Below are 143,772 nucleotides of genomic sequence, written 5' to 3' on the forward strand. Positions count from 1 at the left end.
AGCCATGGCCAGCCCTTCTTCCTGAATTACTTTCAACGGGGACTTGGTCACCGCAACATGTAAAGTAATTAATCTTCTCTCTTTCCAATAAACTGCAATAAAGGTAGAAATTACAGCTGCGCAAGGTTCTGAGACGTGACAGCTACATGCTTGGCCACGAACAAGACATTTATACCCTCTCCTCCAAGCTCTGGAAATAGAGCAGACACTGGGAGGTGGGGCGATCGTAAGGTCTGGAAGGTAGGGAAAAGAGCTGCAAGATGCCACCTTCTGGGCAGTGCACAATCTTTATGATGCACCCTCAGCGGCTGCAGTACCTGCTCTGGGCCTGCGTGGGAGTGGGACATTAGCACCCAGGCAAGGCTGGAGGAGAGGCTCTGAGGCCCTATCTCTCTCTTACTGCTGAGTCATGTCCTCTGGAGCGAGTCACTAAGAGGGAGTCTTTGCTTTCCGCTGTGACCCTCTGAGGGTAACCCCATCGGGCTCCAGTGGATAACTTAAATCTAACTGTTTCACTAAAGGGATGGCACAACAAGACTTAGTCACGAATCTGGGAAAAGAGCAGGTAGGGAGAAGAGAAGGTTGGTAGAGGCGGGGAGGGAAATGAAAGAAAGTAGCAAGAATACAGTGTGTCAGTGAGTGAGTAAGTACATGCCTGTGTGCGAGCATGTGTGCGAGTGTGTACACACACGTGTGTGAGTGAGTGAATGTGCACATGCTCGTCTACGAGCATGTGTGCATGTGTGAGTGTGCAAAAGTGAGCATGTGTGAGTGTGTACATGCCTGTGTGCGAGCATGTGTGAGTGTGTTTGAGCATGTGTGAGTGTGTGTACATACCTTGTGTGAGCATGCATGAGTGTGTGTGTGTGTGCATACATGTGTAGGTACTTATCAAATAACTTACTTAATATAAAACAAAATAACTTCAATGGCCTACCTACAGTTTTACCCATTCGACAAACTGTGTGTCCCTGGAAGCACATCTGACCGACCAGCCCAGGTCAGCACACACCTGAGTGTGTCTGCAGCCACACTCAGCCTTCCTCAGAGACAACACCCCATTCCACAGACTGCCACAGGTGATAAACAGCAGCGTAGGGGGAGAGGGGCTCCCACATCCACAAGAACCAAGGCAAAGGCTCTCAGCACGTACAGGAGTCACCTGCAGAGTCACTGCACACAGGAGAGCCTTGCTCAATTCCCACCTGAACACTCCCACGGAGGCAGGACTCTGGGTCCTGTCTTTCCTTCACGCACTATTTTCATTATGAAACATTTCAAACACATCGAGAACTGCGGTTGATACTATAACAAACGCTGTGCCCACTGTGGGAGTGAACAAAGGTTAGCTTTTCTCCAGTGTTTTCTCCCTGCCTCTGCTTCAGTTCCTACATCCAGATTCCTACTTTCAGGCTTGGCTTCCTGCCATGACGGACTGAACTATAAGCCAAACGAACCCTTCTTTCCCAAGCGGGTTTTATTCAATGTCTTCTTGCAGCAGTGAAAGCAAGTTAAGACGTTTGTTTTTCTGTTTGTCGTCTTATCAGCTCCAGCCTGGTGCTTGATCTAAGCTGGTCATGGGGTATGCATATTTCAACTTTACTAAATAGTATCAAGTTGCCTTCTAAATTGCTGGAAACTTAGATTGGTTACTTTTCTCATTGTTTGGAGAGAGCATAGACCTAACAAATGCAACTGAAGGGAGGAAGGCTGGCCTGAGGGTGTGGTCCATTCCTGCCTGGGTCTGGCAGCAGGAGGTGATGGCTCGCTTTGCATTCAGAGTCAGGAAGCAGATAGAGGTGAAGGCTGGTGGTCAGCTCACCTTCTTTACCTGGTCTGGGGTCAAAGCCATGGGATGGGTTTCTGCCTCCACTACACCTCCCTGGCCACAACCTCACAGGCACACCTGGGTTTCCTAGGTGACTGCAAACACTGAAATTTTGACAGCACAACCCTCTACTCCCACCAAGCAGTCCGTTCACCTGCAGCAAGAGGGACTTCACAGTCCTCATGCGGGCCCTGAGAACCCATTTGCTTACAACAGCACCAGCTCCTCAGCCAAGTCTGTAAGGAGCATCCCTGCTCTCATAAAGCCACACCTTGATTTCCCCTGCCTCTCTGCACTCTGCTTTCTTCATACTGGGGGCTCAGCAGTGGCCACCTAAAATTGTATTCCATCGGGGTGGGGCTGGAGCGCTGACTGCTCTTCCAGAGGTCCACAGTTCAATTCCCAGCAACCACATGGTGGCTCACAACCATCTGTAATGAGATCTGATGCCCTCTTCTGGTGTGTCTGAAGACAGCTATAGTGTACTTATAAATATAATGAATAAATAAAATTGTATTCTGGGAGGAGCAAGTCCAGATTGGGAGTAAATAACGACCCCCCCCCCAAGATAGTCTGTGCAAAGAGAACCTGAAAAATCATATGCGATTGAGATTGTTCAGCTACTGTAAGTTACCATAGACTGGGTAGCTCATAAGTGACAGCAGTTGGTTTCTTGAAGTTCTGAAGGAAGGAAGTCCACAGTTTAACAGACTAGAAATCGAAGACCCACCCTAACTGGGCTCTAGTGAGAGCTACCTCCAGACTGCAGGCTGCCAGCTTCTTGCTTTGTTCCTATACTGCAGAGGCAGGGCGAGAGACTCTGGGGTTTCTTTTTATAAGAGCACCAAGATCATTCATGACAAATTACCTACTAAAGCATCCCCCACCCCATGCCTCTCGCACACTAGGACTCTAACATGCGAGTGTTACAGGAACATGATCGGTCTGTCTATAGCAATCCTCTCGTTAGTAGTAATTGAAAACCTTGCGTTCAGAAATCATTTGTCAGATCCCAAACCCCATCTTTCTTTTTAACAAACATCAGTTCTGTTTTTAGCTTAGAGTTTTTCATTTGACTATCCAGGCGATTTAATCCCCTGGAAGGCATGGAACAATAACTAAGGAACTTTACCATTACTGAAACTATCAGCCTCATCAATAAGTAACGGAAACTGAGTCACAGTTCACCTGGCATCGCTTTGGTGTTATGAGAAATATGTAACAGTCCACATTACACAGACGCTGATCAATCAGAACAGCACCTGCCAACAGCCTAGGACAGCCACACCATAACGACGTAATGAAGTGCTACCTGGCCTGGGGGCCTGCTGGTTATTACTACACTGCCAGACATAGGGAGTGTGCACCGTCAAGGTGTTGGAGCTGGAGTAGGTAGAATGTGAAGCTAGGATATCACCCCAATATGGTGTTTCACCAGAACCTCAAAATGAGACCGATGAAGAGGGCAAGTTTCTTTATCAAATTTGTGACCTGTGTTCCTCTGCCTACATCGCTCCCTATCCCTTTATCTTCTTACTGTGTTGGTATGTAGGAAATTCTTTTTGGTGGCAGGTAGTATGGATGAGGGGAAGGTGTTAGAGATGATACAGAGGTACCAATGGTACAGATGATGAGGGATGGTGGTGGTAGTGGTGGTGATGGAAGCAGTGAAGATCACTGTCCTGGATAGTTTTATGTTAACGTGACACAAACTGGGGTTGTCTGAGAGGAGGGCACCTCAATGAGATGCCTCCATAAGATCCAACTCTAAGGCTTCTTCTTAATTAGTGATTGATGGGGGAGGGGCCCAGCCCATTGTGGGTGGTGCCATCCCTGAGCTGGTGGCTTGAGATTCTATAAGCAAGCAAGCCATGGGAGCAAGCCAGTGAGCAGCATCCCCCCATGGCTTGAGCATCAGTTCCCGCCTCTGGGTCCCTGCCCTGCCTGACTACCCTTGATGACAAACTAAGATGTGAAAGTTGTGAGCTGAATAACCCTATTCTCCCCAACTTGCTTTGGTCATGGTGTTTTATCATAAGAATAGAAACTCTTTCTAAGACATGTTGGTACCAGGATTGTGTGGTATTGCTGTGACCAGCCTGACTGTGTTTCAGGGAAGATTGTGGAAGGACTGTGGAATTTTGTCCAAGGAAAATCATTACTCAATGAGCTCAGGTGGGATGTTCTGTAGGAATTTACAAGATAAGAAGGTTGAGAGCAGTATAGAAGATGGAGGCCTGGCTTGCGACGTTTCAGAGGGAAGTTTAAAGACTTTATCAGGACCATTTGCTATTTTTGAATTAAGATTCTGTCACTCTAGTCAATTCTACCTGAAGAGTCAGCCATGATTAGAAAGAGACCGGCATCATTGATATGAAACCTTTACATTAGTGGGACAATTGCTGTTGGTTATGTACAGCTAAGAAATTAGTGGTGATTAAGAAGAGACCAGCATCAATGAGGTGAAATTTTTTGGTCGTGTTTCCCTGGGGTCAGCACACAGAAGCTGTCTTTCAGAAGCAACAGAGGTTGTAACTCGGTACTGTCAGAGTCACCCTGGTGGTACTGGTCTTGAAGGCATAAATGAGTCATGGAGAACAGCTAAGGCTTGGCACTGTGAAAGGCTAGGAGAGGCCATTGGTGAAGGTACAGACTCAATGGCAGTTGAAGGCCTAGAACTGACGGGACCATACAGAGAAGTTAAGGCACCATAGTTAAGGTCATGGCAAAAGGGCAGCTCAGTTGCAACAGAAAAACCCAGCATTTTGGAGATGACAGCACAATGGAATGACCACCAAGAACAGTGGCAGCCATATCATGGACCCTAGACAACAAGCTGTGTGTACTGCAGAAGGTAGAGCTGGAGAAGTGACCTAAGCCCTTCGGAGGAGCCCAGAAGATCATGTGTGGATCCCAGACATTGGACATTGAGTTAATACTGTTGGACTTTGGTTTTGCTCTGTTCAGATAGTGACTGTGCCCTGGTTCTTCCCTCTTGAAGTGAGAAGGCATTTGATTTAATTTTTATTTTTCACAGGAACCCACAGCTGAAAGATTTTGAACTTTTGAAATATATTTGGGATTTTTAAGAAAGAGATTGGATATTTTAAAGAGGTTGGAGTTTTAATGTGCTTGAATTTGTAAGGACCTTGGGCCTTTTAAAATTATTTGTGTTTTATGTTCTAATATATTAATGTACCATTTGGGGGATAAGCAAGAAAAAAATAGTTCTAATTGGAAAGTGACGTTGTGCTTATGTGTCAAGTTGACAAGGGGCCAGTGGTACTGGCTGGTTTTATGTAAATTTGGTGGAAGCCAAGAGTCATCAAAAAGGAGGAGCCTCAATTGAGAAAATGCTTTCGTGAGATCTGGCTGTAGACAAGCCTGTGAGGTATTTTCTTAGTGATTGATGGGGGAGAGCCCAATCCACTGTGGGTGGTGCCATCCCTAGGCTGGTGGTCCTAAGTGCTATAAGAAAGCAGGCTGAGCAAGCCAGGAGGAGCAAGCCAGTAAGGTGCACTCCTCCATGGCCTCTGCATCCAGGTCTCTGCCTTGCTTGAGTTCCTGTCCTGGCTTCCCTTGATGATGCACTGTGATGTAGAAGCCTAAGTTCACTCAATTCTTTCCTGTCCAAATTGCTTTAATGGTGCTATTTCATCACAGCAATAGACACCCAAACTAAGACAATGCTTCATAAGTGTTTGTGTGGAAACTACCACATGTTGAAGAAACAGCCTTCACCCTTGAAACTGTGGTGAAGTGGAGCTCAGTGCTTTTTCTCCTAAAATCTCCCTACTCAAGGCCTCATGCCTACTGAAAAACAGTTCTCTCTCTCTCTCTCTCTCTCTCTCTCTCTCTCTCCCTCCCTCCCTCCCTCTCCCCCCCTGACAAGACAGTATCCCTCCATACCTCCCTCCATTTCTCAGAAAGTACTAGCATTGAAATTTGCCTCAGCCCTAATAGGAAGGATGCCTACAATGTCTAACTTCCAGCAGCTCACAAACACCTTTAGCTGGGAATTGATGGGAAAGTGAATGCCTGGGCTAGAAGCAGGGTTTGGACTCTTACCCTGGCATTAACAGACCCACTTGTAGAGACAGAGATGAACAGAACAGAGAACAAAGGCTTTAGGGTCAGACGGACTTGAATTCTGCTGTTTACTTCCTCTGAGACCTCGACCATGTTACCTGTCACCTCTGGACCTCACTGCTTCATCTCTAAGGTTGGCTCAATAACGATCCTTGATCTGCTTAAGAGAACGAAACAAAACAAGGCTCAGCAGAGCCCAGCAAACATGTGCTGTCGCTGACCTACTGACTGCAGGTAATGCTGGGACTGAGTCCACACCTCTAAGGTGCTGCTCCATCTGCCTGTCCAGGGCAGGGAGAGCATCCCATCCCATCCTGGTGGCTGTGGACTAATGGAACTAATGATATGGGACGCTTCTCATGCATTGAGGAACTACGTTCACAGCCCTTCTTGCTCTGACTCCAGTCTGCCCTCACCTACCCAGGGGCCTCACAGGTTGGGATGAGAAGGCTGGAAGGAAGCAGGAAGGAAGGAAGGCGGGAAGAGAAAGGGAGGGAAGGAAGAATGGACCAATCCTGGTGAGCCAGTGGAGTGTACCTGCCCCTGGTTCTATCCCTCCCGTAGAATCTTCTAGGAGCATGGAGCACATTGTCCGTGCAGGTTCCTGGCCTCAGTCTGACTAGAGTCAGATTCTAGAACACAGCATGGATGCTAGAATTGCCCTCGTAGTGATTCTGCTGCCAAACACCTGATGACCACTGGCTGACTGCTGGGACCACAGGTAGAGGCTCTCATGTGACATAGTCACTCAGTGCCAAGGCAGAAGGGATGAGTTCCAGGGCATCCTTTCCAGCAGGGGGCGTGCTGAGAGCAGGGCTATCCCAGCCCACCCCACCCCACCTCAGAATGCAGCCAACTCTTCACCTGTCCCAGAGGATTCTTGGCCTCTCTGCCCCTACCCCCACCCCTGTGGCCTCTGTCTCTCATCCTAAGAACCTCTCCTCCTTCCACAGCTCTCTGTCTGCAGGTCTCATTCTCTGATTCTATCCCTTTATCTCTCTCTTTACTCGTGTTTCAGGGGCACTGTCATTTCTTTCTCCTTCTCCCTGACACTCTCCCTCTCCTCTCCCCCTCCCCCTCTTCCTCCTCCCTTCTCTCCCTCCTCTCTCTTCCTGACTCTATCCGTGGATCGATCTCTCTCTCTCTCTCTCTCTCTCTCTTCTCTGTCTCTCTCCCTGTGTCTCTGAGTCTCCCTATCCTTCTCTGTCTCCCCCTGGAGGCTTCCAGGCTGGTGGCTGAGAACAGATGGCCATTAGCCTTTGGCCAGAGGCCCTTGTCATCACTGAGTCTCCTCCCTCCGTGGCAACTTGTCAGAGACCACCTGGGGAGTGCAAACGGTCCTGCCACAAACAAGTCACTGTCACCAGTGATTCAGGGCCTGGCCCTGTCTAATCTCAGCCTGCCTCGGGTAACCCTGTGTGTGAGTGGCCAGCTCCCTGCCTTGCTTGCGCAATGGGTGCCGCAGGGGCCAGAAGCCAGGAGTGGGCTAAAGAAGGACAGTGGGAAGTTTTGCACCCAGTAGGGCCTTGCCAGGCCCAGAGGAAGCACCTGGGGGCAACAATCATCTGTGAGCCATGGCCACAGTAGTTGAGAGATGCCTGGGCCTGTATCGTGTCACCAACCTCCCATATCGGAACATAAGAGATGAAACCAGGCCGATCAAAGTACCCCAAGCCCCAGCCTGATTTCTCCTGGATCTGCATGGTGGAGCTAGAGGGGCCTTATTTAGGCATCTGAGGGCAAGCCCTGAAGAACATTGCAGTGTCCAATGAGAAGCTGGTACTCCCATACCCACCATGGCCTTAGCTGTGCCACCACCACTGGCCTCTGTCTCCTCTTTTAGGGTCAGACCTCAGGCAGCCTGCGGAAGTCTCTGCAGTGGGTAAGGGAAAGGATGAGGTGTCCAGGTACCCATTATTTATCATGTGGGCCCCATCTGCATCTGACCAGAATGAATGCATCTACTTTTCCATTACAGAATATGGATCCAGAGAGATAAAATGACTGCTAGCATCTCAAGCACCTGAAGGGCCCTGAAGTTCAGGTAGCCTAGCTACACCCATGTAGGTACACATCACACACACCCACACACACACACACACACACACACACACACACACACACACACACACACACATACATACTCACACACACACACATGCGCCACACATACATGCACGCACGCATGCATGTACTCATACACACATGTGCAAATGCATGCACACATGAATTCATCCGCAGATGAATTACCATAAAGCAATACCTATCATATGCCAAAATGCACAAAAACACAAAAAAGCAGACGGGATCACCTCTAGAAAGCTCCCTGCACAAGTACCTGGCACACATTCCTGCACTCTAGTACACGCGAGATACCGAAGTGAGATGCTGGTGTATGGCCTGCTTGCACCCCTGCTCTTCCCATATCCACACAATAGGGGCTCCGAGGGTGAGGTGAGCAGCTGTGGTCACATGCCTGCAGTCCTGCCCCAGGTTTGGGGACAGGCTGATGTCGTCTGTGCCCTATTCAGTACAGAGCACATGCTCCTTTGCCTTATCTGCCTTCTTCTATCTAGGCAGTGGGTCAGATGACCCTGGTTTACCCAACGAGGCTGACACTGCAACTAGCCTGGAAATGCAGGCACTTCAACCTCGCCATTCCTAGATGTTGTTATAGGAATCCAAAGGAATCCTGTAGGATCCAAAGCAAAAACCCCCATCAGGAGCCCACCTGATACAGAGGAGCAAAGGGGTTGGTTGGGAACCACTGGGCTGGCCCAGCCCTGCAAGTGTGAGTTACAGGAGGCCAAGCAGACCCATATGCAACCTCGGGAAGGAAGGCTTGGGTTCTGCAGTCGCCGTGCACCCACACCCTGTGAGCTGCCTGCTCTGTAGCAGCCAGAGGCAGTGAGGCCTAGGAGCTCTTCCCCAGGCCTGTCCTCCTCTGTCCCCACCCTAGTCACCCCCCTCCTAGTTGGAGGAAGGACAGGATGGCAGGGTACAGTGGGTGCAAACCCAGCTCATGTTTCCCTCCTCTCTTCCTGGCAGGGATTACGCGGTGAACAAGGAGAGCAGCTGAGCTGGCAGGTGGGTGGCTGGCCCTGCCGAGGGGCGAGCTGGGGAGGAAGGACAGGACAGCTGAGGTAACTCGGGCCTGGAGCAACTTCACTCCCCTTTCCCACATCTCCCCTCCTGGCTACCCAGGGGAGCGTGTATATCAGAAATGAGTCTATCAGGCCAAGCCCCCACCGATGCACAGATACTTCTCTTGCTTTACCCTAATTCTTCCTGAATGGGGAAAGGCAAACTACATAGGGTTTTTTTTTTTTTTCTTCTTCAACAGACAGAAAGATTGAACACAGAATTGAAGATCCGTGGGCTGGGGATGGGTAGTAGCAGGCCTCGAGTGGGTGAGGTATATCCAATTCTAGATCCAATCGTAAGCATTGACACTCCTCCCTCTCCCAGCCTCTGCCACAGCTGCAATAGACCCATCTCCACAGCTGTCAGGAGGCATCTGTCTGTACAAATGCAGCTGTGCCTTACCCCAGCCTCCACCCTGATATGGTCCCAAAGCCTGTCATTTCTTGGGCTACCTACCTGACCATTTGGAAATACTCAGCTTCAGGACAGAGGAGGTCAAATGGTGACCCTTAGATATTTATTAGAATGACTAGGGACAGTTTGGAATCAAGCGATAAAAAATTAGGTGTGAACCTAGAAAACACAGGAATCATGTGTCAGCAGAAAACTGACCTGGGCTCAGGTCTTGCCGGAGCCCTGAGTGACAGTCCTGTGCAAGGGAAGTAGGAGAGGAGCCTGTCCTTCTCATTCCCACCCCACCCACAGGAGGACATCCTCTGTCAGAAAAGCCAGGGTAGATATTGAAGCTTTTGTGTGGATGCCCCCCAGATCTGACCCAATATCAGCTGGTATATTCCAGCCAGAGACAGTGTAGTTGATCTCTGGGTCTGATGCAACCACGAAGGGGTGCTCCAATGCCATGGCCAACAGGTATAATCAGGCACCCGACGCCATCAGCTGCACAGGCTCTTTAACCTCCTCACCTGGCGCTGCTGAGCCAGTAGACTCCGTGGTTCTTCTCTATATCTACTCTGAGCGGTGCAGTCTAGAGGTTCCTGCCAGGTAGCGTGTTTTCCATCTACCCGAGATCTGTTTGCTTCAAACCCTCGTTCTGGTGTCCTATATTAGCAAGCCTCTTCTTCACACGCCTGTGCACGTTCCACAGCGACTTCTCCGAGCCCTGCTCCATGAGCGCAATGAGGTAGCTACTTGGAAAGTCCATTGAAAAACATTCAAGACCTGGCATGGGTCCCAGCGTAGAGTGAGCCCAAAACATGTTTCTCATCTTCTGTCAGTCCACTATAACAGCTATGATGAAATACCATTAGCTGGGAAGCCTATATATTAGAAAAAAATTCTCATATTTCTAGAAACTGAGACATCAACAATCAAGAGCTCAGAAAATTTACCGGTCTACTTCCTGCATCCGAGGTGGCACTTCCTTCCTATGTCCTTACACACTCATCGGAGATAGTTTGATAAGGATGCTAAATACCATTTATAGCTTAGTCATCGCCCAAAGAACCACCTACTGTTACTGCCACATGGACGATGAGGATTTCAATATATGATTGGGGGTGGGAAGAACACAACCGCTCAGGCCATAACCGACCCTCTTCCCAAACCTTCTTGCCTGCCTGCCTACCTGCCTTCCAACCTTCCTTCCTGCATTCTGTCCTTCCTGCGTTCCATCCTTCCTTCCTTTCTCCCCCATCTCAGTCCTCTCAGAGAGTCCCGAGCATCCTAATTAATCCCCACTCATCTGCCTGTCTTTCACTCCATCCAGATTCTCAGTGAGCCTCTGGGGTCCCAATGGTCTGTACGCAATTTTCTAGGTCAACTACAGAGAGGGACTCATCCATCTCTGTGTTCCCAAGCATCAACACAGGCCTAGAACATAATGTCTGGTTCCAGATGGAATGAAGGGGTTGTGATTGGATGGGGATGGAGGACAGATGGACAGATGATGACTATGTGGGTGAATGGACTGGGCTAGACAGAATGGATACAAGGGTAGATCTGGCAGATGGGTTGAGGACCAGTGTCTACGTAGAGATGTAGGGATGGGTGCATTAACAGCTAAGTGAAATGGACAGATGCAAATGTGTGATACCCAAGTATTGAAGAGGAGGGATAGGAGGATGGATAAACAGATGGCTGCCATCGTGTGCCAAGTTGGCCTTGGGCCAAGGCAAGAAGGTTCCAAGGAACTCTCTTTAATGATTTCACCCCAATCCTTGTCACATCCTGTGTCATTGTGGCATTGCTGTCACAGCACAAACTTGCAGTCATAGTGACCTATGGTGGTGGGTGATGCCTCCGTTTGCAGTTTTACCCAAGCCCTCACTTACTGATCCCTGCCCCAGGCTCCATGTACCACAAAGCTCAGAGCACAAGCATGGGTGAAGAGCACATTTGCCCTTCCCCAGACACCTGCCCAGCCCTCAGAAGTTGCCACAGAGAACAATAACTGAGAGATGCTGCCGTCCTCACACTCGATAACTAACTGCATGTATCAGTGAAGATTCTGCTGTCCTCACGCTCAACACCAAAGTCTGGACACTGGCCAACCAGTCTTCTCCCCAGAGTGAGCTTGGATTCCAGCCACATGGAGGTTCAGCTGGGCTGACACTCCTAGGCGGCCCTCAGTAAATCCAGAGCTCCTTGATGGCAGGAAGGGTATCATCCTTCCTGCCCAATCCAGTCATACCTTCTCTGACACAGAGTTGGCAGAGGAAATGTTTGTGGGCTAAAGAAAATGAACAAGGCATCCTAGACACAGCTGGTTGTTGCCATGGGAAAGCGTGGTAGGTGCTCATCCAAGCTGAGAAGGTGCACACCAGCTCTGCCACTTCCCAGATGGGTGGCTTACCCAGTCCCTGGACCTCCTCGACCCAGCCTCTCGTCATCCATAAACTCATAGTAACAGATGATACCACTCAGCTATTGCCTCTGCTTGTTTGGATCATGCAGAAGACTTCTCATGTTGGTCTTTTGAAGGACCCTTGTCCGAACCAATGGCCCCCAATAGTTCCTGCCCTAGCTCTTCTCCACCAGGGCAGAGCGAGGCCTGTACAGAGGAGCTGGTGAGTTGCAGGCAATGAGCATACCCTACTTCCAGGTTTCTGCAGCCAGGGCTATCTATAATCACCCTGACCCCAATCTTTCCGTGTGAATTATGTAAAGAGAGTTCTCTAAAAATGAGGCCTATGAACCGTTCCGGCCTGACTTTCCAGCCCTCACGCCATCGTTCCCAACTCGAGAAGGACCACAGCTTGTTAGTTGTTCCTATCCAGCTCACCCTGTCCTGCGCCTGCACACGTGAGACTAAAAATACCCATGGCTCCTATTAGACACTCTGCCCTAGGGACAAGCCAAGCCTGAGTCTGCAGTGACACCAAAAGCTGGCTCCCTCACAGCCCTGGGATCCAGGCCACTGGGCTGTTTTCCCCAGCAGCACCCTGGGGTCCCCCGGGGGTCCACAGAATTGATCAAAAGGCTGCTGCGGGAGTGGTTGTAGCTCTGGGTCACTCTCCAACGCCTCTTCCTTCATCCCACTCATCTGCCTCTTAGACAGCTTCACCTGCCCAGAAAATGGTTCTTTCTCAAGGAACTCTCATCACTCTGAGTGCTTCCCTGCTCCCTACAGATATCCAATCCAAACCTCAGCTGCCCCTGGAAAAGACCCTTGTGCCACTTCTCATTGAAAACATATGCAATAGCACGTGTGTTGGGTTTAATGGGAAAGTCAGACAGGCTTCCTCAGAAGCCATGGGGTAGACACAAGAGTGTGTGTGTGTGTGTGTGTGTGTGTGTGTGTGTGTGTGTGTGTGTTGTTGTTGTTGTTGTTGTTGTTGTTGTTGTTGTTGTTACATGTTAGTGAATGTGTTTATATGTGCATGCAGGTACACATGCATGTGTGTATGCATGATTGTAGAGGTCAGAGGTCAACGCCAGTTGTCTTCCTCAGCTCTCGTGCTTGTACAGAAAAAAGAAAATCTTTACTGATAGAGCCATTTCTCCGGTCTCCTGAACCAATCTCTTCATCCTTCACTATTTTCTGTCAATAAAATGGACACAGATCCATCAGTCCAACCCCTAGCTGTAGTGAGACAATTGGGATGAATCCATGGAAAGAACACGAGCTCTGAGCTCTAACCCAGAGCTGGCACTGAAACGGGAACAATGGGGTGGGCAAGGTCTCTTATTCACAAGAAACATGCCAGGGACATGCCAAGGACATGCCAGGGACATGTCAATAGCCGGTGACGCATGCTTGGCAGGGCGGAAGAGGCCATCTCTCCTTGGGCTTTCATGTGCTACTGGATATCTCTCTTGGCATTGACCAAGCTATTTTGGAAATGGTGGTGAGAGACGAATTGATTTTCATCATCTCCATCCCCAGGAAAAGGCCAAGAGTGTCACAGAGCGGGACTCCTATAGTCAAAGTACTTGAGGGCTGGACCAGAGTGTTTCCAACATTTGCCCATGAATGTGTGTGACAAGACGTGGCTTTAACAAGCTATGGACAAACAAACAAACAAACAAAAATACAGAAAGCTAATTAAAGGGTCACGGAAAGTTAGGCTGAAATGAAAAGTGTTGAATGGTAGACTGGGAGGCATCCGCAGAAAATGGAGAACAGAGATTGTAAAAAAAAAAAAAAAAAAAAAAAAAAAAGACTTCTGCTTTGGCTCTTGGCAGCAGCCGGGTTGGGGGTGTGTGAACAGGACTAAGCAGCTCTCTGAATGAAGCGCTCCCCAAATCTGTGCTCCAGAACGTTCTGCCAGCAGCCAGGGAAGGTGTCTTTAGAGACACTTGTCCTCACTTAACCTTCCTCTCCTCTGGGCCCTGAAGGTCTGCGAGAACGATGCAGAGGAAGGAGCAACTGCTCGGCAGGGCTCAGCGGTTCCCGGGGCTACAGCTAGAAGCACCAGCTTGCTGGAAGCCTTCATTCTGTCCAATTTGGCTCAAATGTTTATTGAGCACCTCCTGTGTGCAGAGAGTGCACAGGAAAGCAGAGGGCGGAGGAGCAAGAGAGGCAGTGACCTGGTCCTCAAAGAGTTTAAAGCGCTCAGAGGTTTGGAGAGGACTTTATCAGAGTTTACTGTAAGATAAGGAAGATCTTGTGTAGAAGGAAGAGTGTTCCTCCTGCCCGTTAGTGTTTAAATGTCTGTGCCATCACAGTAGAAAACGGAAAGAAAGGCTATGAGCCTTAGAAAGTCAACAGCACACACGTGGGCGGGGCGGGAGGGGTGGGAGTGGCTCGGTTGATAAACTGCTAACCTTGCAACAGAGGTTCAATCCTCTGAATCTTTGTGTAAAAAAAAAAAAAAAAAAAGCTAAGCAAGGTGCTGACGTTTGTAAACCCTGCACTAAAGAGACAGTGGTGAGGGGGGGAAGGAGAGAAAGGAAATTTAAAAAAAGATTATCCTCTGACCTCCGCATGCTTGCCCACAGGCAAGAGTACACACACATGTACCTGCACATAAACACAGAGAGAGAGAGAGAGAGAGAGAGAGAGAGAGAGAGAGAGAGAGAGAGAGAGAGGAGAGAGTATAAAAGTTCTACTAAAACTCTGCCCCATGCATTAATTATTCTAATGCTAAGGGCTTATGTAATGACAGCATTCAATCAGGGTGACAGGCGACCGGAGGTGGACATACAAGGCTAGTGAGTTTGTAAGTAGACACAATCTTTTTGGAAAGTCATTTGACATTGTATATATCTCGAGCCTTAAAATAGTCATAACCTTTCGAGTCAGTGATCCCACTTCCAGGAATCTATTCTAAGGAAATAACCAGCTATGTGGCCAAAGGGGTAGGCACACAAACATCCACCGTGGCATCACCCTGGGGAGAGGATAATATGAAACAAGCTGAACTCCTAACGCTGGGCAAATCACTGATTATAGCCTTTTAAATTCATTTTGAGGAGGCTCACTGTGTGTGCCACAAATGGGGAACCTGTACACGATACCACCCTGGTGTTATTTTCAAGGTGCTCATACTCAATTTATTATATGTAGCAACAATAGCAGAAGAAACACTAAAGAACAGAACACTTAAAAGAGGTCATGCCTAAATGCTGGCTTGGGTGATACAGTTTCTCTCTTGCCAGGTCTTCTGAATTTTCAGTACTGGTCGTGAGTTTGGCAGAACTCAAGCGCTTTCATTTGCTGGAAGATTGCCATGACCTCACTCATCCAGAGCGGTCGCATTGCTCTGAAGACTTGGTCGGCCACCTTCCCTGTATCCCCTCACTTCCTGTTGCCTTTCCCTAATACATCCATGGAGAAAAGTTTGCTGTACCTGCAGGTTCCCTGCTAAAAGCTTTGTCTGTACCCACTGGTGCCTGACATCTGCTTCTGTGGGGAAGAGAGAATTTCGCCTCTTGGAAACCCAAGGGAAGGGAAAGGGTTCAAACTGGAGGCCCCAGAGAGTGCCTCTTTCTAAGGACAAACAGCAGTGTGAGGTAGGGCACAGGGAAACACTCCTCTCAGGTGGGAACCTGTAGCCAGGAGCAATTTCCTCCCCACCAACCCCCTACTTCAGCTCAGGGCCTGGAACTCAGCAGACAACTGACAAACCCACCTTCAAGCAAAGGATAGGAAGCTGTGAGGCCGACAGCTGGATGCGCCTGTCCGTCAAATTGGAGGAGGACACTGGACTACAAAGCAACAGTCATGCGCTGTCTGTCTAGAGCACTGTGGTCTGAGAAACACATTATTAAGTGATGTCATCATTGTGTGAGCATCTCACAGTGTATTCAACAAGCCTAGCTGGGGCAGGCATAACGGGGCTTCGAAACACTTCCCTCTCTTGTGGCCTCTTCTCATCCCCCCAAAAAAGTCTTATTCAAACACAGGTACATAAGTATATAAAATAATACAAATGGAGCATTTACATTCACTGTATATGTATAACTTTTGCCATGTATTGAAGATTAAGATAAATTTGCATACTGATAACATGATCGTTGCTTTTTTTACATAAAGAATTAAAGTGTGTTTGAGAATTGGATAGGCCATCTTCAATGGTTTCTTTTTTTTAGAGTTGACCAGTGTTTGGATTTTATAATCAATCATCAATGCTGAGATTATGGCTTCCCTTAAACAGAAAGGACAAAATAACAGAAGAATATTTAGGGTTACTCTGGAAATTGTTGGAAAATGTATCCTAATCCCAAACCAAAATTCATCTAATCATTTTTTTTTTTTGGTTCTTTTTTTCGGAGCTGGGGACCGAACCCAGGGCCTTGTGCTTCCTAGGCAAGCGCTCTACCACTGAGCTAAATCCCCAACCCTCATCTAATCATTTTTATCAAAACTCACGTCAGCAACTTGTTAAAGCGATTTTTAAAATTGAATATTCTGACAAAATACACTGGAAAAGTAAATAATTTGATATTTATATCCTGGGGGATAATAGTATGGAAATATTTCTAAAGTTTTTATTTTCTATAAATAAACTTATATTTCTATATGCACTGAAGATTCTGACGCACAGGGAAATGCTGCGATCCGTAAGGTGCAATTGTCTGATGCCATAACTACTGTCTTCAATCTGAGCCACAATATCTAGGGCAGCATTGGTTGGTGCCTCGTGAATGATGTCATGCCCAGTGCTGAGCGTGCGTGCTGTGTGCTCAGAACCAAGGCTGCAGTGGAGTCCCACAATGCATTGAGGGTGAGCACTACCAGAAATACTCAGACTAATTGCACATTGATTTTGAGTTAATTTGGGGTCATTGTACATTTAGAAACTCTTGTTATTGCAAAGTATTTTTTACAACTCGCACATTTGTGGGCTCCCAGCCCCAGTTGAGAAGCTCCGTTGTAGCCTGCCACCTATTCCTTCTGTATGATATCAATACGTGGATAAGCAAATACATGACAGATACCGAGGGAGATGCAGATACATGGGTACGTATATAGAGTAGCCTATCGCCTGTGGGTCACGATAAACAAACACGAGATCGTGTGAGATTGAGTGAAACACAAGAGAAAGTGACACTATCAAAACAACGCAATAATGGAGCAAGAATTTCTTGCTTTTTATAAAAGTATTTACATTAGCATGCAAGATGTAAGATAGCATTATGGCGTTTTCAAACAAAGTCAGAATTGTTTCATATCGAACACTTTTTGATAAATACAAATATACTCTAACAAGAAAAGAATAGCGTAAATACATGGGTGGGTAACAGTCACTTACAGTTAACAAGAATGTACTTTGCATAATTCTATTGCTAATAGTTGCAGGCAGATAACAGGTTTGCCTTCAACGCATCAACATGTGTGTGCTGTGCGTCATCATGGTTAATATAATGCCAACCACATCCCTAGGACACTCGGAGTTCTCAGCCCCTTCAGAACCTTGTGAAGCCTCCCTCGTACACGAATGTGGTCCATTGCTCTACAGAAACATTGCCTATGCAATGCACGCTGAATTCTGAGTGCTCTGTGTCATTTAAATTCTGAAATGTCCAGTTCACTGCAACTTAAATAATTAAGGATTTACCCCCAAATGGAGGCAGCCTCTGTTTTGCCAGACCTTAGGAAAGGGTAGAGTACAAATTCCTTAGTGAACTCAGAATAAAATCCTTGAAGCCCATTATTCAACATGGCATCAGGACAGAGGGGCTACCTCTTAGAAGAAAACCTAAAAGCAGAAAAGCCGGGGGTGTTCCAACCTAAGTGATGATTTGGGCTGCAGCATGGGTGCATATGAAGCTGGTCCAAGGTGTGAATCAAAGGCTGTTGTTTGTTTGTTTGTTTTGTCTTGAAGGTCCAAGTAGAGACAGGCTTTGAGCAGATGGAGTAGACACCCTGCCTAAAGGCTCAGTATTCTCAACCTTCCCAACAGCTCCCCCCTCACCCCCCCCCCGGATTCGTCCTAACATCCTCTGCTACCTCCACTTCTCTATGAGGACCTTCTCGAGTCATCAGAAGAGGGAGCACAACTGAGTCATCCCAGGCCAGGGATGGGATTTGAGCAGGAAGAGGGGAAAAAAAAAGACCATCTCAGTTTTTCCTCCAAGCTCTAGGCAGGGAGAAGCTTACAAGCCACAGGAGCTGGGTCTTGGCACGAAGGACCATGAGGAGGATAAGTCCAAGTGCCTGGCAGCCTCAGGATTCAGAGTCAAGGTGACCCTCGTTCAGGGGTTTGCTCCAAAGCAGGACTCTCGGTGCAGTTCTGGAAACATTTGTTGACATCTAGACACATTCCAGATCACTGGGATTGGGAAGGAGGTACTACTGGGCATCTAGTAGGATACTGCTAAGTATCCTACAATACATAGGATGGCTTTCTACGGCAAAGACATCTCCAGCCCAAATTTCCAGTCACAAGGATGGGAGGCAAGCACTTCCGCAGAGACTTGGATTTCACACACAGACAGTAGGACAACACACACACACCTACACACACACACACACACACACACACACACACACACACACACAAAATCTGCCTGTACCTCTGACTCATATACTTCAGCTAACCATGTTTCCCAGAGAGGGCTCTGAGAGGAAGCATTAAGCTGAATCTTTTTCTTTTTTATCTTTATTAACTTGGGTATTTCTTATTTTAAGCTGAATCCTTAAGAACGACACTTTGCAGCATGACAGCAAGGGTGGTCATGTAACCCTAAGGACAAGGGCCACAACCTCTCTGTATGTTATACCACGAATCCCCTTCTAGCAGCAAGGGGAGATGTTAAGACGGGTCTCCTCTCAGACAACAGGCCTGTGTTAATTACTGTTCTTGTCTCTGGTACAAAATACCTGACAGAGGCAATCTAGAGGAAGAAGGATTGATTTCGCCTCAGTTTCATGACCTGTTCTTGGACACAGAGAGGGGCCTCATAGAGAAGTTTAGGTGGCAAAGGATGTTAGGATGGATCAATCTGGGAGGGAGAGGGGTGATCTGAAGAGAAGGTTGAGGATACGGAGCCTTTAGGCAGAAGATCTACCCCATCTGCTCAAAGCCTGTCTCCACTTGAACACTCAAGCATAGCAAAGTTCACAGAGGTAGGCATGGCTTGTGCCCACAGTGTTGAGGGTGTGGCAGCTTGCTTACATCTCGGTGGCCGGCCAGGATGGATGCAGAGCTAATTCCAATTAGTGACCCAACTAGGCCCTGCTTCCTGAAGGTTCCACAGCCTCCTCAAACGACATCAACTGAGGGCCAAGTCTCTTAACAATGACCAGGTGGAGAACATTTCACATCTACACAGTAACACTGTCTCTTGAACAGTGACCCTTCGGTACAATTCCTCATGTTGTGGTCATAAAATTACTTTTTGTTGCTACTCCCTAAGTGTAGTTTTGCTACTGTTATGAATTGTAATGTAAATATCTGATATGCAGGATATCTGCTATTCGATCCCTGTGAAAGGGTTCTTTGACTCCCCCGTCCAAGGGGGTCTTGACCCACAGGTTGAGAACCACTGACTTAGGACACACTGGGTGAAGGAGATGAGTGGAGGTCTTCAAGGTCTTCAGGTCCTCATGGTTGCCTCAACCACCTCTAAGACCCACAAAGTTTGCATAACCCAGTCCTTTCTTTCCCAACCAATATGCATGTGTGTGTGTGTGTGTGTGTGTGTGTGTGTGTGTGTGTGTTGACACACATATAGTCAGGGAATCGGACTCACTTTAGCAGAATGAAACCTGCCTTGTTGGTCATCTGTCTCCCCTGTCTGTCAAGAGACTCAGCTGTCTAGCAACACCAGCTCAATATTGTTAGAAGCCAATGACAGACACCCAGTTAGAGAAGGCATTGTGTGGATCCTGATGCTAAGAAAATGGAGGAAAATGGTCCAAGGTCACATGGCCAGCAAGCAGTGTGGCACTGCAGCTGGAACATAGCTTGTACCCATAGTGGCTGTTTCAAGGACAAGGTGGAGAGCTCTCAGAAGCCATGTACCAAGGTAGAGTTACAGAGCAAGACCTCCGTGCAGAAGTGGCATCTATTACCTGTGTAAAAACAAATTAGGAAATTGTCTCCCACCTGGTTGAACCATAAGTGCCAAAGGCTGCAAGGGAGAAGCCATGTAAACACTCCTTAGACATACAGCCAAATGCCCTGTCGCTGTTGGCTAGGCAGAACAGGCCTGGCTAAAAATAGAAGGGGCTCTCAGGTCCAGCTCCCTGACAGCAGCCGGCAGCTCCCAGTTCCCTGGTCTCTCTCTCTCTTGTGTGTCTCTGTATCTCTGTCTCTGCCTCTAAGCCCTCTCCCCCCAACCCTGCTTTCTCTCTTTTCCTCAGGCAAGAGCTAGTCTTCCCGAAGGAATGGAGAATTTTAAGACCTCCATCTCAGGAAAAATAAATTGTTAGTGTGATACCCAGTAGATATGACCCAAGGTCTGAAATAGTCATCAATGGGACTTGGGGGCTTCACCATAATGTCTTAATCTATGAAAAGAACTATCAACTTTCATAACCCACCCAAGGGAACAAAGAAGTCAAGGCTACAGATGTAGCCAACATCTGCACAGCCTGCAATTCAACCTTCTCCTTGCCTTTCTTTTCCAAAACTAAACCAGCTCTGATTTGAGGTTTCAGGGTTGGCCAGTGACTTCTCTTAGGAGATAGATGGTGGCGATGAGGCAGCACCCAGCCCAGCCACAGGGAAAATTTTGCAGGAGCCCAATACCTGCACTTCCGTTGCACAGGGAGGAAGGGTCATAAACCCTATAAAGTGCATCCTGGGTGCAGTTCAGGGCCAGGGCCCGGGGATTTCCTTTCAAAGGTGACTTAGAGGCACTTCAGGAGGGTAGCGCCCTCCCGGGCGGGTCCTAATGGTGAATTTGGCAGAGTCAGCGAAACTGCGCCCGGCGGACCTGGCGGCGGGGCAGCGCCCTCTCCCGCGCCCTCGCCCTCTCCCGCGCCAGGCAGCGGCGCGCACGGGGCCATTTGCAGCCTAGGCAGCCTCGCGAGCAGCCGCTGTGCGCGGGCCGGGAGGGAGGCGGCACCATGGAGCTGAAGAAGGACAGCAACGCTGTGGCCATCGACATGCTGCTCATTGTGCACTCCGAGAAGCGGCGCGCGGCGCAAGCCACGCACTTGGACCCGCAGGCGGACCCGGGCGCGCTGCTGCAAAACCGAGGAGGTAACACCCGCCTGGCCCGGGTCCTCAGGATCCCTGGGCACCTCGGCCACCAAGCCCCGGGGTCCGCCCGCCGTGGGGCGCCTAAGCAGCACCCCCTTCCCTTACGAGACCAACCCAACCCTCTCCCGGACCACTGCTTATGCCCAGGCGCCACAGCACTTGCGTTCCTTGGCAACGCACAGCGCACTGGTTGCCCTAGGCCTGTTTTCTCCCTCTATTCTCTGAAGGGTGCAAAACTTGTAGAAAAAATGCTCCGCAGAAAGAAGTCAGGGCCTTAGGCTGATCACGTGTAGCAGAGGCCTAGTCCCCAGGCAGTATGCAGCACACCAGAAGTCACCAAGGACCCAGAAGGATCCTTGTACTGAGTCAGACTTTGAGATAACTTAGAGCCTCAGTTTCCCCTTTCTTAAGCCTCTCTTCCAGCCTCCAACAGATATAAGGACTGAATGGGGGAAGGGAACCTGGTGGCGTGTGGTGGAGTAGGGTTTGAAGTCTCCTGACTGTACTTGATTTTTCAATTTTACTTGTTCTGCAGACTTAGGGAAACAAAAATTAACAAGTGATTGCTTCTAGGGTGATTGCAGAAGTCAGGATCTGCCTCTATTCTCCACACACGCAACTTGAATAGAGTATAAAGGGTGCCGAATGGAGGCTCAGGAAATCCCCAAGAAATATAGGAGCTTCGTGGCGCTGGTCTTGGAGGAAGCCTCTGAGGCTAACTGAGGGGTCTAACCCTGCAACACTTCTTTAGCAGAGACGCCTGACAGCTTCACGGAAAAAGACGACTGCTGTCCCCCATTCTCTCTCCAGCTCCCGCGTTCCTTTGGGACACCCTCCTGCTACTGTATCTGTCCCCCAGAGCTTCTGTGCCCACGAGGTGCCCACAGCCCGTCCACCTACTGTGCTAGGGCAGGGGTTCTATAGGCAACCTTGACCCACCAGCCACATGGCGCTATTACTGGGATGCAGCTCCTAGGGAGCCTGAAGAGAGGCAGTTAGGGAAAGAAAGACTGGAGAACTGAGAGTGTTCACCGCAGAGTTCAAGAGGGAGTGTGGGGATGGGGGCTGTTTGGGTTAGTAGATTCTGTAGTCCTCCACGCTGCTCCTGGGAGAAGGGATTAGACCCTCTCAGGGTCTTTGAAGGAGAAAGAAAATGTCCTCCGCTTCTTGATGGGAATGAGATGGCGCCTGTCGCACGGCACGTAACCCAATCCAGAAGACCGCTCCCCGAGTGTAGTGAGAGAGGCCCAGTTCCAAGTCAGCCCAGGAGTCCCCACCGCCCAATCAGAGTCCCTTCGCTTCAAGAGAGAAGCCTTGAAGTGTTGGGTATCAAAACTGCCCTCAGGGTACCCAAAATGTCCATAACTCCAGACCGGCATACATACTTTGGCCCTGACTTGGGGGTAAAGCACCTCTACTTGAAAGGCACTGGTATTTTTCTATAAATGTTTTCCCAGCGAAGGTTTCTTGAAGATGCTGGGCAGTCGAGAAAACTGTTATTCTGCACCGAAGCGGGAAAGGAGGCCAGTGTGGAGTCTCCCAGGTCTACGGCCCACGGAAACCCCAGGCTGTGCCAGCCTGTGTAGCCGCGCTTTAGGACACAGTCTGGGGGAGAAAAACACTAGGCCAAACTACTTGTTCAGACGCCTCACACAGATGCATATATCTATCCAAAATCACCCCGCAGACTTTCAAATCTCTTCCTGTCACCTTCAAGCGAGTTCTCCCGGTAAGGGGAAGCTAGAGGAAGGCTTTAAATGCCGCCCCACCCCCATACCCATCAGAAAAGAATAAAGCTCAATTATTGTCAGGAGGCAGACACCGAGGCCTCGCACGGGAAAGGAGTCAGAGGGGCAGGACACTAAGACAAGGAGAGGCATCAGGAATTTAGGCTGCAGGGCTAGCCTAGTCTCTCTTCTCTTCTCTTCTCTAGGAAGCCTCATTCTCCCAGCTATTCACATAGAACAGCGCTTCCCACAAAACAGACGATGGAGGAGCAGATATGGGGAGATCAGGGGAGCGGGAGGCTGAGGAGCTTCTGAGCAGGTGAAAGGTTAGAGGGCCAGCCCTGATACTGAGCTTCCCAGGAACACTGCTGTCAAGGGTGCCACAGAGCTAGTCTTGTGGTGACACCTCAGCAGCCACCAAGAGACTCCAGATACTGCTCCCACACCAGAAATGGGTTTTATTGCAGTGGTTCCCACTGCCCGGGCATACATCGGTCCTGTGCCAGGAACTCACCCTCTCAACTGTCACTTCCAGCCACTGCCAGGGAGAGAGCTTCCCTTCCCTTCCCTTCTGCATTGCATCATCGCCAGAACGAAACACAGGTGCCATGATGGGCCGTGCTGAGGCCTATGGAGGCCCACAATCTAGCTGCAAGGGATGCTGGGAAACAGGCAATTGTCGCTCTCTATTCCCCTAGGAAAAGGCTGTCTTTGCCCATGCTCCCTCAGCCCACTTTAAGACTCCCTGCAAACAGAAGGAGGCAAAGCAGGTAGAAAACTCAGAAAATCATACTTTCATACTTACATGTTGGAGATATGGGGATGGGTACTGGGCATCTGTACAGCAAAAATTCCTTCTGGAAAGTCCTGATAGCCAGTCCCACCATCACTGAAATCTATCATTTTCAAAATATTTTTTTTTTTTAAATTTAAGGGTCAGATTGTTTCCTCAAATGCGTCTCATTCAAGGGCAGCCTATCTCAGATCCTGAAAGAACTGGTTCCCACCAGCCTTGTTTAGCACAGCCGGGTCTGTAAGTGGACGAGTGGTGCATGGCACTTGCCCTAGGGCTCCCTCCAGAGTCTCACACCCAACCCTTCTCTCACAGGATTCCAAGGTGTCAGAAACGGAATCCGGAAGTGGCAAGAATTGGAGGAAAACGGCTTTCAGGGTAAATCTCTTTTTCTTTCTATCTCCTGTTCCGTCTCTGTGATTCAAAACCCTGAAAAAATGACTGGAAGAGCTGGGTTGTGCTCATCGGGAAACTGGCTCTAACATCTAATCAGTGAGCAAACATGGCTGCCTGTGGTTTAGCCAGGCCTCTAGGCCTCTGTGAACCTGGAAAATTGCCCTGGCATTAGAGCTCCTGCTTTTCTGGAAGCTGTAAATGGGGATGGTGCCGTGGACTTCAGCACTCATGTGAGCTGAGCTGTAGAAAAGGATTTGGCTTCACATGGGGTTGAGTGTGTTCCCACCAGAAGCAGAGCTGCTGACAACACAAAGACTATACAGCTTTAAAATGTTTTGGGTGTTGTTGTTGTTGTTGTTGTTGTTGTTGTTGTTGTTGTTGTTTTGTTCTGGTCAGACTAGGGTAGTGACCTGTCTTAAGTCAGAATTACTTGAGGCCTGGGCAGAGCCAGTCAAACGTCTATAGTCCTGCCTGCCCTGAGCAGTTAGAAGTTCATTTCCAAAGCCTCTTCTCTCTGGTTCCAGGCAGTGCTCTTTTCTGATGGCCCAGAACTTTTCTGGAACACAGGAGATGGGCCAAATATAGTGGGCTTTGCTTTGTGGTCCCCAGAGATTGATGACCCCAGCTTCCAGGGAGAAATATCAGTGCTAAGATGCAGGGTGGGGACACAGGATTCTAGTAGGAATCAGACCTCCACTCCCAGGACGTTGTTAAGGAGTTCCATCAGATGCCATCCATGTAAACCATGGAATCAAAGGCGGACCCTCCACTGGAGCATAACTGAAGAAGAGTGAATAACTCTGGTTCCTCCAGCCTTCAGATGGGGCAAACAGGCAAAGCAAACAAAGAAAACTAAACTCCTTCGGCAGCTCTCGTTAGTGGTTACTTTGCACCAAGCAAAAGGTTTAAGTGTTTGAAATCAAACAGTTAACAAGCAAATCAAGAACCCTGTCCTAGTAGGGCTGTGTTCAAATGATTGCCATTTCCCTCTGTCCCTTAGTTTGTTCACAGGAAGGAGCCATCTTCCAGATGCACACACACACCCATTTTCCAGAGGCATACACACCCATTAAGGAAATCACCTTACTGTGTTCTGGTTAGTGGATCCGTGTAAAGGCTTCTTTAACTAGGACTGAGCTATAGGGAATACCTGACTCACTCGGGGTGGCAAAGGTCGGTATCGTAGTTAGCAAAGTGAATAAGAAGCCTGAGAATGAGACTCCGGGAACTTCAACCACAGGGATGGCCACTCAGAGCGTGTGTGCATGCGTGCTAGGTCCGTGGGTGAGCAGGTGAGTGAGCGAAATGAGGCACTGTGGATAAAAGGAGAATACCCTTCATATTGATCTTCTCTTTGCCTTGTGTGAACCATCTGTCAAGCATCAAAGGCCTCCCAGAAAACACTGGAGCCATTCCACTTTGAGCATCTTCAAGGTTGGATGGGAGATTAGTGAAAAACCTCATGAAACAGAAAGTAATACAGTAACTCTCAAGATGATTATTAAATAAAAAAAAAAAAAAAAAAAAACTCAGGCTCTTAGAATCGGTCCACAGAAGGTGATTCCAATTGTCCTTGAAAAAAAAAATCTAATAGTTGAAGATTTGGTATAAATCTGGCTACAAAGGATGTCTGCGGAAATCCCAAATCCAGGAAACACAATGGTTCTGCCATCCTGCCAACATGTGGCGTTTTAATGTAAGACTTCACCTACTTTTTAAATGGCATGCACGTATGGAGAAATATAACGACTTCTTTCCGTGGTTTTTGATGCCAAGATCCAGGACACTAGCGTTGCTGCTGATGTCATCACATATGTGCCTTGTTGGTACCCAAGTCACCCAGTCCTGGTAACCAGCAGGCTGTCCAGCCCCGGCAGTTGGAGAAATTTCATCTCAGAAGGAAATGGCCTGGTGGCATGTGCTGACAGAGTGTGCACAAATGGGACTAAGTGTGGTGTTGATCCAAAAGGGCACATTTGTCCTCTTGTTGCTACTCTGTACACTCCTTGGGCTTGGGTGTTGGCGAGAGGAAGGGTGGGGAGCCTGAAACACTCCAAACTTTAGGAAGCAGCAGGTGTTTGGGCTGAGCCACCCCTCTCCCATAGCTCGCCCAGCAACGGGCTTCCCCTGCTGTGATTGGCTGCTTTCCTTGGTCCTGGCTGAAGTCTGCCTAGCAGCACGGTGTCTGGTGCCCTAAAACTAGAGAGAAACCACTTGTGCTGCCCTGGCTATAAATACCTCCCAGGAGCTGGGCCAGCCAATCATCCTCCTTGAGGATTTCCTTCCCAGCTCCTGTTTCCTCGTGGAGGTAAAGCCAGCTGTGCCCACAGAAGGCAGCCTCCCTGTCCTCGCCTGAGTGGCCTGGCGCTCCAGCCCAGCATGCCACATCACCTCACGTTGGCACACAATGACAGTGGATCTGGCCTTAGCTAGCCAACCATGTTCTGGAAGCGCTGGGGGCCTGACTCAACCTGTTCATAGGGAAAGGCTAGAACGTGCAGGTTCCCCAAGGCAAACCTCTGCTGGGTGGATCCCAAGTCTAGCCCAGGTAAGGGCCTTGCCTACCCACCTTGACCAGCTTCTGCTAGGAGTAAGCATGGGAACCACAGAGCTGCCTACGTAGTTGGCTCAACTGTTCAAGGTAGCAACCCTAGAGACATGCTAGTGCCCGGCTAAGCCACTGTTTCCCCTAAAGTGAGGCTCACTCTAGGTCACAGAGAGATGATGAACTATAAGGGACAAGTAGTTCGGGAACTTCCTTCCGCCATGATCATGGCCCTTCCTCAGACTCTTCCTAAATCCATGAAGTCAAGGTTCAGGGGCCGTCTCAGTAAGAATAGCTCAGAGCCACAGAACAGCCATAAAGCAGAAATGGATCCATGCCTAGGAAGGGCAGAGAAGATGGCCTGTAGCAAGAACTAGGCATCTCTCTTCAGCATCCTGACCCCACTGGGCTATAAGGACATGTAGATACCATCAGTGGATACAGAGAACTCAATCATGTTGAGTGCCCTGTCATATTGGTGAAAGGAAACCAAACTGAGTATCCTCCCATCTTCAAGGCTGAGATCAGAGGCAGGTTACTGTCCCCTGTGCTCCTCAGAGGGAGGAAAGAAAGCTGAGCTAGGAGTTTGGAAACTCAAGAGTTCAAGTACCATGTTGGAACCTCCCAATCCATTCCACAGAAAGGTGGGGCGATCAGTCGGGCGTCTGTGCGTGAGAAATTATTTTGGAAATTGTAGCCAAAAAGTGGTGGTCCCATAGACTACTAGAATGAATCCCGGCCTGGCTAGGCTTCCACTGGGAGGCAAAAGGGGTGGGCACTTGTGGACTCCCGTGAGTAAGGCTATGCTGGTCCAGAGATGTGCACACCATGGCAGTAGGTGTGCTCAGCCCCCACCAGCACACAGTTGTCTCCGGTGTCCCCCTCCCAGGGAACACTATAGCACAGTCACCATGGTCACCTGGCACCATCTTTGTCTTTCTCGAACAGGAAACTTGCCAGAGAAGCAGTGCCTTCAGCAGCCTCAGGTCATCACTTCCTATGACAACCAAGGTAAGAGACAAATCGCTAACAGCCATCTCTCCCAAGCCAGCTAGCCCAGGATACAAAGATCAGGTTCCAGGGAGCCCCTCTTCTGTGATCCATGAAGGTCAGAGCATCCTTCCGTCTCCCAGCATCCCAGAGGAAGAACGGAAACTGTATGGTCCAAGTCTGCCTTTCCTCTCCAGTCAAGAAGTGAAGACCTCGGATTACAGAGTCCCACCAACATCGACATCGTCCTCAGTGCTACAGCTACAGCAAAGCATGTGTCTGGGACTCTGCCAACCCCTATACACACTCAAGTATCAGAGCAACCTAACGGGGTGACAGTCTCACTGCTTTACAGACGAGGAGACCAAGGCTTGAGACAGTGATCCACCAAGAGTCAGGGCCAACTCTCTCGTACCTTACCTCCACCCCCAGCAAGGTCTCAGTGGTTAACCTTCACATATCTGGGCTTCTGTGACTCCCTGGAAACTGATCTCCTGCTGGCTCACGGTATCCAAGTCCTCCCGCATCCTGACTCATAAAGGTTCCTTGACCTCTCTTGAAACTGAGCCTGATGAAACATCCCACTTAGCGTCGAGTTTTCTGCAGCAAGGTGGAACGACCCGGTCCTTCCTTGAGAGCCCTAATTTTCCCAGAAGTGCTCTGGGTACTTGGAAATGGTGGGCAAGGGCACTCTCTGGTGGCCAGGCTGATTCTGCAGTTGTCTAGATCTGAGACTGTCACGAGGTAGAGTTAATGTTTCCACTATGGCTGGAGGAGAACCTGTTTAAAGGACTCCAGCATCTACCATAGCTCTTCCTCGGATGCCTGGGGTTCTCAGGCTCAACCTACGGAGTCAGCTGCCATTGCTGATGCCATAACATGCAAGAAAACTATGCCATGGCACCCAAGGGGCACCCATGTGCCTCTTCCTGAAGCACAAGAATCCATGCAGGCCAGGCTGCTTCTCTGACACTGACTTGGAGACCCAAGCCTCACATCAGAGACATCTCGCCGATGTAGAAAGGTCACTAATGGGCTGCCATTCTCTCAACATGGGAAACAAAACAGAGGCTACTGCATGTAGAACTGAGCCCTCTCAAAAGGGAAAGACAGAAGGGGAAATTAAGGCAGGCGGAATGGCAGGGGTGGGGGTTGTAAATCAGCTTCCTGTAGCTCATTGGCTAGAAACAGCAAGAAGGTTTCACCTTAAGCTTCTGGGACTAAGAAGTCTGAAGTCAGCTTCACTGGGTAAAAAGGCAGGTGTCAGCAGGCCGCAGCCCTTGAAGCCTTGGGAGGGAGTCCATGCCTTCCCTCCTTCCACACCTACAGGCTGCCAGCATTCCTTGGCTTTATGGCTGTGCCATTCCAGTGACCGCTTCCATTATCACATTACCTTCTCCCCCATTTTAGGTAGGCAGTTCTCTCTCTGTCTCGCTCTTATAAAGTTATATGTGGTCACATTTAAGGCCCAACCAGATAGCCCAGAACAATCTGAGATCCATAGGTAAGGTGGCATCTGCGAAATCTTCCTCACAGTCAGACATTCTGCATGGATACCCTGAAAATTCATCATTCCGCTCACGATAAGGAACCATTGTAAACAGAATAGAGGAGGCTTAGCGGTTTGGCTAGCATTCATGAGGCTTTCGGGTCTGATCTCTAGCACCCTCCCCCAACCCCAGATAAAAAGAACAGGTGAGAAACACCTAAGACAGAATATCTGTGTAAGAAAGAGGGGGTGGGATAAACGCAAGGGCTTCTGGGGAGAGATTGTAGCTGGGAGCCATGACATGAAGGCACCATCAGGCAGGTAGGCATCTGGTGGGTGTAGAAAATCTGTATCTGTGGCCAGGGGGAAGGGGACATGAGCAGAGTATGAAGTAGGCGTCGAGGCAGACAGGACTTGTGGGGCAGGACATACAGTCCTATGTGTGGGCTGCCTTCAGGGTGCTGGCTTCTGATCGGAGTGTGATTGGAAGACATCAGATGGCTTTAGACACAATGCTTCTAAGATTGGGGGCATAAACAGAACCGATGGGGGTGACCGAAAGCAAAGAGGACTACCCTCGAGGTGGTATCACGGTATCCAATGGCAAGAGGGTTTCCAATGCTGTGGGTCTGGGCTAGAAGGAGAAAGGGGGTTGGAGGAGACAGGATTGAAGCATAAACAGTGGGAAGCCAGGGGTAAATACAACAGATGCAGACTGGGGAAGAAAGGGGAAAGGTTGGACATCACTCTGTGGAGACCAGGCATTCAGGAAACAGCAAGGACATCACCATTGTGCTCTGAGTTCCTACTCCTCTGCAAGCCCACTTGTTCTGGGGACCGTGTCAGCTCTAGCACGGATTTCGTGGGAGGTCCAATCATCCAGACATCGAGCTAAGCACCTTCTGAGGCTCCTCATCTCCCTCAACTACATTCTATGAAAGGTTTATTCTCTCTCTCTCTCTCTCTCCTCCCTCTCTCTCTCTCTCCTCCCTCTCTCTCCCTCTCCCCTCTCTCTCCCCCCTCTCTCTCTCTCTCTCTCTCTCTCCCTCTCTCTCTCTCTCTCTCTCTCTCCCCTCTCTTTCTCTCTCTCTCTCTCCCCCTCTTCCCTTTTTTCCTCTCCCCCCCTCTCCCCTCTCTCTCTCTCTCTCTCTCTCTCTCACACACACACACACACACACACACACACACACACACATATAAATAGATCCACTTTATGGATGGAAAAATGAAGAAACTGAGGCACAGGGCCATCTAAGCAGTTTGCTTAAAGTTATGCAACTAAACAGAACAAGCCAGACCCAAGAGTTGAACATGTTTTTGTGTCTTCGTACCCCTCAGAGCCAAGTGGGCTTCACTTCCATACCACACTTCCCCACACAGGACGGAGACCTATCGAACAGAGCTGACTTGAGTACAACTTCCCTACCCACCCCAGCTCCAGAAGTCCAAGGCTCCAGGCGGAGCTTGTTCAAAATGCCTCAGCTTTCCTCTCCTCAGCAACTTGCTCAGTGGCAGCTTTTATACAGCAGGCGATTAAAAAGCAACCTTGTAGCGCAAAGGAGCCTTGGAAGATGGAGCTGCACTGGGTTTGTGAGTTGGGTGACAGGAGAGTGATCATGGGGAGGCATGGTGACTTCCGACCCTCAGGATTGTGGCTAAGGAGTCAGTTCTGAAATGACACCCATCATGCTTGTCCCCAGCTCTTGGAGCTGACTGCTTCCAGACTACTACATCCCGGAAGCATAGTGCACACATCTTTTAAGATCTAGCCAGGCATGGTGCATTTGAGAGTGCTTTTAAGATGACGAATGTTTAACTTAGTTTTTTCCGACTTTAAGTGTTACAGAAAAGTACGTCCAGGCTGTAAGTGGATCAGCATGTACAGAGACTCTTAAGTCAATGGTGCTGAGAATCTTGCATAAATCCTGGGACTCCTCCGCATGCACACCTGTCTCCCCCCGCCCCCAACCTCCACGCACGCATACGTACCCATGCACACACATGCTTGCCTGGCAGTATTTGTTAATTGATCAATGCTCCTGGCAGCCACTTCCAATCAGTCAGAGTTAATGAACAACACAAAACCCACTTGCTGTGCTCACATTAGGTATTCTGAGTAAATTGAGCCGTTAGACAAATACTGATTGAAACCTGGAGCCATTAGAAGAGGTGTCCTGTGGGAGACATCACCTGCTGGCTAAGAGGCCAGCCTAGGACAGTGCCCACATAGACTTGGGACCCTGTATGCGTCTCTGCTTGTGAGAGAGAAAAGAAGAAGAGTCAGCAGGGTTTAGAAAAGGTCCAGCCTGAAAGCCACTTCATAGAGACAGCAAGAAATAACCCCTAAAATGCTCTTACTAAATGGCCAAGGCTGCAAGTCAGAAGTCTTAGTCAGCAAACAAATTGCTGGGGAAGGGTATTGTGGGAGCCAGGACACCTGACGTCCCAGAAAGGTCTCTTACCCTTGACAGTCAAGGTCGGGGCGATTGACAGCTGCTTGGATTTCACTCTGACTTGAATGTTGCCTGAGAGTCTTTGTGATGAGAGCTAGGTCAGGTTAATATTTCTATTAAAATCTTGGTTTTGTTTGCTCTGAAAGTGAGCTCGGTGCGCTGTCTGCCTCTCTAGGGAATGCTGTCCGTCTTGATGGACACAAGCTACGCCTGGGGGACAGAGAAGTCTCTCAGATGGTCTCTGAATTCAGTCTCTGGGGGAACGCTAAAACTCCAAAACCAGGGTAAGAGTTTGACTGCGTTCAGAGTAAAACAGCAGCACCTGGGCAAGGAGATAGAGTGAAAGATTACAGGGAGAAGAGGGGGGCCAAATGACATCAGGAGGAGCTGGTGGACGACAGTCCCCCGAAACATGAGGCCGCCTCCCCGTCAGCCCCAGAAGGACCACAGAAGTGGTTGGTTTCTCGGCTCTACCACTCTTTACAAGACGCATGGTTGGAGGCTGGCAGCTGGATGCACCTAAATAGGAGAAATGTGGCCGAGAGGCTCCCTGCAGCCCTAGGCCCACGAGCTGCTCACCGTCACAGCTCCTTTAAGGCTACGTCGGCTCAGCCCAGCCAATCAACAACAGTTGCACTGGGTCGGACAGACCCCTTTGCATTGTGGGTTGCAACCCAGAATAGAAAGAACGCGCAGGGGAACCTCTCACAGTTCGTCTTTCACAAAGCGTCTTATGGCCACCCACCACTTTGGGAAACACCTCAGAAAGAGATGAACAAGAAAGTGAAGAGGCCAAGTTAACCAGGGCCGCAGAGGGACTATGCTTGGATGACGGTGGTGCCCGATCTTCTGACAAGAATGAACTCACACCCTGAATTCTGATATCCTCAGCGTCTTCATCCCAGGATCACCAGGCCGGTGTCCCTGGCAGTGGATTGCTAGATTCTCTATTCCACAGGTAAGTGTTGGGCTAGAGAAATGGCTCAGAGGCTAAGAGCGTTTGCTCCACAATCATGAGGATTAGGGTTCGGATCTCAGCACCCACATGACAGGGCAGACATCCTCTCAAATGTCTTTCACCCAGCTCAGAGGCTGGCAGAGACTGGAGGCTCTTGGGAAATGCTGGCTTCTGGGTTAGCTGAAACACAAGCCTCAGTTTCAGGGAAAGACCCTGCCTCAAAGAAATAGGCGAAGGGTGAAAGAGATCACCTTATGTTTGAACCACATACACAATACACATATACCCCCCCACACACACACACACTAACTAATTGATTAGTTAATTAAATATTTAAAATGTATGTTAAGCCTTTTGGTCTGGAGAGAACAGACTCTATTTCTGGTCTGGTTAGCATGCAAATCAAGTTTTAAAATTTTATAAGAAAATCAAATTATTTTCCAAAAGAAAATAATCGCAGTATATTTTAACAAAGGATTAATAAAAAGGAACTCTTTCTTATAAAACCATCAAGGGAAACATAATAAATCAGTAAATAGGGCTAGAGAGATGGCTCAGCAGTTAAGAGCACTGACTGCTCTTCCAGGGGTCCTGAGCTCAATTCCCAGCAACCACATGGCGGCTCACAACCATCTGTGATGGGATCAGATGCCCTCTTCTGGTGTGTCTAAAGACAGAGACAGTGTACTCATATAAATAAAATAAATAAATCAGTAAATAATAATAATAATAGTCAATACAAATTAAGAGCAAATAAAATATTTAAAAACTACACTAATTTTTTAAATACATAAAACAAACAATAATGCACTCTTCACTAATAAAAATGTAAAGGATTTATGAAAGCAGGTGCCAGTGAGCTTAGCAGGCGTGTTTGTGTTATCCACCACCTCAGGACTCAGCTGCTAGTGGCATCGTGAGCTTCCAAGCCTGCAGGTCTGCTGGACGATCACTGTCCACGCCATACCCGGCTGATCTCGGCTCTTGGCTGGGCTAGTGCTGGATGTCAGCTGGTGGGCTGGCTGGAGACCAGATGGTTTCAGATAGCCTCACCTGAGCAGCCCTGCTCTGCTCCCTGTGGTCTCTCACCCATAATCTGGTGCACACACCACACGGTACTGTGGCAGGGATGCCAAGAGTGCAAGTGAGCATTGCAACAGTCTTTCCAGGGCTAAACTCAGGCCTTGAATAACAACAAGGCTTCTACCCCATGCTAAGTGCCGTACTAACTTGTAAGGTCTGCCTACATGCAAGAGGTGAAACAAATCTCCTCTCGTTGGAGACGAAGTGTGGGCAATCAACCAGGGCAAGAGTGAGAGAAAAAGTCACTCTCCACCCCGGACCCTTTTAGTGAAATAATAAACCAATGGAAGCATGCATAGGAAAGTTATTAGTACTGAAAAAAAAAAAGCCTTACAAAACTCCTCATTCCTTCCATTGGTATTTAAGAATTCTTCACAGAAAAAAAAAGAAAAAGTATCATAGCAGCACTTACAAATCCTCATTCCTTCCAATTGTGTATTTCCAGGAACATTATAGCACCCAGAAGCCAGGCCAGCTGACAGCTTATTTAATACTTCTCCACAGGAACCTAATTCTGAGTGAAGAGAACTGTTAAATACTGTATGTCTTCTTTTATCCTGTTTTATTTCAGATATCTTAAATTTATGTGTTCAGGTGACTACATATTTTACATTGTCCTATCTCCTTGATAAGCTGACTTTTCTTCACTATTATATTTCTCTATCTCTGGTATTTTCCGTTGCTGAGTGGGCATGTTATTGAGCAAATTGTCTTGGTCTCACTGTACCTGAAAAGTGTCTTTATTTCATTCTCGTGTGGAATTTTTATTGGACAGAGACAGTTAATTCCTTTCAGAACCTTTCAAAGATTCCACCTCTTTCCCACCCAGTTTCTGATGGGAAATATGTAGCAACTTGAACACATCCTGAGAGTTTTCACATTGTAATGGCGTTATGTCCACTTGGACCTTCTTTATTTACTGTTTTAGACACTAAACTTGAGTCCAGACACCCCAATTTGAGTAGTTTGTTATTTCTTCAGCTACTTTTCTGCGCACATGATTTTCTTCTTGCCAGAGGCATGAACAGGGGACTTCTATGTGGCCCTGTGATCCCTGAAGCATTGTTGGATTTTCCCATTGTCCAGATTGGACCCTGGCTGCTGTTGTCGGGTTCTTTCCTTTGCAGTGGAGAATGCAGTTGCTTAAAATCTTTTTGTTTCTTTTTGCTGAGTTTAATTTTTTTTTTTTTTTTTGGTTCTTTTTTTTCGGAGCTGGGGACCGAACCCAGGGCCTTGCGCTTCCTAGGCAAGCGCTCTACCACTGAGCTAAGTCCCCAACCCCTTTTGATTTATATCAAAATGGTTCGCCTTTAGTTTCGGAGTATGGCTAATGTGCCATTTTATCTTATCATCTTTGGGGTAAGTAGACTTGTCATGGGATCCTCAAACTGAGATCTTCCCAGGAACCCCTGAAACCCTTTTTTGGGGGGGTGTTCACCATTTTCTGAAGTCACCAGACTTTCCTTCCCCCAGAGGCCTGTCGGGAGGGTGAGGGAGAGGTGACCATGGAACTTAATTGTAACTTTAGGAATTACTATCACCCAGACTGGTGGGGACTTGGTCTTTTCACTCTGTTGAGAGATGGGGAAGGAGGAAGGGAGGAGGGAGAGAGAGAATACATGCCTGACCTCACAGCTGTTTTGAGTCCAGAAAATTAAAGAAAAAACAACAGTTCCCAGCTCCCTGAGACAATTAGGGGTCCCCATTCTTACCCTTCAAGTAGAAATTGAGTTTTTTCCTTGAGTAATCTTTTGCATTCATTCTGTCCCTCTGAGTTGGGATACCTTGACTGAGGCATTGCCAAAGTGGGAAGGAGAAGTAGACTGATGGGATCCTGTTTCACACCCCAAACCCTTGTTCTTTTCTGTCACTGACTTTCCAGGGCCTGTGGGAGGTTGGGGAGTTCCCTGTATTCTATCCAGACTGGTGGCTACATTGGATGGAATAGAGTGCATGCCTGTGTTTGTTGTTTGGGTTAGTCTGAAAAACATGAGTTATCTGCATATCCCACAGAAAGTGTCGCGCGCCCAACGTCTCGCCAGCAAGAACGACGCGAGGCAACAGGGTTCTTCTGCGAACAAGCCTTTACTGTACAGCTCTCTTGAACAGGGACAGGGGACCTCAAGCAGCAAGAGTGCTCGCCTTATATAGACAGCAGCTGAGGCTATGCTAACTGTCCTTCAGGGATTGGCGGAGCATGAATTACCTCATTAGCATGGTGCTGCTCCCTCATTAGCATATTACCGGCCAACTGATGGCAGGTGCAAAGCCTGCGCATGCGCAGTACCGTTGTTCACCACAGGATGGCGCCCTACAAGAAAGATCTAAAATAAAGCATGTTTTGCCATTTGAACATCTGTCAGGAGGTGGAGTGCCCTTCCTAGCAGCATTTGGCTAAGAATATCACCTCCCCCTTCACAGGTACTCAGCTGACTGTGGAAATCCACCCCCAAGATGCCATGCCCCAGCTGCTTAAGAAGTTCTCTTTGGCTAAACGTATGTACATGCGCAGGGCTGCTCAGATAGAGGGCAAGCAGGGGCAGGTGGGTGAGACAGATTCCAGCCTGGACATCATCTGAAAAAAGCAAAGAGGGGCTTGAGCCTCCAACCTGGGAAAAGACAGAAACACCACTCTTCTATACACACCCGTTGTGTTAGTTCCTGGTCTTATTTCTGTGACGACCTGACGAGAATCAACTTGAGGGAGGAAAGATTTATTTTGGCTCATGGCTGAGGAGATACAGCAGACCGTGACAGAGAAAGTTTGGTAGCAAGAAGTTCCATAATGTCAGGAGTGTGCAGCCGGACTCACCACTGCCTCACGTGGTGGTCAAACAGGAAGCCGAGAACAAACAGGAAGTAGAACTGGGCTTTAGAGACTCAAGATCTGCCCACCAGTTACCCACTTCCTCCAGAGAGGCTTCACCTCCTAAAGGTTTAGAGGGATCTCTAAAATAGCATTAATATCCAGGGACAGAGTATCCACACACATAAGTCTATGGGAGCATTTCACGGTCAACTACGACACCCAGATGTCGCTGTCCTTGTGTCTCTGCGCTGGGGTCCAGGTGACAGAGCACATAACTAATAGTGCATTTGCTACTCACCAGACTGTTGCTACCAGCATTTTTTAAGATTGCCATCTGTGGGCTGCCAAAAATCATGGCGTGCACAGCGCTAAGTACTTCCCGTGTCTCAGCTTTGTGAATTTTATGCTTTGGCTGGTATTTGCCCCATGGTTTTTCAAGTCGGCAAAGTGAGGCTCAGAAAGGAGAAATGATTGTCCAAGAAAGGTACTCCAGCCAAAAGATAAAGACCCAGGTCCAACTCTGAAGCCTCTGGTTTTAGCTATAATATGTGGCGGTTGTCAGTATATGTAGGCAGGCAGGATCCTGACTGTGATGAGTTCCCCCCCCCCCCTATCTTCACCCTGGCCTCTTGGCTGATGTGGGCCTCATAAGAAAAGAGGCAGAGGAGGCTCAAGCCCCTCCCACCACGTCCTCTCAATGATGCAAAACCATCCAAGGCCATTCTTTCGGACCTCAGCAGTCAGGACCCCAGGAAGGCAGTGTCGGGTGGCTCTGGGATCCACGGTGTGGTTTCACTTAACCTTCTTTTAGATTCTTTTTTTTCCATATAGAAAAGGAGGAAAATAAGTGAGACACCCTTGTAGGATTGTTCTAAATTCCCAGTAAACACTAGCCACTCAGAACCCTGAAACATGAAGGATGAAGGAGGAGGGGGTAAAAAAAAAAGTTCCAAGGAAAATCAGAACCTATTTCTGGGAATGGAAAACACCTTCTCAGCTTTCAGTTCCTATATTTACAGCCTGCAGTGGCTCTGGGGGCATAAGCCACCTGCCTCGGTGAGCCCACCCTTAGTTCCGAATGGTTTTATTAGACACCACGTCTCCTTGGCCTGGCTTCGAGCCAGCAGCAAAAGTTCCTTTGCTCCTTTCCTAGGACTCTCCTGTCGGTCACCATTCACAGCATAGGGCCACCTACTTCAAGGGCTACATGACCTCCTGGGTCCCGAGGTCCGTACACATTACCTTTTGTGCCTCTGTTATCGTTCTTAGCCACTGTCAGTTGTTGTCTTGGGAAGACATAGAACTGCCTGCAAACACTGACAGCTACCCCGTGTTATAGCCAGAACCAGACGCTCTGGAGTTGGATCTGAGTCTTTATCTCTTGGCCAGGTAACTTCCTCAGACAGTCATCTCTCCTTCCTCAGCCTTCACTTTGCCGACTTAGAAAACACAGGGAGAATACAGGTCAAAGGGTCTGAGGCCTGGAAAGTACTAGAAGAAACTGGTTAGTACCTGTAGCATTTGCAGCTATGTTCCAAGATGGCAGAATGCAGAGGAGGGGTGAACCATAGCTCCTTGTGGACCTGCTGTAAGGTATAAAGCCTTGAGATCACAGCATGTTTTGACTCCCCTCAAGGACCACAGATATCTTTCCTGCCATCCGTTCCCTGTTTCCAGACCCCCACTCTGGCCCAGCAGGCCTCATGGAAGGTCTAGCCACAATGTGTGGTGGGTGGGGATGGGAGCAGGGAGTCTATGAGGGCAAACATGAACGGTAAGAGCAGCCAGGACTGCTACCTAGAGACCCTTCAGTGCCTGCTTTTCTGTTCCTTCTGAGGTATCTCTGACCTTTACAGGTTTACAAGGTGATAAAAATGGAAACATGAGACCCCGGCAGCCTGGAGGGAAAGATGCCCATGGTAAGTCTCGGGCCTTCTCTGAGGCCTCTTGAGAAAGCAGTGAGATGGCCTCATGGTCCAGTCTCCAGCCAATTGGTACTGGCTTGCTGGGACATCAAGAGTCCGAGACCACCTGTAGATCTGGGGGAAAGAGTGTCATGACTGACTATACTGTCTGCCACAGACACAGGTGAGGAAGGAAAATGCTTATGTTATCCCAGTGCTGTAGATTGACCCCCTTCTGACTACAAAACAGCCTACTACAGGAGACGGTAGTGGACCCAGGATGCAGAGCGATGCTCATTTAGAGCTGGAAGTGTAGCTCAGTTGGTAGTGTGCCTACCTAGCATGCATGAAGCTCCAGGTTCAGTCCTCAGAACCAGATCACCTGGGTATGCTGACATTCTCCTGTAATCCTGGCACTCAGAAGGTGGAGGCAGGAGCATAATTTCAAAGTCACCCTCTGCTATATACAGAAAGCCAGCCTGAACTGGAGACTAAATCTTAAAAAATAAAATAAAATAAAACTTAGACGGAGGACTTGGAATATAGCTCAGTGGCAGAACGCTTAGAACGTTTACCTACCATGTGCAAGGTTAGATCCTCACTGAGACAAAAAATGCAAAAGATAAATAAATAAAACGGGGTGTCAAATAAATAAAATGTTTATAAGGTAGAGAGCATGTGGGTAGCAGGGTGAGGCAGAGGAAGAAACACTGGCTTGGGGTGATATGATGAATAGATGGCTTGGATTAGAATCCTGCTATTTCCTCTAATTCATCTTCTCTAAGCCTCAGTTTCCCCCTTGGTAGGCCAGACGCTATCTATGACTCCATGCGCACCTGCCTATCTTATTTGGCCTTAAAATCAGAGTAAGATAATTAATGTTCCTGGTGGTTTAGGTATCTTCGTATAAAATCAGATTCTCCTGTTTGATTCTTATATAATCTGCTCGGAAGGTAGATGTAATGAGGCATGAATCATCATGGGTATTTTGAATATAAAATATCAAATATTGTAAAAATGGAACCAGGAAAGGAGGAACTAATAAAATAGAGATTTTAACGCCATTTTAGAAATGCCAGCCTTCTACACAGGAAGGCAAGGAAGGGCTAAACTGAGTGGAAGCCTGTGTGGTGGGAAAGCCCACCTGATAACCACTTGTCACTCGGGCACTTTTATAGGACATTGATGGGACTGAGGGAGCTCTGAGACGTGAGGCACTCAGCAAGAGCTGGCCAGTTATTCCCCTTCTGGTAGGGGTGGCTGAAGTATGGCTGCCTTTGGACCATACTAGATGGTTATATCTATATTAAGTGACTTTAGGCTTGAGCTCACAGCACTCCTCAGGGATCCCTGTACTGACCTTGTTTCTCTGTGGTAACAGCCTACCCCTGGGACAGATCCAATTTGAAATCCATGCCCCTGGACCTCCGGCACTTTGAAAAACTGGATGCCTCTGCCTCACAGGTAGGAGAATTGACCCCAGGCTAAGGTCCCCAAAGGTGACTTGGAGTTTCCCAAGTCAGGATAAAAAAGGCCTACCTCCAGGCGTCTCTTGAACATGCCCTGACGGATAGTCCATCACTGTCCTTTCACTGTGTACCTTGGTTACTTTGTTACTTCGTTACTTTGTTACTTTGTTGCCGCTGTGATCAAATAACTGACATGGAAGTCGAGTGATACAGGGAGAGTTTGTTTTGGCTTACAGTTTGAGGAGGTCCTGTACCTAGTGTCAGGGAGGGTATTGGCAGCGGGAGCATGAAGTGGCTAGACAAATTACAACCCTGGGCAGGACGAGAACAGACAGGAAATGGAACTGGCTATAAAACCTCAAGTGACCTCCTTCTTCCAGCAAGGCTCTGCCTCCTGAAGGCTCCACAAGCTTCTAAAAGAATGCCATCAGCTGGGGACCAAGTGTTTGGTTACTCGAGCCTATGGGGGACGTCACACATCTAAACAGCACCAGAGTGGCTGAGGATCAGAAGGCCCAAGGGTTGTGCTAAATCCATAGGTGTTGCCTTGGTTCCTTTTCTCTCGCTGTGATAAAACACAATGACCAAAAGCACCTTGGGGAGGATAGGGTTTATTTCATCTTATAACTTGGAGCCCCTCATCCAGGGATATGGGGGCAGGAACTCAAAGCAGGAAGCCCAGAGATGGAAACTGAGGCAAAGGCCGTGAAGAACATTGCTTACTGGCTTGCTCCTCAGGGCTTGCTCAGCTTGCTTTCCGGTAACCCTCAGGAACACCAGCCCAGAAATGACACTGCCTACAGAAACCTGGGTCCTCCCACATCAATCATCAATTAAGTCAATGCACCACAAGCCATAGGCCAATCTGGTGGTCTCTTCTTCCCAAATGACTCTAGCTTGTGGCAAGTTGGCATGAAACTAGCAGCATAGATCAGGTTTAGTAACCATGGCCACAGGCTGCTGTAGCTACCCACATGCCTGACTGGCTGACCCCAGATGGAAAGAAAAAAGCTGAGGTGACTCTAGGCCTGGGATTCAAATGGCCAGCACATATGCCCTGTCCAACTCCCCTACCCCAACACTATTTACCCCCAGACGGCCTCTGCCCTGCCCAGCCACGTTCCAGCTTCCTGATTGGAGGAAGAGTAGCTGGCCACAGTTGGTAGATGTTACACTCCCATCCTCCCCTGGCCCCAATAGAGTCTGATCCTTCTGCTCCCAGGTGACCGTCAAGAGTGGCCTGAATGAGCTGGTGAGTGACTTGCTCCAGGAAGCCCACAGCGATCTGGAAAGGGTCAGAGCCATCTGGATCTGGATCTGCCACCATATAGGTATGCCCCTAGAGGGTGGCACTGGGAACCCCGGATGCCCTTTCCTTTGGATTCCTGCATCTGTTGCCTCATCAAAGTGAGAAGTTAGGTCAGGGAGAAGTGCCTGAAGTAACCAAAGACTAAACCAAGAAAGGTAAAAGCCACGCTCCTGACCTGGGCCTTCACCCAGAAGCTGCCCTCCCTGGGTCCAGGATGGGTCCTCTCCAAGACGGGTGGCCACAGGCTGAGGAGAGCATAGCTGTATGCAGAACAGTAGCAACACCAGAATGTCCTAAGACAAGTGGCAGCAAAGGCAGTCACTCATCTCCCTGTCTCCTCCTGTCCCACTAGCTTTCACCTACTCCCAGTGTTCTCAGAGCCATCTCAGGGACCTGGGCCTGAGCAGCCGCCCATGGCTCTCTGTGAGAAAGTTTTAGGGATCTCACGAGGTCCTGAAAAGTCACAGGGGAGCTTGCCAACGGCCTGCTACCTCTTGCTGAAGTCTGCAAATGGGTGAGACAGTGGCCAACTGAGTAGTGGGATAGACCCTTAGTCCTTTGACATGAAGAACAGCCAGCGTCCCATCTGGGTTCCCCAAGACTCTTCTTTGGTCCCCCAGAGGCAACTTAGAAAGTGTACTCACCCAAGGTCTGAAGCTGAGGGAGGCTGCCCTCTCCCCTACACCACCACCAGCTTTTTTCCCTCCTCCCCAAGGTTTCATTAGGTAGCCCTGCCTGGCCTGGAATTCTCTATGTAGAACAAGCTGGCCTTGAACTCACAGAGATCTGCCCACCTCTGCCTTCTGAGTGTGGGACTAAAGGCGTGTGCCATGAGGGCCAGGTGGTCCTCTCTGCTTTGGCCTCCATGTTCCTTTTGCCACCTACACAAAAGGTGACCACATCTGCTAGGTCCTGCTTCTATTCATGCCCCTATTTCCTCCTGAGCACAGCTGGGACTGGGCCACTGTACTATGGGCTCTGTGGCTTTCTTTTCCTCGCTGAGACATCTTCATGCACCTAGGAGCCCTGCGTGCTCACGGCCACCTCCTCTGTCCTCCAGAGTACGATGTGGAGGCTGCCCAGGAGAAGGACCGACAGGCCTTCAAACCCACGAACATCCTGAGGACCCGGAAGACCAACTGTGATGGTTACGCTGGCCTCTTTGAAAGGATGTGCAGGTACGAAAGACAGCCTGTGGTAAGCTAAAGTCCCCGGGCTGTCACTTGACTGCGACCTTCTTTCTTCTCGTCCTGTCCCTTTGTGCCTCTGCCCCCATGCCAGGTCTGGCTGGAGCTTGAGTTTGCAAACTCTGCTTGGGAATCGAAGTGAGTCCTGAAAAGGTCAATTTCTCCCTTTTTAACACCAGCGTAATTGACTTTGGACCATCTGCCGGGCTCCGCCATGCATTAACATAATGGCAGATGAATGCGCAAAGATAATTTGGTTATAAAAGGCCCCTTTTCTGCCTTCTCCCTTCACTGTGCAGCTGAAGGTTAAAAGAATGGCAGGCCTGGAAGCAAGAGGACAGTGGCTGCCGATGCCAAGGGGACTATGAGAGGCTGTCCTTTGAGGAGGGGGATGAGCCATGCCTGAAAAGATCCATTGGTAGGAAAGCCCAGTACCCAGGTGGTAGTTCTCTGTGCCATTGGGCCCCATTCTCAGAGCTATGGCCCAGATGGAGGCCTAAGAGGGAGAATAGGCTACACTACTTCCCAGTAACATCTAGACGGTGTCAAGTCCAGAGGAGTCATACGAGGCCCTACAGTTCCCCTTTCAGAAGTCTCCTGGGTTCTCCTAGGGAACAACCAAGAAGCCCTGGAGGGTCACCGGGAAGTGATTGGCTATGTCTCTGAAAAGCTGTGAGTAGGTCTCAGATGCCCATGTTTACCTATCAGGACTGCAGGTGGCAGCCGTCAACCAAATCTGGTAACAGATCACGGCTTAGTGCTGTGCTGCTGGCCCCCTGTGGCCTTGTGTGCACTTATGTGCACCCTGTCCTGAGATGCACACAACCCATTTTTAGCCCAAGGTCCAGTGCCTCCCGACTCTGCATTACCACTTCCAGGTATGGGCAGATACCTAGTTCCGGGTCCCTCTAGCCTCCTGCCCAGCTCCCTGCTCCAAACTTCCACCTCCCATCTCTGGGACCCTAACCTCAGAGGTAACCTGGACAGGAACCCTTCTGGCTGACCCATTCTTCTCCCTCCAGCAATGCCTTCTACTCCTTCTTGTTCCCAGTGGCATCCCCCAGACCCAGCACCAGTGCTTTTGGGGTTCCCTGTCCCTGAGTTCCCCGACATCTTCCAAAGTCCTCCAAAAGCTGACCTCAGCCACCAGTTGGCTCTGCACCTCGAAGCAACACCCACACTTCTGCTTCCTGGCCCTTCTCTAGGCCCCACGCCAGAGACTCTTCCCCATCCTTTGACGTCCGACCTTGTCTAATAATGTGTGTGTGTCATTTTAGGTTTCCATCTCGTAGCTACTTCAGGTGATGATGAGGAACCAAACCCAGGGCCTTTCCCAGGGGGAAAAATAATCTACCATAAGCTTCATCCCTCTCATGGTGCTTGAGACAAAGTCTAGCTATGTAGCTCAGGCTGGCCTTGAACTCGCTGTGTAGCCAAGGCTGGCCTAAGTGCTGGGATTATAGGTGTGCAGCACTTGTTCTGTTATTTTTTTTAACTCTATTACATTTATTTATTCATTCATTCACTTATTTTGTCATAGTATTCATGTGAAAGTCAGAGGAGGTTAACTTTCAAAACTCTCTCTTTGTAACATAAGGGAATTGCACTCGGCTTGGTGGCTAGTGCTTTTACCCACTGAGCCATCTTGTCAGCCCACTAATAGCGTTTTTGATTTTAAAAAAAAAAAAAAAACAACAATGGTCATGCAAATGTACGTGGGGGGGGGCAGTCTCTCCCGTGTCCCTTCCAGGCTTGTTCTCAGCACAGTTCTCTCTGCTCCTTTGTCCCGCGTCTTACCCCCTCCCTTTCCTGCCTCTCTGAGAACATCTGGCTCCGATTCTTTCACACAGTAGGCCCTCAATGGGCATTTGCACACAGTAGGCCTTTAATAGGGGTTTGTTAAACAAGGGCGACTTACCAAGGAGAAATTTGACTCTCCCTCTGCACGCAACCATTAACTGCCCAGAGCTTCCCTGAAAGGGCCTCCTCCCCCACGCTGTATGGAATGGTCAGCCCAGGTCCCTCAGCACAGGACTCCTGCGGGGAGCACCAGCTGCTCCTGCGAGCATTTCTGTGTGTCTCCTGAGCCTCTGGGCTCACTGTAAACCTGTCACTAGCACAGCCAGAGAGACCAGGGCCGCCATCCCTGAATACTACTTACAAGGAGTTTCGTTCATTTTGGTAAGGTAGCAACCTTCCGTAAGCCTCGGTTTCTTCATCCGCATTTTATGGCAGAACAGTAGAACGGTTGAAAAGAGGGGACACGGCCATGTGGAGGTGCCACTCGGCTGACTTCGGAAATGCTACTTTTTTTGTCTAAATCCTGCCCCATCTCTCATAAGTACAGGAGCATTTTTCCGGAACTTTCCTCCTGACTCTGCCAGCCCACCCACATAGAGCCAGAAAACTGACGCTGACCCTGATTGAAACCGTCAGCTCTCTGACCTGGCCCAGATGCTTAACAGTGGCCACATCCTGCCAGTAGCTCCTCATTAAAATACACCCCAACATTTTACATCCCTTAAACTTAGTCTCGACCTCGCACAAAATTCCTTGCACTGCCTGGGACACTCAACAATGGCCCAGGGTTCTGTGAACCCCCTTAAGTGTTACCTTAAAGAGCCGTAACCCGCTCATGCGTGGCTTCCCTAAGCCCCTTCACCCCGGAATAACTACCAATCATTTGGTAAATTCATCAGCCGATTCCTTAATAATCTTAGGCGTGTGGTCCACACTTTGCTGATTGAGTCTGTACACTGCCAGGGTGGCCTCTAAGAAAGAGCCATCCTCCTCGGAAACCCTGCCTAATCCTCTGCTTCCTTGCCACGGCCTCATTAAAGACCGATTTAATCAAATGGTTTGGTTATTTTCAGGCTTTATTTGTCCCCCCCTTGTCCTTCCTAAGCTTCCGACGTGGCGTGTGTTTTGTTACTTCTCTCCTCCCCTGTGTAATTGCTGGTCCAGTTTCCTTCTGACTTTCTATCATGGAGCAGTAAGTCCATCTTTTGCCTGGATTGCCCACACAGCCTTAATTGATTCTGCCTAATCTCCTTGCAGGGGCTAAGGTTAATTCCCCAGGCTCCTGCCACTGAGTCAGCCTGCAGTAAATTCTCCTCCCACTGTAATCACGGCCCCAGTAACACCAGCTAGCAGATTTCCCAGAGATTTGAGATAACCGGGGGTTTATTACCCGTCTGAGGCTTTGACGCTGAGCATGCTGGTTTGTCACCCATCATATGTCAGCTGCAGTTCCGTCCATCCATCTTCTAGTGTCGTGAAGAGCAAGGACAGAGGCATGGTTGCTTGGTTTGCTGTTGGTGGTCAATATGACCAGAGTGGCCGTCCAAGCCTCTAGGGAGATGCAGACGCTCCAGGAGCTACACGTCTTGTTTTCTTCTTTTTCAGCAGTGTTGGAGACTGACCCCAGAGTCTTATATATGCAGCTAAGAACTCCCTCACTGAGCTGCATGCCCCGCTCTCTGTTAAGTTTTTATTTTGAGATAGTCTCTCTCTGAGTTACCCAGGCTGATCTTCAACTCTCTCTGCAACTCAGGCATGCCTCGTACTTGTAGCTTATCTACCTCAGCCTCCCAAGTAGCTAGAACTAGAGGCCGGCACCCCTTCCCCCAGAGTTGGCTTAAACCATTTAATTGTTGCCAGCACTGGCTTTGTCACGCAAGGCCTCTGGAAGGGACGCCTAAGCTCCGCCTCCCTTATAGACACATTGAAGGAGAATGCAAGCACGGATTCTATCACTGATCGCTCCTCATTTCATTGTAAACCACGGACAGACTTACAAATTCAAACAGAATGTTGGTCTGCAAATGTCCTGGCATAATTCGAAAGCTCTCAGACAGTGTCTCAGGGTTGCTGTACCCTAGGATCGTGTTAGTATAGCTGGCTGTGTGTCCCCAAGTCAGGTAGCCTTTCTTTCTGAACCACAGTTAGACGGGAAACCTCTGAGATCATGTCTCACGAAGCCAGAGGTGGGCAGGTGTGTAGCAAGGACAGAGAGACCTAAGTTTGTGAGAAATCAAGTCCACGAGATGAAAAGAGATGCCACTGCTTACACCTGCTTAGAAATCACACTCTTTCAGCGAGATAATGAAAGAAAAGAATGTTTCGTTTATCATGGTCAAAGGCTGCTGCGTGCAGTGTCCCTGCCTGCCCAGCCCCTCCCCCACACTACCAGCTGCTCACGGGCTACAGCTGTATCACACGCTCCTGTGGCAGGGCCTGGACCATAACTGTATCAAACAACCACCATTGTCTGGACCCATCCTCAGTCAGTACCAGGGGACACACCACAGCAAGCTGGTGCACTCAGATCTTTGGTAGTGACAAGAAAATGGACGTGAAGGTAGCTTCAGAAGCCAGCCGAGGTCAATAGGTATAGGTAGGTGGTCTTCCGTTGGCCTACCCCTCTGCACAGTGCATACTCATCAGGCTCCCGTGGAAGGCCAAGGGTTCTTCCAAAGCCTCAGAGCATTGGTTGGGTCCCTGAGCCCCAGCCCTGGCTGGGGATGGGCTGTAGCTTTCTCCTGATGTTCTGGGTGTCTCCGAAGGCTTGCTCAGGAGTCTCGCATGCGAGCTGCCCCAGAGCTCCCAGCACTTTGCTTCAGTCCGGTGTTTCACTAATAGTGCACAGATCCTCCTGTTTCGCAAGCATGAGCACTTCTAAGGCAGCCACTGAGCCAATCTCTTACTGTGTGGTTTGTTATATGTCATGTGCTTCCCCCCGACCCAGTGCCCTATCCTGCGTGTGGCACAGCATTTGTACGTCAGAGCTCTTTCAATGACATGAAAAGGTCACGGATCATGATCTGATCAGGAGCCAGAGAGGCTGGATAGATAGTTCTACAATCATTGTTTTATGCCAGTGAATTATTTAATTCATATAAAAACTATGGGTTACTGACAACACTTTACATTGTGACTTCTGTCCAATTCGTCTTACACATAGCTGCCAGATAATAAAATATCCCCCTGCCGTACACCGGCAATGCATAAACTTACAGCTGACTTCATTTTTCATCTTAGCTCTGCCACAGGCATTCCCCAAGGCCCTTTCTCCTTCTCCTCCGTCTGTCAGAGGAGAATCACCCCCTGGAGATCACTTAATGCCAACCATCCTTTTTAGCCCATAAAGAGCCTGGCAAGGTCACCACAGGTGAGACTTAGACGTAGCAATAGAATCCTGATTTCCTGGCTGCACTCTATGACCACCCATTCCAGCTTGGAGCCATACAGGTACAGGCCACTTGTCCTCTCTTCCTCCTGTGGCCCTTTCCTGGGCTGCGCAAGACCCTTCCCCACTTGCTCTTCCTGGGTGAAGAAAACCTCCCATTCACTGTTTAAGACAAGCTTCCCCCAGGAGGAGGAGACACAGTCTGCCCGGCAGAGCCCAGTTCACTCCAGCACCCAGAGATGACGTGGCTGCCAAATGCTCCTCTCTCCTCTCTTGATCCCGATGCTCTGAGCAGAGAGCAAGCACCAGACAACAATCACCACTCCACTCACCACTTGCCCTTCCTGTGAAGTGAGCCATTTGCAAATGCGAAGGTTCCCAGGGCTTCCCTTTGCTCTCCTCACCAGATGAAAGTTTATATACACAGTGCTTTTTGAGCGACCCTGGGAAATAATTACTGAAGACTCTAACTTACGTTGTGTGTATAGATTTTCCCAATCCTAAAACTAACACATAATCATATTTTAAAATGTTTGCTGTGCTCCCTCCTCCACCTGGGCCCCACACCTCCCCCTGCTTCTTTTTTCTTTTTTTTTAAAGATTTTATTTATTTATTAAGATTTATTTATTTTATTTATTTCATGTATTTGACTACACTGTGACTGTCTTCAGACACACCAGAAGGGGACATCGGATCCCATTACAGATGGTTGTGAGCCACCATGTGGTTGCTGGGAATTGAACTCAGGACCTCTGGAAGAGCAGTCAGTGCTCTTAACCACTGAGCCATCGCTCCAGCACTCCCTGCTTCTTTTCACAGTGCTGGAGATTGAGTCTTGGCTCTTACGTGCAAGGCAAGCACTCTGCCTCAACCCTACAGCCCCCTCTAAAAAAACTTAAGATGCAGAGAGGAATTTAAAAAAATAAAACCACCTATAATTCCATTTCCAAGGGATCAAGAATCTCTTCCCACCCATCCCTGTCCTCATTCTCCATGTATACATTTATACTCAGGGAGACTGTCTGTGGTAGCTTCCTGCCCCAGGAAGACCTTCTGTTCTGGGACTCATTTTGGCGACCATCAGCAAAAATCCTACTATCAGGGTCTAGCTATTCTTGGTGTCTGTCAACAGGATATCCCCAAGTGCTCCTGAAATAATTTCACAGGGTCCAGCTGCTTTAATCTCATGAGATTCCTGAGGAAGCCCTGGAGGCCTAACGCCTCTTTGACGCTGTATACAGAAGGGCAGGTACCTGTTGCGGTAAATATTAATTGGTGATTCCTTCTCCACCCTTGATCATATAGTTCCCCACTAAAAGACACAAAGCCTTTATATTTATAATAAGCTTTCTCTTGCTCTGCCCAGGCCACTCCTACTCCAATTGGCCAGCCCTCGTGGCCATGCGCTCATGATCTGCCTACCTCATGGTGTCTTCTTCCTTCTTCTCTCCCCTCCTCTCCTCCTGCTCTCTGCCTCAGACCCCAAGCCCAGAACCAAAATCCACCTACCTTTTCTGCCCAGCTATAGGCTGTAGACATCTTTATTGACCAATCGGGGGATAACTTAGAGGGCAGTGTTACACAGCAACGCTTGGCGTATGTGAGGATTTCCTCATCTCTGGAGGCAACCAGACCTTGGGGTCCAGAATTTAGCATTACAATACATAGCAAACAGACCGAACAGGGATCCCAAATGTCATCCCCTGTGAGGAGTCTCGGGGTGAGTGGCCTCAGCGTGGCTCTGCAGGGAGAGGAGGGCTGCAGCAGGTGTGGTAGCATGCCATCATCATCTGCACGAGAAGCAAAGTGAGAAATGACAGTCTCTTCATTTGCATGCTACCACATTTGCCCCAGTGACCCAACAAATGATGTGTAAGCACAGATCAGTGCTATTCAATGTGGCATTCTACTACATACTACCTACTCACACATACATACTACCTACCTACTCATACATACACACATACTACCTACCTACTCATCTTCATGGGGAAACCTCTCCCTAGTCTTACAGTAAATGCATGATCTTCTTACCCCATTAGCCTAAGACCCTGTTTTTAATGGTACTAGGAACTCAAACCTGATGCATCCCAAGGGTGACCAGGCTCTGCTACCTGACATGGGCATCAGAGAGACACTCAGGGTCAGCACTGTGTGGAGGGTGGGACAGTTGTTGGGGTGCAAATGGAGTTCCATTGAAGAATCCCTTGGGCACCAGGACTCAGTAGACTTGTCAATTGATTATATCAGTTTTCACAAATGCAAGAAAAGTGTTGGGGCAGAGCAACTCAGCACCAGGAGCAGCAGCACCAGGGTCAGCAGCTCCGCGTGGGTCAGACTGGTACTGTCTAGCTGTGTTGGGAAGGAGCTACTGAAGAGGGGCGGGGCAGTGGGTATGGGGAAGGCAGGGCCTTCGGTGGACTTGTTGACTCAGCCTTGGGGTGCTAGCCACAGCCCAGACCTGGTTTTATGAGGCCTCCAAAAGTGACTGGCACCCATCCCCGACCCTCCAACTTTCCCCAAACTGATACCTGTCTTGCTGTGTGCCATGGGATACCCTGTCAAAAAAAAAAAAAAAAAAGCCAGTCAATGTCTTCCCTCCTCTTGGAGCAGATAGAGATTTCAAAATGGTGGCTGTGTTAGTGACTTAGGGTTACTGTGACTGTGGTGATACACCATGACCAAAGCAACTTGGGGAGGAAAGGGTTTATTCAGCTTACGCCCATATCACAGTTCATCGTAGAAGGAAGTCAGGACATGAGTTCACACAGGGCAGGAACCTGGAGGCAGGAGCTGGTGCAGGGACCATGGAGGATGCTGCTTATTGGCTTGCTCCCTGTGGTTTGCTCAGCCTGCTTTTTATAGAACCCAAGATGGCCAGCCCAGGGGTGTCTCCACCCACAATGGCCTGGGCCCTCCCTCTATTAGTCATTAATTAAGAAAATGTGCTACATTCTTGCTTATAGCCCAGTCCTATGGAGGCATTTTGTCAACTGAGGCTTCCTCCTCTGATGGCTCTGGCTTATGTCAAGGTGGTACAAAATGGGCCAATGCAGGCAGATAGTCAGTGAACGATATTAATGCACCATGGCGCTTTCTGTCCCTTCCTCGTGAAGGCCAAAGCCGACGATCAGGTGTCCTGGCTGCCATTCTCCTAGGTTAGTTCTGGACACACCCATGTGCCTGCCTTCCCAACCCTGTGCAGTGAAGAATAGCCAGGAACCAGATCTCAGCCACCTCCTGCCCTCACCAGCAGCACCCAGGGTCTGCCGGCTTCCCAGCCTCAGTGTGCAGCTCTTTCTTGTTGGTTTCCTTCCAAGAACATCTCCATCTCCCTACTCCCTACCTTCTCAAGGCCGTCCTCGCGCTCGTCCTGGTTTTTCCTCCTGAGGAACTGTGTGCATCAGATCGTGTCAAGCAGGCCCTGGGGAGACACTTCAGAAGTGAGCAGAAGGTCTCAAGGGAATAGCAACCGACAGGGCTGCAGTCAGTCTGCACAGGCAGGGCCTGCCAGCACTGTGGATTCCTGTCCCCACACCCCAGCCCTCAAGCCCCTTCTCAGACCTGTGCCTCATCCCCAGGGTTGCCGGTGTGCAGTGTGTCACCGTGTCTGGCTACTCCAAGGGCTTTGGCTACAAGACTGGCCAAAGCTTCTCTGGAGAGTTCGACCACGCCTGGAATGCTGTGTACCTTGAGGGTCGTTGGCACCTGGTGGACAGCACCTGGGGCAGTGGCCTGGTGGACACCGCCACCTCCAAATTCACCTTCCTGTAAGTACGAGGCTCTGTCTTGCCAGTGTCTTATTTGCGTGTGGGGTGGGGACAAGGTTGAAGAAGGGAGGCATCTGGTGGAAGGGAAGGGCCAAGTGGGAGGGGAAGGCTGGACAGCTGTGCCCAGCTACACTCGCCTTCCCTAAAGTTGGCTCCAGATCACTTGCAAGGAGCTGAATTTTCTTGTCACCTCACCCTTCCGTGGCTCCTCTGTCTCTTCATGAGTCTTTGCAGCTAAACCCAGGAGCCCTTCCAGTTTGCCCCAGGCCACACATGAGGAGGGGTGAGGCTAAGGAGCCTCACTGCCCACAACCATGATGCCTAGATGTTCCACCTTCTCCTCCATTTCCTCTTCTCCAAAGGAGGAAGAAGGATGTGGTTGGCAGAGAGGAGAGCTGTAGGTGGAGTTGAGTACCTGGGTGCTCAGGGTACAGTCTGGACCACGATCATCATCCAAGGCTTGGCCAACCCTGAACGTAACCCACAGCCAAGCATGACAGTCTTTTTTTTTTTTTTTTTTTTGAGCTGGGGACCAACCCAGGGTCTTGAGCTTGTTAAGCAAGTGCTCTACCACTGAGCTAAATCCCCAACCCCCACGCATGACATTCTTATGGGTCGCAATGTCCCTTGGCAGCCTTGGTCCCTCCAACGTGTGCAAGTGAAACCTTGGCACTCCACACTCACCCCACGTACAGCTGTTACTCCCAACAGTGTCCCCCTTTAAGGGGGCAAAGCCTCCCAAGCCCAGGCTGTCTCTTTTTTCTTCTCTTTGTCTTGGTCTCTGACCAGCCCTAAGGAGCTACAGAAGTTCCACTACTAAATCCCCCCCGCCCCTCAGGCACAGGGACGAGAAGGGTCCCTCGCAACTAGGACACTGGCACCTTGTGTCCCCACCTCCCCATGCTCTCGCTGTGTGGACCTGCTCCGTGGATCATGCTTTTGGTCCTTTCAAATACTTGTGGGCATTAAACACCGAGAGCGCCATCTCTTCTACCTCACCCTATCCATAACGTCCTAAGGCTATGAGAGCAGGCCCCTGAGTTCATGCTGTGGCCTTGTCTCAGAAGGGACCTCAGATCCTGTGTGACCCCAGGGTCTGCACACAGCCACTGAACAGTCTGCAGTGCCCATGACCACAGATCATCATGCTGTCAAGCTTCTGTGTCAGCAACACCCAATCCAGTGGTTGGGTTAGCTGGACGAAGGCTTCCCAAAGCTCCCCTGTGATACAGCCAGATGTGGGTGATGGTGGTCAGGCCTACTCATGGCTCCTAACCAGATCTCCCTCCACTCCAGCTACAACGAATTCTACTTCCTCACCCACCCTGCCCTGTTCATTGAGGACCACTTCCCAGACAACAAAAACTGGCAACTGCTGAAGCCACCCCAGTCTCTGAGGCAGTTTGAGAACAACATGTACCACAAGAGTGAATTCTACAATAAGGGCATGTTGAGTGCCCACCCAGAGACGCCCATGATCAGAACAGGTAAGGAGAGGCAGGCACACAAGGGTGGGTCATCAGTAATGACTGAAGCTCCCTTCCCCCTAGAGTGAGCCAAGAAGAGCAGACCACCAAGCTTAGCTATCTCCCGTGGCCTGAGTGGACACTTGCTGTCCCTTGACATACCATGGAAACCACGGCAGCCAGGTGTCACTCTTGAGGGGCAAGGCCTGACCCCAGAGTCACAGACATGGACTGTTTCTCATGCCTCTCTGGGAATCCAGAGCCTGATCCTACTCTTGACACATCACAGCAGGAGTCAGGAAGGCTGACCAGCCCACCTCCTCCTTCTCATCAAAACCCAACCTGTCAGCACCAGCCTTGCCACCAGGAGGCCTCCCTGACAGAAAGTCTGAGCTCCCAGAAGCAATCAGCTAGGTAGCCGGAGGGATGATGGCCTCTGCCCTACCCCACACTCTGACTGATGGAGCAAGGGGATAGGGCCAGGGGTGCAGTCCAGGAGCAGGTGCCTCTTGCCCACTGCACTTCCCCATGGATTCTTGATCTGGATGCAAATCCGTGGTCTCTGGTAAGTAACAGACACATGGCTGCTTCCGCTGTTGAAGCAACAGCCCACGGCTGCTCACTTTGACACTCATTTCCCCACACTTGAGTCTGACAGAGGCCTGTGGTCTCAACTGTGAGACGTTAAACCACAAGAGAGACTCGAGCAGAACACCACGCCATCACCACGGCATCACCACGGCATCACCACGGCATCACCACACCATCACCATGCCATCACCACGCCATCACCACGCCATTGTGATTGTATTGCTGAATCGAGTTTGCCCTTTTTTGGGGGAGATGAAAACAATGTAAACACCAGATTTCTTAATTTATACTAACCTAAAACTCAGTTCCATACTCATGCCGCATATTGAAAGGATATTTCTTGGTGCCTGTGAGTTTGCCTTAAGAATAGAGATGGGAAAGAAGCAAGAGAGGAGGGTGGAGGTGAGATGAAGAGGAAGGGGAGAGCGCCAAGATTCAGGGAGGGTCAGTGAATGCAAGGAAAGAAGAGGCAGAGAGGATAGCGAGGTGTTTCGGAGGCCTTTGGGGCTCCCAATAATTTACCTCTTCCTAGAAGATGTTCAGCACACTTCTGCCAAATGTTCTCTAAGACAGGCACTAAACTCTTCCCAAAGAGCTCACAGCCCAGACAAAGGCAGAGTGTAGAAAAGCGCTCCCAGGATTTATTCTGAAATGACTGGTTCTCTGGAAGAGGCCTCCAGCACATCCAGCTCACCTGAAGGGCTGAGGCAGACTCTTTGCAGCCAGGTCTTTAGGGTGAGTCCTCCCCCATGTATGGGACGGAGGATTAATAGTGACTGTGAACCAGTCTTCTCTTTTGCCTGGCTCCATCCATGAGCCGGGCTGGAGAAGTTGATGGGCCAAGGGGTAGGGTGGTCAGCTTCTCACAGAAGCTGTGGCCAGGCTTTCAGAGCAGACACTGCCCTGGGGAGCCAGCAAAGCCCAGATGGAAAAAGCCTTCGTGAGCTGCAAAAGCCAGTGAAAAACAATGACCAAATAAAGGCATCCAAATGCAGGTCGAGGGGGAGCTGGAGGGAGAGAGAATGGATGTACTGGTTCTCTGAGACCCAGTGCAATGGCACCCCTGTGTGAGAAGCAAGTGTCGAGGAGGGGAGACCAGGATAATACCCTATACACTCCTAGGCACAGACTCCTGGAGTGAAGCCCTTACCGGTTCCGGTGTTGTATTCATATGACAGCTGTTGATACCATAATCATTACACGGGAGCGATACAAAAGTAAAACTTAAGAGTTGGGGGTGGGGTGGGGTGGGGTGGATGGGTAGCTCAGTGCTCAGGAGAGCTTGGTGTTCATCCAGAGGACCTGAGTTCTGTTCCCAGTACCCACATCCTTTAGCCAGCTCAGAATCGACTGTAACTCCAGCTCCAGGGGATTCAGTACCCTCTCCTGGACCATTACACACACACACACACACACACACACACACACACACACACACACACACGGCATTCAAACAAAGACATGCACACACATAAAAGTCTTTTTTTTTTTTTTTAAGATATATGAACTGAAGGAGACAGCATGCTTTCCATCCTTTTAGCCCCTTCCCTGCTCTGGAACAAGTTAAATGTCTAGGCAGGCTTCCTCTTATGTAAACCAAGTGGGATAGTGAAGGAAAGAAGATAGATGGCTAGGGTAGGCTTTTCTTGCCCCACCTCCCAACCCGCCCCCCAGTTACCAGCTGTTTCAAAATGATTTGCCCAAATGAGTCGGGGGAATACCATGTTCACAGGGCGGGCCATCACGTTGGTAAAATCGAGTTTGGTAGAAATATTCACACCATGGACACGGATGCACACTGTAGGTCACACCTCCCCCCCACCCCACCCCCCGTGGGTAGGCACTCACCAGAACACACCGGATCCGTCTCACCTAACCACGACTTCCTCTCCACAGTGAACGGGAAAGCCACCGTCACCATAGAGAGCCGTGCCCCGACGCTGTTCATGTTCATGCTCAACGGCAAGCAAGAGCACGGGCTCCTGAGCCTCAGGAAGAACGGGATGAAGCTGGAGGTGTACCCTCCAACCATGGGCACCCACAAGCTGCAGATCTTCGCCAAAGGCAACTCTGAAATCTACAGTTCGGTGCTGGAATACACGCTCAAGTGCAACTATGTAGACTTCTCTGTCCGGCTGCCCACTGAGCTTCACCAGCCCGTGGGCCCCAGCTGGTTCTCGGAGCAGATGGGCATCAGGAAGCCCTCACACCCTGACCCCATCATCCACACCAGCGACGGTCGCTGCTCCATCAGCTTTGGTGTGGAAGAGGGCATCAGCATCCTGGCATCCCTTCACGGCGATGACGGTCCCATCACCGAGGAGACAAAGAGGCGCTACATCTTCCAGATGAACCGAGAGAAGAGGACCGAGCTGAAAGTCCAGCTGCCCCATGCTGGCAAGTTTGCCCTTAAGATCTTTGTGAAGAAGAGGCAAGAACAAGGTAACTTCGTCTTTGTCTTCAACTACCTCTTGTGCTGTGCCAACACCAAGGTGAACTGGCCTATGTTCCCCGAGATCTACGGCCACTGGGGACAGGACAATGAGCTGCTAGAGCCTCTCTCGGGGGTGCTTCCCGCCAACCGCAACATACCCTTCAAACTGAAGCTGCATGGCATTGCCAAAGCTCTGGTGAAAGGGCAGGACACGTGGCCCCTCACCCTCAACCCCGAGGGCTACTGGGAGGGCAGCTGCAACACGGCCGGCTGCCAAGAAGTCTATGTCATGGTGCTAGAGAACGCTAACCACAACTTCTACAATTACATCCTGAAATACAAAGTGAATGACCAGTGAGGGGGGACAGCATTATCCACAGTCTCCCAGGGCTACGGCCAGCCCTGCCCAGGGAGGACCCAAGATAAGTGCAGAGAGAGCCCAGGACACCACTAATCTGCATGAAATCACTTCTAGGCCTCTGCCTCAGTCCCCTCTGCCTCGGTCTCCCTGCTCTGCCTCAGGCACTGAGGAATTCATGCTGCCGAGGGCTCACTCAGTGTGGCTGTGGATTGAAGGGACAGAGGCAAGGGCCCTCTAGAAGGAAAAGGTGCTATGTAAACCCAAGGTATTGTGAAGTGTACGCCCCTGCCTGTGCCTGCTCTTGTGTTCGTTCATACTTTGGTGTAGAGCTGGGTGGGAAAGGAAAGTGGAGGTGTTACCGCTGCTGAATGCTTCCCTCAAGATGCCTAGAGAATTCTCCTCCCTGCCCCAACAGTGTGTGAGCTATTAGAGAGGTGTGTCCCCGCCCCAGTAACATGGTGTTCCCCGATACTTCTGGACCCCAGGGAATGTTGGGCCTGCCCATCTTCCACATTCCTGGTGCCTCTATTAGCCACTTCATGCTCTTCACGAACTTGTGAGGGGAGGGTAGAAAACAAGCTAGCTGCCCCTCAGCCAACTGGGGGCTGTTATCTCCTGATCCCTAGTGTCTCTGAGATGTGATAAAGGCAGAAAAACAGCCATGTGCACACATGGATGTCCCGGCTAGGGACCAGGGATGGAGTGTTTTTGGAAGTCCAGCAGCCCACACGTAAGGGTGAAGATCCCCGATTCTGCGTGCTTAGCAGAGTTTAGCTGAGTGCCTGGAGATGCCCTTCCAGCATCATCAGGAGCCTCAAATGCCTATGTAGCCTGTGGAAGCCTGACTGATGACTGTGAATGGAGACCTGGGCCCTGGGCAAGCAGATGAGTCTCAGCAGGCCAAACCAAGCTGAGGGGACCACCACCCTCCCCTAGAGAAAGTGTTTGTGCCTGTCTCTGAGAAAAGCCCCATCGTAGCCATTTTAGCTCCTGTGTCCCAAGCTCAACCTTCCATTGGGAACAGTTGAGGGCCTCTTACTTGCTTGGACCTGTCCTAAAAAAGCCTCAACTGCCTAGCTGGCCCTCAGCAGCACCTGAGGCTGGTGTTTCCATGGCAACAGCTGAGGAGTGAGCAGGCAGCAGCCGGCAGGGAAGGCCTGAGGAAAACCCCAAGAGGCTCCTGCAGTAGCATCCCACACACCGATGTGCTCTAGGATGATCCCCACCAAACTTCTGGGTTCTAGGACTCTGCTCACTGCACCCATCTCAGGACTCCCACCCCTACCCCTCACTGCTCTCTGAGGAATGTCCTCAAGCTCAGCTGCAACCAGAGTCAGCCTGAGGTACTCACAGCCTCTGCATCCAGCTCTTTCCTCAGTAAGAGCCCATCAGACTCGTTCAGTAAGTGACTGACCCCCGTGCTGCATGCTGGGACTGTAGAGGGGAACACAATGGACTCAGCCATAGGCACCCACACCTCTGGGTGGGCAGTCTGCCAAGTGAAGCCCATTCGAAGACCTAGGATCCCAGAACTTCATTCCCTTCTGCCCCTTCCCTACTGCCACCCACCTGATACCAGATATCAGTCCTCCACCAGTCTGGGTAGCCTCACTTGTGATTGGCATAGCTGCTAGGGGCTGAGCTGCCTTGGCTTGTGTCCAGGGTCCTCTGGCAGTCTTGGCCCATCAGCATCTTGTCACTCACTCCTGGAAAACGCACCAAAGCCCAGTGGGCTGAGAGGTGGGGGTGTCTCAACTACAAGTCATAGGCACCACCACAAGTAAACGGTGGAGTTTGCACTGCCTGGAAACAGTCTTTCCTCACCCCTTTGATGAGCAGGAAGAAGTGTGCTATGTTTTAACGAAATAGTAAGTGCTTCTGCGACTCCCTGCCACTCGCTAGACACAGCCGCGACAGCCACTGCTAGCCCTGAAGAAAAAAAAAAAAAAAAAAAAAAAAAAAAAAAAAAAAAAGATCCCCATGTTTTTCAAAACTGCATAATTAATCCGTTCTGGAGCTTGTAGAGGATGCTACCCCACAAAACAGGAGCTGTCCTCAGCACCAGAAACCCAGACCTGGCATCTCCCAGTGGCCCGGGTCGTCCACACGCCCCTCCCTCCTTGTTTAACCAGGCAGCCCCTTTGTCAAGGCAGCTGTAGGTGCACTCGAAAAAACGCCTGCATTTCTTTTTACTGAAGCAAAGATACATGAAACTGAATCCAATCTTCATGAATTTTTACACGCATGCTGCTCAGGCTGGAAATTTGGAGGTTGCGTTTTGAAGCCTTTTTATTCAAATCCCCCTCTTTGTCTGCTGGTCCACGAGTCCCATTGACCGGTCAAATGGCACGAGCGCCCCCTGGTGGTTATGTGTGAAGTTGCCACTGCTGCGAACCCCCAAGCAGGATCTTTCTATGATTGTTAAAAATCACTAGGTGCTTTCTTGTCCCTTGTTCACGAGTTATGCTGTCTACGGCATCCACATCGTGAATCTGTCATCCTCGTCGTGGATACACCAAGGTCAGCGTTGCCGTGCAGACTGTGAGAAGACCCTGGTGAGACTTCCTGGCCTGGCGTGGTGAGAAGACTTGGGGTGCGATTGAAAATTGAGCACCTTGCCCAGAAAGCCTTCCCAGAGACAGAAACCCTGGGCACGGGGATGCCTGGCTAGTGTCGCTGTGATCACACTTATTACTATGGCAATGACAGGCTGAAACTGATCAAACTTAGCATTTTGCCAGGCTGGCCCCAGGATGGGTGCCAGGGTGCAGAAGGACGAGGCGTGGTGGGGCAAAAGGGTGCAATTAAGCTCTTTTCAGCTTGCTTCAAAAGTGCCACCAGCTCAGCTGGACTGTTCTCTGTCTGATTGTGAATATTTTGAGTTCTCCATATGTTACATTGTCCCACCAGGACAGACTCCTCCCAGCCTACGGAGATTAGAGAGACATAAATAGATTAACTGAAGCATGAAGGATTTGAGCTAGATATAAGAACCATTTCCTGTTGTGAAGCAGGAGGGACGCGTTGCCAATAAACTCTGAGAAATTCTCAAAGGACTTGAAAAGGAGAAAAGTTACCCCAGTGGTCCGGCCTTTTCTTTGCCATACTTACTGAAGTGGTTGGGTTCTCCCTCCGCTAATTCTTGAACCGTACTGGTTGGCCGGCAGTAAACACCAGGTTAAGGCTGTGACCGCATAGCTCACTACTGTAGGATGTCGAAGGCAGTTTATCTGAGGTCTGAAGTTTCCTTTTGTGTGAAGTAAACCAATAGAGGTGACTATTTCTCCTGACACGTGTGCTGAATTGTGTGGGCCGCTGGCTGTCGAGGATGCTGTTGCTGGAGTTCTTTTTCAATAAAATTTATATTCATTTTTACCCAACAATGTAATTATCGATCCATCCTTATCGCTGCTCTTACAAGGAGAAAAAAAAAAAAAAAAACAAGGGGAGGGGGTTGGGGGAGGGCAACACTTTCATGTTCAAAGGATGCTTTTAAAAGAGAAATCAATGTCCCCGCCATTTGAACGTGATGGCGAGATGCAAATGGGACATTGGGCAAATAGCTATTCCACATTAAAGAAAACATAATTAGGTCAGACCCAGCCCTCCGAGGCTCACGTGCCTTTGAAGAATCTGAAGACGGCGCTTCTTTCATTGAATCTTGTTTAACTTGAACATTTTAAAGTCAGCCCAAATTTCTTTTTAGAGTGGGGGAAGAAAAAAACGTGCCAAAGATTTTCCTGTCAACCTACTTTTGGGGTTCTGAATATATAATATACGTTTCTTGATGTTCACACACACACACACACACACACACACACACACACACGAGAAACTTTCCAGGTTGCCTAAACTGATTACTCATAAATTAGACATTTAGGGGACTAGAGGGGAAAAAATGAAAATCTAGACACCTCTGAGAAGCTGCTGTAACCATGGCGACCATTCTCATAGCTGTAGTGTAAAGGGCAAAAAGATTTGTGTTCCCAAATCTGGGCTTATCGCGCCCCTCATTGCTAGACACAAAAGACAAGAGGTGTTACATTTCATCCTTGGGGTGGGGGTTCACAGAGGGCTGTGATCCATGGGTGAGGGAAGCTTCTAATGGCACACTATGGAGGAGTCACAACAAACTGTCTCCAGGTCTTCCGTGCAGTAGAAGGACAAACTCCTAAATTACTGGAATGGGCTGCAAGTTCCCACCCAAGGGCTGGGAGAGCCTGACCTCCAATGTCCCTTCCAGTCCAGAGACTTTGTGAAACTGTGTCTTCGTGAACAGATGATGGCAGGCACCAGCCTGGGCTTGTCAGTTAGGCAACATCTGAAGGGCCCTGCTGTGTTAAGAGCCTGCTCCCTAAGCCCCGGGCATGCTTCAGCACATGCTTCTTACTTTCCTGTGGTCAGTGGGATGCATGGAGCCCAGCAGGTGGACCACAGGGAAACAGAGCTGGTTCTCTAGGATTTGCAAACAAAACTATAAAGAAAGCTAAGAGCCCCCTGGACAGCCCTTTCTTGGACACACCTCTGGATGTCTCCATGGAGTCTCTTTTCTTCTGCCTCACCCTCAGACCTCAATTATTCCTAAACCAATCAAATTCCCAAGGTGTTCTGTGACCTCGACCATCCTTCACGGTGAGATTTTGGTCCACTTCTCTGGTCTTGTCTCATGGGCTTCTTCATCCACCATGAGTGTTCAGGCCCCCACACTCCCTCAGCACCACTGCTTGGGTCTCTGTGTACCCAGGTGGCTCCTGCCTATGTCACTACTGTCCACACTGACCTCGAATCCAAACATCGACCCGGAACGTCGACCCCACTGAGCTGTGTTCAGACAAAATGCTTTTCATGATCCTTCCCAAGGAAAATCATTGTCTCTGGAGAAGGCACTGGTAGGCAAGATAAGTCTTCAAACAAAAATTGATTTTACATCTACAATCCTACCTCCTTGAACACACCAGATCCAGCTTGATCTCCAAAGCTAAGTGGGGCGAGACCTGGTTAATACTCGGATGGGAAACACGGGCTTATTTTAAGAATCAAGAGAGTGCCCAGTCACCACCTTCTCTATCGACAGCATGCCAAGGGCTTCACTCCCAGATGAGGGTCTGTAGAGAGAAGTCTCCCCTGCAGTTGCGTAAGCTGTAAGCAGCACCTTTAGATCATAGGCTGCCTTCCTGTGGTTCTCCTGGACCAGCAATGGCACTGATCATGTAGTATGACCAGTCAGAGCCAGCACTGACCTTCGGGAATGCAGTGTCGCAGAGGCCATGCCTGCACAACATAGAAGGCCAGCGACCGTGACCACGTAGGCAGCACCTCAGACTGAGATGGGACTGGACAGAAGCTCCAGAGCGACGGTCCCCTAGAGAGTCCCTGGATGGTGGGGCTATGGCAACAGTCCTTAGGATAATTAATAGGAGACATCACAGTCCACAAACCCTGCTGCTGCCCTGCTTTCAGACATGCTGGTCCCTGTTGTACCAACAGTCTTCCCTCCGTCTCTCCTGGAAAAACCTTGCCTGGTCCTCATCCATCCTCCAGGTTCACACATTTGTGACTCAGAACTCTGCCTGATCCGATGATGAGAAGGAATTGGAGGTTCAGCACTGGGCTGCAAATTATTTTTTTCCATACAATTTTATTGAAAAAGTATTTTTCATACAATATACTCTGATTATGGCTTCCCCTCCTCCCAGATCCTTCCAACCTCTCCATCCACCCTCCACCGTGCCCTTTCTTTCTCTCGCTGTAGAAAGCAAATGAGCCCATCAATCAGTGGTAGTGGACACTTTCAACCCTAGCACGTGGGAGGCAGAAGCAGGTGAGTTCCAGAGTCTCTAAGAAATTGAGGCCGGTCTGGTCTACAGAATTAGTTCCAGGACAGCCAGGGATACATGAAGATATCCTGTCTCAAAAAAAGAAGGAAGGGAGGGGGGGGGATGGAGAGAGAGAGAGAGAGAGGCAAGCAAAATGGAAAAAATAGAATTAAAGTAGAAAGAAATACACACATACACATACAACCAATAAAAATACAAAATCATGGAGCTGGGGAGATGGCTCAGCAGTTAAAAGCATGGCTGCTCTTCCAGAGGTCCTGAGTTCAATTCTCAGCACTCACATGGTGGCTCACGACCCTCTGTAATGGGATCTACTGCCCTCTTCTGGTGTGTCTGAAGACAGAGCATGCATATTTTTTTTTTTAAAAACACACAAAATTGGAAACCATGATACATACACAAGCAGACTAGTAAGGCTGAAAAGAATTACTTAAGCAAGATGAGACCAAAAATGTACAAAAATACCATGAGTTCTTTTATGCTGGCTAACCTGCTGCTGGGTCTGGGGCCTGCCTGTGTGACTAACACACCCAGTGACAGTCCACCGGAGAAAAGCAACTTTTCCCATGCAAGTAGATACCAATTGCCGAGAGCGTCTTCGTTAGGGTTTGAGAGCCCGGGTCCGCTTTCCCCTTCTCAGAACTCAGGACTCTTGGAACACACACTTTGGTTCTGCTGCTTGGCACACATCTCCGGGTGCTTGATTATGCCCAGTGTGTGTTTCCTTGGGAAAGCTGAGGAGGGATGGGAACGGAGCCGCCAGCAGCCCTTCCCAGAACATTTGTAGAGCGTTTCCTTCCTTTTCCCAGGCCTGGCCCTTGTGGTTTCATTCAGCTCTGCCTGCCACAGCCTGGATGGTGACAAAGAGGCCAAGACTCTCAGGGGAGGATCCCAACCCAGGGAAGGGGGAACCGTTGCCCTAAGGGGTGTGGTAGGGGAGACTGAGGGCTGAGCGACCCCTTTACTGAGACCGACTACCTCAACTTATTCTTGAAGCTCTCCCTAAGGGGGTCTGCGCTCAGTCTGTGGAGTGACCAGATGCAAGATTTCATGCAGTGGCTGTTCCCGCATCTAAGTGTGGCTCGGTCCGTATACAGGAGGTCTGGAACATGAGCTTGATGCTTCTCTTTGACCCAGAGTAACACAAACACACTAAAGTTCCCCTTAATTGTATCCTCACCTGCCCAGAGCTCAACCAACAAGCCTAGCTGCAGGAGACTCTCTGAGGCCCCAGGAGAGCCTATTATCTTATGGGAAAGCTGCAAAATGGCAAGTTTTGCTAATTGGGACTAAAAGGCACAATATTTTCTACTGGCAAATCAGGAGTGTGCCGGGCTGTCACAGAAGAACTCATTATCCCTGTCCCTGTCCCTGTCCCCTTCCCAATCTTCTCTCTGCACATGTATGTGGTATACATTTCTGTATGCATGTTCACGTGTATGGAAACATGTGTGTGCACGAATGCGGAGGCCCCCAAGTGGACATCAAATGTCTTCTTCAATCACTCTCCACTGTTTTGAGGCAGGATCTCTCAATTGAACCCAGAGCTCACCGATCAGCTATTATAGAAAGCCTCCCTGCTCCTAGCCCCGCCCCCCATTTCTGAGATTAGAGGCACCTCCTCAGCTTTTACAAGGGCCCTGGGCATTGAACTCTGATCCTTACGCTCACACTTTATCCACAGGCCCATCTTCCCAAGCCCCACTTATGGATATTTTAAACAAGGTCGCTCTTGGTGTTGAGTGGAAAATAAACAGAAAGTGTGGATGACTTAGTGACTAAGAGCAGCGGTGAGGACTTGGGTATAAAATGGATACTTGGACAGGTCCACAGAGATGTTCCTGCCTCTCTGGAGCTGAGGAGGTGACTCAGCAAAGTGCTTGCTATGCAATCATGAGGAGCAGAGTTGGATCCCCAACATCTATGGAAAAGGCCAGGTGGAAGGACATGGGTTTTGTAACCCCAGCACTAAGGATGGCACATCCCTGGAGCTTACCAGCCAGCAAGCCTAACCCAGTTGGCAAGCCTCGAGTCCCAGAGAGAGACTTTGTCTTAACAAAAAGGTAGATGACACCTAAGGTTGGCTTCCTGGTACACATGTGTACACACATGTACACCTCCACATGGGTAGTGCAGACATGCAAACACACATACACACACACACACACACATACACACACACACACACACACACACACACACACACACACACACACACACACACACACACACACACACACACACACACACACACACACACACACACACACACACACACACACACACACATACACACACACACATACACACACACATACACACACACACACACACACACACACACACACACACACACACACACACACACACACACACACACACACACACACACACACACACACATACACACACATACACACATACACACACACACACCACACCATTTCTTCTCTCAAGCTAACTATATAGATAGTTGAACATCACCGACTGAAGCCCTAGGTTTATGAGGAGTCTGCAGTCCCCTCTGAGCTCAGTAGGAAAGAGCCTCACAGTAACCAAAGATCATAGACCCTGGGCGGGAAGGAAGTTCACACATACTCACCAACCCTAACTAATAGCCAAACAGGAGCCAAGACCAAAAGAGTGAAGGAAGCTCAGCTGCATGGGGAGGGGGACCTCTGGCTCCCACCAAGTCAGCCCATGGGCTCAGAACCATCCAGAAACCAAACCATAGGTCCCTGGATGCTCTGGAGGGCTCTTCACATCCCTGGGCTCTGGGCAGGATCTGCATAGCCTCCCCATTTAGGGCTTCCTAGTCCAGAGAGGAATTGAAAAGTTCAAGTGAAACTCGCCACTGACTGCACCTCTGATTAAATACTGTCCAGCACTCAGAGTGGGCAGTGATTGGTCGTATTAAAATGAAATAGTAGATTACTGCATTGTTTAAAGGGCTGTTGGCTAAGGAAGGTTATTGAGTTACGACATCCTAGATAATAATTCCCTTCTTGCTTCCAAGTACGTCAAGGAGAAGATGCTCAGCCTCAACCTCTGTCAGCCTCGTGGGAATGTATCTCTCTCTGCAGGCAGAGAGGGCTGGCCACCTGGCTCATAGTACTTACCTCCAAGAAACAAATCGGGGCTTGGGCAACCAATCGATGGATCACGGGGAGCCCTTCTTCTGGGGGAACTCATTTGCTTTGAGCTTTGCTGACATTGCCAGATGACTGCCTCTGTGTCACAAGGAATCAGACATCAGAGGACCTGGGCAGTTACACCCCCTGGAGGGTAAGCAGAATTATAGAGAGGCAGCCACAGCCTTGAGTGGCCCAAAGCAGCTATGTTGTGTGATGGATGACAGCAGACAGGAGAAGAGAGGTGCCTTGCTATAGCCGAGGAGAGTGCTGAAGGAAAGTGAGGACGGTTTTCTTTAGAATATGAGCAGAGTGTGACGGTGTTTACTGTAAGCCCAGCACTGCACAGGTAGGGGCGGGAAGAGTAGGAGGCTAACCTGGACTACATGGACAGATAGATCCTGTCTCTGAAGAAGAGGAAGAGGGATGAAGAGAAAGGAAAAGTGGCCTCAGGATAGCAGATTGGGTAACAAACATTTTTGCCAATATATCTTTATGTGTGTTAATAGCAAAGAAACCTGAAAACTTACGTTGACCGTTTCATTACATTATACAAAATGAACTGAAGGCCCAGCGATCTGGCGCAGTAGGTAAAAGTGCTTGCAGCACAAGCCTGATGGAAGCCCGATGACCTGAGACTAATCCCTAGGACCCACATGGTAGAAAGAGAGAACCAACTCCTGATGGTTATCTTTTAACCTCCACATCCATGCCACAGCATGCACGCCTGAGCTCACACACATCACAAACACACACAATAGGAATAGCAGTGGGTAAATAAACATTTTAAATAGAAGGAAGCCATTGCCTTGGAGGCACTTAGAGGTCACTCACACTCCTCCATGGCCTCGGCCGCCCTATCCTGGTCCCCGCACCTGTGGGCCGCATGCTCCCTTTGCGCACAGCACACAGCGCACAGCGTCTTGAGAATCAGATCTCATTCCACACCTCCCCCAAGGAACACCAGGAGCAAATCAGTGTTAACCTGCTGTGGGAGGGAATCTCCTCGGACTGTAAAAGCTCCACTTGACGTTTTTTTAAAAGCTCAGCAAGAATGTAAAAGTCCATTTTGAAAAGACGCCAATGATCCTCTTTCCAGGAAGATGGCCTCTTAGCTACTGGTCTCGCCTCACTGAAAGCCTCCTTGTGCCATCAGGAGCCATTAACAGATGATTGAAGCCTCAGGTTTCCCTCTATAAACATTGATTTAACTCAGTGAAGAGTTTTAGGTTCCTCCGTACCGAGCACTGGCTGGCCCGGGCTGTGTGGCTCCAATTCTCTTTGCCACCAGGCAGGAAGGCACGGAGGTGAAAGGTACGTGCCTCAAAGTCGATTATTCTGCTCCTGATGCCAGCTTAGCCAACTCCTACCTGACCTGGCAAGAGCCACTTCCTCCCTAGCTGTTTCCTCGTCAGTGAGGTGAGAAAAATCATTTGCGCCTTCTCAGGAGGATGGCATGAGTCAAGAACTCAGAAAAAAAACGACCAGCAAACCTTGAGCATAGTGAGCATGCGCTAACAGTGTCCTAGTCAGAGGTTTCTACAGCTGGGATGAAGCAAGTTGGAGAGGAAAGGGTTCCTTTGGCTTACACTTCCACATCACAGATCATCATCAGAGGAGGTCAAGACAGGAAATGAAGCAGGGTAGGACATTGGAGGCAGGAGCTCATGCAGAGGCCATGGAGGGATGCTGCTTATTGCCGTTCTCCCCATGGCTTGCTCAGCCTGCTCTCTTATAGGACCCAGAACCACCATGGGGGCAGTGGGAGGATGGCCCCACCCACAATAGGCGGGGCCTCTCCTATAAATCACTGCTTAAGAAAATACCCTCCAGGCTTGCCTGCAGCCCAGTCTTAAAGAGGCATCTTCTTAATTGACCTTATCTCCTCTCAGATAACTATAGCTTGTGTCAAGTAGACATAAAAATATGCGGCAGAGTTGACCCCTTGCCATCTTGACACGCAAACATATCACCGTGAAGCCACAACCTTTCCTTTGCATCCATCCTCAAGACCTTACATTTAAAACATGAATAACTTGGAAAAAACCCCCACCGTCTTTACCAATTCAAACACATTTAAAGTTCAGCCCCTTTAAAACATCCGGCCTCGAGTCTCCTCGTTGTTGCCTTCGGAACAAAATGCAGAACTCTCAGCTCCCCCGGCACCATGCTTCCCACTGTAGTGATAATAATGACTGAACCTCAGAACCGCGCCTGTCTGGAGCAAACCTCCTCATCTTTGCCAACAGGCAGGAGCTGCGTGGAGCACTGTCCTGTAAGGCTATTCAAGAGGTCCTGGAGCTGGGCTCCACCCACAGCCAACACTGGCGCATCCCGGGCTACAGTGCCATCGTAGGGGACGACCAGATGCCCGGCATCGACTGGCTCCTCGATGACATTTCCTGCCATATCTTTACTGCCAACTGAGCTTCCCCAGCTCACTGTCCAGACCACTGTCCTCATCGGACACCAGCCAGAGGGATGAGCAGCAGCTGGCCAGACTAACACTCCCAACCCCACCGTGACCCGCTGCTGCTACTGATGCTCCCCCTGGGTGAGGGTTGTCACCCTGGCTCTGAAAATGGCCTGCAACTGCCATGCCAAAAGGAAAGGCTGGACTGGGAGGCTTTCCAGACCCTGGGTGTCACCTCTGTCCAGCAATGAGAATAAAGCACTCCTTGACCAGTGTTGGGTTTTTTTGTTTTTGTTTTTTTTTTTTTTTTAAATCTAATCTCCTTAAAAGTCCAAAATCTCTTTCAAACATTTGAAAACTCTCAACTATGGGCTCCTGTAGAAACCCAAATTAAGTTAAATACTTTTTTTAATTGAAGAGGAAGACGTAGGACACAGTCACAATCTTAAAGCAAAACCACACCCCAATAGTGTAAATAACTCAATGTTCAATATCTGGGATTCACTCACCATCTTCTGGGCTCCTCCAAAGGGGCTTAGGTCACTTCTCCAGCTCTGTCTGCTGCAGCACACACAGCTCGTCTTCTAGGCTCAGGCCAGCTCCCTGGCCTACCAGCTGCTGTCCTTGGTGGTCATCCATGGTACTAGCATCTCCAGTTGGGTCTCTTGGGTCTCTTGTTGCAACTGGACTTCACTTTCTCAAGTAGCCTCCCCTAGGCTCTCTTCACAAACTCCAACCCTGCCACCCAGCACCCAGCCTCAGCTGCCGTCCATGACCCCTTCATGCGTTCAAAACCAGTACCACCCAGGTAGTTCTCACATTACAAATTCTGCTTCCGGTACAAGGTGTAACCTAGGACAGATTTGGAACACTGCTTCTATGTGCTGGCTCTGAGGAAACACTTCCCAGAAGATTTCCCGGTGATGCTGCTCTCTTCTTAATCACACAGCTGATTCTTCAGCCCCAGCCGACCAACATCCACCATCCCAGCAAAGCAAAGGTTTCAGTTTAGTGGTTCTGGTTACCTTGTTATTGACAGTTCATTTCCTCAGCCCGAGCTGACCAGAACCACAAGTTCTTAACTCAAATGGCCCACTAGAGTCTGCTTCCCTCTGAAATGTCACAGCCAGGCCTCCATCATCTGCACTGCTCCCAACAGTCTTACCTTACAAGCTCCTACAGAACAGCCCACTGAGCTCTCAACACTCAGTGGCTTTTCTAGCTGAAAATCCCAAAGTCTTTTCACAAGCTCCCCAAAAAACATGGTCATGTCTGTCCCGGTAATACCCCACCACAACTTGTCTTAGGGTTTCTATTGCTGTGGTGAAACACGGTGACCAAACGCAAGTTGGAGAGCGAAGGACTTATTCAGTTTATGCTTCCACAGCACAGCTCATGATCACAGGAAGTCAGGACAGGAACTCAAGTAGGGAGGAACCTGGAGGAGGAAGCTGATCCAGATGCTGTGGAGGAGGGCTGCTTATTCGCTTGCTCCTCACGGCTTGCTCAGCCTGCTTTCTTATAGAGCCCAGGACTACCAGCCCAGGGATGGCACCGCCCACAATGGGCCGAGCCTCCGCTGTCAATCACTAATTAAGAAAATGTCCTATAGGCTTGTCTGTGCCTGATCTTATGGAGGTACTTTTTTTTTTTTTTTTTTTTTTTGAAATTGAGGTTACCTCCTCTTAGATGTCTTTAGCTTGTAGCAAGTTGACACAAAACTATCCAGCACACATAATAAGTACTCAGTGCACGTCAGACAGTTCTGTGATGACGTCATAGTTGTCATGGGAGAGCTGACAAGATAGCTCATCAGATCCCATGCCCAGGACCTGCAGAGTTAAGAGAAGACCAATTCCTATAAGTTGTCCTCTGAATGTCCTCTATGTCATATACATGCTCTCACACATAGACACACACATGTACACACACACACACTACAGGAATATGTGCAATACATTCTTCAAATAATTTAAATTTTAAAACTTCTAAGGCCTCTAGTCCCATGTAGCACTCAGAGGTCAGGAAGATAGCTCATTTGGTAAACAGCTTTCAATGCAAGCCAGAAGACCTGAGTCTGGAGCCCCAGGGCCCATGTAAAAAGTTGGGTGGGGCAGCCATCTATAATTCCAGTGCTGGAGAGACAGACAGAAGGTTCCACAGGGCTCACTGGCTAGCCAGTCTAGCCATCAGCGAGCCCAGTCCCAGTAAGAGAGCCTGTCTCGGACAGCAAAGTGAAGAGCCCTGAGAAGTGTCTGACATTAATGTGACTTCCACCAGCATGGGACACACTGCATGTCACTTCCCACCAGCTATAGCAGCTCATTTGTCAAACTGCAGTGACACCACATTCCAGGTACTCCTAGTCGCCTCTTCAAACCTGTAGTCTGGGGTCCCCCAGCCTGGATGGAAGCCACTGCAACATACTCAGACAAGGAAGGGGACCGAAGGGAGGAAGGAAAGGAAAGTCTCCCACTCAACCCACAATCCAACTCTTGGAACCACGCGAAGGGCTGGGGGTGTAGGAGTGGACCATTTGCCTCACACCCGTGATACCCCTATTCCTGCACACACATCATGACCAAGAAGCAAGTTCAGCTTGTACTTCCACATTCCTGTTTCATCACCAAAGGAAGTCAGGACTGGAACTCAAGCAGGTCAGGAAGCAGGAGCTGATGCAGAGGCCATGGAGGGATGTTTCTTACTGTCTTGCTTCCCCTGGCTTGCTCAGCTTGCTGTCCTATAGAACCCAAGATCACCAGACCAGGGACAGCACCATGCACAATGGGCTGGGTCTTCCCCCCCTTGATCACTAATTGAGAAAATGCCTTAAGGCTGGGTCTCATGAAGTCATTTCCACAACTGAGGCTCCTTTTCTGTGATAACTCCAGCTTGTGTCAAGTTGACACACAAAACCAGCCAGTACAATTGACCCCTTGTCAACTTGACACACAAACACATCACTGTTAAGCCTCAACCCTTATTTTCTTATTCCTCCCCAAGATCTAAATAACTTTGAGTCACACTATTTTTACATATTAAAAGTTCAATCCATTTAAATATCCAATATCTTTTAAAATTCAAAGTCTTTTTAAAATTCAAAGTCTCTTAACTGTGGACTCCACTAAAATACTTTCTTACTTCAAGAGGGAAAAATATCAGGGCACAGTCAAATCAAAAGCAAAATCTAACTAACTGTCCAATGTCTGGGTCCACTCATGATCTTCTTGGCTCCTCCAAGGGCTTGGGTCACTTCTCCAGCTCTGCCCTTTGTAGCACACACCTTGTCTTCTAGGCTCCAGCTGCCTGTTCTCCTCTGCTGCTGCTGCTCTTGGTGGTCATCTCATGGTACTGGCATCTCCAAAACGCTGCTGTCTTCCATTGCAGTTAGGCTTCACCAATAGCCTCTCACAGGCGCTCTTCACGGTGCCAGGCCTCAACTCCTTTGCATGACCCCTTCAGTCCTGGGCCATCGATTGCAACTGAGGCTGCACCTTCACCAATGGCCTTCCATGGCCTCTCACAGTGCCCAGCCTCAGCTGCTCTTCATGACCCCTTCATGCCTTCAAAACCAGTACCACCTGGGCGACTCTTGCACAGTACCAAATCCAGCCACAGCACAAGGTACAACCTTGTCTATCTCTGGAACACAGCCTCTCTGTGCTCTCAGAAAACACTTCCCAAAAGATTTCACCTCAATGATGCTGGTCTCTTCTTAATCACTGCTAATTTCTTAGCTCCTGCTGACCAACATCAGTAGTCCCAGTAACTCAAAGGTTCGCTTTAGTAGTTCTGGTATCTCGTTAAGCACAGCTGATTCTTCAGCCCCAGCTAACCAAAACCACAGAATCTTCACAATCAAAACAACGTGGCCCTGACAAGAGTCTTTAATCTCCCCCCCTGAAATTTCACAAGCTAGGCCTCCATCTTCTGCACTGTTCTTAACATTATTTCCAAGCTCCTACAGAAACTCTTAACATCCCAATGGCTCTTCTAGCTCAAAGTTCCAAAGTCCTTCCACAGTCCTCCCCCAAACATGGTCCAGTTGTCACAGGAATACCCCACTATGCTGGTACCAATTTGTCTTAGTCAGTGTTCCTATTCCTGCACAAACATCATGACCAAGAAGCAAGTTGGGAAGGAAAGGGTTTATTCAGCTTACACTTCCACATTGTTGTTCATTACCAAAAGAAGTCAGAACTGGAACTCAAGCAGGTCAGGAAGCAGGAGCTGATGCAGAGACCATGAGGGATGTTTCTTACTGGCTTGCTTCCCCTGGCTTGCTCAGCTTGCTGTCTTATAGAACCCAGGACCACCAGACCAGGGACGGCACCACCCACAGTGGACTGGGTCCTCCCCCCTTGATCACTAATTGAGAAAATTCCTTCAGCTGGGTCTCATGGAGGCATTTCCACAACTGAGGCTCCTTTTCTGTGACAACTCCAGCTTGTGTCAAGTTGACACACAAAACTAGCCAGTACAGACATGAACTGAGAGAGAGAGAGAGAGAGAGAGAGAGAGAGAGAGAGAGAGAGAGAGAGAGAGAGAGAGAGAGATATTGGGGGCAGGAAGATAGTCAGAGAGCTGTGTCGCCACCACACTGAAAGGGGTCCTCAATGAGGCTTCCTGATACAGTGGACAACACTGAGAAGGTATGGAGTGCTGCTGAATTCAGAGGATGCCTTGTGCTAACTTGGCAAGGAAAATACGTTCCAGAAACTGAACATCAATATTTACATTATAATGATCCAAATGCTGCATGCTGCTGGGGTAGACGACGTTTGCACATTTGGTATTCCTCCCAGCCCATTCTTGCCTTCACCACCCCACCCCACCCCCGCCCATCTCATCTCTACTTCCCTTGGAAACACTTTAGGTCACAGAAGAGTCTGGTCTGTGGCATCGTTGCTGTTTCTGGATGTGTGTTGCTGTAGTTCAGATGCTCTGGTAAATGGTCTCACCTTCAGGTTCCTTTTCTCGTTGTTTGTTTCTAGTCTGGAAAATGCATTTGTTATGCATGGATCTCCTATCCAGTGAGGCATTCCTAAATTGCCTTATCAACTGTTCACAGTTCAATAAGGAGGCCCTGTTGGGCTTTTTGTGCACAGCATCACGCTGCCTGTGGATAACTTTTTTTCCCCCTCTCTTGTTGTTCTTTGTTTCTTCCCCTTGTCTGATTGTTCTGGGTAGATGTGATGAAGGCAGTAGGTGTCTGCTCCATGTTTTTTTTCTCTCAGCAGGTGCTCAATACTTGTCCTGGTTAGGGTGAGGCAAGGCAAAACTTGTATGTCTAGAAAACACAGCCTGGTCTCAATATATTACCCCTCCCGTATGTCACGTGGCTTGGTTTGGTTTACAGGGTCTCGTGCTGTAGTTCTGGCTGGTTTGAAAATCACTATGTAGTTCCTTTCTGCTGGGTGCCGGCTGCTTGCTGTTGGAATGGGCAAGTTCATGAAACCCGGGAAAGTGGTGCTGGTCCTGACTGGACACTACTCCAGACACAAAGCTGTCACCATGAAGATCATTGATGATGGCATCTCAGACTGCCCTTACAGCCATGCCTTGGTGGCTGGAACTGACCGCTATTCCCAAAAAGTGACAGCTGCCACGGGCAAGAAGAGCCAAGAGAGCCAAGATCAAGTCCTTTGTGAAAGTTTATAACCACAACCACCTCATGCCCACAAGGTGTGAACATCCCCTTGGACAAAACCGTTGTCAACAAGATTGTGTTCAGAGACCCAGCATTGAAACGCAAGGCCAGGCAGGAGGTCAAGGTCAAGTTCAAGGAGTGGTACAAGACAGGGAAGAACAAATGGTTTTTCCAGAAGCTTCGATTTTAGATATAGTTTTGTTTTCGTCATTAAAAAATGTTTTAAAAGAAAAATTAAAAAAAAAAAAAGAAAATCACTATGTAGACCAGGCTGACCTTGAGCTTGAAGCAATCCTCCTGCCTCTGCCTCTCAAGTACTAGGAGTATAGTCATGGGCCACCATGGCTGTCTTATAGCAAAGGATCTGATTTGTTAATGATTCTCACGGGATTTTTAGTCTACACTCACAAGAAAGATTGGCTTGCCCTTTTCCACCTGCAATGCCCTTGTTAGACTCCGTGGGGTTGTGGTAACCTTAAAAGCAACTAGAGAGTTGCTGGAGAGCTGGCGTGGCTTCTTGCCTCCTTACATGTTTGAAAGCATTTGTTGGTGAAGCTACTGGAACCTGTGGTTTTCTTGGTGGGGAGATTTTTCAATTAGAAATCAATGTCTTTAAGTTTCGCGTTCTGTTTCTCCATGTCTCTGTTTTGATGTGCTGTGGTTTTGAAGACTCACCCCGTGGACTTAACTCACTGGCATTGAGTTTGTTAGTGCCCGTAGGATCAGTCCCAATCTGATTTTGCGTTTTTGTTTTTCTTCTAAGCTACAGTGCCTTTCCCCCCACCATCTGCTCTTCAGTGATCAATAGCCCTACAACTAAACCCTGGGTGCAGATTATCGCTACCGAACGCTGGCTTGCCTTCCTTCTGGGATAAGCCCAAGCAAGCTCTAAGCGGACCAGAGGACAGTTTCATTTTAGTGTTTTAGGATTGTCTTTGCTTTTATTTAGACTTTTGGCTGGGGTTTTTCTTTTGGCCTTGTGTGTGTTATGTGTGTGCGTATGGGAGCAGCGATGGGTGGGTACCACACAGCACGAGGTAAGATCGGAAGACAACCTCAGGCGTCAGTCCTTGTGTTCCACCATTTTTTGAGACAGGGTCTTTCTGGTGCTTGTTGCTCCACAGGCCGGGGTGGCTATGAGTTTCTGAGGAGTCTCTGTCTCTGCCCCACCCTGCCCTGTAGGAACAATGGGACGACAGACACACCCTTTCATGTCTGACTTTACATGGGCTCTAGGGATTCAAACTTAGGTTCTCATGCTATGAGGTCAGCCCTTTACCCACTGGGTTATCCCCTCTGCCCCCTCTCTGGACTAAGTTAGCCAGAGCCAGGCTGACTCCATGACAGGCTACAAACAGGCAGTTTGGGAGACTAGGCCTAAGTTTCTGTTTCCCAGAAATGAGAACCGGGATCTAAGAGCCTGTAGTCAGCCAACCATAGATGTGGGCAGCCAATCCAAGGATGCCTTGCTACCACGGAAAGTCCCCAGAGCCTCAACCAGTCACAAAGGTACCCAAACCTCTGGAGATACAGCCAAGCAATCTGTGGAAAGAAAGGTAAACGTCACCCACTCCTACCCTAACAGGCTTTAAATTGACCCTGAAGGTCACACACCGAGGTCTCCATTCCTGAACAGGGAGACCCCTGCATGGGGGAAATTCAGCTGAATAAACGTCCTTTGTCTTTTCATACTGTTTGAGTCTGGGGTCTTCCCTTGGTGATTCTTGGACCCTATTAGGTTTAGGGTTGGTCTTGAGACAGGATCTGGTTAGGTTGGTGTCAAACTCACCATTCTCCAGCTTCCAAAGTGATGATGGGAATTTAACCACTGATCCACAGTGTGCCACAAACCAGCTTTAATTTAACTTTCTGATGAACGCTGAATTATTTCCACAGTCACTATTCTACTGTTTTCCCACCAGCATAGGGTTGCTGTTCCTCCTGAATCCTCACTGGGATTTATTGTTGTGTTCTTGATGACAGCCTCTAGCTGGGGTCAGCTCGAATGTCAACGTAGTTTAGCACTTCCCTAATGACTGCAGATATTAAACGTTTGCCCATATCTATGAGTACACTTATGTGCATAAATAATAAATGCATATATGTACATTATATATTGGGCTTTTGTGCATCTTTTAGGAAGTTATCTATTCAGGTCTTTTCTTGTGCATGATGGATCATTCTGTTCTTGTGACAGTTTTTGAGTTCTTGGTAAATTCTGGATGTTAATCTTCTATCGGACGAATATCCAATGGGGATTTCGTTCTGTCCTCCACACCCTCTCTGCCCTGCTGTTCCCTCTGCTGAGCCAAGCTTTTGACTCTGGTGAGCTCTCCCTTAACACTGCTTCTTAAGCTCTCGAGGTCCCATTCAGTCAAGTTGGTGCCTGTGATTATACCGATAAGTTTCCCCTGAGTTTTCTTCTAGTAGTTTTAACATTTTCCATCTTACGTTTAGGTCTTGGGTTAAACCTGAGAATCACAAGGAGAAAAGACCAAATCCATAATTGTCCAATTAAAGCACAATGTATGTTGGGGTATACCCAGGCCTGGTCTGCTGGATGTCTCACCCTAAGTCAGGATTTAAGAGACGTTTCTAGGAGTCTTTATGGGAGCAATAAGGCGTTCACAGGGGCAAGGGAGGTGCTGATCATACAGTGTTAGGAAGGTACGATCAAAGGGAGGGAACAGAGATAAGGATACGGTTCACGTGAATGAGGTTGCAAGTTAGTGTAGGTTGAATGAGATCTAAGAAACAGAAACTTGGCCTTAATTACAAAAAGAAGCCTTAACTTGCAGGGACTTACCACAGAACAATCAGGGATTTATTCTTAAATGTCTTAACTGCAAACACGACCCTTAATCTGCAAGGTATAGTTTTCCTGTTTTGGTCTTCCACTAACTTTCAAGGTATACTGTTTCTGTTTCAGTCTTCCACTTGGATCTGTTTCCAGTTGGGTTCTGGGCAGGGTAAGAGGTAAGGGTGTGATTTCAGTCATCTGAAAGTGCATGTCCCGTTTTATAGCACCCTTTGTTGACAGGCCATCTTCCCTGCCCAACGTGGACTTTTAGAACCTTTGTCACAGATCAGATGGCTGTAGCTATATGGGTTTATTTCTGGATCCTCTGTTCTATTTCAGTGGTCTGCGTGCTGGCTTTGTGTGCCGGTGCCACGCTGGTTTTGTTTCTGTGTCTCTGCACTGTAGAGTCTACGGTATTGTTATACCTAAGCCTTGCTCCGTTCGCTTAGAACTGCCTTGGCTGTTCGTGGTCTTCTGTGCTTCCCTGAGACTCCGAAGAATACTTTCTATCCTGTGAAGAATGGCATTGGTACTTTGAACAGGGATTATATTGATGTTGGAGATGGCTTTTAGGAACGTGACCATCTTAACACTGTTAATTCTGCTGGGTCCATTTGCATATGTGATCAATGGCTCCAGTGTCCTCTTCAGTTCCTCCCTCAGTATTTCTGAGTTGTGTTACAGAGGTTGTTCCCTTAGGTGGTGCTTAGGCTTATTCCTGGCTCTTTTCTTGCTTGTTTCTTGGTTCATTTTAGACTATTCCTAACAGAATTATCTTCTTGATTTTTTTCTCCAATGGTTCATTATTGATTTCTAGAGATGTTACTGACTGATTCATTGATTGACTGACTCTGCTTTTATATTTGTATGAAGGGTGTCTATATGTGCTGGGCATGCACATGTAAGACAGAGATGGACCTCAGATTGATTGATTGATTGATTGATTGATTGATTGATGTCTCCTCCTCCTCCTCTTTCTTCTCTTCTTCTGACACAGCGTCTTTCTGGCTGACTTGGAACTCGCTATGTAGTCCAGGTTGGCCCTGAACTCAAAAAGATCCTCCTGCCTCTGTAATAGGATTAAAAGTATGAGCCACTAGGTCCAGCCTATCAGCTCTCTTTTCTTAGGCGTCTTCAACTCCTTCTTCTCAGTCCCAAGCTCTATCAGTGGAGGAGCATCAGTGAAAGGGGAGGAGAGCGAACGAGTTCAGATGAGGACCAACATTCAGACCAGTCCAACTCTCAGCCGCGGTCAGAGAAACGCCTGTTTGCAGTGGGCAGTAGTTAATGCATAGCAGACCAAAGTGCTGCCAGTAAGGGCCATTGAGTGTTCGGCTTTAAATGGAACATCTCTAGCATTGCCTGTTAGCAATCAGGGGTTTCCTTCAGCCTGCCCTCAGGGGACTTAGTGGCACTACAGCATCACCTGCCACTGCTGGGCGTGGCACATAAAAGACCTCGGCCACCCCAGACCTCTTCCCCCTCCCTTCCCACTCTGTCTCAATTATGTGTGTTCTCTCCCTCTCCCTCTCCTCCTCCCTCTCTCTGTCTCTCTCCCTCTTCCTCTCTCCCCCTCCTGTTCATTCTGTCTGTCTGCCTGTCTTTCCCTATCTCTCCCTCGTGTCCCTACTCTGAGACAGTCTTTTGCTCTACTCCCTCCCCTAATAAACGGACACTAGATCTATTGAATTGTGTGATTCCTTAGCTGCACACCTAGGCATGAGCCTGCCAAAGATACTCCCCACCCTTCCACACTTTATCCTATCACCGCCTCCAAAGCCCAGGGAACAGAACAGAAAGACGGCTCAGGAAGGCTGTAAGAGCTTGGGACTGAGAAGCAGCCAATGAAAAGCTGTCTCCTGGACACAGTGCTGCTGTCGTGTCATGAACCCACCACAGCAGGCTTTATCTACACCCTCCATGACACTGGGCTCAGCAACACTGCATCATACATGAGGGAGGGACTATAGGCAACTAGCGATTACTGGAGGAGGAGACATGGTCTTCATTGGTGTGGCCACTAGTAAGCTGTCCTAACTCGGGTAAATGGACACCCCCAGCCATGTCGATGCAGGCAACTCTAGCTGAATACATTACAAGAAGGCATGGAAATAGAAGACAGACTTGCTGGGGGCTTCGGGGAGCCAGCGGAGATAAGAGGATTAGGTGGGGATTTCAATCAAACTACAAAATATGTGTGTGAAAGAGTGAGGTTTTCAAAAATTATTTCAAGTGGTTAGGGTTGTTTTTATCTTTGCTAAATTTTACTTTATAGCATGTAGTATAAATTACTGCTGATTAGGAGTAATTTATGTGAGTAGCTGAATAGACCGTGTCTCCGTCTGCTGTTGTATGGAATGACTTATAGCTGTCTGCCCACTTGACCTACAGTGTACTTTAACCCTGACTTGTTGACTTGCGGGGTATTGAAGTTATCCGTCATTATTCTACATCATGCCCAGTAGAGCTTATGAAATTGAGTGCACCAACATTCAATGCATATATATATATATATTTAATTATAAATAGCTATTGTTACAGTGTCCTGATGGATTCTCTCTTTATCTCTTCTTATCAATTCTGGCTTGAATTACACTTTGTCAGATATGACTACAGTCATTCCTGCTTGCTTTCAGGTCCTTTTGCTTGGAATGTCAGATTCCTTCCTACGCTTTCCGGCTGCATCTAGGTTGGCACTATAAAATAAGTTTCTTACAGACAGCAACTACTTAGATTTTTTTTTTTTAATTCTTTTTTTCAGAGCTGGGGACCGAACCCAGGGCCTTGCGCTTGCTAGGCAAGCGCTCTACCACTGAGCTAAATCCCCACCCCGATTTTTTTTAAGTTTAGTCAATTAGTCTAGGTCTTTCAGTTGAAGAATTAAGACTGCTTACATTTATAGTTATTGAAAGATATGAACTGATTCTTGTAATTTTGTTGTTCTTCTAGCTATTTAGTATAGAGGAATTTTAATCCAGCAACATGGCTGTTCAGGCAAGAGATCACATCCAAAGACCTTCTAGGTCTATGTGATGATCTGGCCAGAAGGCAGACACTCCTTGGACTAGTGTGGTCTGGCTGGAATACCCACACACCCTTAGCACACACCTTTAATCTCAAACAATGATGTCCAATCGAGGGGCAGACCAAGTGACAAATTAGGGAAATATTTGACAGAATGAGTCAGAGCTAGGATACACCCGGCTCTCATGAGAACAGACAAGAAAGGAAGGCTGTTCAAGAGCAGTGGAGGGGGAGACAGGCATGGGATTGAGATCATTCGTGAATTCATGCAGTTCAGAGCAGGTCGGCAGAAGCAGTTGAAGCTAAAAAATAAGAAGGAGTCAGAAGATTAGAACAAATTGCCAGGGTTGGTTTGAGGCCAAGCAGAGCAATCCAGTGAGAAGCTGAGAGACAAGCCAGATTGAATCAGTCAGCCCAGAGGAGTTTAAGCCAGAGCAGCTGAGTTGAACTAGCCAGTCAGCATTCAGGAAGAGCTCGAAAGGGTGAGCTTATTCGGCAGTAAGCCTGAGACGTCTAGTAAAGGTTTCTTTTCTGGCTTAGAATATTCCAATGCTCTTCTCTAGCCCTATTCACCTCAGGCTCTTGATAGTTCTACCTCAATAATGTTGGATTCCCCCCTGATTCTTGTCTGTCTGCTCTTCTAGTGAGAGTTCTCCTTTACTGAAATCTCTTATGTCCTACTTCTTCTATGTGCATGGAGGATTAAGTATCTTATACCTCGTTAACTAATTTAGTTATCTTACACTTAAATCATATGCTGGTCTCACAGTCATGAGCTCTTTTAGGGTATGCTAATCTTTGATAGTCTTTATTGATCCTGAAGGATGACTTCTCTGGGCACAGTGATCTAAGTTAGCAGTTGCTTTTTTTCTAAGGCCTGAAAGAGATTATCCCACACATTTCCACTGGATCTTTAGACTCTAAATGTCAGAGTGTAAGCTGAGAAGCCTTCAGTACTAAAGGGATTCCCTTTATAATCCCATTTGGTGCATCTCTTTCTTATACCTTTCAGGGTTGTTTTTTTTTTTTTTCTTTGTTCTGAGCTCTTGACAGTTTAACTATAATATGATGTGAAGACATTTTTTAAAAAGAGGGGGGTCTATGAAATCAATACTAGCAGTTGTTTAACTGCATATAAAGGGCTTAAAGTAAGAACTCTATCCAAGACACTTCATCAGGAAGCTAAAAATATCCACTCGTTTCCAGACAGAATCATAAGAGCATTCCCAATGGCCAGCACTCCCCCAAGTGGTATCCAGTGTAGCTGGGAAGAGAATGCAAACTCAAGCCCACTTTACCTCCCACTTCCAGTGAAGAACATGACCATAAAAAGAATAAGCAGCTACCATCAGTATTTGTCCCTTCCAGTAGAGGCTGAGATCGCAGATCCTGGCAAAGGAATACAGTGGGTTGCATCTTCTTGTGTCCTCTGTTCATAGCTAGGTCAAAGCCTCCAGTTCAGCTCCACTGTGAACTTTCACAAGGACCTCGCTACTGTGGTCCACTCTTTGTTTAAGGTACAGGTGTCTCCTCTGCAACCTTCAGACTGCACTGATCGGTTGTTTTGGTTCCCCTGTCATTTTGGCCAAACTATGAGGAGGATGTAAGTTCTAAGGAACAGAGAAGGAGCCAGGATCAGTCAACCCCATATACCAATGGGTTAGACCTTGTGGGACTCATTAAGATGGTCACATCCTGCTTCTCCTCACTGGCCTTCTGGCAGTTGGGACTCTCAAGCCATGTGCACACAGGCCAGCAGGTAGTGGGTATCACTCCAGCCTCTCCACCATCTCCGTAGACTGGCATATCTACCAACAACTACTTCATGGTTTACACATATCACAGGAGAACACACTCATCATAGCTCCAGTAGCTGGAATATGCTCCCCACGGGGCTGCTCTGGATGCTACACACACTCGAGTGTCCCAGGACAAGCAGAGGTCCTCGGGCGGAATCATGGAGAGGCTATGTCCAAGCTCTGAGCCTGGAGCCAGCTACCTTTCCCTAGCGGAAACCAATCTGCCAAGCATCCTGGTATCCGGCTTCTCAGTAGACCGTCATTGGCATTTGCCAGGCCTATAGAACCATGGCCAGCAACTGGGATGTGGCATTTCATGTCCAGGATGGTGAAGGTATCCTTTTCTGGAACTCAGTCAAAGGGTCGGCAGCATTGCTGTCATTGAAACTGCACTGGGAGACTTAGATTTACCCATACATTTAAATTGCAAATATTTCCCAAATGGCTGGTACATTTACATTCATGGGGATACTTGCCTGTAAATTTCTAATGTCTTTGTCAGTCTGGACTATTTATTTTTTTTAAATCACAAACGATTCTTTCTTGTCCGAAAGTACTTCGTTATGGTTGCTATTTTTGTGTGTGTTTTTTAAAAGGGGTTTTGAGATATAAATTGCAGACTGTGACATTTACTTTATATATGCGTACCCTTTGCCATTTTCGTAAGTTCTTGGAGTTGTATAGTCATTCCACAATGCAGTTTTAGCGCATGCCTCTTACCCTGTAAAACCTCCCCAGACCCAGCTCTTACCCAGTCTTACCCTGCAATGGCTACTTTACAGATTTACTCTCCAGGTATTTTCTACATAGACTCACGTTATCCACAGCCCACAGCTTCTGCTGCTTAGGATGGGTTTGGTTTTGGTTTTTTTTTTTTTTTTGGTTTTTTTTTTTTAGGATTATCCATGCTATAAAATGAAACTATAGTTTGCTATTCCGCATTGCATTATAATATTGTTGAATATAATATTATTATAATATTATAATTTAATTCACCAGTTGATGGATACTTAGATACTCAGATTGTCTCTGGGTTTGGGCTATTATGAATACAGTTATAGACATTCAAAGGCTTTATACCAATATGTATACATACACACACACACACACACACACACACACACACACAAACACACACACACACGGAGGGAGAGAAAGAGAAAGAAATACATGTTTCTATTTTAATTTTCAGGTCCCTAGGAGTGAAATTGCTGTGTTGAATACATAAAGAGCCCTTGCACCTTCTTAATAAGAAAGCAAGCAACCCAATTAAAAACTGCACAGAAGTTTTAAATATGTATTACATCAAAGAAAATAGAGCATGAAAACAGCTAACAAAACTGTGCTCGACATCTTTAGTCATTAGCAAAATGTAAATTAATACCATAATGCGTGTTAGTTTTCCATGACTGTAACAAAATACCCAAGATGAACACTCATAAGGGGAAGAGTTCGTGTGCGTGGAATCAGAGTTTCCGCTATGTCACTTTGAGACTATGCTGAGACCGATTTGGCGAGGAACATGAGGTAGGTCAAAGTTTCTTCTCACTTTATGGTAGCAAAGAAACAAAAAGGAAGCAAAAAGAATAAGGGGCTAGGGTCTCCATATACCCCCTCAAGAGCTCAAAGCCATGACACAACTCCCTGTGACTTATCGCACCTCCTGAAGGTTCCACTACCCCCTAACAGCACCGCATACTGGGAACCAAGCTTCCAACACCTGGGCCCCTGTAAATATTTCCGATCCAAAGTTGGCAGTGAGTTACACATCAGGCTGACTGTCAAGGTTTGGTGAGGACGGGGTTAAACTGGAACCCTCAAATGTGGGCAAGTAAAATGGCTTAGCCATTTTTTTTGGTTTTTTTTTTTTTTTTTTTTTTTTTTTTTACAGCTTGGTATTTGAAAAAAAAAAGCAACGAAACCTGGCAATTCAACATGTTGCTCTAGGGAAAGGACAGGAGGCGAGATCTGTTTGAACCAAACCCAACCCCAGTGCCCAGGAGTAGCCGTGGCAGGAGTTCGCTTGCTGACTACAGGTTTCACGTGTGGTGTAGCTGTTGTTACCTCTGATGGCACACGGAGCTCCCCAGCTTGTGACTCTGACACGTGACCTTCATTGCCACAGCAGATGCTTCTGGGGACAGAAGAGAACTTAGAAAGGCCACAAGCAAACTTATGTTAATCTTTTATTCTTCGTGGGTTTAAGCATATATGATTGAATGGTGACATTTCTTAAGTCCAGGGGAAGAAGGTCATGTCTGTGCCTCGATCTTAAAGAGAGAGTCTTTGTTTAACTCAAAGGAACAACATCCCCCAGCACCCCGCGGGAGTTTTATAACTGTAGATTGTGGGGAAGGGCTCATGTATGTGGGTTTGTGTGCATGTTTGAATCCATGTGGACACCGGAAGGCAATGAGTGTCTTCCTCCGTTTACTTTCAAGATGGTAACACTGTGCTTAGAGCCCACTGATTTGGCTAAATTAGATGGTCCAGGAATCCTCCTGCATCCAGCCCCAGTGCTAGGGTTACAGGCATGCACTGTAACACCCGCCCTTTTGTGTGGCTGCTGAGGACCCCACTCAGGTCCTCTTGCTTGTACGGTAAGCACTTGACCAACTGAGCCGTCTCCTTAACCCCTAGCATTTTGAGTCTGTTTTGTTTTTGAGATGGGGCCATACTGTATAGGTCAGGTTGACCTTTGACTCCTGCCTCGGCCTCCCAAGCAGTAGGATTTCAAACATGCACCGCGGCTGGTTGCCTTTGCTCTTAAAGGAGGTCACTGTATCGTGAAGTAAACCCTATTCTCCCTGGAGAATTGAGTGAGCATGTGGCAAATGCCTCGGTCCTGTGGCTTCTGTGTCGCCCCAAAGCACTGTAAACAAAAGAAATGGCCTCCCCTGCTGTCTTTGTTCTTCATTTCCTGGGGCTCTTGCCCGAGGTGCAGCTTATGGTCACAAACCGGCCTTATTGCTGTATTCAGACTGTACAAGCAGAGAGTGAAGACCTTACTACTAAGTGTTTAGCTGGTACCAACATTTAAAAATAAGGAAGTTTGGCTTAAAAGTCTGACCGGCCGTCTCTTACTGAGAAGCTTGTGAACATCTCCGTGAGGAAGCCAACTGTGCTTGTCACCATTTGGTTGATCTGGCTCTGTGGGGCACCCCATACCAGTCCCTTTGAAGGTCTCCCAAACCATGCAGCTGGTCAGCTGTCTGATCTGATGATTCCTACAGCTGCTGTCTCTGCAACTGATGTGACCTGCAGGGTTTTATTCTCAGCTCTCCAGGTCTCCACTCAGCCTCTCACCCGGCCTGGCTCAGGCTTGATGAGTTAGATCACAGTCTGCATTCTGAATGCGAAGATTCCGCCCAAGGGCATACAGCTGCTAAGTGCTGCGTTGGCTTTGAGCCCCTGCCCTCCGCCTCTGCTTGCAGATCCATCTCTCTGGGCCTGAGCCCTGAGCCTGGGGGCTGTCCTCAAGCGTTGGTGACATAAACAGCTAGGGATGCAGCTGTATCATTAGTCCTGCCACGCACACTTACTTTATCAGAGGTTCTAGGAGTTGGAGAGGATCCGGCATCCACATCACCTGTGTTGGCGTCTTCAGAACTACTCCTCTTCCAAGATGAGGGCTCTGTTTCGTTAATGTTTGGAGGACCAATTAATAAATGGATGGACTGTCATCTGGGCAGCTCTCACACAGACAGTCATTAATCAAAATAGATTCAATCGCAGAAATGTTTTAGCTGAGGCATCAAGGAAGATTGGCCAACCAAGCCAGAACCCCGGCTGAACACAGTCTTATCATCACAGTTCTGTCTTCAAATAGCCACTCACTGTAAAAAGCCTAAATAATAATATTTAAACAGCCTTCAGAGGTGAATGTTCCAGAAAAATAACTGAAGGATACCTGCGGTGCTTTGAATGGGAAATGTCCCCCCACGGGCTTACGTATTTGAATGCTTGGTCCCCAGCTGATTGCAGTGCTGGGCAGTTCTTATCACTTGCCACAAGCTCAAGTCAACTGAGAAGACAGCCCCTCAACTAAGAAATCGCCTCTATCAGAAAGGCCCGTGGGCATTCCTGTGGGGACATTTTCTTGATTGATGACTAATGTGGGGAGAGCCTAGCCCACTGTGGGGAGCACTACCCTTGGGCAGGTTGTCCAGAGTTGTATAAAAAGGGTGGCTGAGCAGGACATGACATGAGCCAGTGAGCAGCGCTCACCCATGGTCTCTGCTTCGTTTCCTTCTTCCAGGCTCCTGACCTGAGTTCCTGCCTTGGTTCTTCTCAGTGGTGGACCTGCATCCAGAAGTAAAGCCTTCTCCCCTACAAGTGGCGTTCAGTCAGTGTTTCATTACAGCAACAGGGAAGCAAGTGAGGACAGTGGCACTGTGTGGAGGCTATGGAACCTTCAGGACAGACTTGCTGGGGGAGGTATGTCACTGGGGGCAAGCTTTGAGGGTTTATATCCTCGCTCAACTTACAGGCCACTCTCTCTGCCTCCTACATGCGGTTAGAGGCGTGACTCTACTACTGTCATGCCTCTGCCACCACCATGGGCTCTCCTCTGAAACTGTAAGTAAAAATACACTAACCTATAAGTCACTTTTGATAATGAAATTTTATCATAAAAATGAAAAGCACCTAACCCAAAATCCTTATGTGTTACAGTCTAAACATGGTTTGTGTCCTTGAAATTCAACTGAGGGTCACAGGGATAGCTCAATGTACAAAGTGCTTCCCACTCAAGCAAGGGGACCTGGGCTCAGATCCCCAGCTTTCCTACAAGAAGGTGGGTGCTGCACCACATATCTGTAACCCCAACACTGGATAGACTGAGACAGGAAGATGGTGCTTACTGGCCAGCCAGTCTAGCGGAAATAGAAGTCTCTTGGTTGAGAGTCCCTGTCTCAAAAAATAAGGTGGAAGATGATGAAGGCACCCAGTGCCAACCTCTAGCCTCCACACATCCACGCATACTAACTTGCAATGTACATAGATACACAAACACACACACACACACACCAAAGTCATGTTGAATTTTATCATTAGTGGCTGTGGTGGTTTGAATATGCTTGACCCAGGGAATGGCACTATGGAGGTATGGCCTTGTTGGAAAAGGTGTGGCTTTGCTGGAGAAAATATGTCAGTGTGGACGTGGGCTTTAAGACCCTCATCCTTGCTGCCTAGAAGCCCCTCTTCTCCTGTTTGCCTTCAGAACAAGAACTCTCAGCTCCTCCTGTGCCATGTCTGCCTAAGGCGCTACCATGTTCAACCTTTCTGATAATGGACTGAACCTCTGAACCTATAAGTCAGCCCCAATTAAATGTTGTCCTTAAGAGTTGCCTTGGTCATGGTGTCTGTTCACAGCAGCAAAACCCTAAGACAGTGGTGTTGGAAGCAGAACCTTTAACAATCTTACGACACTGATAGTTTACGCTGCTCTCAGATTGGATTAATCCCTAAGTTGGGGGAGACTGAGCAAACTCTAAGTTCTCATGAGGCTGCACTACTTCAGTGCAGTAACTCTGAAAGAAGGCTGCCCTGTGTTTGTCTCCTTCACATACACTCACTTCTGTTTCCCTGCTGTGCTCAGACAGTAACAGGAGGGCCTTATGGGATGTGCTTATCCAATCTGGGATATTCAGCCTCCAGAACCATGAGCCAAATGAAGCCTGTTCCTTTACAGTTTATGTTGGTGGTAGTTTAAGTGAGAGATGCTCCTCACAGGTTCATGTATTTGCACACTTAGTCCTCAGTTGGCAGTAGCATTTGAGGAGAGTACAGAACTTTTAGGAGGTATGCTAGTTGTTTGAGTTTTGATGACTTGGCACAAACTAGAGTTATTTGAGAAGAGGAACCTCAGAGAAAACGCTTTCCTCAGATTGTCTATAGGTGAGTCTATAGGGCATTTTCTTAATTATTGATGTTCCGTAGTAGGGCACGCTATCTCTGGGCAAGGTTCTGGGCTGTATAGGAAAGCAGGCAGAGCAGGCCACGAAGAGCAAGCAAGCAAGCAGCATGGCTTACTCCACGGCTTCCACTTCAGTTCCTGCCTCCAGGTTCCTACCTTGAGTTGCTGCCCTGACTTCCTGACTTCTCTCAGTGACAGAAGCGTTACCTGAGAGTTTTAAGATGAAATAGACCCTGTGGTGGTTTGAGTAAGAATGGCCCCCATAGGTCATTTCAGTATTCGAATGCTTGGTCCCTAGTTAGTAGAAGTATTTGAGCAGGATTAAGAGGTAAGATATATGTCACTGGGGGTGGGCCACACCATTCCCAGTCTTTCCCCCCATCTCCCTCCCCAAACCCTCCTCTGCCTTGTACTTGTGGACCAAGACGGGAGAGCTCCCAGCTACTGCTCTACCACTAGGCCTGTCTACCTGCTGCTGTGCTCCGACCATGATGGTCGTGGACTCTAACCCTCTGGCTTAAACTTGCTTTTGTAAGTTACTTGTGCTCTTGTGGTGTTTTGTCCCAGCAAAAGAAACCCTAAGACATGAGGTGACAATCTGTGGAGGAAGTCTGTTGCTGCAGGCCTTTGAGGCTTCATAGCCTCACCCATTTCCTCTTGCTCTGTGTATGGATAAAAGCACAGCCGGCCAGCTTCCTGATCCTGCCACCACAAAGCCACGGCTTTCCTGCTGTGAGGGACTCTCCCCTTCTTAAATTGCTTTTCACCATGGTATTTTATCCCAGCAACCAAAGGGTGACTAATGTACCTTGCTTCAGGAATTCTTATGCATTGTCAGAAAATGAACTAAGGCAGTATGAGACAAATTCCTTTACTTTTTCTCTGAAATATGTAATTACAATGAAAAAGATAAAAGCCACACATTAGCAAAGATAAGAGTTTATATGAAACTTTCAATGGAATCTTTTAAAAAAAATTTTAATAAAAATCCTGAGCTTTCTAGTATGGCCTTAATCATACTAGGATTTATGCTTGGGACCAAACACAATGCCTGTCTAGATATTTTTAGTGACAGCATTTTTAAATTCTTCACAGCCCACATTGGTAAGACACAATAGTTAATTTTTTTTTGCAATATTCATTCAGAAATCTTAGCGGTAGAGACTGAACACAAAAGTGCACTAATTGAGATTCTTCCTCTTTTCTTTACCAAGTTTATTTCTGAAGTTTTTATTATGCATTGAATTTTTTTTTTTTTTAGAGTATTTCTTATATACATTTTGAGTGTTATTCCCTTTCCGGTTTCCTAACAAACATCCCCCCCCCCTCCCTTCCTTATGGGTGTTCTCCCAACCCCTCCCCATTGCACGCCCTCCCCCCAACAGTCTAGTTCACTGGGGGTTCAGTCTTAGCAGGACCCAGGGCTTCCCCTTCCACTGGTGCTCTTACTAGGATATTCATTGCTACCTATGAGGTCAGAGTCCAGGGTCAGTCCATGTATAGTCTTTAGGTAGTGGCTTAGTCCCTGGATTATGCATTGAATTTTGATCTGAATTTTTTTAGACCTGATATTATTTTAAAAAATGAGACGCCATGATAAACCACATTACCTTATAAGCTAATCATAAACATTAGTGACAAACACTAATTTGAAGAACTTGTTCCTTGTGAAGAAACAGACACCCTAGCTTGAGGTAGCTGAGGATACCAGCAGCAGACTTCTGTCTGATGGAGCTGTTATTTGATGTGTTGCTAATAATACTCCTAGCCTTGTTTGTAGAGACCGCATAAAGATGCAGAAATGTGTGTGAAAAGATAGATTTGGGCCACTGCCTACCCCCACCCAGGCTCTGCCTTGCCTCTCCACACCAACCGTTCTTGCCTTTCCTGACTCAGTGCCCAGAAGAATGCATTTGAGAACTGCACAGTTTTCCTGGGGTTCATAGAGGAATAACAGCCATTCTATGTGCCCCTTGTCCACAGTAGGAAGAACAACTCTCTGGCATTCTGTCAAAAGAGATGGTCAAGGGTTCCTGAGTCTCTTTGATTACTGGTAGCCTACAAAAGATGTCACTCGCTGCTGGGCTTGTGGCCAAAAGGGACTTGAGCTGTTTGACCACATGTCTTAGGGTTTCCATTGCTACAAAGTGACATATGACCAAGGCAACTCTTTAATTGTGGCTCTCTTACAGCTTTAGAGGTTCAACCCACTATCATCACAGCAGGAAGCATGGAAGTATCCAGACAGACATGGTGTTATAGAAGGAGCTGAGAGTTCTACATCTTGATCCAATGGAAGCCAGAAGAAACTGTCTCACAGGCGGCTAGGAGGAGGGTCTCTTCTGCACGGAGCAGAGCTTCAAAGCCCACCCACAGAGTGCCCACCCACTTCCTTCAACAAGGCCACACCTCCTCTAAGAATAGCACTTTCCATGTGCCAGGCATATTTAAATCATCACACCTAACTTTCTTCCAAAAAGACTGTGGAGAGGAGTTTCAGCTCCCTGGTGTTTGACCTTGTTGCTGAAACCTTGAGGCCTTGTGAGCCCTAGAATCCACCTACAACCCAGGCAGGACGCCCGGACCTGTCAGATGCAGACAGTAGTTCCCTCATAAGCACAAATCTGCTACGGAGAATTTTTTTAAAGTACCATTGTTTTGATAAGTTAATTTATCATCTCAACCCATTTGAGAAGTTGTTCTTGAAAGTTTATGCTAAGGGTCTGGAGAGATGGCTCAGAGATTAAGATCACTAGCTGCTCTTCTGGGGGACCCAGGTCCAATTTCTAGCATGCATGGTCACCTGTAACTCCAGTTCCAGGGGAACTGACACCTTCTTCTGACTTTCAAGGGCATCGGGCACACTCATGGTACACATATACATTCAGGCAAAACACACAAAGATAAATTTTTTACATTAAGTATAAATGCTGCCTCTCTAAACAAGTGAAATGTCTCCAGGGAACCAGAGTGAGGAGCAGTATGGGCAAGTTTCTGAAACCTTAACCTGGCGACCACAGACTGCAGCCCCAAGAGCCTAGAGCCAGAACATGAGTCTAGGGCTCCACAAACTTGGGTTCTCTAACCAAAATGTGACATTTCTTCCATTGTGAGTAGAGGCAGTAACCCACAGTGGAGTTGTGGTACCGGTGGCTTTAGTTCCAACAGAAATCACAGATGTTCCCACAGCTCATTAGAATGGCTGCAAGCATCCCACTGCACACTGCTGCTTCAAGGCATCGAGGGATAGGCCGGCAATGAGGCCTCGTTATTTAATGAGTTAATAGAGAAGCACACAGATGACTGTATCACAGATTTGCTTTTCTTGTGTTTTGATAGCTCAGTGTCAACATAATTGCTGATCTCTTTAATGCTGTGCATTTTATTTCTTGCATTTAGTCTTCTTCAGAGAAGTCCCAGGGCTCTACCACAGTGCAGGAGGAATCCTCAACAGCGAGGCTACCAGCTCTTCAGCCACTTGGGAAGCAATGAGGAAGGTAGGAGAGAAGGATCCTGTTCACTGGGAGGCGCTGCCCTGGACCTGGGCTGTCTTGTAATGTCTCACATCCTGATTCGGCACACCTTTTGTGTATACACATGGGTGTGTTCATGTGGGGGACTGTATACACAGATGTGTGTGTGTATACAAGTGAGTGTGTTTGCATGTGCACGTGTGCTAAAGACATATGTCAGGCAAGCACTTAACTTCCTCTACCTTGCCCAGTCAAGCTCAGAGAAATATCAGACGGGCTTGCCAAGCAGTCTGAGGGCGCAGACCTCCCATTTTCAGGAAGTGGTCTGCAATCCTTTGACTAATCTAGCCATGAGGCTAACAACAACTTCTCTGTAGCCCAGAAGCCACTTGGTGGATCGTGAAGCACCCCCTTCTGTAACCCTGGAAACTGCTCCTCCAGGGGAGCAGCACCAAGACCACCCACTGCAGTGATCTAGAACTGCCCAGAGCATAGGTGCTTGGCAAATCCCTTTGAGCCACATTACCTCACCAGCTGAAGCTTTCCACACAAGCAACTACTCTGAAGTTCTATCATCCACACTCTGACAGGAGAGTCACTCTCCAGAATATCAAAGTCATCTCATCTTTTTCAGTGTTGCCTTGAATCAGGCGTATGCAGATCAAGATAAAATCCAGAACCCTAGTGGTCCATAACTATTACCCCAGTACTTGAGTGAAGGAGGATTAATCACCATGAATTCAAGGCCAGCTTGGACAACACAGTGAGTTCCAGGCCAGCCTAAGCTACAGAATGAGAACATCTACAAAAATAAAGAGAAAATAAAATTCATATATCATAAAATTCACTCATTTGGGAAGGGTCACAGGAATTCAACCCTCTGTGAAGAGATATGACCAGTTATAGGCTGCTGGGGGAAGGAAAGAGTCATATTTGTCAGTGATGTAGCCACTGGTTAAGCTGCCCTTGCTCAAGCAGATAGCTCCCTACCTATGCTCTTTCAGGCAAGCCTAAATGCAGTAGGAATACACGCACACATGCACACACACACACACACACACACACACCCTGAAAGTAGTATGAGGACTTATGAAGGGGTTCAGTGGTAAGGAAAGGGAATAAAATACTGGGGGTTGTCTATTATTAAAATAGATCATACAAATATATGAAATTGTGAAAGAATTTTTTTAAAAACCTCACCAATCTGAAGCATGCAAATTCAATGTTAGCTGTGACTGCAGAGTAGGGCAATGGTCAGTGCCATTGAGTGTTAGAATACTTATAATTCCCATGATAAAGATTGTTCTCTTTAGTTCTCTTTCCCCAACTTCCACCAAGAACTACTGACCTACTTCCTGCCTGTATGAATTTGTCTGACCTGAGCACATCATATAAAGAACCGCACTTTCTGTAATGTTCTGTAGCTGACTCAGCACGGTAGTTCTCACATACGTCCTTTCCTTGCATCCGCGCTGCATGGCGAGCCACATGGCACTCGCTCACCCGCTCTTCAGTCGTAGACATGTGGGCGGCTCCCACCTGTGGGGCTGTTGTGAAAATGCCACAGTGAACGTGTGACCAGCTTTGTGCATTCCCTTGAGCATCCTGGGACTGATGCAGCTGTGTGATGGGCAGCTCGACGTTTGCTCTCTGAAGACCCGTTGCCATGTTTCCCCGTGTGTGCGCCATCCTTCATTCCCATCATCAGTACAAACATCCCCCTTTTCTCACATCCTCGGCACTAATCGGCAACCCTCCTTTTACAGTGGCTGTACGGTGGTACCTCACTGTGGGTTTTAATCTCGCTTCCTGGTATCCAGTGATACCGAGTATCTTTTCATATGCTTTAGTACACATCTGCATATCTTCCTAAAAGATCCTTTGCTGGTGTAACTGTGTGTGTGTGTGTGTGTGTGTGTGTGTGTGTGTGTGTTTGTTCTGAGCCAGATCTCTGAGTCATGAGCCTCTTGTCCCAGCTGAGACCTGAGATTGTGTGCACCACTGTGCCTTGTATCTTTGCCTGTTTTTAATGACTTGGGTGTCTTTTTATTATTGAGTAGTTTTCACTCTCTACTACACTTTAAAAGTGAACCCCAGGTAAAGAGGATTTGACTTCAACTTCATGTCTCTTGCCAGGAAACAAGTGTCCCAGGGACACTTCAGTCCTGAAAACTGTGGCTCTTAAATCTCTTTTTGGTTCACAGATACCTTCCAAGGATCTAACAAAAACCAAATTCACTGCCCAAAAAAATCCACACGTGCATGCATCTCCCCTCTCATTTGATACAAGGAAGCTTCTGGGCCTTCCACCATTCAGGCACCTTGACTAGGTGCTCTCTTTTCCCAAGAGGATTATAAACTCACTCTTGACTGTCAGGGAGGCAACATAAAACATAGATTCTAGGTTCCCACAGAGGAAAGTACGAACAGTGTGCTGAGACTATCAACCTTTCTTAGATCAAACCTGAGAGGGCTGCTCTAAAGCCTGCAAGGCCATCACCCCTCCCCTAATCCCAACCCAGATCCATGCCCAGCTTCATGCCTTCATGTCCAGAACCTTCTCAGAACCAGTTCCTCTGATTGCACTTCAGCCCTATGCTGCAACTGTACGGAAGCAAAGCAAACTCTTTATCAGTCAGGAGGATACTGTAATGTCCCCGACGCCTGTCACCTAAACAATCCTCGAGAGGCCTGAACAAGAGAACAACCTTCTCTTAAGGTAGGCATCTGCTCCAGGCTTGGAGGCCCCAGAAACCTATTAAGTTAAAGTGTTTTCTCCTCTGCCTTAGAAGCAAATGGGCTGCCTGCCTCAAGCAACTGTGTTGGTACATCCATCACCATCTCCAGCCCCTACTTTCCCTTTGATGCAGATCGACTGTGAGCTCCACAAGTTCCACTGTCTTGCTGTTATTATCCTCCTGCCTCAGCCTTCTGGGCAATGGCCCTCCAGGCATGTGCCGCCATGCCTGGCTATGACATAGTGTTTGGTCTATTAGTTCTATCTTTCAGGCACAAGCTGACAACTCCCTTCTCTCCTCTCTGTCTTATGCTTCCAGACTTTATGATAATTGTTTTATGTCACCGTGTCCTTATATATAACTTAATGTATTTTTTCGTCTATAACTTTTAGGTTCTGGACACAAGGGTATACTGCAAACAGAAAAACGCCAGGCGCAGTTCTTCCAGGGCTTCCTTGTCTCTAGGAAAGGGGAGGTAGGACTTGGAGTCAAGGAGACACCACAGAACAGAATGCTACAGGTTCTTTCCCAGCCAAGATACTTCCACAGTATGCTGTCCCAAGCAGGATTGTAAGTGCTTTACAAATACACTTAGTTCGTTTTCACGAAACCTCTGAGATAGGCACTGTTTGCACTGCTCTGTCTTACAGACAATAAACTGAAGTGTGGGGCTCAGTACAATGGCTCAGGTTCACCCAGCTGAAAGAGGTGCTACGATTAGGTCATTAGGTCCTTTGGTGCCGAGTCTTTGCCACTATCTCTTGGCTCTGCTAGAGGGAGGATTCTAGGATCCTGCACAGACCAGTTTAACTTCTTTATAAAACGGGGAAAATTACAGCTCCTAGAATACACAGGTCTTAGAACCTAGACACAAATTCCTCAGGAATCCAGGGCAAGAGGAATGAAATAACTCATCTGACAAAGCCGGATCTGTCAACACCAAAGGGAGACTTGCTCCCCAGACATGGCGATGCTGAGCTCTCAACATTTCCTAGGTGAAGGCAGGAAGCTGCCCTGGGCTACACAGGATGCTCCAGGACAGACTGGGCAACACAAGACCTCATCTTAAATCAACAGCAACAACAAAAAAGAAACTTCCCATCCTCTTCATCTTATTCAGGAGCTCCAATCAGTGACAGTTTATAATACCCACTAAGAAACAAACTTACCACCTTTGGACGAATTTAGGTAGTAGGAAATCTTTTGAAAAAACCAAGTTGAGGGTTAAACTACAATCTAATGCTCTGACAAATTTAGATGATGACCATTTCAGCTTCTGTAAGAACACAACGTAACTCTAAGGAAATGCGTAGCACCTTATGGCTCCTTAAGTGCTCCCAGGGGCTGGGAATCTTTAGTCTGAAGCTTGGGAGTTTCTGAAACTCAAAAGCTCCTTCAGACTCAACTACGCAGGTGCAGTATCTCGGTCAAGCTTTAGAAATCTGTCTTTGGTAAATCCTTCTAACCCCAGTAACACTGTCCTCATTCTAGAGAGAGCTAACGAAGGCTGGTGGTCAGGACCTCCTCGAGTCCACCATGGTTACTGAGTGCCCCCATAAGGGCAGCGCGCTGTTCAGCCCTCAGGAACAGAGGCCAAGGAAGGCAGCAGGTTGAGGCCAGTGCCTTGACAGGTACTTGGGACGATGTGAGAGGAAGAGCAGCTCCCTGCCCCTGGCCACACAGGATAGAGCAGCCAAGCAAGTAGGTGCTATGGGGCCAAACAGCAGCGACAGACTGTGGGAAGAGGAGGACAGGAGGAGGCATGTATAGCAGCAGGAGGGCAACATGCGGGCATCTTAAGGACGATGGGTTTGTGCAGGATATGAGAAGCCAAGTCTCCAAGAGCCATAATCCAAGTAACAAAACTTTCTTAGAGGGTGAAGAGCCCAGAGGACCCCCTTCAGGAAACCCAATGTGAGTAGCTCACTGAGGGCAGCACCGTGAGTGCCGGGCACAGGTCGAGACCATGGTGGCCCTGTGGGTATGATGCATCATTCCGGTTTTATTCTGAGTACAATAAGAAGCCTCTGTGGGTTTCAAAGCAGAAAGCAGTAACATTTCATTCATGTGCTAAAAGCATAGCTCTGGACACTCTGTGAAGATGAATTATTGGTGGAGGGAGGTCACGTCCAGATTCTAGGTAAGAGTGGCGTGTGGCAGTGAAGGAGTGCAGTGGGTAGATCTGAGAGAAGCAGAACCCGCAGGCCTCCCAGTGAACTGGACAGAGGACACTGTCGGAGTCAAGAGCAGCATGGAGGAGCTAGCATTGCAAGTTCCATCCCAAGGTGGAAATCTTAACCAGAGGGAAAATCAGGAGTTCTCTGCTGAAAATACAAAATGCCAGGCCCTTCTCAGACAACCAAATAAAGGCATCTGGCATAAACAGAGGAATATCTGATTGCTTGACTGTAGACGACACTGGGCTACACGTACACGCGGTCATAAGAGCTTGGGAACAGATGGAAAGTTCTAGAGCAGAGTACACTAAGTGTATCCATGGCCCCTGACACACAAGTCAGAAGAGGAAGAGCTAGTGATGGTGGGTGAGGTACAGACCAGGCAGACAGAAGGGAGTCAGCAGGGCCAGGTCACAGGGGCCAAAGGAGGATAGGAAGAGGCTGCTGTGTGGAACAACGTTCGGAGATTAGGTCATCAGTAACCTCCAAGGCAGGACAGCAACTTCAGAGTAAAGAGGACTCAGAAGAGAGGGGAGGAGACAAACTGGAAACCATCACTATAGCCTCCTATTTCTAGAAATGTTTGCCAACGAGGAGCAAATATATGGAGTAGGTTGTTGTTGTAAAAATACAAAAAATATAAATGCTGTCTTTATCCCCACTAGGTCCGGCACCGCAGTGCCCCAAGATATCTGCTGGATATCTTAATTCTCAGTCAGCAAAGCCTCTCACCCACTTTGCTCCATCCCATATCACACTGCCGAAGGCCTCTCTCTGAGCCTGGCAGCAATCTCTCTACCTATCTAGTTCCCAAGGCAGGTTTCCATGCCAGAAACACACATCCCAACTCCAAGGCAGCCCAGTGTCTCCAGCCGCTGTACACTTTACTACACTCAAACCATCACATAAAAGAACACACAACACAATAACCTTTGACCCAATTGATAAGACATAATTGCCCACCTAACATACAAAGCCCAGTACCATCCATCCCTTAAGAACATTAATAACAACCTGTAAATACGTAGAGTAGAATCTTTTTTTTTCTTTTTTTTCTTTTTCTTTTTTCTTTTTTTCGGAGCTGGGGACCGAACCCAGGGCCTTGTGCTTACTAGGCAAGCGCTCTACCACTGAGCTAAATCCCCAACCCCGTAGAGTGGAATCTTAACATCAGCTTCCATTTTCTCACTGTGACTACTCTCTCTGTCCCTCCTGTCTCTTCTCTTTCTATTCCTCCTCTTCCTTCAAACTTCTCTCCTGCCCATCCTTCCTTCTCCTCCAATGACAGGCCTCCTTCTATCCTGTACCTGCCCTCACCTGTATTTTACAAATTCAATGGGGAGAAGGTTCTGGTGACGTCACCTGAGTCCTGACTAGGCAGCCTTCCTTGGGGCAGTGGAGTTAGCATCAAAATACAGATAACTCCAGGGCAAGCACAGCAGCGGGTGGGTGGCTTCTCTGCCCCTTTGAAAGGAAGAGTACCAGGAATGCCGTGTGCTGCTGGGAAAGGCCTCTAGCAGGGAGCATGGAGGGAGCGGAGGCCCTTGGGCTGGCAAGTCCAGCTGAGTCTTCTCCTTGCCCTGACTCCATGGTCCACTTCTGTGCCACTCTGGCTCCTGTGATCCTTAGCTGCCTAGAACCTGCTCTCCTCTCTCCATGCCCTCCTTGGTTATCAACCATGTGGCTTCAAATCCTGTCTCCCATCTGACCCTCTCCTCAGCAGGCAAATGCTGAGCATTCAGACTAGATGTCCCAGAGGTCCATACACTAAATCCAGCTCTGACCTGTGCTATCCTTTCTTCTCCTTCAGGGTGTGCAAAAGCCTCCTTGGCCCTTGACACACTTGTAGCCAAACGAGGTGAGACAGTGCAAGAAGGAAGCTGAGTAACTTCACAGGCATGCTTCCGCTCCATACTTCCTTTAAGGGAAGCTCTGTAGTACTTTATTTTCAAACAGTACAGCAAAATCTTTATTTTAATTAGTACACAGCTATTCACATGTAAGTCAGGAAGAAAAGGTTTTGCTCTGTGGTAATAAATATTCATGTGAGAAAGTCTGCAAGGTAGTTTATTCTCACAGGTTACTACTGGAAGCAGTCCTTCAAATGAGCCAGTGAAAATACCTAAGTGCCCGATCTGCAGATTCTTCAGTGCTGCTCTTGCAGCCATTGCTCTTAGATCTTTAGAACCAGTCTTCTGTGTGTGGCTGCTCAGCATTACACGAGGGCTGTGAACTGCCTCACCGTCTTCTCACTCTCTCTTTTCAGTTCTTCAATGTGGGCGTCCAGGCGCTCTAGAATATGGTGAGACCTCAGCTCCTCCTCTTCTAGAAACCTGGTAGCTATCAATCCCAGTGGAGAGACGGGCATCGAGCACTGGGAGAGGGACAAATCAGGACACGTGTTAGGAGATAGGGGTGAATGCCCTGACATTTTGATATTTTCTGCCTAGCCCTGTTAAAGGGGGAATTTTTCCTGAGGAGATATTTTCATCTTAATGCCAAGAAAGAAAAAAAGACAAGTTCTGAAAACATCCCACCGCAGAGTTCTTTCTTTCTGCCCCAAAGAGTGTCCACGTAAAGTGTATAGAAAATGTGGTCAGTAGTCTGAGAGTATCAGCTTAGACCAGAATGGCTGCCTGCCACTGACAGGAGAATACAGCCAATGCCTGCTATTTCAAAACTCTGAACGTTACTCTCACTTTAAAGCACTGAAAATCTACAGAAAACAAATTAAATGCCAGTTAAAAATCGATATTTTTTCCCTTTCTTAAAATTCCACTCCATGGTCTTTGATCTGCAACTCTTGGTTCTGGTGATATTTCAGATCTCGGATTTTTGAAGGTAACACAGGAAATCTAGCGCATGCACTTTGCTCTCGTTTAATGTCATACTTTGGAAGTCACCTTAAACGCTGAGTTAGCACAAATCATTGCCTCCAGGGGAAATAAACACACACAGTATAAACATATATACACCCTGTTGTCTCCATTTGACAAAACAGAAATGGGTTTCAGACGTGAGAAATGACTTTCCCAAGGCTACCACAGTAACTGGTGCTGGAATTAAAGCTCTCACACAACAGGGTGTTACCTGCCATCATCACGTGAACACTGAGACAGGAATGAAAACATGAGGCCACCTTTGCTCTCTCCATTAGGAGAGTGGGAGTCAGCGCTCCTGCTTTCTGTGTGTTCGCCCGTGGACACAGCAGGGCCACAGTACAGCTCTGCGGGCAGTCAAACAGGCAAGTGCTATGTTGGCCCTGTAGAGTGTGACCATCAAGTACCTGACTTCTGAAGGAAGCACGTGATGCTCCCACTAACTGGAAAAGGTGACATTTGTGAAATCACATCCACATCATCACAGGGCAGGGAAGGTCGGGTGCCAAACTTTAAAGAAAGGTTCTTTTCAGGGCATTGATTTTTTTTTTTTTAACTATATGTAAGTAAAATGACATTTATTTTGAAAACTACAGGAAAATCTTTCCATAGAATTGCTGACACATTTAAAAAACAAATAACAAAACCAAAGGTTACTAAACTTTCACAAAGACACCACAGTTGACAACAGGCAATGACTAACCCAACACCGGGCTTCCCCACAGAGGGTAAAGAACACTGGAGCCTAATGGTGGGGAGGAGGAACCAGCATGGGGTCAAAGACAGCCTCTGGCTAACAGGTACCCAGATCATGGTCTGCGCACCTCAGATGCGATACCCTCAGCATCTTCCCAACCGGGCCACCGCTCCTTCCCAACAGCCCCTCTTTTCCTTCCTCACTATCCATGCTTAAGACAGAGTCCTTGATCCAATCCCTGTGGCATGGTCAGCCCTCTCAGGGAAAGGCAGGCAGGAAGGTGCGGACTAAAGTCAATGAATACCTACACTCATAAGAATTTTAGAACTTGAATCTCAAGTCATCTAGGTTCAATGTGCCTTCACAAGTAAAACTACAAATACGAAAGCAATATTGGGGTACTGTCTGGGACCCAGTAAGAAAAAAGTCACCCTCTTTATCTTAAAATTAAAAGTAAAAATAAATATTAAGATGAGAAAGTTTTCATACCGAAGATACAAACTCTTCTTGGTCATTCGCACAGTCAGACAGATTGTCAGAAAAGTTGGCATCATTTATATCTAGCATTGAAGGCAAAGAGCGAGCCTGACATACAGAGTTGGAAGGCAGAGAGATGGTGGAGCTGCCGGGGCTGATGTGACAACTCAGGGGGCTGGGGCCCCTGGCAACGGGGTCTATGCTATCCAACGTTTGTCCTCGAGGCGAGTGGTGACCTGTTTTGTACTGCTCAGTCTTTATTCCATCATGTCTGTGCTGGCCATGGCTTGGCCTGGATAGCAGATTGGAAAACAAAATCAATGAAAAACTGTAGCAACGTGTCTTTCCAATAAACGCTGAAAGAAGCATGTTCATAAGGGGCTAAGCAGCCAGACTCTTGCTTAGAAATGAGCAGCCACTTGGAGACAAGTGCTCCTCACTCACTCAGGCTCTGCTCCCATGCTTCCATCCCAGCAGAGTCCAAACGAGCTGCACTATGGTTCAGAAGGAACAGGGCCCGGGCACCCCGTGCACAGAGAAAACACATAGTGTCACTGTGGGTGAGAGTGGGGGTGAAGGTGCCGACAAAGGCTTCTGCTATGAAAACACCCAAGCTACACAGAACAAACTAAAGCCAGGTGGCTTCTCACTGAAATAACCTTTCTTATGGTAACAACCTAAAATTAATTGATCGAAAATACAATGGGCACTTTTTAAAGAAAGCCACATTTTACTTCTTGTGGATCAGGTGTGATGAAGGGGGGGGGGCAGCATGAAAAGACTCTGGGGAACAAGATGGGGTTTCCATCTACAGTCAGGGTGCACAGAGCAAAAGCTGCAAACAGGGGCTGAAGCACCTGAGTGGCTTGTGCACCCTGCAGTCAGTTAAACCAGGGCCTGTGACGACTGCACATCTCTAAGGCAGAAAGTCTTCTCAAAGCAGGAAATGACACTGCAGCACACACACTTCAGAGAGACTTTAAGAAACTTTACTTAAGGTCTGCATTCTTGAACCCGGCTGTTCTGCTGTGTGCTGGGTTAAAGGTCCTGCCATCTTTTTTTTTGCACATGTGAGTAGCATGCTCCAGCTGAGATTTGGTGCTCATCAGATCTTTCTGTAGTTGTTGATTTTCAGACACTAATTTATTTAATGCCTCAATATAATTCTCCTGAAGGTCTGCTAGTGAAATCTCTTTTGCCTAATAAAAAAAGAACACTAGAATCACTAGTATGTTTAAGGGTAATTATGATCAATCTACAACAGTGCTGGCTAAAATATTTTCTGTTTTAGTTTTAACTATGGCTTTACTTAGAGAAAGTAAAGATTTGTCTTTAGCCCTCTTAAGATGAACACAGGAAAAGCACCAGTCTGCCTAGAGTGAAGGAAGGAACAAGGTTAAAGGCAGGGTGGCTTCCCTCTGTACATGAGCATCCAAGGGATGGAAACAGGGCAGAGGAAAGCTTCAAGAGTCAGAGACAGGAAACCAAGAAGAATGAGGAGTCCTCTTCCCACCCTCACACACAACACCTGTGGGAGGAAATTAAGGAACTAATTCAAAGAAAGTAATTTAAACACGAGGGTCTAAAGAGAATTGTGGCCAAAGGGGTAGCTTTAAAGTAAACACCCTTTCATCTAAAACACTTCTTGGCATGTACTTTTACATGAAGTTAGCAACATAAAAGCCAAGACTCGATTATATGGCAGGAATTCTACCATGAACTGGTCTTAGTTCTATGATCATACATCGTATTTCTTGATAATATACATCTACTTTCTAATTTTTTTCATTAATTAACATTCTACAAAATTATAATGAATGATCTTTACAGTTTAACATATTTCATTTTCTGCAAAGAAAACTTGTGACAGTAAGCTAGTCAACAGAGCTCTGGTAAATGTAATTTACCTGTCAACTCACTAGTATGTAATATAGCTGTAGACCAGGAATGACAAGACCTCAGAGGAGTGTATTCCCAGGACATGGCTGCACTGCCAACTGCCCACCCAGCGCTGTATCTGTAGAGTGCAGGGCTGCACTATGAACCACTACTCAACTTTAAAGTGGCCAATATTAGTCACCACGGCTGCTGCCTTCGTTAAGATAGTTAGAGTAATTTGGAAAAGTAAATTCACCTTCCTAGGTGGTAACATGCAAAAAGGCATTTCCTAGTAATTCTGTTTTGATAATCTGTACAGATATTTGTACCGTATGAAGAACTCTGAAAGCAGAGAAACTAAAGGTGACATGATTTTCACCATTTTGATATCTGAAATCATTAAACCAGCATTTCTTAACATATAGGTCATAACCCCTTTAGCAAACGTCTTCTCCAAAAATATTTACATTAAAATTCATATCGTAACAAAATTATGGTTATGAATAGCAACAAAAATAATTGTACTGTTGGGGTCACTACAACATGAGGAACTGTATTGAAGGGTCAGAGCTGTAGGAAAGTTGAGAACCACTGCACATACCTAAAAAGAAGATAAACTTCTCTGTGCATCTTTCTGAAATCTCCAAGGGCTATTACCTCACTAACAATTAGTCCAGGCATATGACTGGGAAAGCTGGCAGGACAACTGGGGCGTAAGGCATGTACTCAGTTACTCAGTAGGGAAAGAGGGTCAGTCTCCCATTAGGGTTCAGGACAGGTTCAGCACCACAGAACCCTGTGCAGTCTGCCTTTAACATTCCTGGGATCTTTCAGTTCTTTAATGTGAACCAGGAGCCACTCTAATACTGACAAATGACACATTTTTTAAAGAACACTATAGTGTAAACCATATTAGTCCACAAATTACTACTCACTCAGTACTGGCTTTATCAGGGCATACAAAGTCATTTGTTGGCTACACTCTCACTCACTCACCTACTGGCTCATCCACTTACCCACTTGCCTACTAATTCATCCATTTATTATCCATCCATCTAGTCATTAAGCCAGCCAGCTGGTTAGCCACGTGCCCCACCCCTGCCTCCATCCATCTTCCATCTCCCAGATAAGACTTTATAAAATATTTAGCTATGGGATTGAGAAAATGGTTCAGTTGGTAAAGTACTTGCCATGCAAGAGGACCAGAGCTCAGATCTATAACACTCATGTAAATGCTGGCCGAGCGGACATGGTAGACTGCTGGTAATCCTAGTACTTGGTAAAAGGAGACAGGATCTCTGGAGCAAGCTGGCTAGTCAGACCAGCTCAATTGGCAAGCTCAGAGTCCAAGTGAGAGACTCTTCCTCAATACAAACGGTAGAGAATGATAGAGGAAGACACCTAATATCAACCCCTAGCTTTCATACACTCACACATATACGTGCATGTACACACACAACACACACATACACACACATGCACAAGCAGACACAATCACACACCATACACACAAAAATAAAATTATATTAAATATGTTAAATGTTTGGTTACTGTTTCCTCTATTTTTTCCCATCCATGTGGGTTTTTGCTTTAAAGAATTTGTTTTCATTATAGAATCAAGGGATGTGGAGTGGTAGAAACATAAATGAATATTTCTATCTTAAATGACAGCATATTTCAGAGTACAATCACAAATCAACCATTTAAGTGAGCAGTTTATTTCACAACACCTGCTGTGCCCATTTCTGAACTTTTACTCCTGTAAGGGGTTCTCTGGGGATGCAAACTGCTGAGGACACTGAAGAATGTGGCTATTAATACCACAGGTGGAAACACTGAGGTGGACTTGGGGCTGCATGTATTTACAAGCTTCATGGCTCAACTGGACTGAAGACCACCTCTATGTGCATGGGAGAGCCTGCTCTTAAAATACTTGCCGAGAGGCCATATATTAACTTTCTAAATCACTATCAAGCCTATTAGCAAGAAAATTTTATTTTTAAAAATGTTGGTTACTTGCTCACTTGAATTTACATTTCTATGAAATATCTACTTAGTTCTTTGTCCTTTTCCTACCGGGCCTCTTTCCTATCGCCCTGTAGGACATTCTCACTTGTCACTTTGGTAGCCAGTCTACATATGGCCTACTGATCCTCAACTGCTGTTTCTTTCCCAGGGCTAGAGCTGTCAATCCAGGCTCTCCCTCTAAGCTTCACTCCCAGCCCCTCTGTTGTTATGTTTATTCTGAGGCAGGGTCTGGTCCAGTGTGACCTTGAACTCTTGGTTCTCCTGCCTCCGCCTCTCAAGAGGCTGCAATTATAAGCATGGGCCGCCACACTTGGCTTCTACTGTCAGTTTTTTAACAGAGCCCTCACCATCCAGAAATTTTACTTTTTATGTTGTACAATCCTTTATGGCTTCATGATGCTTAGAGAATCTTGCCCATCTGAAAGATTATGAAAATAGCCCCCCATTTTCCTAGTTGAAACAAAGTGTTCTCCTAGCCTTTTGTACTTTCTTCACTCTAGGCCTCCATGACTGTAAAATTGGAACTACTTGGGAGCAGATAGGGAGCCTTTTGTGATTGTGTATCTTTTTGGAGGCAGAATACTCCCTGGAAGTTCAGAAAAAAAGAATTCAATCTTCAGACATTTGACCTATACCAAGAAAAGATGGGTCAGAATAGATGTACCATTTTATAAGCTGTAAGACTTTTACAATATGAACATCATACTGTCCGTTAGCCAATCCTGATCTGATTTCACAATAGCTTATATGTATTTCTCATATTCTCTACTAAATTACTATAATGTCTTGAGAGTCAAGAATTTGATCATTTACCCTGTGTTCAATCTAGCACTAAGTATTCTAGAATATTTGAGTAAGTGAAATATGGTTCATAGAAATACAATGAAGACTAAATTATTTCAGGAATGGCATGCTTTATAATAAAGACACTGAGCACAATAACAGCACTGAGAGCAGCACCCAAAGTCCACTTCGGAACTACTGTGAGCACCATGCTGAACCCTTTACAGACACGTTACTTGCTGAGAACACAGACTATGTATGCATCTTATCACACAACAGGAACAATATCCTACTGCTACAGAGGCAGCAGGATACGTGGATCTCATTGGAGACTCTACTAAAGGACTGCTCAAACTAGTTTAATTCTACCTCCTTCTAACATCAACATTAACAGTTTCATTCAAAGGCTTCAAATTACAAAAGCTATGTGTCACTGTGAATACCTCGTGGAAGCCCAGTTCCAGCTTCATCACTGTTTCAGAGAGACGGCGATTTTCTAATCTGAGAGAATCCAGCTGACTCAGAATCTCCTGCGAAAGGAAAATCGGGGGTGGGGGGAGGGCATGTAAATCAAAGATCCTTACAAAGCTTTTCCATATAATTTTCTCTAGTGTACGTTCTCTATCCATATAGATAAACTTTTAAACTGTGTGTACGTACATATGGGGTGTTGTGTGTTGCATGCCCATGAGTGCACAGGTGTGCCTTCCATGTGTGTTTGCAGAGACCAGAGCCAGCAAGTTCTCAGGACTGTCTGCTGTCCCCACCCGCTGCTATACTAGGCTAACAAAGAGAACACGCAGCCATGTCTGGCTTTTTATATAGGTTCTGGGGATCCCATGCTTGCAGAGAAAGGGCTTTCACTCCCTCAGGTGTCTCCCAGGCCCCACATATACTTTTTAAGAGTGTGTCAAAGGTGTGTCAGCAGATAAACCAGCATGCATGTGATCAAATGTCACTCAGTGATGGGCAGAGCTAAGGCAGCAAAGTTTCAGTCATGGGAAGACCCTAAGCCACGCCTTGCTTCCGCCTCTCATCGACTTCCTACTGCCAATACCACGTGGGACTGCCCTTTCATAAAACATTCATTTACTCACTCTGCTGAGCTTTTCTGCTAGACTACCTCTATTAGATTCCTGCCTCCGTTCACAGCCTTCTTCCTCAGCAGACACTGTCTGGGGAACTCCTTCACTGCTACTTCTTTTAAAATTCCATCTCACTCTTTGACCCCAACTGAGAAATCTCCTAAATTTGATCCAAGTCACTCTTCTGCACACTCTTTTCACTACAGCTGCTGGGGAGAGGGATTTAAATGCCACCTTCATGCAAGGACTTCCACAACTAAATGGCCAACCCTTGAATCTCAGGCTTTTAGTGGAGCCAACTAATCAATTTTTCCATATGAAAGTTCAGGCTTTATCTAAATCAAACGTGCCAAGCCAATGTCCGCTCCACTAGCTTCCCCATCACGCATCTCCTACAGAATGCATCATCTACCACAACACCACAACCATTGCCTGCCTCCTTACAGGGCATTCTCAGCTAGCTGAGCGCCATCCCTCAGTAACAGCTTCTCCCTGTCTCCTCTGTTACCCTAGTCTAATCCAACCCAAAGCCGAGCCAACTGTGCAGCCAGCATCTCCACAGCACATCCACTCCCATGCCCCTTGACTGGTGGGCCCTGGCCCACTGCTCAGGCCACGTGTGGCATCAGACCAGCTCCGCATGGTCCCTTCCAGCTTTCTCATTCTCCTGCAGGAATCGAGGTCTTTAGATAACTAACTCCTCAGCTGTGCCACCAACACCTTGCCCGTGTACCACTTGTCTGTACTCATCTGACCTCCCCAACCCTCACTATCCTGCTGCTAACCAGCCCAAAGCAGGTATCTACTAAAAAGTCACTGAAGTAAGTAAGGAAGTTATTCCTGAATAAATCCATTCATTTAAGACAAACAAGCAAACATTAAGTGGAGAGCTCTGGGTGGACTTTACCTTATGCTCTACGGCCTTTTCTTCCGCCTTCTGCATCTCTGCCTTCAGCTGCTTTTCCATGTCTGAGGAGGAACACTTGGCAGAAGCAATAGTGATATCTCGCTGGTGTAACTCCCGAGTTAGCTGGGAGATTTCCGTCTTCATTCCTTCCAGGGCGGAACTGTACGTCTGATCAGCCTGCAGAATCTGTTCCTTCAACTGTGGAGAGGCACAAACGTTCAGAGAAAGCATTTAGGGTTCAGGCCTATGGATCTGCACAGCCATAATGCTAACACTTAGGAGGCAGAGCCAGACACAGCAAGACCCCGAGACTGAGAACAGCCTGCTCTGGCCAATGGCTGCAAGGCCAGACTGAACTCTGCAGGAAGACACCATCTCAACAACCAAGGTTTAGAGATGTAGCTCAAGGTTACAGCACTTGCCTAGCATGCACAAGGCCCTAGAAGAACAACGTATTTGGAGAGAAAAACACCTGGCTGCCAGGAGAGGGTTGTCACTTTCTTCAATAGTGTAGTCACTGTAAATTGCTCTAGTAGATAACTCCCTATCAATGATCATGTAAGCAACCCTACTTAAACTCAGTAGAAACACAAAGAGAAAGAAGGAGACAACATAGGGAAGGAGATCACAGAAGGGAATAAAAGAGGGTACCGGAGATAAATATGATACAATACATAGTACATACGTACATGTGTATATGTGTGTGTGTGTGAAATTGACAAGTAAATGTTTAAAATATACAGAATTTAACAAAGAAAAATATAAAAAATTAATAAAATAAGGTAATGTTTATCTTACCTTAAGACATAAAATTTTTCCTAGATTAAATATACATAAAATCATCAATTTACCAACTTGTATAACTATTCTGAAAATCTGGTGGTTAAATTCAAAATCATGCATTAGGTCTTAGAAGAACATGTGTTACTCAATCACAGGGGTCGATGACAAAGTCTATGTCTAATTTATGTAGTCTCTATGAAAAGACTTTCATTCTTTTCACAGCAACAAATTAAAGCGTGTTTGTTTTAGGTTTTTGTTTGTTTCTTTATCTAGTTTTCTGTTTCTCAGAAGAGAAATAACAGAAAAATAAGAGATAGAAAGGGGCGAGAACCGTTAAGGAAGATGGCTTAGTCTATCACAGGCCTGCAGCAGGAGCAGAGAGACCTCAGTCTAGATTCCTGCACCTCCCATAAAATTCGCCTTGGAAGGGTGTGTACATCTACAATCCCAGCACGGGGGAGAAAGACAGCAGACACAGGTTGATTCTGGAGTTCAATGGCCAGCTAAGCTTGTCAGCCAATGAATACTGAGTTCAGTTAGAGTCCCTGAGGCAGGTGAGGGTGTGGGGAGAGAGCAATAGGCAGACATTTAATATCTACTTCTGGATTACACACGCACGTGCGTATGCACACACACATACACACACATATACACACACATACAAACACACATACAAACACATACACATGCATACAAACATGCATACACACACACGAACTAACAATAATTTCAAGAAGTAATGAAAAACACAAATTAAGCCAAGTAGAGTAACAGACACCTCTAATCCCAGTATTTAGAATTCAAAAGGCGAGAGGATCATGAGTTTGAGGCCAGCCTGGGCTACATAACAAGACTAATCCTCCAAATAAATCCTCCTAAAATTTTTATTTATTTTTGGTATTTTGAGACAGTCTTGTGTAGCCCAGGCCAGCCCTGCTATCCTGTGTCTGCACCTCCCAAGGCCAGGATTAGAGTGCGTCAGCACACAGGGGACAGGACCCCTTAATAAAAGAGCTCAGAATAGCTCAACAGTCAATGAGGACACTAACTACTCCACAGCACGAAGGAAATATATATTCATCTTTAGCCAATAAGAAAATACCAAATGATATGTCGTATCTTTTTTGAAGAATAATAAATACACTTGCTTAGAAATCATCATGAACATATTCGATCACGTTTTTAATGTACAGGCTTTCACACTCCCCCACATGCACGATGTACTTTGATCACCTGTATCATCCTCTCTTACCCTCCTTGTCCCCTGAGCAGCTTCTCCTCACAACTTCTGCCAAGCTCTTCCACTGACCATCGAGCGTCCCTGACCTCATTTCCCTCACTAAGCACCGCCCGCCCAGCCCTGAGCCCGGCACAGACGCAGGCTCTCACCTTCTTTATCTCTGTCCGGTACTCATTGTTATGCCCTTCCATCCTCTTCAGCTCTTCGTACTTTTCCATTAGCTCTTGGCTCAGCTGTTTACATGTTGTACTCACAGATTCCAAACTGTATGGCAGAAATACAACCACATATAAATAAAATTCCTGAAACTCATAGGATGGATTATCTAAGTGCACCCTCTCGATGCCCAAGATACCTCCTACTAGCACCTTAAACTTTATAGCCCTCATTAAGTCACTTGCAATTCCCCCATCACTGATGCAGCAAACCATGTCAGCACTGAGGGAGTTTTGTCCTCTGTGTTTTCCCCCACTCCTTCCCCTCATTTAAACTTTACGGAAGTATAAAGACACTGCAGCTTTACTAACAGTTCTGTTCTAGTGTATGGGTCTTCTCTAGCTCTGTGAGAGAGGGAAAGCCACCAGGGACTGTCACAACACTCACACTTCATCACCCTTAGCAACACACAGACACACACACCCTGCACACTCTGCAGAACCACAAGAACTCTTAAAGAGTCCCCAGCTCATTATTCTTACTCAAGAGCTGATCTTTCTGAGACTTAAGACCACGAAGGCAGCACACCTCGCAGTCCAGTGCTCTTTTCTGACAGGATCTTTTTCACCCAAACTGCTAAGCTTTACTTCTGCCATCAGGCCGTTCACTCCGTGCCTGCCTCTTGTATCAGTGTAATCATCCCTCACCACAAAGCACTTCCTTCCCCTGACCCTTGATGACCATACCTTCTCAGAAACTAAATTTGCACCGACCTAACCCCTGACCCCCATTTGCCTTATATAATTCAATTTTTATAACTTGAAGATAAATTTTTCTAGAAATGTTCTACTTTAAATATGCTAATTTAAATTCCTCAACTCTTTAACATGAATATTTTGTCTCTGAAACTGAAAATTCTATGGTTAAAACATTTTACTTCTTATGCCTGCCAAACTTGGCCATTAGCCCTTATCCCCTACAGCACACTTCTAAATTGTTCTACGGATGCTTAGTACTGCATTGTTTCACAAACACAGCAAATTTGCCAGGTATGTTATCATTCAAAAAGATCATCTTTGGGAGCTGAAGAGACGGCTAGGCAGTTAGGAGCACTGGTTTCTCCTCCAGAGGACCCAGCTTCAGTTCCCAGCATCCACATGGCAGCTCACAACCGTCTGCAACTCCATCCAGTTCCAGGAATTCTGATACCCTCACACAGACATACATGCAGGCAAAACACTAATGCACATGAAACAAAAATAAAAAAAATAAAAGAAAGATATTTTCTTTGTAGTACAATAACACAAAAACCAAGAGTAAGCTTAGCCACCTTTCCTGTTGTAGGTGCTATTCAAACTAAAGACCACACAGTTTACAGCAGCTTCGTGTTCACTAGCTTCTTCAAAGACAAACATTTAAGCCATTCTTACTGAACACTGTCTTTATTCATTCTAATTTTATTTCCAGAAACTGTAGAATGTACATTTATCTATTTAGCACTATGATTATAATATGCTAAACACTGAGGCTAACAGAAGAGTAAAATCAGTGTCCTAGCCACTCATGGAAAAAGCAGGACCTGAGGGGCTAAGGTGTTCAGTGTAGTGCTGGAGGTCAAACCCAGAGGCACAACTTCTGAACCTGATAAGAAGACCACGAAGATCATCAGAAAGCCAATGGAGGGTGGGGGAAGATACAACAACTATGATTTAAAACATAAATTTTGTTCTAATATCAAAAGACTAATAATAAGCTTTATTTAGCACACATGGTAGGTGGAGTACACCTTTAATCCAAGCACTTGGGAGGCAAAAGCAGGCCAATCTCTAAGTTTGAGACCACCATAGTCTACAGAAAAGAGTTCTAGGACAGCCGAAGCTGCACAGGAAAAACAAAAAACTGTCTAAAAAAAAAAGTGATAACAATACTAGTAATAGTAATAATAACAGTAAGTTTTCTCTGACTCAGTCTAAAGCATACACATACACCTCAATAGTGATCACAAGTGTCTCACCCACTCTGAAAAGTGCAAAGCGGAGGACTGCACAAACAAAGCACACTGAATAGTAGTGCTTTCTAGAAGCAGCAAAATGAAAACAAAAGGATACAATGTATCAAGTCAGCCTAGAAAGTGTATAGTGGTATGTCTTCTTGTTATGTTTGTCTGAAAGCTAGTAGCTTATGTAAATATTTTATCTTTCTTTCTATATCAAAAAAAATAGTATACAAGCAATTATGAGTTTAAAACAAAATGTCAAACTCTTTCCAATAAAACCTTTACAATACGACAAACAAAATAAAGTTTGTAACTACGGCAAAAAAAAAAAATTAAAATAAAAAACATTACCTGTCTCACTATGCCATGCTATGTCATGCTATGCCACGCTATGCTATTAGTTAGCATTCAATTCATAGCAAATCTAAATCACACCACAAACGAGAAAAAAGGAAGAAAGACATGCCCACTGTGTCTCCTCCAAGAACAGTTTCAGTGAGGGAGTGGAAAGGAAAGCTAAACTGAATGGGACCTAAAAGGTAAAGGGTGAAGTGGGAACAGTCGGAATACACAAGTCTTCAAGAATGTGGTTCTGAAGAACAGAGAAAGAGGAAACATTCTGATGGAGTAAGGGACTTAAAGGGGATTAATTGTTTTCAAAACGGAAAAAGCTTACAGAACTTTCTGTCCATATAAACCACTCTGAAGAAAGCCCTAGAGAGAAAGTCACGGCAGGAGCAAGTCAGTCTCGGACACTTCCACAGAGCACAGGCCCAGATGCAGGCAGCTGGCAGAAGGATAGGACAGTCTCTTCTGTGTTCTCAGTGAACTAGGGAGTCAGGCCATTTGTGAATGCTAGAGAGAAAACAACTTCATTTTTCACTACTGCATTGTTTTACTAAGTCAATGTAAAGATCAAAGTTCATCCTAACAACTTCAAGTTTTATTTTTTTTTCCAGAGCTGAGGACCACTGAGCTAAATCTCCAACCCCAACTTCAAGTTTTAAATGTGTAGCTAATTATCTACCTGCCTTCAAGACGAGTCACCTCTGCCTGTAGGAGTTCTTCACTGCTGTGGCTTATATCCAACTGGGAGAGCACATTATCCAAGACTCCCTGCCCTGAAGAGCTGTACTTCCTCTCCACCTGACAGTCCTCCAGAGACCTGAGAACAGAAGGAGGAGGAAATAGGTCTCTCTCTCATCCTGGCAAACGAACAATGCAAAGCCAGCCTGTTGCCCCAACTATTCTTATAATTAATCTCCTTAGAATTTTTTGGTATGTAGTCTGTTTTGTAAGGGGGAAAATACCAGGAGAACAATCACGGTCATCAGCAATTTAATCTTTACTAGGATTTAGCATGTGTTTCAAGGGGAAAAGCTGCATAAAATAGCAAAGCCATTTTGTTGACACTTGATTCCTTTTTTTTTTTTTTTTCACTTAATTCCTTATCAAAGAAACTTTACAATACAGTCTGGCAAGAACAGAAGCATATCTGACTTATACAAAAGGAAGCTCATTTTCTCTATTATTTTTTATTATAAACCTGCCCTAGCTATGATGAATATATAAAAATAAACCCCAGGCTGGAGCTATAGCTTAGTTGGTAGAGAACTCCCAGGGCATTACTGAAGCCCTGAGACTGGGTGGGGTAACAACACTGGTAATCCCAGCACTTAGGAGGTAAAGGCAGGAGGATCAGGAATTCAAGGTCATCTTCAACTGCATAATAATTTTGAAGATACCTTGGGATTAATACATGAGATCCTATTTCAAAATGTTGTAATAGTAGTAGTAATGCAATAATAATAATAATAATAATAATAATAATAATAATAATAATAATAATAGTCACTTCTCTTATATTTTTAGTTGTGAGCTTAGCCTTTAACGGCTGAGCCATCTCTCCAGCCCTAAAGTCACTTTTCAAAGGTTAGCTAGCTCAGGCTGGTGACAAGCAGTTACTTTTCACCATCCCTTAGTTTCCTAAGGCAGGGAGGCCCTCCAAGACTCAACAAGGAGAGAATAAGGATTTTCCAACCTTATGATCCTCAGAATCTTAGAGACTTAAATGAAAAGGAGACAAAATCATCTAGGCAAAGTTTATGACAATAAAAATCTTTTTTTTTTTTTTTTTTTTTCTTTTTTTTTTCGGGGCTGGGGACCGAACCCAGGGCCTTGCCCTTCCTAGGCAAGCGCCCTACCCCTGGGCTAAATCCCCAACCCCATAAAAATCTAACTCAAAAATTAAAATCAAATAAGGCAAGATGATCAAACACAAAAAGGAAAATATTCTATATTAAAATCAGCATTCAATGTCAAACCATCAAATGGACCAGCAGAATAACATTTAAGGGTCAGACAGACCTTTCTACCGAGTGCTTAGTGTCAACTGCCTTTAGTTTCGTTTGCAGTTTCTCCTGCATTTTTGCATCAAGAATGAAGCTTTCTTGAGCTTGAAGACTTGCCTTCAACTCTTTCTGTTCTTCCTGCAGAGCCTGCAAAACGCTCAAGAAAAAAGAAAGATACTATTACAACTTTCCTTTAGCTCTTTTTCCTGCAGAGCCTGCAAAACACTCCAGAAAAAAAGTCAGATAATATTGCAATGTTTTTACTTCATGAGAAAATCAACTAGGGAGGCTGTCTATAAGTTTTATGACAAGGACAGTATTAATACAGCTATCGAGAGCTGAGCCATCAGCCTCAGCCCAAGGAGGAAGCTGAGCATTCTGGGGCCTCGCTTTAGGACATACCCCTAACCTACTCAATCTAACACACACCTCTAGTAACTTTTCAGACTCCCTCAGTTTCTCCTCCTTTTGCCGCTGCTCCTGCAGGATAGTCACATTGGTTCCCATCAGGTCCTTGACCCTTATATTAAGGCGCTCTATTTCCAGCTCATTGGCACAGATGGTGTCCTTAGCCCGCTCAAGCTTACTGCTCAGGTGCTGAATTTCTGACTGGCTAGACAGTTCCATAGACTCTAATTTCTGTTTCCGGTTGGCAAGCTGAGCCTAAAAACATACAGATTATTAATAGGGAAAAGAGAGATAACAGAAGAATAATCAATAATTATAATCACTGAGGAAAGAAAAGAGTCACTCCTAGGCAGGCTTGGCTATCAGCAGGTTTCGACGTTTCCTTTTAGTGGCCTATCCTACTGAACTCTGCTCAAATAAGACCTCTTCAGCAGCCGTCTCACAACCTGTGGTGTACGGTGCCTAACCTTTTGGCTCTGCATGGCAGCCGAAGTATTTTTGGCTTCTCACATTCTGGTTTTTTCAAGTTTTAATTCAGTATCCAGACTGGTTTTTCATCTATACATCAGAAATGGACATAAATCATTTATAAAGTTAAACTTCTCTTATTTTAAACATCTCCTAAAGGAAAGGCACCCACTTTTATTTTAGAAATTCAAACAGAAATATCTCTGTAAAATCCATCTGCTACAGATTTAAAGATCCTATTGTACATAACTGAGGATTAAACTCTTGTGCCTTACAATACGGTGACACAAAGTAGATGCAAAAAAAAAAAAAGAAACCTGAAAAGGGAGAGGCAAAGACACAGACAAATAATTTTATGTAAATTCAAGCTCAAGGCCTCAGGGTGGAAGCAGTTTGTTTTCCACCAGATCCCTAGAATGACATGGGAAAGAAGACTCAGAACAGGTTCAACATGAGCAATTGGCAAAAGACTCAAAATCAATCCGACCTTCTTCTTCCCAAGAGGAAGCCTTACACAGAACCCTCTGCGGAATAAGTAAATGTAAATATTGGTTGAAGGCAGGAAGGAGAAAATGGCTGTGGTCCTTTGCTGCACCTCAGCTCACCCCACCCCTAACCTGTCCACCAGTCCTGGAGCTGTTCAGGAGGACAGACAACACATAAGCTGAGACCTCAACACGGACACTGTACGGCACTGTCATCTGAATTCAGCGCTGAGCTTTAGCCGTGTCAACAGTGTAACCAGTCAGTCTCCATTGGTTACTTAGAATTAGCCTCAGTTTAGAAAATCAACAGTCTTCTTTTATTGATCTACTATTTCACTCGTGCAAAAAGACAGTATTTTCATGGACTAGAAATGATACCCCAGTTCTACTGTCTACTACGCCAATAAGGGGACTAAGCACTGAGCTGTGGCTAGTCTGACTTGAAAAATGTTCTAACTATGAAACACACAGTGGAGTGTCTACGACTTATTAAAAAGAATGTAAATTTTGAACTGATAATATTTTGACATACTGGGTTAAATAAAATATATTAAAATTAATCTTACATTTCTTTTTACCTTTTTAATCTAACTACACAAGATAGTAAATTGTGTAACTCACTCATTCCTACAGGGGCACTAATCCCAGAAATACCTCTTTTAACCTTAAGCCAAGTCAGAAAAATCACAGAAACAACTCCTAAAATTCTTCCTCTTAACTGGCTAGCTTTAGATGTATTTACAGGTAGACATATTTGGAATATATATTTTCATGCACAAATGTATTCTCTTTCAAGAGAGCAGAAATCTCCCTTATTGGCTAAGCATTCAGCACTGTTTTACTGAATGAAGGGTGGGGTTATCTCATCTACACAAAATGGCAGTGAAAGTAAGGAAATCATTAAGGCAATTTGCCTTAGGGAGACAGAAAGCACTTCTGCCAAAGTACGCCAGGCAGTAGACACAGCAGGGGAATGGTGCGCGTTGAACCCAGAGTCCTGTAGGCTCTTCAGGCTGCTGCCTACAGGTATTCTACGGCCTGTGTAGACACATCTGAGTGCGACCCTGATAGACAGTTAAGGAAATGGTGCTGCAATGGAAAATCAAAGCCCTTTGCTGCCTCAAACCCCACTGTTCTTAAGCAATGTGTTTGTAACAATGGTTTCTTTGAAGCTCCAAAACTACTTTTAAAAAAAAAAAAAAAAAAGGCCAAGACAGAGAACACTCATCTTTTTTTTTTTTTCTAAAACAAGCATGGAGTATAAAACTTTAAGAGCTGCATAGATGAACCCAAACAAATATATGACTCAAAGTGTGTGAAGCTGGTTTTGAATCTTCTTCAATGTTAAAAATAGGAATTTTTTCACTTCTTTCTCCTAACATTTACCCAGATTCTCAGAGTTTCTGCTGTCCTGTATATCGATTAAATACAATGAGTCAAGCTCAACTGGATTCTGTCTCAAACAGCCACATGTGAAAGAGCAGTTTTAGACAGCTGGATAAAACTGCACAGACTGAGTACTACGTTATGTCACTTTATCCCATTGATGTTATCCTGTCATATTAGAGGGATTTTAAGTCCTTACCTGTTCGAAAATGAGTTGATGCCATGATTTGCTTTGTAACAGTTTAATAAGAGAAAAGTGTACCCAGTTTCAGCTTTCTAAGGTGAAAGAACTGGGCTGGAGAGGTGGCTCCTTGGATAAGAGCGCCATGGGATGCTCTTCCAGAGGACCTGGGTTCAGTTCCCAGCATTCACACTGTAGTTCACAATGATCTATGCCTCCAGTCCAGGAATCCAATGCCCTGCTCTGGCACTGTGGCACTGTACAACAATGGTCACATATATGCATCCAGGCAAAATACCAATACAAAAGAAAATCAATCTTTTTTTAATGCCATGTCCCTCTTTAAAACAAAAAAGGAGGAAGTCTCAAAGAACAGCTGCACAAAAAAAAGAAAGCATGTTGTTAACACTAATGCACTCAGAAAGCCAGTCAGGATGGCCTGGGATTTAGCTCACTGGTACACTGCTTGCCAAGGCTGAGTGAAGCCCTGCATTCAATATCACACTGAAAAGAAAATTAGGTACAATATCTGTTATAAACTTCTAGTGCTCATTTACATACAAGATTGGCAAGATGATAACAATTATTAACACTAAGTAATGGGCACACAGAGATTTAATTAAATATTTAGTAAAGATAAGCATACAGCATTGATTGACACAAACTGAGTCACAGGAAGCTTTAATTCTTGTTGAGTTTACCAAGGAGAAAGAGAAATACATTCATAAGTAATACTTTTTAACTAATCAGATAACTTTATGTAAAATAAAACTATGAGAAGAATTCAAATATCCTTAGTGGGCACATAGATGTCAGCTCTTTAAAGCTATCTTATTCTAGCTCTAGCTGAGTGACTGCTAAATAAAAACTCCACTTTTACTAACAGTGAAGTTTGCATTATATGGAATTAATCACAATAGCAATTTGTTATCAGTGACTTAAAGATTATATAATCAATAAACATGAGTAAAATGAGGATTGAAAGAACAAAAACCCAATTTGTTCTTTCCCAGCCTAACGGTGTAATTAGGTTACAGCAGTGTATCATAGCCTCTTAAGAACACAGAGCTTTCTCAATCACGTTAGACCCTGATTCCAGTCCTACCCCAAGCCCGCAGAAGGCTCCAGTGTCCTACTTTGGTCAGTAGCTTCTTGCAGATAACGAAACAGATCTTCACTCTGTGGGGTGTAGCTGAGTTGTTTTATACACAATAGTGTACCAGACATCTGGCATTTTAGGGACAAAGAAGATGCCAATGCTTTAAAAAGAAAATAAAATGAAAGTTTAAAAATGAAGGCTCAGTCTGGAGAGATAGCTCAGCGGTTAAGAGCACTGACTGCTCTTCCAGAGGACCTAAGTTCAATTCCCAGCAACCATATGGTGGCTCACAACCATCTGAAATGGGATCTGGTGCCCTCTTCCGGTGTGTCTGAAGGCAGCGACAGTGTACTCACATACATGAAATAAATTAAAAGCCAAACATCTTCCTCTAGCTCTCTGAACTTACCCCGACTGTTCTGGCATCCTAGAAATGAGATAAATACCAGTGCGGATGGATTGTTATACGACAAATAACATACACACCCGATAAGCATCCAGCAGCAGACAAAAGAGGGTGGCTATATATACTCACCACCCTCTGTCCATTCCTTCTTATATTCTTGATTTTAATGAAGAGGTGAAGGAGCTGGCTATCTCCCAAGAACACATATCCTAAATTCAGTGTCCATTTAGTTTTTGCTGGAATCATTAGTTTTTATAAATTCTTACCACTAACTAAAAAAAAGCTCTTCTGTAGCCACCAAGACACTACTTTCCGTTATGACACTTACCAATGCAGTGAGAGTCTTTCCAGGCAAACTAGCTGTGCTCCCTGGCTGAGGCTCCTTAGCCAAAGCACTCAAGCTGCCATGGCGATGAGCAAAGCTCAGACAGAAGCAGAGTCAGAAAAACAAATGACAGAAGCAGAAAGAAATGGAAAAAAAGGGAGACAGAGGACAAAGATGAGGGGAGAGTAGGGTGGGGACCAAGACTGGGAGAGTGAAGATGGACTAAAAGGGTGACAGGAGGAGATGAGGAATTTGAGTGTTTTAGATGCTGAAGAAGCTAAGCCACAAGTAGAGGCTGACCACACAAAGACTAGCAGAGAGAATCTAAGTAAGACAATAGCGTCCATCAGAAGGTGCATGGTGTTGAGTCAGATTCAATCAAAACCCATGCATTAGATGGCTTAAGCCTACCTGGATTATCTCTGACTGTTCAGCTAGAGCCTTCCTCTGTGCTTCCAGAGAAGATACCTGTTGCTGATAAATCAGACGCTGCTTCTCCCAGTCCAAAGACTTCTGTCGGAATTCCTGGGGAGGCAAGTAAGGTACTTAACATCTGAGTGCTTCCAGGCTGTGAGGGCTTCGCCCTTTGCTTACAGTGGCACCCCTCTCCTCAGCAGGAGCCCCATTACTCACTTAGAAGCAGTACTGAATTCTGCTCACACTGTGCCTCTGTCTTTCTAAATTTAACACCTTAATGGTGAAGAAGAAGAAACAGGCCATGACAGTGGCTCATGAGCATTGTCACAGATCTGCTGCCACCTAAGGGCTGTTACCATTTTAAATTTTTCAGAAAAGAGATGCTAAAATAATAATATTCCTTTTGCCATCTAAATTTCTAACATTCAGTCCCAGAAACTGAATAGATTTGAACAGATTTCTAAATCAGTAACTCAGTAGCCCGATTCTCACTTCATATTCTGCCAATAACAGTATTTTATAGTCAAATTTTTTATTTCATAGAAGAATTGCAAAAGCTTGAATAACATGGAAAATAGGCATCATATTTTAATAGGTATTTTTAACCCAGAGCCAAATAGTTCAAAAGTAATGGTTGATCAACAGTAATTTCAAATTCTATGTCATGAAAATGGGCCCAACATTTCTGAAAATAAGGCAAATCCAAGGGAAAGATCCTCCATCTTCCCATCCTTGTCCTCCGTGGAGCTCCAGCTTTAGATTGCTCCTTAGAGTAAGTGTTATACGTCAGCTTTCTGATGTTCTATTCATTCACAATCTGTCTATATGACATTCTACCACATGTGCCAGCACTGATTTAGGAATAGCATTTAATAAAAATAAACCAAAACCCAGCCCCATTCAACTGGAGGGTGACAGACATGACATGCACACCAAATGAATGAATAAGTAAGAATGTTCAATGAAATCAAACAATATAAGCAAACTTTTGAAGGAATTCAAAAAGGAAGCAAACAACCATCTGAATGAAATAAAGTCAATGCAGGACATGAATGAGGAAATCAACAGAGACAGAAATACTGAAAAAAGTCAAACAGAAATTTTGTAAATAAAAATTTCATTGAGTCAAATAAAAGCTCAATGGAAAGCCTCTCTAAGTAGACATCAGAGTTTCAGGGCCTGAAGACTAGGTATATATACAAATTAGAACATTAAGACAATGGCAAAAATAATAAGAAAATATGAAGGGAAATGTACAAAATCCACAGGACATCGTTAAAAGACCCAATGTAAGAGCTGTTAAGATGACTCGGTATGTGAACACGCTTGTCATGTGAGTGTACAGGCAGCACTCACTAGAGAATGCATGTGAACATGCTTGTCATGTGAGCATATAGGCTAGCACTCACTAGACAATGCATGTGAACACGCTTGTCATGTGAACATGTAGGCTAGCACTCACCAGACAACACTGGGCATGGCAGTGCACATCTCAAATTCCAGTGCTGAGAGGTGTTGACAGAGAATCCCTAGGCCTACGGCAGCCAGGCTCGCTCAGTCAGTGAGTACCAGGTGCAGTGAGAGACTGTCTCAAAAGTAAGGTAGAGAGTAACTACACTGACCTCAAGTCTCCACACAAGCATGCACATATATGCATGCATGCTCATACACGTGTGTACCACATATACACAAAGATCAAATAAATCTGATTCATTAGCATAGAAGAGTGAGAAGCTCAAGATATAGAGGAAGAAAATACATTTTCAGCCACTGCTGAGAATCCCCCAAATAAAGTGACAGCTATCAAGACACAAAAATCATTTAGAATATCAAGACCAGAAAAGAATATTTCCATATCATATTACAGTTAAAACACTAAACATACAAAACAAACAATACTAAAGCTGCCCATCAAAATTTACCTTTGTGTAGATTTCTGAACAAAACTAAAAGCCAAGAAGGCATGAAACAATGGAACTCCAGCTCTGAAAGACAACACTGCCAGCCCAGATTACTATAGCCAGAACTATCTGTGCTGGTCAGTTTTCATGACTTTGTCACAACACAGACATACATGAGAAGAGGGAATCTCAATTGAAGAATGGTCTCCACCAGACTGGCCCCTGGGCATGTCTGTGGGGCACTGACTTCCTTCATCAGTGACTGTTATGGGAGCTGCCATCCCTGGGCAGATGGGCCTGGACTGTGTGAGAGAGGCACTTGAGCCAGTGAGGCAAGCAAACCAGAAAAGGCGGCACTCACTCCTCCAGTGTCTGTGCCTGCAGACTCCGCCTGGAGCGCTGGCCTGGCCTCCTTATTGACAGACCATAAGCTGGAAACTGAAATAAACCCTTTTCTCCCCACAATGGTTTTGGTCATACATAGTGTTTTACCACAGCAACAGAATACTACAAATACACTTCTTCAGAACAGAAAGAGAGAGAAAAATTTCCTTGATAACATAAACTAAAGAAATTCTTGACCTCATTGCAGTGATACTGATATACTCTACATACTGAAGAGAAAGACAAACATCCAGGGTGCAACAGGAAAGAATACACCTCGCTACCACGGTAAATAAACAAGTAAGGACTGCAGAGATACCAAACGACAGAAATGAACGTATACCATCCACTAATACCTCTGAACAGTAGTCATGGTCCCAACTCTCCAACCAAAACACACAAACTATAGCTAGGGAAGTGGCTCGGTGGGTAAGAGAGCTTGTTGAGAAAGCAGGAGTCCCTGAGTTCAAATCCCCAGCACCCATATAAAAAGTTGAGGATGGCCATGTGTACCTGTAACTCCAGTGTTTTGGGGAGGAGACAGAAGGATCCAAGAACTTTGCTAGTCAGCAAGCTTCAGATTTACTGAAGACCTTGTCTCAAAATGTAAACTGGAGACTTATAGAAGCCATACAACTTCTTCCTCTAGCCTCCACATATACTCATATGGGCATATGTAGACATGTGCACCTACAACTCCACACCTCTTCTCTCTGTCTCTGTCTGTCTCTCTGTCTCTGTCTCTCTGTCTCTGTCTCTGTCTGTCTCTGTCTCTCTGTATGTCTCTGTCTCTCTGTCTCTGTCTCTCTATCTGTCTCTGTCTCTGTCTGTCTCTCTCTCTCCATAGACTAGTTTGACTGGATTAAAAACAGGATCAGGGGCTAAGAGCACTGACTGCTCTTCCTGAGTTCAATTCTCAACAACCACGTGGTTCACAACTGTCTGTAATGGGATCTGATGCCCACTTCTGATGTGTCTGAAGACAGCTACAGTGTACTCACATATATAAAATTAATAAATAATTCTTAACCAAAAACAAAAAACCAAATAGGATTGATCTATTTGTTATCTGCAAGAAACATACCCTACTGGCAAAGACAAATATTACCTTAGAGGAAAAGAATAGATCATTCACTATGACCAAGAATCTTTCATTACAATGACACAAGGATGATTCAACATACATATTAATATGTTAGCAAATCATGATATATACTCTATATATTAGCAAATATCAGTTATCATATTAATGGATTTGAGAACAGAAATCACATGGTCCTCTTAATGCAGGAAACTTCTGACATAATCCAACAGCCTTGAAAAAACTAACAATAAAGATCTATAGCTCATGGCTCTGCCCTTACAGGACAATGCTGGAGAGCTGCCAACCCTGGTGGCATGGGTGTGGATTCCAATGGCATGAGTGGGAGAGCCAATCCCACCCCTTGCCAGCTGCCATAGGCAAGAGAGCTGGCCCCGCCCCTCACCTGAGCAGAGCAGGAGAGCTAGCCCTGGGGGTATGAGCACAGAAGAGCTGGCAGGCTGACCATCTACCAGCCCCAGATCCAAGGCTCTGAGTTGGCCAACCCCAACATCTATCCCATCTGTGCACTGTTGGAACCCATGAACAGGCCGAGTTCTACAGATTCAAAGCTGGATGATCTAACCCAGGGTAACAACAGGATATCTGAGACAAGTCCAATTAACAATCCAGTATTGATAGTGTAAACCAGACCAGTCGAGAAGCAGTACAGAAGGCTGGAGGGGAAGCAGTATTTATGTGGTCCTCTAATTCTAAGTTCTAAATCTATAAAAATATTAAAATATAAAAAAAAAGAATATTAAACATAGAAATTACTCCAGTGAACATTTGCAAGTGTAGCTGTGTGCAAGTGTGGAGAAAGGGAGATACTATATGATACACTGCCACTTCTATGGGGAGAGGTCGAGGGTTGTTTTGTTGGTTTTATTTATTTTTTTTTTGTTTCCCCTTGTGGAGGTCGAAGAAAGGTTGCAAGGGCAGAAGGCAAGGATGGGGAGATGATTGCAATTGGGATACATGATGTGAAGTTAACGAAGAATCAATTTTAAAAAGGCTGTAGCTCAATCAGGTGGCAGTAGTGATCATCTTTAATCCCAGCACTTAGGAGGCAGAGGCAGGTAGATCTCTAAGTTCAAGGCCAACCTGGTCTACAGAGTAAGTTCCAGGACAGGTAGGAGCTACAAAAAAAAAAAGAAAAAGAAAAGGAAAAAATAACAAACAAAACAAAGAACTGTAGCTCAACATAATGAAGGACACATGTGCAAACCTATGACCAACACACCCAGTGGGGAGAGCCCAAGCACCGCCACTAAAGGAAGTAACAGGAAGGCACACACTTCTTCCACTGTTATTCAAGCCTTCCGAGTCTTAGAGCCAAAAGGCAAAGGAAAGAAAAGGGATACAAGTGAAGAAAGAAGCCAAATGATCCTTTCTTTACACAAAATGCTCCTGTACATGAGACTCCTAATACCATCAGCCAACAGCTTCCAGAACTAATACGCACCTTCAGAAAAGGAGCAAGATATAAAGTCCACATAGCTTCTCCATAACCAATAACAGACACTCTGAGAAAGAACTCAGGAGAGCAATCTCATTCACAACAACTTTAAAATACCAGAGAATTAAATACATACACACACACACACACACACACACACACACACACACACACACACACGTGGAATAACATAACCAGTGAAGTAAATGATCTCTTCAAAGAAAAATGTAAAACACCAAAGAAGAAATGGAAGACGACACCGTGGACGGAAAGGTCTGTCACGCTCATGGATCGGCAGAAATAGTGTAAACATGACTATGACTATCTTACTGAAACAATTCCATAAAGAATGAGGAATGCCAATAAGAGTAGGTAGATGAGACAAGGGGATCAAAATAGCTATGAGGAAAGGACTCTAGGAAACTTCAAGGCCAGAGTGTGATCAGTACTAGGTCTGTTGACGAAACCCTCAAAGGTTATAATGACAACAACTTTAAAGATAATGAGGATCTGAAGCTGAATCCAGAGGCAGTGAAGTAACCTGGACCAGAGGGTGGCTAGCGAGGTTCTGTGCTCATGGTTGGCAGTACAGACAGTGATAAGAATGTGCGAAGCTGGAAGAAATGGTAGCAGTAGAGAAGGCTGGAGGGGAAGCAGTATTCATATGGTCCTCTAATTCTAAGTTCTAAATCTATAAAAATATTGAAATATAAAAAGCAAAACATACAAATTACAATTCCAGACAGTAAAGTATTGTAATTGTTTGAATAGGTTTGGACCCCAAAGATTCATGTTTGAATGATTGGCCTAGGCAGAGTAGCACTATTAGGAGATGCAGCCTTGTTGGGGTAGGTGTGGCTTTGTCGGAAGAAGTGTGTCACTGTGGGAGTAGGCTCTGAAGTCCTATGCTCAGGCTCCATCCAGGATCCTGCTTCCTGCAGATCAAGATGTAGAACTCTCAGCTCCTCCAGCACCATGTCTGCCTGCATGCCGCCATGCTTTCTACCATGATAAGGGACTAAAATCTCTAAACCCATAAGTCAGCCCCCACAAATGTTACCCTTTATAAGAGTTGCTTTGGTCATGGTATCTCTTCACAGCAGTAAAACCCTAAGTAAAGCAAGTATATAAACTAGCATTTCTATTTGACAGATCGCTCAGGGAACATTTTTAAGCAGTCACACAATGACGTTGAACAGTGTTTCTCGATTGGGTAAAGTACAGATTCCTAGGTCCCATGCCTCCTACTGGATCAGACTCTGAAGTCTGAAAATACCCCAGATGACTGTTACAATGCACTGGAGAAAAGAGGGGACTCACTGCCTCCTATCAGTCATCACGGAGTTATGGAACAAAAACTAAACAGACAGGGAGGCGCATCCTTTGAAACTCAGGCTCTACCTAAACGGAAACTGAAAGTAAGCCACCTGTGAGCAGGACACGCTCCAAGCCCAGCATTCCCCATGCTCACTAAGACCAACAGGGTCAGGTGTGGAGCAGAGTGATAGGTAGGACACAGCCACCAACCGATGGTCAGTGTGTCTCAGAATGGGAGGCACTCGGATTAGGATCTTCACCAGGATACTTTCCCAGACATGTTGGCTGTCCCTGCTCCCTGCACTATAAATGCCAATTCCACGCTCCATCATTTTAACAATAATAACAAAAAACAAACAAAACAAAGTCTCCATATATTTCCAAGTGCCCTGTATGGAAGATCTACACTCTTGAAATTAATTGATGGCTCGGAACCCTATCAGCCACAGGGGAGCATGCGATGTGGACCACCCGCCCACACTGAATTGTTCAGGGTCAGCCCCCGAGATAGCATGAACTGGCTCCAGGGAACATTCATTAGAAATGGTGTTTCCCTACATGGAGACTGCCATGTTAGCTGGGACTGTAGCTGTGGACATACCTCTATTTTTCCAGTCAGCCTCTCAATCTCAGACCGATCCTCTCGCAGACTTTTGGTATTTCCTCTAAATTCTCTTAGTTGCTTTTTCTGCAGTTTTTCATAGCTTCTCTTCAGTCTGCTTAACTGTCAAAACAGTTATTTATTTACTTAAAATTTAAGAGTTAGCAAATTGTGGTGGTCAGACGAATTGGGATTATAAAACAAGAGCAATGCTATATTGAAAACAAATTGGCAGCATGCTAGAGTTGCAAAGCAAAATAAAAGAAGGCCTAGAAATGACAGGGCTGGGATACAGCTCAGCTGGTACAGTGCTGCCCTAGAAAGCACTGGCCCTGGGCTGGATCCCAGCACCACATAAACTGGCTGTAGGAGCAGATGCTGGGATCAAAGCATTAAGTGAAGGCAGGAGAAACAGAAGGGCAAGGTCATCTTCAACCACATACAGACCCTGAGGCCAGCCTGAGCTCCCTTATCCCAAAGTGTATGTGCCTGCTTACATGTGTGTGTGAGAGAGAAATACATGAGACTTATAAAAGTAATGAGATTTCCAGTTCAAAAAAAGAAAAAAGAAAATTTAGTTTTATTACAATTGCCATGCATTCACAGACACACCCCACGACCCACTCCACAGAAGAAAGGAAGCAGTGACTGTTCCCCTCTGGGCCAGTGGTTCTCCACACACACTCCCGAGGGCACTGACGATACACAGTAATAGGAGACTTTGACTTAAACCAAAACAAAAGTAATTTTCCCTAATATTAAAATTCAAATCAGGGGTTGGGGATTTAGCTCAGTGGTAGAGCGCTTGCCTAGCAAGCGCAAGGCCCTGGGTTCGGTCCTCAGCTACAGAAAAAAAATAAATAAATAAAATCGAATATAAAATAGAATTGTCTTCTTTTTTTTTTTTTTTTTTGGTTCTTTTTTTCGGAGCTGGGGACCGAACCCAGGGCCTTGCCCTTCCTAGGTAAGCGCTTTACCACTTAGCTAAATCCCCAGCCCCGAATTGTCTTCTTTTTAAAGATTTTATTTTTAATTTCTAATTAGGTGCATTTATCTCTGTGTGGGAATGTGCACGCAGGTACAGACAGATGCCTATGAAGGCCAGAGAGGGTGGCAAATCCCTCCAGCTGGAATGATGGGGGGTGTTATGAGCTCCTAACATGGTGCTGGGAATGACCTGGGCTCCTCGCCGAGAACAGTACACTCTCAACTGCTGACCTATCTTTTGCTTCCCAATTTTCTTGCTTTAAAAAAAGTTTTGAGGGCTGGAGAGATGGCTCAGTGGTTAAGAGCACTGACTGCACTTCCTGAGGTCCTGAGTTCAAATCCCAGCAACCACATGGTGGCTCGCAACCATCTGCAACACAATCTGATTCCCTCTCCTGGTGTGTCTGAGGAGAGTGACAGGATACTCACTTATATAAAGTAAATAAAATCTTTAAAAAAAAATAAAAAATAAAAAATAAAGTTTTGAAAACATTTTTTTAATTTTTTTATTGGAGGTAGGGGGAGGGGAGGTATGTATACACCTCAGCCCGCCAAGAGGAAGTCAAGAGGAGTTTGTAGGAGCTGGTTCTCTCCTTCCACCATATGGGTTCCTGAGATCAAATTCCTGGGACCAAATTCATGTCATGAAGCTTGGTGGCAGGTGCCTCTACCCAATGAGCCATCTTAGAACCCTGCTTTTCTTTTTTTTTTTTTTTTTTTTTTTTTAAGATTTACTTATTTTATGTATATGAGTACACGGTCGCTCTCCTCACACACATCAGAAGAGGGCATCAGATCCCATTACAGACGGTTGTGAGCCACCATGTGGTTGCTGGGAATTGAACTCAGGATCTCTGGAAGAGCAGTCAGTGCTCTTAACCACTGAGCCATCTCTCCAGCTCCACAACTCTGCTTTTTTTTTTTTTTTTTTTTTTAATTTCTTTTTTCTTTTTTCTTTTTTTTTTTTGGGCCTTGCTCTTGCTAGGCAAGCGCTCTACCACTGAGCTAAATACCCGACCCCCAACTCTGCTTTTCTTAATCACAGTTTTTTCTTTTTTCCTTCCTTCCTTCCTTCCTTCCTTCCTTCCTTCCTTCCTTCCTTCCTGGTTTTCAGAGACACGGTTTCTCTGTATAGTCCTGGGTGTTCTAGAACTTGCTTTGTAAACCAGGCTGGCTTCTAACTCACAGAGATCCACCTGCCTCTGCCTCCCAAGTCCTGGGATTAAAGGTGTGCACCAGCACCTCACAGCGCCTAAAATATTTCTAAGTGCACTGTATCTTCTAATACAAACTTAGAGATTAAAGTATTAAATGTTCTGGCATCAAGATTTCAGTATCATATAAACATAACTCTGTTTTTCCTTCCCGTGCTTGGCCAACTGCTGGCCTAGGTAATATCAAACATGCTAGGCAAGATACTTTACCTAGATCCAAGATCAGAAAAACGTATTTCTACTACATACTTCCCACAGACTATCACACAGGATATGCATCTCTTACCACTGAAATTAGAGACAAGTTCTCAACACAACAGTCAAGGGTTACAGAGAAAGAACGACTACACATAGCTGCACAGAACAAAATGCTCACTTCCTCCTGCAGCTTCATTAACTCCTCCTTGTACTCCAGAGCCATTTCTTGCTTGTTTTTTTCTTGTTCTTCTATCTGCTGATGCAATATTCCAACCTAAAAGCAGGAAGGGACGTACTGTTCAGTATTAGCATTGAAATGATATCCCTGCAGCACAGCAACAAGAATAACCCTTTCACAAGAATAACCCTTTCACTCACTTGCAAACTAACGCTCTAGGTGTAAATACTCGGTTAGCCTTCTTCCCAGCCAGGCTAGTAAATGCTGAGTCAGCAGTCTACACAGCAGCTAAAAACTGGAACAACTATTTTACAAATTTAAAGTTAGTTCAAGACTCACACTCCCGTCTGGTTTATTCTCCCCAATCCTCTTTCTTTTTTTTTTTTTTTTTTTTTTTTTTTTTGGAGCTGGGGACCCAACCCAGGGCCTTCGCTCGCTAGGCAAGCGCCCCAATCCTCTTTCTTAAAATAATAAATGCTCATAAAAATGTAGATAAATTGAAAATTTTTGATAACCAAATATATTTCATTTTTAGAGACCTGTAAAACTTAAACAGTAATTTCTGCAAGTAAAGCATGGGTCAATGACACCAGAGACAGATTCCGAAGTGATCCTAATCCAGTCTTCAGTGATTCGGTCCCAGTGTCAGCAATCTCTCATACTAGTCCTCGATCCTTAAGTATCTAGCAGTATTCTCCTGACAACTAGTTAGAATTTAACCAGTACACACAGGAAACACAGGAACCTAGATATTCATCTCTGTCGGGGTGTGTTGGTGTGTGTATGTGTGTTCCTATGTGTATATAGGTGCGCATACATGTGTATAAACATGCTTGTAGACACCAGACATAGATGTTGGGTGTCTTCTTCAATAAGATCTCTTATTGAGCTCAAGAGTTCATCTGTTCAGCTAGACTGGCTGGCCAGCAAGCTCTAGGGATCCCCCTGTCTCTATTCCCCTGGCGCTGATTATAGATGTATGCAGTATCTGTAGTTGACATGGTGCTGAGGATTAAACTCAGATCCTCATGCTTGTGTGACAAGCAATTTACACACTAAGCCATCTTTCAAGCTTTTTCTAATTTCTTAAAACATGATATTTAAATGACTGATTTTCAGTCTTCCTATTGAAACATATCTGGAGATACAAATGGGTAAAATTCCCTTTAGGAAGCACATGAGGTGCATCCTGTGTTGTTTTCTGTTTGGTTCGATTCTGTGCTGGGATTAACCTCAGGGCCTCTGTATATAGAAGTGGACATTCTGCCACTCATCCTGCCCCACAAATGGTGAACCACAGGAGACTGAACCCAGGCCTTTGCATGTGTAAGCACATGCCCTGCCACTAGCCATTCATACAACCCCACAAATGGTGGTCCACGGCAAGTTCATCGTTACTCACTATCAAAGCATATTCTACTTGCACTGTGACTTCTTCATGACGTAAGACCTTGGGAGGCTGAAGAACTGGCTCAGCTGTTAAGAGCACTGACCACTCTTCCAGAGGACCTGAGTTCAATTCCCAGAATCCACATGGCAGTTCACAATCCTCTGTAATTCCAGTCCCAGGGAATCCAATACCCTCTTTTGATCTCCATGGGTACCAGACACGCATGTGGTGAACATAAATATGCATAGGTATAGCATTCATATCCAAAAATAAAATAAACAAATCTAAAACTAAAGATCATTTAGAAGTGCATTGATTTTCCAAGTACTTGGAAGGTCATCAAGAAATATGTTGCTTAATTTCCAAGTACTTGAAAAGTTGTCTTTCATTGTGTTGTTTAAGCTTAAATCTACTTTGTTATAAAAATATACAACTTAATCTGCTGATTATGGTGAGAGCTGCCTGACTAAAGCAAAATGTTTCAGTCACTTAAGAAGAACACGCTTAAGATTAACTAGGTCAGGTTGATTCTGATCAACTCTCCACCCTGACTGACCTTTCCATGTGCTGCTTCTATCAATAACAGGAGAGCTGTGTTGCTTCTTCTGTAGATTCCATGGACATAATTTCTCCCTACCTCTTGCCTGTTCTGCTATGTACACATTAAGGCTGTTATTAACTACTTACAGTTGGATTATTAGACTTCCAGAGCTGAAGTCTGGGACTATACAAACTATTTTTCATTTCTATTATGACTTCTCTAGGTCATTCATAACTTTACTTAATTTTTCAAGGTTATTTTTTTTAACTTGTTTCTGCTATATTAAGAGAGTTCAACCAAAAAAAAAAAAAAAAAAAAAGAGTTTATCTATGATTTCAAGACTCTGTTCATGGCCCAGGATAGAGTCAATTTTGGTAATCATTCAGCTTGTGCTGCAAAAGAAATGCATGCTCTGCAGTTCTCTTGTGTTGTGTTCTACAGTTATAAACTGGGTCAAGTTTGCTGATCATGCTGTTCAAATCTCTATCTTTATGAATGTTCTCCATTAGTTACTAAGAAAAATGTGTTAAAACTCTCAAGCAGGACTGGGGCTTCATCACTTCCTACTGACAGTCCTGGTACTGTTTACATACATATAAGGAAGGTTAAACTATCTTACTCTATTGTTTGGTCTTCTTTTGAGTTTTCCTCAAGTGCGATCTGAGAAGTAGACTTCTGGGTGGGTAACTAGAGTGACCGTGGAAAGCACAGTGACGAGACAGGAAAGAAGAGACACAATGGCCTACTCCTGGGCAGTATGGCAGTCAGTAGCCAGAGCTGTGTCACTGGGGACCTACTAAGGAAGCAGACAGATGTGTTTCTGTCTCTGTGAGCAACAGGAAGCTACTACTTTAGCCATCCTCACCCTGCTGAGGTTTGCCCTGGGAGAGTTAACTAGCGACATGTCCAGACGTGGTGTGAGCAGTTCACAGGGTCCTGAGAGAAGCAAGTGCAGTGGAATGGGAGGACAGAGAGAGCCATATGGGTGTTCTGCCTGCATGTATCTATCTGTGTACCACATCACATGCCTGGTGCCATGGAGGTCAGAGGAAGGTGTCTGATCTTATGGGACTGGAACTACAGACAGCTGTTAGCCATCACATTGGTGTATTGGTGTTAGGAATCAAACATGGATGCTCTGAGGAATCGAACCTGGATCCTCTGGAAAAGCAGCCAGTACTTTTAACCACTGACCTATTTCTCTCGCCCACCAAATTGCTTTGTCTCTGCAATACAGTGAGACTGCCATTTGCTGTGCTTTCTCATCACCTTCCTGTCTCTGTGTAACCTTCAAAGATTTGCCTAGGGGCTGGAGGGATGGCTCAGTGGTTAGGAGCACTGACTATTCTTCCCAAGGTCCTGAGTTCAATTCCCAATAACCACATGATGGCTCACAACCATCTGTATTGAGATCTAATGCCTTCTTCTCGTATGTCTAAAAACAGCAAGAGTATACTCACATACATAAAATAGATAAATTTAAAAAAAATAAAATAAATAATTGCCTAAACTTTAAAATAAACTCTAGCAAATACCATGTGCAGAAATCTAAATTAATGCAGCCCATATTACTAAAGTGTTATTTGACTCTGAGTACAAATGGCCAACCACTGGGTGATAACTTTTTAATTCTTTGAAAATTTCACACATGTATACAGTATCATCAACCAAATCACAATTTTGTGTTGTCTGCCCTGGTAGAATACCAGCCTTCAGGAGGGCAAACGCCACGCAGGCCAGTCTGGCGGACGAGTGTGAGCCTTGGGGTTAGCATTTACCCACAGCTCTTATCCTGTCCAGACTAATCTATATGGAAACTCAGAGACAATGCTTCCTCCTCACTGCTTCCTGCTTCCCTTCCAGTATGCAGTGTTCTCCTACTGTACAGCTAAGTTAAGGAGTAAGCCAGGAAATTTCTTAAACCTCCCACAACACTTCCAACATTAGTGGGTGGTGGGACTGGAAATGACTTTTTTTCTTCCTTCTCCCTTAGTTTAAGAAAGGTCCATCTGGGGTTGGGGATTTAGCTCAGTGGTAGAGCGCTTGCCTAGGGAAGCGCAAGGCCCTGGGTTCGGTCCCCAGCTCCGAAAAAAAAAAAAAAAAAAAAAAAAAAAAAGAAAGGTCCATCTGCAGTGGGTCTCCCTAACTTAGCTTACAATGCTGAGGACGGTGGCCAGGACTGCGCATGCTAAGCACACCCCATCACTGAGCTGCCTCTCCAGCTCTCATTGGTTTAACTCTGGCAAAAGAGGCAAACAATAAAGCAAGGACTACCTTACATTTGTGGGGGGGGGGGTAGAGTAGTGCTGGAACTGGACCTAAGACTTCCGGCATGCTAGGCAAGCACTCTAGTGCTGACCCATACCCCTATGTCATCAACTTTGCTTTCACCTGACTTCACAAGGGAAGCCAGAACCAACCCCTATGATGCTAACGCGGACATGAAAGATGACGAAAGCTATACAAAGAGTATGTAAGCCTTCTCCCATTACTATACACCTGGGGATGCTAACGCGGACATGAAAGATGACGAAAGCTATACAAAGAGTATGTAAGCCTTCTCCCATTACTCTTGTGTGCTAGGGTTGCAGATGTACAGCACCATGCTCGGCTATATTACAAGACCTCTGGGGATGCAAACCTAGGGTCTTAGAGTTGTACAGTAAGCACTTGACCAACAAAGCAAGATCCTAGTCTCCACTGACATTTTCTTAAATAAAGTATGCATTCTATGTTTCCAAAAGTATAATGGTCCTTGAAACAAATACTAATATTTTTACACTTTCATAATGAATTGTCTTCTAAAACACTGTAAGGGGACTAGAGAAATGGCTCAGTGGTTAGAAGCACTGGCTGCTCCTCTAAGGGACCCAGGTTGAATTCCCAGTATCCCACATGGCAGCTCACAACGTCTGTAACTCCAGTTCTAGAAAATCTGTGGCATCAGGCATACATATGGTACACATATACGTGCATGCAGGCAAAATACTCATACACGTAAAATAAATCTTAAAAAAACAAACAAACAAAAAAAGAAAACATAAGATTTAGAATAAGGTTGGGTGGTGGTGCACACACCTTTAATCTGAGCACTCAGGAGGCAGAGGCAGGCAGATCTCTGAGTTCCACACTAGCCTAGTCTACAGAGCTAGAACCAGAACAGCCAGAGCTACACAGAGAAACCCTGTCTTGAAAAAACAAAAACAACAACAACAACAACAACAACAAAAAACACCAAACAAACAAATCTAACTTGGTAAACAAATGCTTTTTTTGTTTAATAAAATAAAAAGCACTTAAGAAACATGTTTGGCATAAAAGGTTAAACTACCACAAAGATGAATCCAGGGTCTGGGCGTGGGTTGCTCCAGTGTATTACATACATGCATGCACATGGGTGTATTACATACATGCATGCACGTGGGTGTACTGGCCCATGTATAATTTAGAAGCCAGAGTCAAGATAACAAGGGAAGGGAAGGAGCCACTCTACCTCTTTGTGCTTCATGTCCAGCTGACTCCTCAGAGCCTTCAGCTCCCGATCGCGCATGTCCAAACAAGTCTCCAGAGCATGTGTCTGCCCCTCCCACTCAGATTTCTTATGAGCCACCATTATATCGATCTGTTTCATGAGCTCTTGCAATTCTGCTTCACAGGATGTCAAAAATCCCCTACAAACACCAACAGACCAGACACAATTCATGCCCAAGTGGTTTCTCATATTTCACAGATAAAAAATATCACAGACGAAACCTGTCTGAAGAGCTAAAACATTACAGAAGCAAAGCCCAGGGTGCCTGAGCCCTCGCTTCTCATGCTGTCATATGCTGTGCTGCTTAACTCCACACAGTATTTTGCCCTCCTCTAATGAGTAACCTAAAACCGAGCTCACTTGGTGAAACACAGATGGATGATTTACATCTGCAAAGTAAGCCCTGCAGAGCTACTAACCAGGTCTTCTGGGATATTTAAGGGATTCTTTTGGGAAGATCTAGGCAAGCCTACGTCGAATCTCTTTCAGCCAAAATGAACAGCACTGGTAGCAAACAGGCTAAAATGCAGAAAAAGAGGTGTTTCAAGACACTCATCCTTGGGCTCGAGAGATGGCTCAGTGGTTAAGAGCACCAACTGTACTTCCAGAGGTCCTGAGTTCAATTCCCAGCAACCACATGGTGGCTCACAACCATCTGAAATGGGATGTGATGCCCTCTTTGGGGTGTCTGAAGACAGCGACAGTTTATACATAAAATAAATAAACCTCTTTTAAAAAATGAGCAAGATCTACTGCTGTTAATTCTCCCAACTGTTGCTTGGAACACACAGCAGCCTACCTCACTGCTCAAGCCACGGATGCCCTTCTGAGCTGCAGGGGAACTCAAGCGAGGATAGAAGCCAGTGCTCCCTAGTACTGCTGAGAGAAGGCGATGATACAGGTGGGATGCTGTCCACAAACGTGCCACAGCTCAGCTTACCTTTGGTCTACCAGAAGCCAGACAAGTTTGTAAACTGCAATGAGCTCACAGTCAAAGGCAAACTTACCCAGTATGCCCCCGAGTTTGTATTCCTTCCAACAAGGCCTCCATCGCCAAATCCCCTTTGTTTTGGCAACTAGGAAAAAAAGAAAAGGAAAAGAAGAGTGAGAAAAATCAATCTCTGTTCTGAATTCCAACAAGTTGGAAAACTTAAGTTAGGTAAGCAAAAGCAATCATAGTGAGAAAATACGAAGCAGCCTAGGATGGCTACAGAAGCAAGGAGTATCATTTAGAAATGCTAGCACCAAATACATCCTAAAAGCAAACAAAATCCTAACCGCTGCTGAAACTAGCCTACAAAGTCAATGAAACACCACATTACTCTAAGCCTTTTCTACTGTTTAACCTTAATTTTTGAGATACCGTCTCAGGTCTATGCAGCCCTGGCTGGCCTAGAACCAGCTATGCCTGTAGACCAACCAAGCTGGCTTTGAACTCAGAGAGATCCAGCTGCCTTCTGAGTGACAGAATTTAAGGTGTTAGCCACCAGGCCTGACTTTCTATTGTTGTAGTCACGACTTATTTTTAACTATGTGCTTATGCATGGGTGTGTGGACATGTGTCCTTGGAAGCCAGAGGCATTGGAGCTCCAGATCTACATCTGTGAACCAAATTCTGGTCCTCTTAACTGCTGAGCCCTCCTTCTAACCCATCTATGCCTCATTCTTAAAGAATGTTAGGGTAAAGTTATTTTCTCTCAAGGTGCATTAATACAAACCCCTCCACAAAATGAGAGGAATAAACCAGGACCACTGATGAAAGGAAAGCAGTGGTTTTCACTAACATAACAATTACTGTTTCTGACATATGTCCCCCACTCTTCATGCCAAATTACATAGAATTTGAAAATAAAGGTTTAGCACATCCCTCCTTCTTTCTAAACTACTGGTTTCTCGGTGACAGAAAACCAATGTTACTCATCTCTGAGGCCCAGAGTTGAGACCTGTATTTTAACATGGCATTGCTGCTTGCCTTAGGAACCTGCATCTCCTCTTAAGCAAACTGCTCACAGCTGCAGGACTGCCAAGAAGGACCTCAAAGGAAAACGAGAGCAGACAGAAAAGACGGTCTGAAAAGAGAAATTCACACCATGAAGAAAGAATAACCCTAAACTCAGAAGTATCATGAGTTGTGTGGTAAGTTTCTCTTCTTCAGAAATCCTCAGAGGGTCTTTGGCAGACCATCTTTCATTCTGAACAAAGGGCTAGAAAGAAAGCACGTTATTCTCGCAGAGGACCCAGGTTTGATTCCCAGCACCCACATGGCAGCTCATAACTCTCCACAAATTTAGTTTCAAGGCATTACCAAGTATGTGCATAGTGTAGAGCAGGCAAAACTCTCATGTACATAAAATAAAACTTTAAAAGAAAAAAGAAAGTCCCTTTTCCTCAGTTTTCAAAGTTTCGAGTCAACCCTGAATTACAGACAAGGCCAGAGGTTAGGGTGTAGACATTTGGTCCCTCTGTCCTAATGCTTTTCCAGAAGCCTTTCCAGGTATAATCTGCTTCTCAGAGAACAAACAGTTCGGGTTGTACAAATACCTCTCTACGTAAAAATAAAAGACATGCCCCTTCCCAAGAAATATCCCAATGTGGGATGAAAAAAGAAACAAAATGCCAGCATCCCCGGGTGATGAATGCACAGACAGAAGACACGCAGATGATTCTAGAGACACAGACACGGAGGAGGAGACCAGATGTACAACTAGTGTTCGTATCTGCACCCATCTCTACAGTCCTCACGAGGACTGTGGGCTCTTCCCTCCAACCAGTGGTCCTGATATAGTCCACCAAGACCCAAAGTACAGCCCTACAGGACAGGCCTCCACACTTCATTCCACTTTCTTCTAAACCACGGTAAGAGTCAAAGTGCAGAGCCGCCCAGACCCAGCCTTTGCTCTGCTCCACCACTGGGAGGCAGTAGAGTCAACACCAGACAGAGGCCCAGAAAACAATTCTGCTCTGCAACTAACCAGCTTTCTGTCGTCGAACTTCGGTTTTTCCATCTGTAAAATGAAGGGTATGAACAGTGACTGCCAAGGTCTTCATTTCATCCTTTTTTTATAATTATCTCTCAAAATTACTCCTACTAAAAATATACCTCTTTTGGTCATGCCATTCTTAAACAGTAATCTATTTAAAAATATATTTTTGGCACTCGTGTATGAGTATTTAATAACTAACAATGTGTGTAATATATAATAAACTTTAGTGAGTGTTCCCTTTATCTACCTGCCTCATACTTTCTATCTTCCTTGTAAAAGGCAGGTGCTACCACTTTGATGAAACAGGGAGAACTGTTTGACTATGTAAAGCTATAGTTATATTCCTTAAGTTCAAATCCAGGTGATGTGACACCCCCCCCCCAGTCCCAAGCAGTGGGCCATCTTTTACATCACTGCCTTCTTCTCAGTGGGCAACAAAATAAAACTGAAGCATATTGCCTAATGGCCACTAGGTGGCAGCAGCACTGTGATAAAACTGCTCAAATACAGGAAAAGCCACCAGGTCAAAACTTAAATCCTAGGATTGAGACACAGGAATTCTAGTCTAAAACAGGCACAGATGACCAGCAACGTGCCCTGAGCAACGTCTGCTAATGTGAAGTGTGTTTCTTTAACAACACCCCACCCTTCTCTAGGATCAGATACACAGGGAGGACTGAGATTTCCTGCAGATATTTGGTTTCTCACAGCCAATCACTGACTCTGTCCCTAGCCAACATGGCCTGCATTTACTCAACAAGTCACCTGTTTCCTCTTTGGTGGTCCCACGTGACTGTGGCTGAGTATTCTGTGTTCCTAATATTCAATACAGACTTAAGCAAAAACTCGTTGACCATCTGCCACCCCTGACCACCAGCGTCAAATATTAACATAGAGCTCTGTGACGCTGTAAAAAGAGGTAACAATCACCACACACTTCTATGGAGGGCCTGAGATAAGGTGAAAACAGCAAGCTACACAGCAATAAAAAGAAGCATGTTTGCCTTTGGTTGCGTATTTGCTGAGGAACAAACTGAGCCTATGCAGGGAAGTAATCAGGTGGAGGCATCTACAGCACAGCCTGGGCTTGGGGTTTCATAGGGGCTATGACAGCATTTTATACCCACTGCTCAGAAAGGGAAAGCAGCAGCAGCAGCACCAACCTGGGCATGATGCCCACACCTGGAACCCTAGCACGTGGGAGGTGGAAGCAGGAAGATCACATTCAAGATCATCCTTGGCTACATAGTAAGATCAAGGACAGCCTGACTACAAAACCAGCCAAAGCAAAACTCGGAGGAAATTATCACAACTGTTGGTCTTGAAGGGTTCCTATTAGCTAGAAACAAAACAATTTCCGGTATCAAAAAAATACCGGAAATTGTTGGGCTGGAGAGATGGCTCAGTGGTAAAGAGCACTGACTGCTCTTGCAGATGTCCTGAGTTCAATTCCCAGCAACCACATGGTGGCTCACAACCATCTGCCCTCTTCTGGTGTGTCTGAAGACAACTACGATATACTCACATAAAATAAATAATCCTTTTAAAAAAAAATTGTTATATGTTCAAACAATTTAAACACATTAAAGTCTATTGGTTTGTTGGTTTGTTTGTTTGTTTTTAAGGTAAAGCCCTTGGGTTACTTTTGGAGGTTGCTAAACCACAGATTTAAACACATTCAAGTTTATCTGTTTTAAGGTAGAGCCCTTGGGTTACCTTTGGAGGTTGCTAGGCCACCAATTCATTGCTGTAGTCTGAAAGGAAAGGAACAGAGTTAAGCATTTTCTTGCTATTCCTGGATAAGCTGTATTCAGGATAGTCAGATAAGAGTGCACTGGGCGTATGACCGTGGCTGTCCTGCAGTAACAGACCTGGGCACTATTAGCCATGTTAAATCTCTCTATTGACCAAAGGGCTCCTGGGCAATTTCATGGTGGATCAACTGAGCAGACAGCATAGGAACCACTACATACACAGCTTAATCTCAACATCCCAAGTGGGATGACTCAGACATTACAAGTCTCCCTGATAATGAATGCAACAGATAATTTTCATAATATAAAGCCTATAACTATTACGTTTTTCTTATACCTCCAATCAAAAATCAAGGTTGAATCTAACACTATTTCAAAAGATCATTGTATTTCAACAGAACTTTCTGTAATTATGGAAACATTTTATCTGTATTGATCAAACAGTAGCCACTAGGCAACTGTGAACGCTGGGTATATCAAATGTGGCTAACGCAATTGAGGAACCAAACTTTTATTTCATTTAAAATATCAGGACTGGCTGATGACTGCCACACTGGACAGTGTAAGATTTAGCCAGTGGAGGAGAGGTCATAGAAGAGTAGAGGAACATAGTCAAAAATATATACAATCAGTTAAATCTTTTTTTTTTTCTTTTTTTTTCTTTTTTCTTTTTTCAGGAGCTGGGGACCGAACCCAGGGCCTTGCGCATGCTAGGCAAGCACTCTACCGCTGAGCTAAATCCCCAACCCCACAATCAGTTAAATCTGAATGATAAATGGAGGTAAGAAAATGCTATAGATTAGAGGGCTTTAAAGGCCTAGCAACCGAAGGCAACAGACAGTTTTCTGCAGGAAATCTGGTCCAAGCACAGTATTTCAATTTCAAGCACATATGGAATAGCTGAAAAACCCTGAACCCATTGGATATTGATATTGTGTATTTGTTGTAAATTTGTACTGATATAAAGATAGTACCGTGATTTTGTAAAACTTAAAAAAGCAAATCTAGCCTTTGGCATGGAGAGTACCTTAACTATGTTAGCTATGATAGTGTGGACTAATGCTGTCACCATCAGCCACTACACAGGACAGGAAGGCCTAAGGAACTGTCCCCTACCTCCCCACAGGAGGAAACAGCATCAGCAGATACACATTCTAAAGGGACATGCATCTGTTTATAAATCTCTAACCCATTTTAGTTTCACAACCTCCTTAACTGATCTCTGAGGACGGCACAGTGAAAGACAAGAAGCAGGGACAAAAATTACCTAAAAATGGCGCTGCATTCCAATGAATGAATATAATTCATGAATGAAACGAAGATAATTCGTTTTATCGTATCACTAAGCTACAGCCTTTAAGAGTAGGTGTAAATAGTTAGATAATTAAAGCCATTGATCTTTGACTTACAAAATATAAATACAAAATAAATGCAAATGTTCGAGGAATTGTACAAAGAGCACCTACCCTGCTTTAATAAAGTAATACATTTTAAAACTCTAAATTGGCCTCAAGAAAGAGAGCTCAAAAAGCCAGGCGAGGTGGTGCAGATCCTTAACTAGCAGGCAGAGGTAGGCCCATCTACAATGAGGCCAGCCTGGTCGACCAGAGCAACAAAGGAGAGCCGGTGCTAGTTGGGGAGAAAGGGGATCGCTTTGAGCAATAAATGTACAGTTTATAAATGAAAACTCTGTAACCCCACGATTCTGTGAAATACAAAAGCCCTTTCCAATCAATCCATTCACTGTCAAGTGTCTCCGCGTAAAGCGCTGTTATCGAACTGCTCTTTCAAAACTTTCACTCGACTTGAAAGCGTTCCGCAATTCGCCTGCATCAGGGGTTCCCGCACCTTTCCTACGAACATTACGAGGGAACCCTGCGGACTTCACGCTGAGTGGCTAATGCTAAGGCCTGGTCCTACACCCGTAGCAGCAGGGTTCCTCCCCGGGAGCGAAGCAACCTGCCCTCCCGCTGGCCGTAGCACCTGGCCGGTCATCTCAGAGCCCCATAGGGAGGAGACGGAGGAACCCAGGGACGCAGCGGCCGGGCAGCAGTGGGCGTGCAGTGGAGGCCCCCGCGGTAGGTGGGCCACAACGAACTGCGGCCCCGGGCCATGCGGCCAGAAGGTTAGCGGCACCACGGTGGCCAGGGCCGCGAACGCACAACAAGTCGCAGCTCGCCCGTCTTAGGGGCATGCGGTCGGTTACGGAGCGCGCCCCCGGAAGAGCGCGCCCCCGGAAGAGCGCGCCCCCGGAAGAGCGCGCCCCCGGAAGAGCGCGCCCCGGGGCCTGCCCGCCGTTCCTCTGACCGGGAACGCGCGCACGTCACAATAAATCGACGTTCGTCCCGCCCCCTACAGCAGCGAATGGACTCACCTACATACGGGGTATGAGAGCGCCGTGTGTCACGTGACCCGGAAGGAGGGCGGGGCCCGGAGGAAGCCGACGCGCGCTCTGTGGGTAAGGGTTTTTCGCGCCCGCCGCCCGGGTTTCTGAGAGTAGCCAAGCGTTCGCCCTCGACTTCAGTCGTTCAGCGCTTCCAGAAGCGCAGGCCGGTACTCTCAACCGACCTTCAGAGCCACTTATTTACTGCACGCTGTGCGGAGTGGAACGGAGCATCCATGGCGACGCTCGACCTTCCCCCTTGCACTTCCGCACGTAGTAGCTCCAGCACTCGAACCGGAAACGGCTGTAGTGGGTGGTTCTGCGTCTAGTGACCCAAGATGGTGGCCTGCGAGGGCCAATTTTAGTATCGGCCCCGTGCTTTTAGCTTAGAAACACATTTACAAAGCTGTGATTGTGAAAATACATAAAACGTGAGTATGTCTCATAGGACGTACGCATCTAATATCTAGAAAGAGATGTCTGGACAAAAAACTCCTGTTGTCACATATTGTGCCCAGAGATCAAGACAATCTGAGAGCTGAGAATTTAATATTTATCTGGAGGACCGGGCATAGTAAGAGAAGAGTACAAAAAGTTTAATAAACCTAAAGAGGTTATGCTGTGTCGTAAGGGTTTGGGGCATTGCCTGTGCTTGCTTTTCCAAGGGGGAGCACCCGATCACCTGACCCAGGAAAATAGATGTAGACTCCAAAGCCCTGCCGCGGTTCCTGTTGTTTAGAAGGACGGACAAGCATAACTGATGAAGTACAGTGGGTGGGTAAAAAGCAAGTCAGTTTGTAGGCATGTGGGAGAGGGTCGTGTTAAAAAACATTGAAGCCGGGCTCAGGGAGTTAAAAAATCATTGAGGCCGGGCTCAGAGAGATGGCTCAGGGGTTAAAAACACTGTCTACTCTTCTAGAGGTCCTGAGTTCAATTCCCAGCAACCACATGGTGGCTCACAACCATCTGTAATGGGATCTGGTGCCCTCTTCTGGTCTGCAGGCATACATGCAGGCAGAGAGCTGTATGATATATACATAATAAATAATTTTAAAAAAACAAACAAACAAACATTGAGGCCAGCTTGTGGAAAGATTGGGAATCACCGCATTACCACTGGAGACAGTAGGACTCTGCCAGTCAATCACAAAGCCGACCTAACTTGTTTCATAGATCATTTAATGCGAGCAACAAAGCATTCAAGGACTGGAAGGAAGTCAGAACACTGTAGAAAAGGATGCAGTCTGTATAGGACTGGGAAAATCAGTACAGGAAAGGATGAAATGTAGCCCAAGACACAGCTATAAAAACAAAAGATTGACAGGAAAGGGGAGGAAACTCTTGTCAAGCCCTAGAGGAGTGACTAGAAGTGGCTCTTCAGCTAGCTTTGCATTATCCACTAGCTAGGGTCTGGTTAAGTCTGAGGAAAACTGCTAAGCCATCACCTGGTGTTCACTGAGCAGAAGGAGCTGAGCACCTTTGGCTTCAGTGTTTGTATGCGGGTGTGTGGTGTGTCTGTGTGCGTGAGCAGACAAAAATGGTGTGGTTTCTGCCTACAGGTGGAGTCGTGGATGAGTGTAGAGGTCAGAGGTCAACGTCTGTGTCTTCCTTTATTACTTTGAATCTTAAACTAAACCTGGAACTTTCTGATTCAACTAGACTGCCTGGCAGCCTCCCGGAGGACACAGTGTGTGCCATCGTGCCAGGCTTTTTACGTGGGTGCCAACAATCTGAAGTCAGGTCCCTCGCTTGCACAGCAAGCACTTCAGTCCACTGACCCTCCTTCTGGGCCCCATCTTGTTTAATTTTTTAAAGTGAAAGCCCTTTCCCTCCTGCAGACTCGGTAAATAGTGCTATCTTTGCCTTTACACCATTGGAGACAAGCACATAGCCGTATGGCAAAGTTTGTTTCTTGCTTGAGTCTCCCTTCTCTCACAAACAGCAGTCCCTGAGAGAACTACTGGTGCTAACCCTTAGGACCTTTCCTTGGGTTGCCACTTTGTGGCAAGAAGCACAATAGGCTGTGTCTGTGATAAGGAACAAACTTGGAAGCCAGAAACCCAAAAAGCACTGCTTGACGACCAGTCTTTTGAGTTAGACTGCAACAGTTTGAGGAGAAACATGTGGAGCAGTCTGTGGTCAGGGGCCTAAGCAAGCATCCTGAGCCTTTGGAACAGACACTGAGGAAAGCCAACAAGATGGCTTAGTGGCTTACAGGCAACCTGAGTTCAATCTCTGGGACCCACTTGATGGAAGAAGAGAACCAAAATCGCCACGTTGTCCTTTGACTTCCACATGTACATACACAAATAAACGGGTTTTTTTTTTTTTTCAAGAAGGATGAAGGCTGGATGTTGGGATCGCAGCACAAAGATCCCTGCACCCACAAATATCCAGGGAAAATGTTAAACGTGCAGGATTGTTTTTCCAATGGTAAGATGTAAAACCTGTTCTTCTATCCAAAGAGCTGGGAATTGGAAGTGATTAACAGTCCGGTAATCTGAGTGATCTGTTGGGCCAGACCACATCAGGCTCCTACAGCCAGGGCAAAGGTCACTGATAGCCCAGGTGAACTCTCTTGCTGTATGACTGAGACCTTCCTTGGACACCAGTACCTATCTCTAGAACCCGCCTTCTTGGAAGGAATGTCGTGGACCCTAAGTGCAGTTTGAATGTAATTACACTTTCTTGTGCACCAGAAATTGTTGTTGTACCAGGAAACTCTTTTTCAAATCATACCAGTTTAAGTCCGTTAGAAATAAACCTCCTGGCATCAAACTCCCCAAGTCTAAGCCAGACTGGTGAAATTTCACTTCATCCTCACCTCCCTGGACTCCTGCTGGGTCCCCCTAGCTGGGGATGTAAGTCAGTTGTCAGCGTGCTTAACCTGTATACACAAAGCCCTGGGTCTGTTCCCAGTACCTCACAAAGCAGAGACGGTGGCACAGGCCTGTAATCCCATTGGTAGAGGCAGGAGGATTAGGAGCTTAAGGCTGCTTTTGGTTACAGAGAATTTGAGACTCTCAAAAAACAAAAAGGAGGAAGCCCAAGGGGACAAAGAACCTGGAGCTGCCACCGTTGATCTTAAACTTTTACTGTTGAGTTCAGTCTGGATGCTCTTTAAGAAAGGAAGTGGTTCCCTGGGTAAGCCTAACTGCCCACATTGTTCCTGCGCTAAGGATTAGCAGCTGGCCTATGGTTGGTCACCTTACGCTTCCCAGTTCAGTGTCACCCAGCATGTTCCCTTAGCTCCTGTGCCTTAAGAAAATGCCAGTGTTTGAATAAGACAGGTGGAGACTTGTACCAAATAGTGGGGGAGGGCTTAAGGAGCAGGAGATGACACTCAGGCCAAGCCGGTCTGAGTCAAGTCAGAGACTCATCAAAGACATCACAAGCAGGGAAGGGTGATTCTGTAAGATCATAAAGATAAAAGAAAGGACCTTATTCAGAAGACAAGTGTTGCTCTCTGGTTACACGGCAGCCTAATCCGTTGACTAGACTGTGTCTATCCCATATACCGATCAAGCACCTGTCAGCAGAGGTGAGAACTGTGGCCTTGATGTTGTCATCTGACACAAGATGGGACTCTCCTGGGGTGATGTTAAATACAGTAACAAAACCAGTTTCAAGCTAAAAGCATGGGGAATCCTGGCACTGGATTATACTGTACCTTCATAGTGTTAAAAAAAAATTACCTCTTTGGCTTACAGACCTGACAAGATCAAAGCTGCAGGAGGATGGACAGTGAGGTTCAGCGAGATGGAAGGATCTTGGATCTTATTGACGACGCTTGGCGGGAGGACAAGCTGCCATACGAGGATGTAGCGATTCCACTGGTGGGTTGTAATTGGGGCTCAGGACAAGGAGTCTGAGAGAGAATGTGGGGAGACTTAGTGGGGGTTGGTGGGAAGTGAAAGCTTAGGGCCCAGGAACCCAACTGGCTGGTGTAACCAACTTCATTAGAGATCATATCAGGACTGGAGCCCAGATACTTGGAGCCACGAAAGCCCAGAGGGAGGCCAAAGCCCAGGAAGGCCAAAGCCCGAGGGAGGCCAAGTGTGAGTTTAACACATCACACCCAGAGCAAGGAGCATGCTGGCTTATCAGTCTTTTTTGTTCTTGTTTTAAGGTTTATTTGTTTTTATTTATATGTATATATGTATGTGAGAATGTCTGCCACCATGTGCAGGTGGGGAGAGGGACAGAAGAAGGCGTCAAATCCCTGGAGCTGGACGTACAAGTAGTTAGAGGTCACTTGACATAGGTGCTGAGAACAAAGCTTGGAGCCTCTAGAAGAGCAGTCGGTGGTCTTAACCACTGAGCCACCCCCCAGCCCTTAGGGTTTATTTCTGTTTGTGTCTCTGTGAGTGTCTGTGAGTGTCTGGGGTACGGTGAGGGAGCGTGTAAGTGCAGGTTCCCTCAGAGGCGGGAAGA

General features: G+C 46.5%; 3 protein-coding genes and 1 pseudogene across 19 annotated transcripts in view; 3 read left to right on the forward strand and 1 right to left on the reverse strand.

Moving 5' to 3' along the window:
* The first annotated feature begins 20,587 nt into the window (after window positions 1-20,587).
* On the forward strand, window positions 20,588-59,420 carry Ky (kyphoscoliosis peptidase). 4 transcript variants are annotated; one of them, XM_032911199.1, is made up of 11 exons: window positions 20,588-21,117; window positions 23,953-24,015; window positions 27,527-27,589; window positions 35,973-36,047; window positions 38,217-38,279; window positions 39,646-39,728; window positions 40,956-41,064; window positions 42,103-42,220; window positions 51,000-51,129; window positions 52,468-52,675; window positions 55,142-59,420. In XM_032911199.1, the coding sequence occupies exons 1-11, from the start codon at window positions 20,982-20,984 to the stop codon at window positions 56,035-56,037; spliced, it is 1,944 nt and encodes a 647-aa protein (XP_032767090.1). In that variant the 5' UTR covers window positions 20,588-20,981; the 3' UTR covers window positions 56,038-59,420. The 4 variants fall into 4 exon arrangements, with proteins under 4 accessions (XP_032767090.1, XP_032767089.1, XP_032767092.1 ...); XM_032911198.1 differs by having other exon boundaries at window positions 20,982-21,117; window positions 51,000-51,188; window positions 52,485-52,675; window positions 55,142-56,334; XM_032911201.1 differs by lacking the exon at window positions 27,527-27,589 and having other exon boundaries at window positions 20,982-21,117; window positions 35,973-36,054; window positions 38,209-38,279; ... (1 more) ...; window positions 52,485-52,675; window positions 55,142-56,334.
* Window positions 59,421-72,860: 13,440 nt separating this feature from the next.
* LOC116907873 lies at window positions 72,861-73,261 on the forward strand (annotated as a pseudogene).
* A 23,627-nt stretch (window positions 73,262-96,888) lies between these two features.
* Window positions 96,889-139,607, reverse strand: Cep63 (centrosomal protein 63). Of its 11 annotated transcripts, none has more exons than XM_032910294.1 (14): window positions 138,939-139,186; window positions 136,918-136,955; window positions 133,225-133,293; window positions 132,179-132,356; window positions 126,755-126,850; window positions 124,178-124,300; window positions 117,429-117,542; window positions 112,689-112,922; window positions 112,276-112,406; window positions 110,936-111,073; window positions 107,906-108,020; window positions 105,734-105,931; window positions 104,185-104,271; window positions 96,889-97,373 (listed from the first exon to the last, which is right to left on the reverse strand). In XM_032910294.1, exons 1-14 carry the CDS (start codon window positions 138,948-138,950, stop codon window positions 97,215-97,217), a joined length of 1,692 nt encoding a protein of 563 aa, XP_032766185.1. In that variant the 5' UTR covers window positions 138,951-139,186; the 3' UTR covers window positions 96,889-97,214. The 11 variants fall into 11 exon arrangements, with proteins under 11 accessions (XP_032766185.1, XP_032766195.1, XP_032766190.1 ...); XM_032910304.1 differs by lacking the exons at window positions 136,918-136,955; window positions 138,939-139,186 and adding exons at window positions 99,065-99,344; window positions 100,046-100,251; XM_032910301.1 differs by lacking the exon at window positions 96,889-97,373 and adding an exon at window positions 99,197-99,344.
* The window catches only part of Anapc13 (anaphase promoting complex subunit 13), an 8,103-nt gene continuing 3,634 nt past the window's right edge, over window positions 139,304-143,772 (forward strand). The window contains exons 1-2 of one of the 4 annotated variants that reach the window (XM_032910305.1): window positions 139,304-139,413; window positions 143,049-143,174. In XM_032910305.1, coding sequence (XP_032766196.1) covers window positions 143,076-143,174 — 99 coding nt within the window. In that variant the 5' untranslated portion in view covers window positions 139,304-139,413; window positions 143,049-143,075. Of the gene's footprint in view, window positions 139,414-139,618; window positions 139,770-140,006; window positions 140,113-141,751; window positions 141,772-143,048; window positions 143,175-143,772 lie in introns of those variants that run through there. The other 3 variants (XM_032910306.1, XM_032910307.1, XM_032910308.1) reach the window with 3 other exon arrangements.

The sequence above is a fragment of the Rattus rattus genome, chromosome 8 (assembly GCF_011064425.1).
Source record: "Rattus rattus isolate New Zealand chromosome 8, Rrattus_CSIRO_v1, whole genome shotgun sequence".
Lineage (NCBI taxonomy): Eukaryota > Metazoa > Chordata > Mammalia > Rodentia > Muridae > Rattus > Rattus rattus.

Coding starts and splice junctions, on each gene's coding strand:
- Ky (XM_032911198.1), top strand. CDS start 20,982: ATGGAGCTGAAGAAGGACAGCAACGCTGTGGCCATCGACATGCTGCTC. Junction 38,280..39,645: donor TGGAGGGAAAGATGCCCATG/GTAAGTCTCGGG, acceptor CTGTGGTAACAG/CCTACCCCTGGGACAGATCC. Junction 51,189..52,484: donor ACCTCCAAATTCACCTTCCT/GTAAGTACGAGG, acceptor CCTCCACTCCAG/CTACAACGAATTCTACTTCC.
- Cep63 (XM_032910304.1), bottom strand. CDS start 133,268: ATGGAGGCCTTGTTGGAAGGAATACAAACTCGGGGGCATACTGG. Junction 105,932..107,905: donor ACCGGACAGAGATAAAGAAG/GTGAGAGCCTGC, acceptor GCCTCTCCACAG/TTGAAGGAACAGATTCTGCA. Junction 100,252..104,184: donor TGGAACTGGGCTTCCACGAG/GTATTCACAGTG, acceptor TTTTTTTATTAG/GCAAAAGAGATTTCACTAGC.